The sequence below is a fragment of the Aegilops tauschii genome, chromosome 1, assembly GCF_002575655.3.
Source record: "Aegilops tauschii subsp. strangulata cultivar AL8/78 chromosome 1, Aet v6.0, whole genome shotgun sequence".
In the NCBI taxonomy this organism is placed as follows: Eukaryota; Viridiplantae; Streptophyta; class Magnoliopsida; order Poales; family Poaceae; genus Aegilops; species Aegilops tauschii.
The window spans coordinates 486,078,869-486,218,877 of NC_053035.3; the positions used below are offsets into that span (position 1 = coordinate 486,078,869).

At 45.1% G+C, this 140,009-nt stretch overlaps 7 protein-coding genes and 1 pseudogene across 9 annotated transcripts; 3 read left to right on the forward strand and 5 right to left on the reverse strand.

Moving 5' to 3' along the window:
- The first annotated feature begins 12,052 nt into the window (after nucleotides 1-12,052).
- LOC141039174 (uncharacterized) lies at nucleotides 12,053-12,451 on the forward strand. The gene has a single exon (XM_073506489.1). The coding sequence runs from the start codon at nucleotides 12,053-12,055 to the stop codon at nucleotides 12,449-12,451; it is 399 nt and encodes a 132-aa protein (XP_073362590.1).
- Nucleotides 12,452-29,091: 16,640 nt separating this feature from the next.
- LOC109761959 (uncharacterized) lies at nucleotides 29,092-30,189 on the forward strand. Its single transcript, XM_020320767.3, has one exon. The coding sequence runs from the start codon at nucleotides 29,092-29,094 to the stop codon at nucleotides 30,187-30,189; it is 1,098 nt and encodes a 365-aa protein (XP_020176356.3).
- A 2,871-nt stretch (nucleotides 30,190-33,060) lies between these two features.
- LOC109761958 (FBD-associated F-box protein At4g10400-like) lies at nucleotides 33,061-34,849 on the reverse strand. The gene is made up of 3 exons (XM_020320765.4): nucleotides 33,982-34,849; nucleotides 33,759-33,893; nucleotides 33,061-33,635 (listed from the first exon to the last, which is right to left on the reverse strand). The coding sequence occupies exons 1-3, from the start codon at nucleotides 34,840-34,842 to the stop codon at nucleotides 33,231-33,233; spliced, it is 1,401 nt and encodes a 466-aa protein (XP_020176354.1). The 5' UTR covers nucleotides 34,843-34,849; the 3' UTR covers nucleotides 33,061-33,230.
- Nucleotides 34,850-45,470: 10,621 nt separating this feature from the next.
- On the forward strand, nucleotides 45,471-50,970 carry LOC109761984 (phytepsin). Of its 3 annotated transcripts, none has more exons than XM_020320795.4 (14): nucleotides 45,471-45,616; nucleotides 46,170-46,529; nucleotides 46,627-46,687; nucleotides 47,605-47,699; nucleotides 47,806-47,918; nucleotides 48,430-48,601; nucleotides 48,675-48,714; nucleotides 48,801-48,865; nucleotides 49,370-49,483; nucleotides 49,566-49,630; nucleotides 49,876-50,032; nucleotides 50,110-50,229; nucleotides 50,399-50,487; nucleotides 50,651-50,970. In XM_020320795.4, exons 2-14 carry the CDS (start codon nucleotides 46,179-46,181, stop codon nucleotides 50,733-50,735), a joined length of 1,527 nt encoding a protein of 508 aa, XP_020176384.1. In that variant the 5' UTR covers nucleotides 45,471-45,616; nucleotides 46,170-46,178; the 3' UTR covers nucleotides 50,736-50,970. The 3 variants fall into 3 exon arrangements, with proteins under 3 accessions (XP_020176384.1, XP_073358253.1, XP_040247588.1); XM_073502152.1 differs by having other exon boundaries at nucleotides 45,559-45,735; nucleotides 45,875-46,529; XM_040391654.3 differs by having other exon boundaries at nucleotides 45,563-45,735.
- On the reverse strand, nucleotides 50,832-54,055 carry LOC120966061 (subtilisin-like protease SBT3.9). The gene is made up of 3 exons (XM_073502161.1): nucleotides 53,328-54,055; nucleotides 52,927-53,216; nucleotides 50,832-52,833 (listed from the first exon to the last, which is right to left on the reverse strand). Exons 1-3 carry the CDS (start codon nucleotides 53,546-53,548, stop codon nucleotides 52,274-52,276), a joined length of 1,071 nt encoding a protein of 356 aa, XP_073358262.1. The 5' UTR covers nucleotides 53,549-54,055; the 3' UTR covers nucleotides 50,832-52,273.
- Nucleotides 54,056-69,121: 15,066 nt separating this feature from the next.
- Nucleotides 69,122-86,155, reverse strand: LOC120961898 (subtilisin-like protease SBT3.8). Its single transcript, XM_073502156.1, has 5 exons — nucleotides 85,905-86,155; nucleotides 70,701-70,714; nucleotides 70,490-70,587; nucleotides 70,193-70,366; nucleotides 69,122-69,943 (listed from the first exon to the last, which is right to left on the reverse strand). The coding sequence occupies exons 3-5, from the start codon at nucleotides 70,563-70,565 to the stop codon at nucleotides 69,237-69,239; spliced, it is 957 nt and encodes a 318-aa protein (XP_073358257.1). The 5' UTR covers nucleotides 70,566-70,587; nucleotides 70,701-70,714; nucleotides 85,905-86,155; the 3' UTR covers nucleotides 69,122-69,236.
- An 18,848-nt stretch (nucleotides 86,156-105,003) lies between these two features.
- On the reverse strand, nucleotides 105,004-118,856 carry LOC109761956 (subtilisin-like protease SBT3.5; annotated as a pseudogene).
- A 4,216-nt stretch (nucleotides 118,857-123,072) lies between these two features.
- Nucleotides 123,073-126,509, reverse strand: LOC109761990 (subtilisin-like protease SBT3.9). Its single transcript, XM_020320802.4, has 8 exons — nucleotides 126,355-126,509; nucleotides 126,126-126,217; nucleotides 125,950-126,047; nucleotides 125,674-125,841; nucleotides 124,775-125,483; nucleotides 124,407-124,673; nucleotides 123,898-124,187; nucleotides 123,073-123,799 (listed from the first exon to the last, which is right to left on the reverse strand). The coding sequence occupies exons 1-8, from the start codon at nucleotides 126,460-126,462 to the stop codon at nucleotides 123,243-123,245; spliced, it is 2,289 nt and encodes a 762-aa protein (XP_020176391.1). The 5' UTR covers nucleotides 126,463-126,509; the 3' UTR covers nucleotides 123,073-123,242.
- Nucleotides 126,510-140,009: the final 13,500 nt, after the last annotated feature.

Sequence of the window (140,009 nt, forward strand, 5' to 3'; positions counted from 1 at the left end):
TTATCATATGTGTCATGCATGGCCAGTGCAAAAGAGCTCAACAATACCCATTTGTAAATATGCAAGTTTCATGGAAGCTGCCTTTTGTTGGCTGGTAAAAACTCAATGTCGATGGTTAGTTTATTTCTTAATCCGTACTTGCTAGTGTTTGGGTGGTTCTAAGGGACCATATGTGCATATTTAGCTCCTACCGGTACATATACATTTTCTCAACTCCGCTTGAATCAGAGATAGCGGCATGCGTGGAAGGTATATCTCCGGCTTTGCAATAGTGCACCACTCCGACTTATATTGAAGGGGATTGTTTGGTATCAGTCAACATGGTGAACAATAATGATAAGGATAGATTAGCGTATTCGGCTATGATTCAGGAGGTCAAATCTTTCATGCTCACTAGTGAATCTTGTACTACTCATAGTAGTAGGTGTTAGAACAATGTAAGCCACTACTTGGCAACTTATGCTCTACTAGGAACTCACATGTCGGTCTGGCTCCGTTCTGGTCAAGGGGATGTGGAGGATCTATGTAGAGCTGATTGTAATCATGGTTGATGAGTAATGCAAAATTCTATTTGCAACTATACATGTATATGTGTTTGCACACTTTGTTTCCAGAATTTTCGCCATGTGAAAAAAAGTTTTTGAGAACAACAAATAAAGGGCTACCTAGAGCCCTCCCATCAAATGATTTTTTTTTTTGCATATTGGTTACCCTATCTGAGTATGACATCCAACACATAGAACGATTCTTCACTAAAGGAGAACATTCATTATGTCACGTTACCTAATTGATGATTATAAAGAGAGAACCGGTTCGGTGCCCACGTTCATCTACACCCACGCTGAAGAAAAAATAAATTCAAAACAAATACCAGAAAAAATAAAAAATTCCAAAAAAGTTGCATGGTAGATAATTTGGCGCGTAAGCTTCGCTCCAATTTGCAGATCATTTGGATATCTGAGTAGCTCTCGAAAAATAACAAATTTGGGTTATGTAAAAAAGTTTGTTGTTCATATACTGTTGTGACCCAATTTGTCTTTTTTATTGAGAGCTATTCATATGTCCAAATGATCTGAAATTTGGAGTGCACCTCACACACCAAATTATCTATCATGCAAAAAATGGATTTTTTTGGAATTGTTTGTATTTTTTGTGATTTTTTCTTGACAAGTTGTAGATGAGCGTGGGCTCAGAAATGGATACTCGGATTATAGATAAATAAAACGGTAGCCGCTACAAAATGCGCATCCTCCTTGGCTTATTAGTTATTATCTTAGCATCTCCGCTCCGGCGACCAGTTTCTGTGCCGAGAGGTGGGTCGAGGAGGATCATGGATCTTCATGTTCATGGGAAGTCTTGGTCTATTTTATTAGATTTTGATGTCCTTGTATCATTCATCTAGGAGGTGGAGGCGATGAAACAGTGGAATAAGTGCATTCGGTCATTCATCTAAGAGCAGAGGTGTGATTTCCCCATATCGATTCGTTGGATTGTGTGCAGAAGTATCGACCTTGATGTTTTCGCTTTCGCTCATGGAGGGTCCAATGGCCTTTGTCAATAAGATATGCGACGATGCTTTGCTCCATCGATGTGGGGTTGGTTCTACTCATCTGGTGTTCACTTTCTCCATGTCGACGGTAGACGTGGTTTCGATCGTCATCGTTGGCATCAGTGGCGGAGCTACAGTAAACTAGTTGGGCTGGCGAAGATGGCCCAAGCTGAAGGAAACACATTTTCTCTCTCTCTTAGAAGGCCCAGTTTATTCCCTACTCTTTATAGATTCGGCCATGAGCTGGGCGGGCCATGTCCCATTTGGCCTGGCTGTAGCTCCGCCACTGGCTGGCATCTCCTAGCAACGTGGCGTGACTTCCCGACCACAATTACATCGGCCCTTAACTCTGACAATGCCGAGCAGGTGCGGCGTAGTGCTAGGATCACGACACTCTCTTGGCGCTTGCAGGTCGGAGACAGCGATGAACTCCCTCTTGATATTTGTATTTTTTGTTTCATCGAAGGTGATCTTGTAAGGCTCAGTCTTGATCAATATATGTCTTTCGGTAAAAGAAAAAAATATAAGTATATTTAGGCAAATATTAACTACTTATACACTCGTACGTACATCAAACAATTATTCAAATGAAGAAGTGTATAATGAACGTACGTACGTGCCAATACAATCTTATCTTATTTCTGCGATTTGGCAGGACATTAATTTTGGTGATGAGACATTTAGACATCCTTAAAAACTATCAGGAGTTTTGAATATTTCCCAAACAAGCTTCTTCCCCGCGCGACGCCACCAACGGCTCGATCCGCTCGCGCCTCCCCCCTGCCCTAGCCCTAGCCCCCATTCGTCCTTATAAATACGCCCACTCCTCCCAGCCGCAAACCACACCCGCAGCCTCATCTGCATCGCAATTCCCCATCTTCTTTCTCGTAGACAGATCTAAAGAAGAGTAGATATCCATTCCCCATTCCTCTGTCCAAAGCTCTAGCTAGATGATAAACCTGTCCCTCATCGGCTCGGAGTGCTACTCCGGCGGCGGCCACAACACGCCCGAAGTCGACGACCCGTCGGACGGCCTGTTGACCGATGTCCCCGAACCAGACGCCACGTGGTTCGAGGAGATGGCCGATTGGTTTCGAGGAGATGCTGCGCCGGTGGCGGTCGTGGCGGTGAATGACAGGGTGGAAGAGGGAGCTGCGGTGTCTGAGCCGGTGCCCGTGGAGGCTGCTAAGGAGGCCACGGTGAACCTCCAGGGGAAGAAGAAGAGGAGAGCGAAGGGGACAGTCGCGGCGCGGGGGTCCAAGAGGCAGCGCTCGCCGTTGGGTCCTACTGAGACCACCAGCAGCGGCAGCAATCAAGGCGCGGGGAGCGAGGCTATGTACGATCACCAGATGCCGGTTGGCACGGGGATGAAGGTTGCCGGCGGCGGAAGGCGGCGGAGGAAGAAGGAGGACCCCGGCAGCGTCTCGTGGGAGTGGGAGTGGGACAAGGAGGTGGGCCTCGCGAGCTACCCGGCGTTACAGTTCTGCCTCCTTTTCCACATGCTCCCCAGCACGTTCGACTCCCTCTGCAAGCTGCTGGCCCCCGTCGTCGGCAGGGATGAAACCAAGCGGCACCCGCGCGAACGCGAACCCGTCCCCGTGCGCAAGCGCGTCGCCGTCGCCGTCTGGCGCCTCGCCTCGGGGGAGTCCCTCCGCGAAATCGAGAAGCGCTTCGGCATCGCGCTCTGCACCTGCCAGAAGATCCTGCGCGAGGTCTGCTCAGCCATCAAGGACGTAATGTTCCATCAGGAGGTCGGCTGGCCGGACGCCGCCCGCATGGCGGCGATCGCCGCCAGGTTCCAGGCCCTGTCGGGCATCCGGGGCGTCGCCGGCGCCGTCTACACCACCCACGTCGCCATCATCGCCCCCTGCAAGAACCACGAAGCCATTGGCTACCATAACAGCCACGCCACGGCGCGCAACAACGGCAGGGACTCCTACAGCATCACTCTGCAGGCGTCCATGGACGCCGACGGGACCTTCACCAACGTCTTCGCCGGCCAACCCGGCGGCGACTCCGACGAGAAAATCCTCCTCGGGTCGTCGCTGAACAAGCCCGACCGTGCTGGGGACATCCTTGCCCAGGGCATGCGCCTGGTCGGCGGTGCCAGCTACCCGCTCCTTGACTGGATGCTGGTGCCCTACTCCGGCCAAAACCTGACGACGGCGCAGCAAGGGTTCAACGAGCGGGTCGCAGTGGTGCGCGACGCCGCCGTGAACGGGTTCAAGACGTTCAAGGCGCGGTGGGGCTGCCTCCAGAAGCGCAGCGAGGTCAAGGTGGATGACCTTGAAACGGAACTCTACGCGTGCGCCGCCCTCCACAACTTCTGCGAGCGCAGCGGCGACACTCTCAACCCCGACCTGCTGCGGGGCTTGGAGCTCCACGACGACGAAGGCATGGTCGCCGATAACCCCATGCGCTCCGCCGCTGCCGCGCAGGCGCGCGACACCCTCGCACATGACATGATGGAACAGCTAGCTGGCTACTAGCCAGCCAGCTGGTGCGCCGCCGTGCGCAGAAAGAAGCCGACGAAGAGGTAGTTGAAGGGATCGATCAGCAAGCAGCAAGGTTCATCGGAAGAGCAAGCTATTTTCCTTGGTCGAGTCCCCATTTTTGTGGGAGATTGTTTAATTTGAGCCAATTCATCATATCAGTTTTGTCAATCATTTATCCAGCCAATTACAGTCTGCTTGTATTTCATTTTATCATCCGGCCGGCTAATGTGTTATATATTGAGAGATCTCTCCTTCGATCTCTAGATGGTCTCCTATATACTTTGTTGTTCTTTGGTTAGCATGAAATCCTCATCATGCAAGTACGATGATCTATGTATGCAGTAGTGTTGAAACCTTTGAATGGTTAATGGACAAGTAAGAAGCTTTAGAGGGAGCCTGCTGGTAATGCATACATGGTGGGCTACCTTCCAATTTCTCAGTGCCCCTACAGGAAGCATAATTTCAACCAAGATTAATACCTACCATCTTCAAGCAAGGCCTGCGTAACCTTGTAAAGTCTTAGATCATCGCTCGCTCTAAGAAATCTCGATGCGCTTAATTAGGTTGCTGTGTGATATACAACTAAATTATTGGTGACCATTCGCATATATGATCTCTGTGCATATGCATTTGATAAAAAATAAATCATATGAAACGATTGACACGTACATAAGGAAGGAAACACATATGAATGTATGTTCATTACATTGACAACCATGCGAGGCTGGACCAGCTTCCAAAACATGTCAACGGTAATTACAAGCTTAGTTACTTTCCTAAATATATAACCCTTCCTATTTATTAGGCACTAAAATTTTCCAGGCCAATTTTTTTAACACGGTACAGACGCAAGCAAAAAAATTTAAAAAAATTGGTCTGGAAAATTATTCGGTGTATTTCCTTCATACCCTACCCGATGCCAATTGTACTCGCTCCCCCACCATGATTCGAAAGGATTATTCACTCATCGGTAATTACTCAAATGTCAGTCACACAAAAAAACTCCTCAAATGAACGTTGTAACTTGTACTCCCTCCATTCCTAAATCTATGACGCTAAACTTAATATATTTAGGAACGGAGGGAGTACATGGGAATTTCAGTTCCAAATTATCCTCAAATCAGTGCTTTGTTCATCGTGTGCAAAAAAAAAATACACCTAACAAAAATGAATGGAGTACATCCAACATCTCTTTAATTGATGCTCATAGCTTCAGTCAATTGCCCCACATGTTAGTAAACATAAACCTTGATTTAATATATATGGGTATATTTGTGTTTTTTTCATCATGAAAAGAGGTTAGTGTCCTTGGCCTCGAGTGATGGACACAACCATATCTTCATTGATTATTATATGATGTCAGGCAAAGTCTAACATCGATGCCAAATGCTTACGAACAATAAAGAAAATCCGAGGCCAAGCAAATTGGATCTACCTCATTATAGGATCTCCATAAACCCTAGACAAGAAGGAACCATTCTACGTGTGCCGATGTTGAAGAGTCCAACCAAAAGATGAACATGGGATTTTCATCCCCGAGGCCAAGCTTCGAGCCAACACCTTCAACAAGGACACGCCACTTGCATGCCGGCATTGCCTGATCTACCCGGAAAGGCTAGATCATGGGGTTTCACATGGAATACACGCAAACTAGCTGTCGAGCCCATCGCAGCGAATAAGCTCACTACCAGCCGATGACGTATCACTAGTCGAATCTGTTGGAGAAGATGTCGGATGCAAGTCAAAGAACTCACACCCTGCTTCCGGCCAATGTCGCACCTTCCTTTGTCCATGCCGATAGGGGAGAGAGACGATTGGACATAACTTGATCATTAAGATCTAGCTGCCATTGCAGCCACCTCACAGATCTCCGCCGCTACAGCCACCGCGTGGATCCACTGACCATGTCTCCAGAGTTGCTACCCCGACATCCTCCACCTTCACCCCATTGACGGAATCAGCCCCCTAGGAAGGGCCACATTGCCAGATCCACCATGCGCCCGTCCCAAGGCATCGCCGCCAACCGCACCCCATGCGCTTGGGACCGATGGGAACAGGCCTGCTGCAGTCACCGGCGACATGTAAAAGGAGGAGCGTCGATGATACACCCAGTCACTCCTGACTCCACATAGTGCCACTCCTATGTCTGACTGTTGTACAAGAGCTCTTGTTGGGATCATGAGATCCAAAACCACCATGACATCGGCTACCATACTGCCCGATGCCAATTTGGCATAGACGTAGAGATGCCATCATACACATGTCGGATCCGCCTGATTAGCGTGTGCCTATGACCTCCACGATGGCCATCGCCATGGACTACGACCGATGTGCCGCGCAACCACGGTAGATGCCCTATTTGAATCCAACAATATTGTTTCCATTTCTTCCCTCGTGTGTCTATGTATACGGGAATTTCAGTTCCAAATTATCCTCAAATCAGTGCTTTGTTCACCGTGTGCAAAAAAAATATACACCTAACAAAAATGAATGGAGTACATCCAGCATCTCTTTTGGGGAAACTATTACAACCAACATTAGTTGATGCTCATAGCTTCAATCAATTGCCCCACATGTTAGAAAACATAAACCTTTATTTAATAGATAAAGATATATCTGTGTTTTTTATCCCGAGGCCATCCAAATTGGATCTACCTCACTACATAATATCCACAAACCCTACTACATACGATCGAACGGTAATATACTACTCCTAGACAAAGCCTTCAAGAAGGAATAGTTGTACGTGTGCCGATGTTGAAGACTCCAACCAAAAGTCCAACATGGGATTTTCATCCCCGAGGCCAAGCTTTGAGCCAACGCCTTCAACAAGGGCACACCACTCGCACGCCGACATTGCCTGATCTAGCCGGAAAGGGTAGATCACAGGTTTTCACCTGGAATACGCACAAATTAGTCGTCAAACCCATCATAGCTATCAACCTCACTACCGGCTAACAACATATCACTAGTCGAATCTATTGGAGAAGACGTCAGATGCAAGTTGAAGAGCTCACACCCTGCTTCCGGCCACTGCCGCACCTCCTTCTGTCCATGCCGATAGGGGGAGATGCTTGGACATAAGTTAATTATTCAGATCTAGCCGCCATTGCAGCCACCTCACATATCATCGCCGCTACAGCCACCTCATGGATCCACTGACCATGTCCCTGGAGTTGCTACCCTGGTATCCTCCACCTTCATCCCGTTAACGGAATCAGACCCCTAGGCGGGGCCACATATCCAGATCCACCACGCGCCTGTCCCAAAGCGTCGCCGCCAACCATGCCTCCATGCGTTTGGGGTCGATGGGAACAGGCCTACCGCAGTCAACGATGGCATGGAAAAGGAGGAGCGTCGAGGAGAATGCTACACCCAGCCACTCCTGACTCCACCCGGTGCCAATCCTATGTCCGGCTGCTATACTAGAGCTCTCACTAGGATCAAGAGATCCACGACCACCATGACATCAGCTACCAAGCAGATGCCAATTTGACATAGACGTAACGATGCCTCCATACACACGCCAGATCCGCCTGATCAACGCGCGCCGATGACCTCCACGACGACCATTGCCATGGATGACGACCGATGTGGCGCCGCAACCATGGTTGATGCCTTATTTGAATCCAACACGATTGCTTATGTTTCTTCCCTTTTTTCCTGGCTGTTCAACCAATATATTTTCAGGCATGTTCAACTAAATTTCGAGCATGCTATTTTTCTATTTAAATCGTAGGGCTAGTATGGAACTTGCAAAGTACTATGGATACAACATATCAGGATCTCAAGAAATTACTGACTAGATTGCATATTGCTTTTGTTCGGAGCTGGCATTCTAAAGCATCATCAGCCACAACCTTTGTAACCAAATGTTACAAGGTTCTCTTACGAAATGCAGGATCATTTTTCAAATTGGAGTAATAGTTAGGAGCATCCTTATGTACCCAGGGGCAAAAAAAAGCAACCATTCCATGGCTAAGGAAACCATATCTAACATTGATTAACGAAGAATGATTTGATGAACATGATGGATATGGATGAAACTCTTGACCGGGGAATTGAGTTGAGACGTTGACTGACAATGACATCTAGCAACTCGCGCCATGCGTACGTGCAGTTAGTGTATTGGCTGATTGTAGCTTGGATTTCAACATCAATTAAGTGTCTACGTCATGATGAAACCGGTCGGTGTTGTTTGTATCATTCCCTATATGGAACCTTGGAGCTGAGTGGTCCAACTACTCAAAATCTTCCTCGAGGCTTTCTGATCAATAGTCAACACACTCACTTTTTGATCAAGCCACTAGACGAGCATGTGCTACTCTATTTTACAAAGACTTCAATAGACTAGCCGCTTCTGTGGACATTTTTGCTTGTGTCTTGGTTACATCGCGATCTCTTTTGCATGGCTCTTGATGGACCATTGATTCTTAATTTTATTATGCATCTCGTGGTCTTCAGCTATGATCATGTGCCCATGTGTTGACCCTAGACCGTAGGAATATGGTTACTAAGGATGAATGGTGTAGGCTCTTTCTACGACAAGCTTTGTTATCTCATTCGGTTTGGTGCTTGGGACTTGAGGTGCGTTACATGAGCTGTCTCTGTTAGGGCATGTCCAATTTTTGTGTAAGTATGTATGTATGGACATGCATATCATCAAACAATGGTATTTATACATTTACTCTAACTATTCAGATGTACCACTAGTCCATAGTTATATATTTTATGCTATTCTTCTTCTCTTATGTTTCCTTCACTCTATTTTTTCTTGGCTTGTGTGAATACATGGCATGAAGTTTTACCAAGAACAAACCATATTTCTACTAAATATTACCCCTGCACATAGGATTTAAATTATGTGGCGAGAGCCAATTGACATGACATGGCATTGTTGGAGATGTTGTCGAAGATGCAAGATGCGAACTACTTGTGTTACTAACTACGCCATTTAGTATAATAATTGCCATAACCTGAAAAATGGGAGGTTTTGTTGGGGATTTTTTCTCCCGCGGGAGTTCCCACCGGCAATGAGTTCATCTCTTCCTATTACCGCCGCAGTTTAATCTGCGTGGTCCGCCAGGTTAGTAAAGGGAGGCTCGAGTATTGCAGCCCGCCATTGGTCTCTCAATAGCAATCTATCTTAGCGTTGATTCCACACCCGCATAGCAATCTTGGGTTCTATGGTGGATGGAAAACTAGGGGGTGGTATCCAAAGGATGCAAATCCGGCATGGAGGAGCTCTAGGAGCACCTCCTACTATATGATGAGGATAAAACAGACTACTAAGCCACTAATGCATTTTGGTGATTAATGGCAAGGCATGATTAGTGACCCCTAATGTTTTGCTAACAAGTGGTTGACTCCTTCAACTCTTTGTTTGTACCTTTATAGGTTTCTGGTGAATCCAAGACTCGCACTTAGTTTAAGGACAACCATACCATCAAGAGAGGCTGACCCAAAGCTGTAGTGGATCTTTTGTAGACATTTACTATAACTAAGATTATTGAAACCAATAAGTATTTAATAAATTAGTGTGTGGAAAATATGTAGGATTAACTATAAATGTTCAATAAAGTGGTACTAATGTGGTTGATTGATTAAATGGTTGCAAGTAAAGAAAAAAATAGAAGTAAAGATTGTAGCAAGTGGACCAATTCTTAATTACGCCAAGGACATACATGTGGTAGTTCTTATAATGGTAGGATAGTTGCTAAGTTGTCAATTCATATTCATTTGTTTTGCTTCCTATAGTTTGATTGTTGCCATGTGAATAGAGTTTAAGATTGTGTGTTTCAAAACATTAACTAACATATACTTATGATTATGCTCCCAACGGTGAACCCAACTATCTATTATAAATAAGTTAGGCAAAGCCTAACCAAACCTTGTAGTTATTGGGTCCCTATTACTGCCTTCTGCTCTGAATCCTTAACATGGGGAATGATATTATATCATGATCTAGCATTCCCTCATAAATTCGTCATAACACAATGCCCCGCATAAAGGTGAAGTGACGTATAGTCTACTAATGGAAAAACGGCTAGCCACAACTTTTGTCGCCGGTGCGTCATTTCCCATCAACGTTAGCACTATATTTTTCAAATAGTGATGGGGTCGGCATAATTCGCACGTCAGCTTTACATGGTTAGTGCTGGCGTTCCTTTTTTTAGCACGTCACAAATGTGTTGGCCCATCTGTACTCACCGTTTGGAAGATAGTGGTGGCATCGGAATGCTATGCACCTGTAGTTAATTAGCTATTGCCGGCATGCTAACTTATGTTATGCCAGAAACAGTTTTCCCATTTTATCAAGTGTTTTAAGCATTTAATGATTATACTAGTAAAAAAATAATGAACATTTTATATTATATTTTTGTCTTTATTATTATGTAGCGACCCGACCCAATACGGTCAAGTCTCTGTGCTTTCAGTGCCATCCCTGGATCGGTATGCTGGCACACACAGTACTTTGATGAAATACCATAACATCACATGTAAAATAAATATCGTAGATCTAGAGTATACCTTATTTATCACAGCAGAAATAAATCAATAAGACTGTGGAGTCCCATCAACGCCAACAGCAAGTTGAGTGTAGACCATAATCCTATTTCATAATTCGTACTCGTCTGTAGAAATATCTGCAACATGAGAAGTTGCGGCCATGTAGGTCAGTACATTGAATGAACCGGCAAGATCACAATAGAAAGAAGAAGAAAAGACTATGCAATATGGCTTTGTGGCTCTATGTCTGAGTTTTTGCATAAAAATTGGTTTTATTTTCCCTACAACAAAGAATTATTAAGGAACCTTCACTACATAGTTATCGAATATGACATGGTTCCACCAACCGATGTCTCATAGCCCAAATAATCATAAGTTGCCCACAATTAATTATCGGTATAATGTTGAGAGTTCCGAGATAGATCCAAGTCCAGAGGCTCATATTGTCCGTAACCGGGAACACTGCTAATCGATTAGGTTTTACTCTGTAGAGTTTTGTGCACTTTACCCACAAGATTAGATCCCTTCTTTTTTGTTCTCGCACTGCATGGTGTTTGAGAACAGGATGACCGAAACATGGTCTTTCAAAGAGTTTCCCTAACTACCGCCAGTGCCCATCCAACCCTACCGTTCCTCTACCTCTGGTAGCACTGGAGCAGTCAGAGTCACTACGATGATCAATCAAGCCAGGGCTTGATACGTCTCCAACGTATCTATAATTTTTTATTGTTCCATGCTATTATAGTATCAATCTTGGATGTTTAATATGCAATTACCAGCAATTATACATCATTTTTAGGACTAACCTATTAACTTAGTGTCCAGTGCTAGTTGTTGGTTTTTGCCTGTTTTTGGTTTTTCATAATATCAGTACCAAACGAAGTCCAAATGCCACGAAACTTTTTGGAGTTTTTTTTTTGACAAAACAAACACTAGAAGCTTCGGGAGAGGGCAAGAAGACGAAGGAGGTGGCCACGAGCCACCAGGGCGTGCCTTGGTGCTGGCCCACCTTTGCTCCGTTTGACCTAATTCCGCCTCTATAAGTTCTCTAAAATTGAGAAACCTACAGAGAGCCACCCGAAACCCTTTTTTCGGCACCGCAAGTTCCTGTTCTCGAGAGATCCCATCTGGAGGCCTTTTCCGGCACTCTGCCGGAGGGGGGATCAATCACGGAGGGGCTCTGCATCAACCTTGCTGCCATTCTGATCATGTGTGGGTCATTTACTGCAGACCTACGGGTCCATAGTTAGTAACTAGATGGCTTCATCTCCCTCTTTGATCTTCAGTACAATGTTCTTGGAGTTCTATTCGATGTAATCACTTTTTGTGATGTGTTTGTTGGGATACGATGAATTGTGAGTTTATGATCAGATTATCAATGAATATTATTTGAGTCTTCTCTGAACTCTTTTATGCATGATTATTATAGCTTTTTATGGTGTGTATCAAGGACCGCAGCACCGGGTGGTGGGAGGACACGATGAACAGCCCAGGCTACATGGAGGCAGACTTCTTCCGCGACTTCCGCATGCACCACCGCACGTTCAAGTCCCTGTGCGAGGAGCTGGCCGGCGCCGCCGGCAAGATGGACGCCGCTGGCACTATCCCCCTGGAAAAGTGCGTCGCGGTCTGCCTCTGGCTCCTCGCCATGGCGCAGCCTTTCCGCACCGTGTCCGACAAGTTCAACCTCCCGGTCGCCACATGCAATAGGCTCTTCCACGACGGCTGCGCCACCAGCAAGGCCGTCCACTTCTGCCAGGAGCTCACCAACGCCGCCGCTATGTACGCCAACGCCGCCAGGTTCCAGGACGTGTCGGGAATCCCAGACATCATCGGCGCCCTATACACCACCCGCATCGACATCAGCGCACCCGAGATGCGCCCCATGGACTACTGAAACCGCCGGACCATTGCGCGCAACAAAAGCTGGCCCTCCACCTACAGCGTCACCCTGCAGGCGTCCGTGAACACGGACGGGACATTCGCCCATGTCTTCGCCGGCCACCCCGGCACCAAGTCCGACGAGGAAACCCTCCTCGGGTCGTCACTCGACACGCCCGAGGGTGCGGGGGAGATCCTTGCCCAGGGCAAGCGCCTGCTCGGCGGTGCCGGCTACCCGCTCCTTGACTGTATGCTGGTGCCCTACTCCGGCCACAACCTGACGATGCCGCAGTGCAGCTTCAATGACAGCGTCGCGAAGGTGCGCGACGTCGCTGTGAAGGGGCTCCGCAGGCTCAAGGCGCGCTGTGGCTGCCTCCAGAAGTGCATCGACCTCAACATGGACGACCTTCCGAGCGTGCTCTAAGCCTGCTGCGCCCTCCACAACTTCTGCGAGCGCGGTGACCTGCTCGACCCTGAGTTTCTGCAGGGCTTGAAGCTCGACGACGATGACGGCATGGTCACCGGTGACCCGGTGCCCTCCGCCACCGCTGCGCACTTGCGCGACACCCTGGCACTCGACTTGCTCCACGGCGGCGACGGAGCTTTCTACTAGCTCGGAGGTGAGCAGTAGTCTGGTTTCCTGGCCGGATCAGCCAAGGAAAAGGAATAATGGGAAGAGCCAACAAAAACTTTGTCTGGATCGCAGGACTCCCATTTTAATTACATTAGTGCTAAGATTAATTTCCAAGCAATTTGTTCTTGCTAATTTTATGTCGATCAGGAGTCGAGGACACAAGATTGCTGTTCTGAGATCGTGAGATCTCGTTTTCATGTTTTGGTGAGAGACTCCTATCATGTTTTGTGTACCCCAGTGATCATCATCAATTTTGTTAAACCTTTCTTGCAGTTTTTTTGTTGTTAAATATTACATTTTGGGGCATCCAAGATGGAGTAGGAGATCATTATTGATCTTTATGGGATGTTCGATCTGATAATTTGTCGTTCTTTTGTTAGTATATATGAAAGTCTGATCATGCAACTACGATGATATGTATCCATGTGCAGTTGAATATTTCATGATCATTCGGGAAAAAATAAGAAAGAAAAGGTCCATGGGAAAGTAATAAGCTTCAGAAGGAGCGAGTCAGCCATGCATGCATGCATGGTGGCCTAGCTTTCAATCGGTCAGTGTTTTACGAGCATGATTGTATGCAGCTAGCCAAGATTCATATCGGTCATTATCAATTCATGTTGCTCTAGCAAATCTTTGGTACATTGTAGTACAGCCAGGCGCTTTCATTCTACAGATGATGCGTGTTCTTTACATTTTGTACAGCTAGGCGCTTTCCAAATCGTGTCAACGCCTTAATTGCACGATTAATTACTTTTTAAAATAGTAATACAACCAAGATCTCTTATGAGATCTATACCTTAATTACTTTCTTAAATAGTAGTACAACCATTAAACGCATATATACAATGTATCTATATATTCAGATTCAGCGTATATAGTTCTATTCCTTTCCTTTTTGTTTCCTGGCTGTTCAATAGAGTTTCCTAATTGTTGTAAACGGAAAAGTGTTTCCTAATCTGTCCTGGGTGTGTGTGATCTTTGCGGGAGTGAAAAGTTCTTTTCATCAAGCCCACATGTGGTGCGATGAGAGAACTTTGGCCTCTCCCGCTCTATGAAGAAATCCGGAATACGGGAAGTGAATGGTTCTTTGATCTGCTAGCTGACCGATTTTCTGAGTGTAGATCGATCGTACTAATGTTGATCTGGAGAGTATGGAACCTTCGCAATGACATGATGCACTCCCAAAAGAAAAATGCGAGTGCAGATTACCATATCCTTTCATTGCAGCTACGTACCTTTCGTGCTTCAATTACAAAGTTGATTCTAGATGATGTTATCCCATTGCCGGCCAAAGCAGCGTACACTACACCTCCATGGCCAACCCCTCCAACTGGTGACGGCTCATTTATGGTCATTGGTAGCTCGGCTGGGACTAGCATGATACTACGGAATGAATCAGCATGGATGGTGTTCACTGCTTAAGTCGTCTGTTCCATTGGAAGTTGGAACAAAGATTTAGAAACAGAGTTACATGCGGTATTGGAAGGTTTGGCGCTATCTCTGAAATGGTCAATTGTTCATGTTATTCTTCAAACTGATTGCGACAAGGTACATGCTCTGAATGGGAGCTCTCTGGATCGGTCAGCTTATGGCCACTTACTCAATGAGATTTGTCATCTCCTAGGACTTGTGGGTTTATCCTCCAGAAAATTGGTAATCTGCATAAAGGGTTGCTAATATTTTGGGCAATTTATGGCAGGACGGGTGATGCCACCGCTTGTTATTGGGTGAGATAGATGTCCCCTTTGTACAGTGTCGAATAACGTGTTATGTTACCCTACAACTTGAGGAATAGAACTCGATGGTTCATTACACAAAAAATAGAATTTCCTAATATACTTTTTCTCACATTACACCACAGACCTAATACCGAACTAGTACTAATATCTTGTGTGGAAAACATAAAAAAGGATCTTAAGAAATTGTTTTGCTGGTTGCTTTGTTCGTGGCTGGCCTTCTAAAGCAGCATCAACAACAACCTTTAGTCCCCAAGACTGCGGAGATAACTTAGAAAGAGCAAACCATTTGTTCAGTCAGGGTAATAGTTAGGTAAAGTCGTTTGTATTCCCGCAAAAAGAAGGTGAAGTCGTTTGTAGGAAAAAGATCTTATTGAGGTTTTCCTATCGATCGCCGACACAATCACTTTTTGATCAAGTCATTCATGCATGTGTGGTGCCATAGCCAGTAGATAGAGCATTGTTACTCTATTTTGCAGTAGCAACGAGAGAGTTGTTGCTTCTGTGGGCCGTCTTGTTGTGTGTTGGTTGTCTCAATCTTTTTATTCCTGGCTCTCGCTGAGCCATTTTTCCTTATGGGTTTTTGTCTCTCACCGATTTCATGTTGACTTTTAGATTACTTCGTCAGATTCCAAATAAAAGCTACCTATATATTATGTACTATGTATGGTAAATGCTGGCCCATGCACCACTGCCCGCCTGGCCTTAGCCTCTAGGGAATCCTCTCTCTTGGTTTCATTCCAAATCGACTTAGCAATCTTGGATTCCAATGGCAGATGGAGCATCAAGGTCGGATCGAAATAACATGAACCCAACTAGAGGAACCGATAGAGAGGCTCAGACTATTTTACCAGTACTTAAATGATATTGTGTTCAAATAGGAATGGTTGGTCAAAAAATTCATGATAGTTCCGAACACACTATTCATACTATAGTGTTTCTTTCAATTCGCTTTGGTTCTTCTCCAACATGGAATCTGCTTGGGGTCTAGCTTGTGATGCGCTTCTGCATTGTTGGTGTAAACATGTTCATTGTGCAGTTCTTTTGCCTTGGAGATTCGTTAAAGTTGATGGAATGTTGTCTTTGGAAGTTTTGACAAAACACGGCCTTGATCAAGCCATATGATGGGTTCACAAAACCATAATGACTGAGTTCGAAAAGTTTGTTATGTGGATTGTGCCCAAATGAATTGGTTCTGGCCCTCTGTCTCCTATTCCAGTTCACCAAAATGGATCACACCTTGTACTGGGTTTGCAAAGATTAAAGTGGATAGGGTGGTCGCCAAAACAGCCGTCAAAGGTGTGGTCTGGGTACTCTGCCAAGACAAAGGGTACATGCTTCTATGTGCCTCGGCTTTGGCTGTTCGTGATCACAGATAAAATGACCTTATATGATATTTTTAGTAAAGAGGCACTGACACTTGTTGATTGCCAAGAAATCATCAGTCATACATTCGTCCAACAAATGCAGCTATAGCTCCATTCCCTTGAAGAGTTGATTCGTAGTTGAGAGCTTTTTGAAGCTTCAACCTTAGTCCACATGAGAGAAGAATTTATAGTGTGCAATTGTTCTTTGTGTTGATTATGCCCGCGTTTTTTGCCTTCTGCAGTCTCCTTGAATATGGCAAAAGCATAAGAAAATTATATATTGAGCTGCACAAACACTTTACGTTCAGTCTTGCATAAAAGGACATACAACTTTGCGCCTTATTTCTTTGCATAGACAAATATGCCTAAATATGCATAATGTTATATAATACTCAAAGTAGTCTGAGAATTTACACAACTAGAATTCGTTACGCATTGTTACATTCATGTTTTCATGTATTCATTATACAATGTTGTACCCATAATACATGACATGGAAATTTATTACGGTTGTTTCTTATACAATGATTTAATCGCACGTAAATTGTTACATTAGCTTAGTACGTCATACATTAATATACCATTCAAAAAAAAGTGGTTGTAGCTAAATGTACATCTTGAGACAATATGTTGGACCTTGAAAATCTTTTCATTTCAGTGTGTTTCATTGGTAAACATATTGGTATATGACTATATTGTGATTTCATGAAGTTGACAATTGCATGCAAACTTTTATATTTGGGCACTAATATTTTGATTTCTCTCTCCACCGTACCTCTTATCATTCATTGGTGTGTGTCTTCCAATCATTTTTTTTATTTTACACCAAAATTTAAATCTTAAGTAGGACAGGCCATACCCTATATCCTATGTTTTCTTGCTTTAGTCGTCTCATCATTGGTCCTGTTTCAGTTGTGTTTTTGATTTGTGCAATGTTAGCGAGATAATTAATATATTCCCATCTTACTCCAACTACATATGTTGCTTAGCCACCTAATCTAATGTACTTTTCGATACATATTCATAAGTACTTGTCAATAATATGCCAACTCTCATGCAGTTTCATCATAGCTTGTTGTATTTTACCTATAATGTTTCCAACAAATATTACTGCATGCAAGCACTAGCACATCAGTCTATGATGAAATTGCGAGTTTAAATATGAATGATGTTGATGTGATACTAATTTCTAAATTCCCACGCAAATGTAGGGTTTCCATGTACACGATACTAGTGGTATAATCTAGACTTACCTGGATCAATGTAGTAAATAGCTTAGAAGGGTGACACACTCAATTATGTAACTATATTTTGATGTTTATAGTTAAATAATATATTTTTTAGTATTCCTATATGTTATTTATCTATGTTAAAATCTAAGATATATATCATTAGCTATTGTTTAGTTACACATCAGATTATTGGCTCAATATTGAGATGTGTTCTTGACAACTAAAATTTAATTGTTAGAGTGTAGAAACATAAAAAAATATCAATTAACCAAAAAGAATGAAATTATATTTTAATGCCTATTGTTTGCAATATCATTATAATATATGAATAGAGGTCGGAGATTAGTTATGCATCTTTCATATAAGAAGTGTACTCACGTGATTGCCACATGAATGTGCAAGGTTCTTTTCATATAAAACATGTCATAGAGATTCGATCTTATTAAGACATGAACTAGTTGTTTACATCTGTATTTTTAACTCTAGATTATCATTCATGCAAGACCTGTCTTCTTGTCAACACAGTCAATAATTTTGGAGAAATTTAATATATATTATTCACGAATACATAAAGCTTGTGTATCATTTCATTGATAGGGAGAGAGCGAAACAGAGTATAGGTTGCAGCTCAAAAAACCATGTGCACGGTATGGCATGGTTGTGCTGAAATTAAGTGCAGAACTGGAGAGGGATGCTCATCCCCACACACCCAAGGTGTATGTCTCAGGTAACATTTTGTCAGACCCCTTGGCTCCAACTCTAGCCTAGACATGAGCTTCCTCTTGGATTGTACCAACAAGACGAGGGACCGAGGGGTGCAGCCCCTCGAAGAAGCATCCATTGCGATGCTTGCAAAGCCACCACAGAATCAGCTGGAGAAGAGAGGACAACCTTATCCTGGGTTAAGAAGCTAATTGTGGTGAATCATTATGTGATATCTGTCCATCCCTTTGCACTAACGTCATCTTCCGAATTCAGAAGAAAACCAAATTTCATTTATTCCACTACTCGTTTGGTTTGCATGAATCAAATACACTCTAACGCATTATTTTCTTTAATATTGCATCTACAATTTCAAAAAATAAGCCCTCGGTTGTTCATCTCTCTTCTTTGCTCCTCGATCTAGTCTTAGCCACCAGCATCTGATTAGTCCCCCTGCATGCTAACTACATCTTGCTAAGAGTTATCAATCACACTTATTTTGTCCATCTAGCCTAGCAGTGAGTTCTAGGTGGCATCGATTTTTTCTTTGTTCCCAAAACTATACTCCTATAATGTGGAAGTAGGTGCATTCGGTGGTTGAGTGGGTCACTTATGTTGATGCTGCTGCCCTCATTGACGCCATCTTGCTGTGTTTTTATAGGTTGGTGAGCAGATATGATTTGCATATATACAATTTTTAGAAGTTTTTTTTAAAACGGCAAAATATTTGCCACATTCACAAGTTAAGAGAGAGTCGAGGTCCATACAAGCCTGGAGGTCCCCCACCAGTACAAAAATCCTACTCTCCCGGCATCAAATTAGTCAAATTCTTAGCGCCCACCTTCATCCATGTAGAAGCCTCCGCACGAATCCTAGTAAAAATGATGAGCAACGTTGTGTTGTTGCTGAAGACTCTTACATTGCACTGATTCCAAATCTCCCAAGCGGTAAGAATAGCGAGTGCGTCCATACCCTTGCGGTCATCAGTATTTTCCTACTTGAAATGCTCCCACCATGCATTTACATTGTTGATGTTGACCCAAGAGGTAGTACGGAAGCAATGGTGGCCAAACTAATATATGGTCAAGTTACCAATTCGGATGGACAAGCGGCATTCGGAAGCGCATGAGTGGTGGTGTTACAAAGAGGACAATGACCACAGTTTGACCACCCATGCTTGGTCAAGTGGCTTATCCTCCAAATTTGTTTAGAATGATAAGCCAGACAAACAAATTTCATTTAGGAGAAGCCCAAATCTTCCATACTGTGCTTTCGTAATTTGTTCTGGTGGATCCAGGCCTTGTAAGCCGAAGCCGCGGAGTAGCATCCCGAAGAGGTCAATTTCCAAATAATGTAGTCGGGCGGTCCTCGGTATGTTGTCTGAGGAGTCAAGGAACAAAGGTTGAAGAACTTCTGAATATGCAGCATAGATAGTCCGTTGGATATGTCAATACACGCAAGCATTTCCCAGAAGAGCAACCTTGACACGACTATTCTTCTTCCTGGAGATGTGCATGTACCTAGGTCGCGGCCCATTGACCCAAGGCGAGTTCCAGAAGCTCACTTTAGCTCCGTCATCGACCGTGATGATTATGAGAGCACGGAAGAGATCCATATCAGAGCATTCACAAGGGTTGTCGATGCCCACCAAGTTCCCAATTTTATTTTATTATTCAGAATTAAATTAATTTTCCTATATCAAGTTAAGAAATATTTATTTCGAGGCCATCATCACGACCACTCGCTTGTGTAAACAAAATTGAAAATAAAGTGGCGTCTTTTAGCAGTTCCTGGTTTACAGACAATGTTGAAAGTAAGGTTGGCATCCTAACATATACGACGCCAGTATAAGAGGAATCATAATAACTCCAAATGATCTGCCAAAGAAAGCTTATCTGCGTGCATACCTAAACAAAGCATATCTGCAATTCTGCATAGACTTTTGTTGCCGCTGCATCAGGTCATCGGTGGATGAGCCACATCAGTGGCCGAAGTAGTGGGAGATAGTGTTTCATACATGGCGGGCCATTCGCCGCTCATCCATCCAGAACACACTGGCACACACGCTAATGCGAATGTTGAATAATATTTCAAATATCCTCACGGCAACTTGGTAAATACCTACAAAGTATAGACATGTTTCGGTATGCCTGGTGCTCACAAATTTGATGGAAATGGTCGCGTGATTCAACTATGGCACCGGCATTCATACTACTCACTCTCCAACCCAAATTCCAGAAAAATCTCAAGCTTTAGACAGAAAAGGAGGTCGAATGGGCCCATCTCTTCCAAGACTTTGATGGGGGGCACGCTACAGCCATGCACTCTGCCTCCTAAATATTATGTAAAAATAGCAAAAGCCCTGCCCATTTCATTGTGCTGGTTTGTCGTCGGAGTCAAATCCATGTGCTAAGATACAATCCTAAACCTAGATCCCACTGCTACTGCTCTCCCACCACGCCATCGCATCGGTCCCACTTCTCTTCCCCGATCCAAGGCCTCAGCAGCCGCAAGAGGAGGGGGGATGTCCATCTGTTACATTTTTCTTATCAAGTTTCTTGTTTCCCGGTGACGTCGAGGTGATAGCGGTGATGATCTGTTGGAATAAGATCTATTCGGTCTCTTCCTACATCGACGATGTCTGATCCAACATCGGTGAAGGGCCCTTGAGAGTTTATGTCCCCGGATCTATGGACTCTCTTCATGTCTCGGCAGTTGATGTGTGGTTTCTTTGCAAGACGGTTAATGCTCTTTTTCCTTCCCAATGGTTGCGGGTGATGGTTTCTTTGTTCGTCAATGGAGATCTCACTGATCCAAGGATTTTTTTCATCACGGCCAAGGTGTGTTCATCGGTTTCATATCCCGGACAGCCCGGGTGGCAGCTTAAAAAAACTCAAGGAAGATTCTCTTGGTGGAGTTCTTGTGGCAGCGCAGATGATTCTTTGTTGCAGCGATGTTCTTCTTGGTGTGGGTTGTTCTTGTCAACGGAAACACGTTGATGTTAGGGGTAGTCGTGTTGTTCTTATGTGAATAAAGAAGTTTGTGTTCTATAATAACAATGAAAAAATTCCCTGCTTTTTTGCTCCAATAAGTTGCCTTCACATTTCCTCTACTCTTAGAATGGAAGGTTGTCATTGGAGCTTTCAACAAAACACAGTCTTGATCAAGCCATAGAAATCAGATCGAGTTGTAAAAGCTTGTTGTGTGAATTGTACCCAGAATTGGAGGTTCCTTTCTCTTCTTTTCCTTTCCTGTTTCACCTAAATGGATCACACCTCTTGCTAGTTTGCAAAGATTTGCGTGGATATGGCAGTCGCCAAAACATCCACCAAAGATACAATCTCGGCACTCTTCCACAACGAAGGGCGCATGCTTCTGTGCATCTCAGACTCTAGTTGCTCCAAAAGTCGCAGATTCAGTGACCTTAGAGGCTATTTTATGTAAAGAGGCACTTACACTTGCTGAAAAATTTCACCTTTGAAGGATTAATGTCCCACCTGATTACCAGTAAATCACTAGAGCCATTCATTCATCCGACAAATGCATCCATAGCTCCATTCTTCAAGATTTGAGCCATTGTCAAGAGCCTTTTGAAGCTTCAACCTTCGACCGCATGATAGAAGAATTCACAATGTGCACGGATATGACTTTGCTCAAAGTGTTCTTTCTCTACAAAGACAAAGATGCCTAAATATGTGCGTGGTTATATAATACACTTTAACTAGCAAAGTAGGCAAGCATTTGCGTGACTAGAATTTACTGTGTGTTGTTACATTCATATTTTCTTGTATTCATTATAGAACTGATGTGCCCAAAATACGTGGCAATGAAATTTACTCCGGTTCTTTTCTCGTACGGTGATTAATTGCACGCATAAAAAAGTAAACTTAACTCATCAATAGACATCATTCAAAAGATAGGAAATGATTATAACTAAATGTACATCTGGAGACAATATGTTCAGCCTCGCTAAAAATATATATATTTAGTGTGTTAGATCATTGGTAAAAATCTTGGTGTGTAACTATATTGTGATTTCATGAAGTTGAAACTTCCATGCATAATTTATATTTTCATGTTACTATTGTCATTTCTCTCTGCCTCTTATCGTTCATTGGCATGTCTTTCAATGAACTATGTCTGTGAATTTTAAACAAAGATTTACATATAAATTATGACAGAATATACCCATGATCTTTTGTTCTCTTGCTTCAATCGCTTCATTATTGCTCCACTTGTAGTTGTATTTCCGATCTGTGCAATGCCATGCCTCGAAATAGTTCCACATATGCTCGTCTTATTGTAATTTCATATCTTGCTTAGCCTTCTAATCTAATGTATTTATCTGTATATATCCATGCTATTATCAGTACTACATATATAGTTATTCATTGTAGGCATTTTCGTGTGATAGAATGCACACTATTATAATCTTGAATTAACTCAATCAAAGTAGTAGATAACCTAGCACTTAGACTTGCACAATTTCCTGGCTAAATTTATTATTTATATTTATTTTGAATTCATATATGTCATTTATGTCTGTTATAATCTATACAGTATATCATTGACTACTGTTTAATTCCGCGTCCCGGATTATTGGCTCAATATCGAGATTTATTATTTACAATTAAAATTCAATTATTATGGTTATAGAAACATGGAAGGTAAACATGAATTTACCAAAAAGAACTAAATTCGAATGTCTATTGTTTGATATATAATTCTAATATATGCATAGAGGTCCTACATTAGTTAAATACATCCTTCAAATAAAAATTATATTCATGTCATTCCCATAAGAATGTGCAACCTTATTTTCACGTATTATTGAGATTCGTTATTAAGACATGAAGTAATTGTTTACATCTCTATTTGTTACTCTAGAATATCACCCGCGCAAGACTTGTCTTCTTGTCAACATCCTCAATTATTTTGAAAAATAATTAATATGAAGCTTGTGGTGGCTTGTTATATGATGTCCTTTTTGCATCAAAATCATCTTCTGAGTTAAGAAGAAATCCAAAATTATTTTATTTCACTACTTGCCGATTGTGCGTACCTCAAGATACACTTGAATGCATTGCTTTTCCGTAATATTTAATCTTATAAAAATAAATGAACCCTCCCTATTGTTCAATTTTCTTCTTTGCTCCTTGATCTAGTCTTAGCCACCAGCATCCAAGCTACTCGTACATCGTGCAAATGGTTGTCACTGTCGCTTATTGTGTCCATATATGTTATCCATCTAGCATAGTGGTGAGTTCTTTTTTGTGAAAAATATTCAGATCTTTTATAAAATTTAATCAGAAGTACCAAGCACTTTAAACATAATAAAAATTACATGGAGCCTCTAGGCCACTACCGCCGCTAGAATGAGTCGCCAACATGCCGTTTTCGCCGCTCCCATAAGGACCGGTGCCTGGGAGCCGCAGTCGTTATTGTTGAACCCTTAAATAGATCTAAATCAACTAACATACACCACCGCGCACGCATGACGAGAAACTCTAACCTCGCCACCCCAAGTAGACGGCAGGATTCTACATCGAAGCTCCATCGACTACGTCCAGATGGACGAACTCGAGGAGTATCAGAGCCCGGAAAAAGAAACTCAAAGAAGAAGTGTCGCCATCCTCCCGAGCGCTGCACCTGCAAGGACTAAAAACCATAACCTAAACTACTAACCAGAGTGAAGGCACCGATATTTTCCTCCCTGCTACCGTCGAAGCGGCTGGCAGAGGGGAGGCAAATCCATGGGCTCGCCGGTGAAACCTAAAGGGGAGAGTTTTCCCAAGATGTCGAGGGGGAGGGAAGTAAACCAATGAGGGTACACCCTTGACCACAATCCTTCTAGTGGTGAGTTCTTGGTAGTATCGGTTTGTTGCCTGATTCCCGAAGCCTTACTACGGCATGGAAGTGCACACATACTATGGGGTACAGTTGAGTGGGTCACGTATGTTGATGGTGCTACGCTCGCTGACGGTGTCTCGTCGTAATTGTCATCCCTTCGCCCCAGCGGCTGGCTGATGTCCTTGCATGGGCGCCTGACCCACACAGTATCTTCCGTGCATACTGCTTAGTACATAGCACAAATCGGTGCGCGGCAAGCAGGGCACCGAACGGCACACGTGCCACCTGGAAGGCATTGTTGGGGTCCCCCCCCCCCTCCAAGGTACGTGTGTTTGCCTGGAGATTGGGTTAGAACTCTTCGACAACAATGGTGAACAAAAAAAGGAACTTGAAAAAATGGACATTTGTGTTGTTTGCGGGGTGGAACCCAAGGACACGTCACATGCTCTTTGCAGGTGTGCACGGGCGCGAGCCTTGTGGCAATATTTGGCGGAAGAATGGAGCCTCCCAAATGTGAGTGAATTGTGCAACGTGGGACCTGAATGCCTACTACATCTCATCAGTAGGTGTGACGCATGTTCGCCTTCTCATGCGGTGATGACATGTGAGAAATGATATTGTCCGTGACAACGGCCCGCTGGTTAAGGTTTTTATCCAGCTACATCGACACGACCCTCTACATGCAGCAACACCCGAAGCTGACCAACGGAGCATGGAGGAGCTCTAACTTGCGTGGGACGCGTGTACCAGGCCACCAAACACGTGGAAGAGACCGGTGACTGGGTGGGCAAAACTGAACGTCGACAACACATATCATCACGCGGACGGCACCGGAGGAGCGGGCATGATCTTTAGTAATTCCAATGGGGCGGCCATCTTCGCTTCGTGCAGGTACTTAAGGGCGTGCACGAGTGTGCTGGATGTGGAGCTAGCTAGCAGCAATCGAGGAAGGAATTGAGCTAACGCTTGAATGGGACATTCTCCCGTTCATGATAGAATTTGATTGTGCCAATGTGCTGGCGGCGATAAAGAACCCTGGCCTGGAACGGTCACCAACGTGGACCTTGGTGGGAGAAATAAAGAGACTGCTTGAGGGGGGCCGTGAATACTCCATATCGCATGTGTGGCGGGAGCAAAACAGGGTGAGCCACGCCCTAGGGAAGATGGGTCACTTGGGCCTAGAACTGATGTTTGGCTTAGGAGTACATCAGATGAAATCGGTGAACTTTGTTTGAAAGACTGTAATGACTCACTTTGATCAATGAAATTTATCTTTTCTCACAAAAAAACATGTGATTTGCATATATATACTTTTTTATTTTTACTTATTTTATATTATTCTTTAAAATTAAGTTAGAATTTTGTTATAGCGGGCCAACAAATATTTATTCAGAGGCTATCATCAGGACCACTCGCTTATGTAACTGAGATGGATACATAAGATATAATCTTTTATCATATAGGTACATAGGTTTCTACAAATAAATAAACATTTGATGAAACATGTTTACTAATCAACTCCTGTTTAGGAATCAACATGCTTGTTGGGCTACTTGTACGGACACACTAGATCATAAAGGCGTGCATTGCCACGCCGCCCATCCATCTTAACAAAAGAAGTTATAAATAGTTAAGAATATTTAGGTGAGAAAATATCTGAGATAATTTTATTGGTCATTTCTTCTATTTATCTGGATAAATTATCTGTAAGAGATGAAATATTTTGAGATTATCTCGTATAAACGTGCATGGGTGCTCTGTATATGTGCAAGCTGCCTTAAACCCTAACTATTCCTAAACATATTCGGTTCTTCTATATCATTATTAAGAACATTATTAAAGACATCACATCTTAAGATTAATATTAACGTGGGCAAGCAAATGTTGTTCAATATATTATATTATTAGTCACATAAATGTAAGAAACATTATCCTTATCATATATCTTATTCTAGTATTGTTGAAGAGCAAATGACAACAAGATGATACCAAATTATTAGTGCGAGAGATCTATATATATATATCACATAAATAACTTGCACATGAATTTTGATGGTCCTTTTTCCGGCAAGATTTGCAATATGTTACAAACAAATGATATTTGAGCAATTCCTCTAGAACTTTAACTCATCACTTTTGTTGTTTAGTTTAACTGACCTAGTAAAGAGGAATTGTATTCATCATAGCTCCAGCTTTGCACCCTTTTTTTGCGACGGAAAAGGAATTGTATTAATCAAGCAGCTGGTAAATCTGCCTCTTACACAGGTTCAATACATCTCCAGGTTCAGTTCTCAGCCAAACGGCCGTTCGTGCCTCCCTTCTACCAAAGTTTGCCATATAATGGCTTACATTATTTTGCTCTCGCCTAAGGTGCTTGATTAAAAACTCCCATCCAGAACGAAGACTAGTTTTGATCTCTTCAATCAGCATAGCATGTACTGATCTATCTCTACTGACATTTCGGATGAGCTGGGTAGCCTGTAGGCGGTCCAGCTTTGCACATTGCAAGTGACACTGCGATAATTGCATGTTCCCCAATCTTTTGAAGATTTAATAGCATATCAAGGAAATCATTATGAATGATAGAAATCTATAAAACTTTATGCAAGGCTGGAAATATAAGGGTTAATCATCACGTTACTCTTTATTTGGAGCAGCCCTAGTTAGAGGTTTCATCCAATAGTTGGACCCTGAAGTTTCTTAGTTATTGATGTCAACTTGCTCGGCCAGATCCTGCAGGCTGCAGCATAGCTCATTGTTATGTTATAAAATTCATAGAACGGAGCATGTTGCTCTCAGCCATTGACACATGTTGTGCACCAAATAAAAAGGATAATACTCCCTCCGTTTCTAAATGTAAGACTTTTCAGAGATTTCAATGCGGGCTACATACTGTACATATCACAACGATCAATCACTGGTTGGAACACCAAGGGAGGTAGTTTATGAGGGGAGAGGGGGAGACCTAGATATTTTCAGCTCAATCATTAAGGCACGCCGAGGGTTTCAGGGTGGTCTCATCTAAGAAGGTTTGTTTTAGAGCGTGATCTGTCAGGGATTACTCATCTAGGAAGGTTTGTTTTACAGCGTGATCTGTCGGGGCATATACTTTGTGACATGCATATGTAGTGGTAAGGCTAGGGTGGTGACAACCATGTATGCGTGTAGTTGGTTTGCGATGAAGACATGAGTGTGAATGTAGTTGAGGAGAGAGAAGAGAGGATTCCACCGGACGAGCCAGTTTTGTTTTTAGGTTGAACAATGACCAGATTTCTAGGGAGGAAGGATCTTTGTTTAACTTCATCTCAAGTTGAGAGTTTTGTTTCCTGAAAGAAACATGCATTAGTTTTAAATGAATAAGTTCAGATAAGACGTCAGTGCATTTTGGCGGGAGGCCACGTACGTTCCAACAGCAAAGTTTGAATTTTGTATTAACCATAGGCAGATAATTGCACCAAATTGAGAGGAAAATGGGTAATGTAAGGAGCAAACTGATCCCTGAGATTGAAATTAAACGAGAGTACCAATTTTTACAGACTAAAGGGATGAAAGCAAATACTGAAACGAGTACTGGGAACGCAGAAGAGCACGGCATGGTCATGTGCAATGGCGCTAGTTGTCTATGGTTGACAACGCAAAAATATCGACTACCTGGATGGGCAGCGACGGATGGGGAAAGGCGCGATTGTCTAATATGCTGCAACTTGGCGATCATGCAGTTTAACTGAAACTGAATCAGTCAAACATATGATGCCAGGAAACAACAAAAGATGAAAAGATCATTAACGAATCAGCCTATTCTCCACATCAAATCATTTGCTGACAAAGGACTGCAAGATATAAAGAAGGAAACAACCAAAAGTATATGCACCACTAATCTGTTCTACGTATCGGCCATACCATATTATTAGAATTTGCAATGATCATCACTCATAAAATGTAAGCTTAAACTGAATAATAAGTACAGTAGCAAGGAAGCTCTGAGTACTCATTTAGTTTAACTGAAAGTGCATCAGCCAAACACATGAGGCAAAACCACAGCGTCAGAAAAGAACCAAATATTAACGAATCAGACTGCACACTAATGTCAGAGCACTGACAAGGAAGCAAGCAAGTATAGAGTGTCATTGAACTACTCAAGTATGTATTGCCACATTTGGCCACTTCAGAGCATCATCTACTCAAGTATTTTGTGAACACCGAGCAAGCTGAAAAAAAGGCTAATCAAGCTGCCTGCTCTCAGAGTTCAGAAAACATCCTCACTCACAGTAGCTGGCCTAGTTGCCATGGTGACAGTTCAACTCATGTAAATGTGACAGTATAACATTTTCCCCTTTTCACAATTTGTGTCAGAATGAGCTCAGGAAACCATTAAAAACAGATAAGTGTAGCTTTTAATGGCACCTAAATGTACACAGAAGAAACAGCATGTAAAGTTTACATACTTTTCTTTATGGCAATAGAATAAGTAGCGACAAGTGCAAGAAAACGAATTTCAATTGTGTGAAATAAATGATTCTGTACACAGAAGATACATTCTTGCCTAAACAAGCAGAGACAGGGTTGCACATTTTATGCTTGTGTGTTGCAATTTCAAATAGTGATCATACCTGCTGACAAAGTTGTAATAAATTGCATCCAAAGATATAAACTTTGTACTACATATTTCTAGACAAAAATTACAAGGATGTGTTCTTTATTAAAGCAAGAGTAGATACACAGATAAATTAGCTGCAGCCAGCAGGTGCTCCCACTAACGATACGACATAGAATAGGAGAGAAACAACGAGTATCAACAATGTTGGAAATAACCACGCTGTCTAAGTCCGGGTCGGACTAGAGTCAATCACGTGTACATGTAGGAGTCCTAGTCCTAGTTAGCTTTAGGCTGTTTGGTTTAGCTCCTATATATACTTGTACCCCTGTAAGGTTTTTTAAAACTCAGAAAAAAGCAATACAAAGCATAGGTGCGACACGCACCTATTAGCCATCAAATATCTTGTGTTTCGCCGAGTTGTGCTAGTCTAGATCAATTGGTATCTAGAGCTTTGGTATTGACGTGATTCTCGGAAAGCAATCGAAGGATCATGTCAACCACGGGCAAGGAGATTGTGACGGCGGCAGCGGGAGCACCGATGCCGATGGTGGGGGGATCACAATTCCCCCGTCTGGATCGAGAGGACTACGCACTATGGGCGATGAACATGGAGGTCGCGATGGAGGGAGCTGAGTTCTGGGAAGCCGTCGACCCGGGCGGCGCCGAGTACGCAAAGGGCGCGGCGAAGTACCGGAAGGATCGTCAGGCGTTAACAGCTATCTACTCCGCCATGCCGAAGGATGTGCTGCAACACCTCGTCGGAAAGAACTCGGCGAAGGAGGCATGGGAGACCATCAAGATCCTACACCAGGGTCATGACCGTGTCAAGGAAGCACACCTTCAGTCCCTGATGAGAAGCTACGAGTGCCTGAAGATGGATGAAAGTGAGACGGTTGATCAGTTTGCCGCCCGTCTCAAGACCCTCGTCAATGGCATACGCAGCTATGGTTCAACCCTAGAAGAAGTTGCGATCGTCCGACGATTTTTGTGCGCCGCGCCGGCACGCTACATTCAGATTGTCACGTCGATCGAGCAATGTCTCGACCTGAAGACTCTCACGGTTGAGGATCTCGTCGGAAGGTTCAAGGCCCACGACGAGAGAATTCGTCTCAGTTTCGGCGACACGGAGGCGAGCGAGCACCTCATGCTTACAAAGGCGCAATGGATCGCCCTGTCGAAAGAAAAGCAAGGCGGATCTACGAGCAGTGGCAAGAAGAAGGGGAAGGGGAAGCAGCACTCGGCGAGAAAGAACTTCGCCGACTCGGACGACGAGGATGCGCCTGCACCACCAAGGAGGAAGTTTGACATCAGAAAAGTGAGGTGTCATAAGTGTGGCCTCCTCGGTCACTTCAAGGCTAACTGCGAGGAAGCACCGAAGCAACGGGCGCTTATGGCCGAGGAAGGAGACGATGGGGATATGATGCTAATGTGCGAGCTAGTGGACGAAGAGGATCCAGATGATCTTGGTCAGCTGGACACGGGTCCGGTGAGTGCATCTGCGTCAGTAAACCCAGGCGAAGTTATGGCGCCAGAAGACCATGACCCAAGGCGTGACAGTGTGATTACGCTAGTAAACCCGGGCGAAGTCGTGGCACCAGAAGACCATGACAGAAGGCGTGACGGTGTGGTCACGTGAGAAGCAAGCGAAGAAGTGGCGACAAAAGTCCATGACACAATGCGTGATGGTATGGTCGCGCTAGAAAACGGCGAAGACGTGTCGCCAGAAGAACATGACGCGGGGCGTGATGAAGCGATCATCCCAGAAGAACGCAACATGCGGCGAGCTACACTCGGACCAGATGAATTTGGCGCATACGTGATTTTGAATAGTGCAACGACGAGTTGCGCGGATGGGTCTAGTGGCGTTGTGAAGGTGGCAACGAGCGGCGTCGCGTCACACGCCAGTTCACCAGCTCCATCGGCTGCGTTGCAGGTGCCGGGCGAGAGTGCTTCGCTCGATGACTCAGTGAGCACGTGTGCGAGCCAGGTTGCTGGCACTGCAGGCGGCAGCCCAGCGGCAACTGAAAGCAGCAGTAGCAGCAACACTTACGTGGCTGGTGTTGCCTTGCCGGATAGCGCGTGCAGCCCAACAAACGGGCTGGATGAGACTGGCCACTATATGCCTCATGCACACAGGCCAGGGAACCAACCACCACGTGGTGGTGATGGTCTACGAGACAAAGCAGGGAAGCAAAGCCCAGAAAATTTGCAAGGCGCAGAAAATTGTGCAGAAGGCAGTTCACCACCATGTGGAGGACCGAACGATGCCAAAAAAGGTGACGGGCAGCAGCGATGGAGTCCAGTAAACAGCAGGCTTGGAAGCCATGTAAAAGAAGCAAAATCGCCAGCAACGGTAACTTTGGCAAGTTTAGATTCTTCAATAGCACACGAACGACGCGTGTTGGATCTCTCTCCAGAAGCAGGGCTCCAGATAAATTTGGTGAAGATGAAAAGTAAAGGGCAACGAAGTTTGCACATCGAGGAACCGGAAATTCTTGAAGATGCAAATATGGAGGAGTGTTGGCGTCGTGCTATGAATGAAGAGTTGTGGTCGATCCGAGACAACAATACATGGGAGCTCGCGGATCTTCCCAACGGTCAGAATGCCATAGAGCTCAAGTGGGTGTACAAAGTCAAGAAAGATGCCGAAAGAAACTTGATGAAGCATAAAGCAAGGCTTGTAGCTAAAGCATGCGTGCAAGAGCAAGATGTGGACTTCGAAGAAGTGTTCGCTCCAGTTGCAAGGATGGACTCGGTGAGACTATTTATAGCTCTCGCGGCTCAAGAATCTTGGAGGATACATCACTTGGATGTGAACTCCGCGTTTTTGACCAGGGAGTTAGAAGAAGAATTGTATGTGAAGCAACCACCAGGGTACATCCAAGAAGGAGAGGAACACAAGGTATTGAAGCTACACAAGGCGTTGTACGGGCTACGACAAGCTCCTCAGGCATGGAATGTTGAGCTTGACCGTACATTGATTTCTCTTGGATTTGAGAAAGCCCCACTAGAGCATGCTATGTACAAGCGAGGTGATGGCAATGATCGTCTACTAGTGGGCATCTATGTGGATGATTTGCTGATAACTGGAGCAGACGAAGAGGTGATTGCAAACTTCAAACTACAAATGAAGAAGCTATTCAAGATGACTGATCTAGGGCTCTTGAGTTACTACCTCGGGATCGAGGTACAGCAAAAGCCGGAGGGGATCATAATATGCCAGGAGGCATATGCAAAGAAGGTACTTGAAAGTTGTGGCATGAAAGATTGCAATCCAAGTCATGTTCCGATGAAGCCTCGTCTCAGACTAAGCAAGAAGAGTGAAGCACCCGCGGTTGATGCAATGGAGTATAGAAGTGTGGTCCGAAAGTTGAGGTATCTCACGAATACAAGACCGGACTTGGCCTATTCCGTTGGCATAGTGAGTCGCTTCATGGAAGCACCCACGACGGAGCATTGGGCAGCGGTGGAAAATATACTCAGGTACATCAAAGGGACAACAAATTTCGGTTGTGTCTACTTGAGAAAGAAGAAGAAGGAGATGGTGGAGCTACTTGGCTACAGTGATAGCGACATGGCAGGAGATGTGGACGACTGTAAAAGTACCTCGGGCGTGGCATATTTTTTGGGAGGAAGCATAGTGAGTTGGCTGTCAAAAAAGCAGAAGGTGGTCGCATTATCATCTCGTGAAGCAGAGTATATTGCAGCTGCAACCGCGGTGTGTCAAGGTGTGTGCCTTGGAAGGCTACTCGGTGACCTCACAGGTAAGGAACCGGAAGGAGTGGTGTTCAATATTGATGACGTGTCTACAATCTCTCTATGGAAGAATCCAGTGCATCATGGTAGATGCAAGGACATCGATATGAGATATCACTACCTAAGGGAGTGTGTGGAAGAAAGCAAGATCGACATCAACTACGTTTGCACCGATGACCAGCTTGCAGATATCCTAACCAGATCTTTGGGACGACAGAAGTTCGTGAAGATGCGGCGAAGGATCGGCGTCCAAGCTGTGAAGTGAGGACATCGTGTTTAGGGGGGTGATTGTTGGAAATAACCACGCTGTCTAAGTCTGGGTCGGACTAGAGTCAATCACGTGTACATGTAGGAGTCCTAGTCCTAGTTAGCTTTAGGCTGTTTGGTTTAGCTCCTATATATACTTGTACCCCTGTAAGGTTTTTTAAAACTCAGAAAAAAGCAATACAAAGCATAGGTGCGACACGCACCTATTAGCCATCAAATATCTTGTGTTTCGCCGAGTTGTGCTAGTCTAGATCAATTAAGTATCCAGCCGTTGCTACGTACTAAGCTAGCTAGCTTCAACATCCATCGGCTAGTTTTGTACGTGCACGTTGCCTCAGGAAGAATCAATCAAGCGTGGTTTCGTACGTACGTGTTCGGTCGACGGAAAGTACTCGTCAAGGAGCCGTCGTGCAACGTTTGATCGGGCTTGTGCCAACAAACAAAACAGAAGACCAAAAACTAGCAACATTCTAGGTCAGGCACCACCTCCTCAGTCCTGTTTTCCCCCACAGTGAGTTACAAAGCACTGCATTGTTAAATCGAGTAGAAGACCATTTTGCAGAGTTTAACAAGAACCATTAGACTGAAGAACAAGGGAGCCACATAATACCATTGCTTTGGACACAGGGTGACGCCATCATCAAAAAAGGCTAACTATATATATCTAACACACTTGTAACAACCACACGAGGACTTGTCAAAGGGATCAGCCAATGACAAATCATGGGTATGCCCATGGTTTGCTGGGATCGCCTTTCCATCCCTTTTCAGTTCAATTCGAGCATTTTGAGAAGCTCTGTTATCCAACTGAAGTGGCCTATGTTGATCACGCATCCATTTGTCACACATACTTCTGTAACTGCCGTCGTGAAGAACTCCGATTTCCATTTCCTCCAGCACTTTGGCATTCAAAATAAAGAAGTTTGCAAAGTCGACTGCTGGACTCTTGTCGGCATTGTAATTCTTCAACACCACTTTTTTTAGATGGAGTTCAAGGCATTCAATTCGCTCGAGCGGGTCAAATTTCAGCACGTTATTCATAGCATTTTGGGGATGCGACTGGAAATAGCAAAAAATAAACGTCAGGTGATAACAAATTAGCAACAAAATACTAGTTCACTAGATCATAAGTCTGAACCACTTTTGAATTTGACATTTGTAGCAACAGATATGAGTACTCACTATGACATGGAGCTTCTCCAAGCAGGGGAAGCACTTGAGAAAATCAATAACTGCATCCAGATTAGGGCCAATTGAGTCAAGAGCCAAAATCTTCAACGTGTACATCTTGGTTGTCAAGCTGACAGCAAACATTTTCTGGAGAAAAAAAAAAACAATTGTGTGATATATAAGAAATCATAGACTGCATATAGCATGTTGAATGCATGATTGTGCTGGCTGCTACCTGAAAGACTGTGGTTCCAAATTGGAGTGTGGATATGCCTTCCGACAAAAACCCCAATATCTGCAGTTTAGGAGCCCGAATCACTCGTATAGTCGCAGGACCATCATCTGGATAAACTGGTAGCAATCTATCAAGGCAAGGAGCATCCTCGATGACCAGCTCCCGGAAAGTGGTGACACCTTGCGTGCGAGGAGCATAGAAGCCGATGCTCCTGAGGGTCGGCGACCTGATGCAAAGGCGACCAAAGCCCATGTTGTGCAGCGAGACGCTTTGCAGAACGCGGCAGCCGGAGATGACGCTCTGCAGAGAGCCCTCCGAGATGCCGACATCGTATAGGATGAGCTGCTTGAGGTGCGGGAAGCTCGGCGGCCGGGCCAGGTCAGGGAATCGGCAGCCGCCGAGGCTGAGCACGCGCAGCGTCGGCGCGAAGCGGACCAGGGCGTGCTGCGGCAGCGGGTAGTGGTTATTACACAGGTTGGTGGCCTCGAGCTGGTGGAGGCCGGCGAGGGTCCCGGAGCGGAACCAGCCGTCGACCTCGTCGAGGCTCTCGGGGAGGAACATGAGCTGGATCGAGAAGCGGCGGGCCGGGCCGGGGTGATCGGCGAGGATCCTGGAGACCAGCGCGGCGCGCGAGTCCTTTTCGGAGAGGTGGTAGTCGGCGATGAGGTTGAGCGGCGCCATGGAGGAGCGCCAGAGTGGGCGCCAGCGGCGGGAGACGGCCTGCGTGCGCGCGCCGTCCTTGGTGGGGAGGAGCGAGACGACGGTGCCGAGCAGCTCGTCCGGGAGGCGGCTGATGAGGTCGAGGTGGGGATCGAGATCTTCGGCGCCGTCGCCTGGTGGCCCCTGTCGGTCGTCCTCCATGGCCGGCTGTCGGCGCGCGCGAGGGTTTCGGGGCCGAGGACTGTGGGGAATAGACTCGGATCGTCTTCGGGAGAGACGGAGGGCGTAAACGGACGGCAAGATGTGGCCCAGCACCGGCCCACTCCTCTCCTCCTTTCGCGCAAGGGGGACGATCGCCTTACCATGGCCCAGTGGCGTCGGCCCGTACGAGAATGCGGCCTTTTTTGCACTCTCTTGATCTTGTTTTTTCTTTCTTTTTCTACCTAGCACTCCAAGACGAGGGCTCTGAATCAGTTGCCAAATTCAGTTTCCAGCATTTTGGCACCGATGCCCTACATTGCCCAGCCGGTGCTGCAAAAGAAATTCTGGGCATCGAAGCAAGTAGGTGCTTCGATCCCAAATTCTTCAAAACAGACACAAAGCACCTGGCAGCTAGATCAATTGGACTTTTTTTATCAATTGTTTTGTACCGAGCAGTGCCTTCCACTGTGAAGTTGGTGACATTACTTTTTCTTTAGGCACCAGTGGTGATGTGGCATGTTTTTGATCAATATGGAACCGGTAACATAGTGGAAGGACTTATGTGTCAGAATCCCACAGGGTGCTCACGTGACGCTCGCTTCGGTCGATAGACTCGATCCTTCAACATACTCGATCGATAGTTCGGTCGTTCATTCAGCCTTTAACCTTTGACCTTTAACCACTTATCGATGACTCCGTTACTGTTCTGAAGAAACTTCCAGAATTTCAAAAGTCCACGGGTTTCAAAAACATCACAAACATACAAAAGTTTGCAAATTCAAATAAAAAGTTCATCAATATGAAAAAAGTTCATGTATTCAAAAAGTTCACTAATTCAAAAAAAGTTACACAAAAAATCATTTTTTTAGTTCAAAAAATGAAACAAGTTCATCAATTTGGAAGTCCATGTAACTTGGAAAAAATTCACAAATTTGAGAAAAGTTCACGAGACTTAGAAAAGTTTATAATTTGAAAATTGTTCACAACAATAAAAAATAATGAATTTTTTAAAAAATATATCAAAAATACTGTAATTTGGAAAGAAAAAATCATGAAATTTTAAAAATGATCAAGAATTTGAGAAAATTTCACGCATTTCCAAAACATTTTGGATATGAAAAAAGTTCACACATTTGGAAAAATGGAAATAGAAATAAAAAAATGAAAAATAAAAAACAAAAAAATGAAGAAACAAGAAAAAGGGAATGAAAAAAGTTCGTGAATTAAAAAAACTAGAAAACAGATCAAAAAAGTAACAAAAATAAAAAGGGAAGATGAAAAGGGAAAAAAGAAATGAAAACCCAAGGAAAACACAAAGGAAAAAACTGAAAACACCGGGCCAAAAACTTGTAAAACTTTCTAAGAACGAGGCTCGAAAGAGCAAAACCGAGCAAAAAGTTATGAAATCTTATGGAAAACGAGAGCGTGCGAGACCTTTATATAGGTCAGCCCATACGAGACGTTCCATTGGCGTCGTGTACAATTAATTCATTATTTGGCGGATCCCGTGGCAGCCTCTACCTGGCGCCGATGGTGCACGCGCGCTGCTTTAGGCGAGCCTTGGCGACGACGGCGTTGCCGGACGCATCCCCATCGGTGGCGGCGGCCTGTGGCGGCACAAGCGGACCAGCGGCTTCGGCTTGGTGCCACTGTCGGCGGGAACCACGGCAGGGACCGCTATGGGTTCGACGGGAGGAGTAGTGAGGCCGGCTAGCGAATCGGCGGCGTGTGGGATGTGGACGGGGGGCGGAAACTTCTGCGGGGGCGGCTGGGTCTGCGCGTGGCCGAGTTTAGTTTTTGTGGCAGCTGCATGGTTGCTGGGAATATGCAGCAACGGGAGCATTTTTTTGATACAAGGAGAGAAACAAGAAATCAGGAGAGAGATAATTTCCTCTTTTTGGAGGGATACAAAGATAATTATGAGGATGTAGAAAAAATGCACCTTACATTGTGGAATTTTATCAAAAAACAAATACACCTTATATAAAGGAACGAAGGAAGTATTTAATTGATAAGCAGGGAGCAGGTGGGAAAAACACATGATGGAGCCCTGATCCAAGGATCAGGGACAAAAGACTAAAGAAAAAAGATACATGCAGTTTCTGCTAGTGGAGATAACTGCAGAAAACACACTCAAAACGTTGAACTGACTACTCCCTACTGTCCCCCATGGGGTGCTCAATACAGATCGCTCCAGCTTGCCTCCAGAGCTCAACACCTCTCTTAATAGCAGCTAGTATATCTTCATGGCTGGCGACAGCAGTTCTGAAAGTGCATGCGTTTCTCTGCTTCCAAATTTCCCAGAGTATGATCAAGATCATAGTCCGGATCCCTTCCCTATGTTCAGGTTTGGTGGTCTCGATCATCTCTGTCACAATCTCCGTTGTGATTTTCTTTGTATTCCATCTGGCCGGTTCAAGGGCCTCGCATCCAACCCAAGCCGATGTTGCTCGCCATATAGCAAGGGAACCCAAGCCGATGTTACATTCCCAGAACAAGTAAGCCGAACTCTCCAAGTTTCTGAAACAGAAATGGCAGAAGTAGTTGTTGGGCCATCCCCTCCTTTGAAGGCGGTCATTGCACCATAGCCTGTTCCTGTGATGCAGTCAGGCGAAAATCTTGATGTGCCCTGGCGCCCATGCTTTCCAGAAGATGTGCCTGTAGTCCGACAAGCTGAGGCCCTGAAACTGTATCTTGTATGCAGATGTTGTGGAGTACTGCCCCATGGACTGGTGTTTTTGCCCGTAGGCGCCTAAACGACAGTTTTTATAACACAAAGGTGTTTTTTCATGACCGCGGTGGTGCTTTTCATCACCTGTTGGAGATGCTCTGACTGCTCGACGTTGCCAAACAGGGGCAACAAGCCAACAATGACACTCCACACCGGTGCGGTGTTGGCAAGGAAGGAATCGCAGGTGGACATATGATCGATTGACCGATCGTTTGCTTGAGCCTTGCACGCACCATTTTCGTTTCGGACGATTCCAGATCAATTCGCAGGCATGCATGCGCCGATCGAGCGCAGTTGGTTATGAGCCGTCGGTGAGTTGCGTGCCGCCGGAGAAAACAAGGACATGCGTACAAACGACGTAGTACGTGCAACTCACTGATGCTGATCAAGTGATAGAGCTGGAAAAACGTACGTACTCCGGCTCAAGATCATCAAGAGCTGGAAAAACGTACGTACTCCGGCTCAGATATCATCAAGAGCTGGAAAAACGTTCCGCCAGAACAGTTCCTTGGCGTAGCAGCAACGTGCACATGCATGCATGTTCGTTCATGGCAAATTGGCAATCGCACGTACGGTGGAGCGGACCGGAGCTCCTGCTGGCACAGTTCCTTGGCGTAGCAACAACGTGCATGCATGTTCGTTCATGGCAAATTGGCAATCGCACGTACGGTGGAGCGGACCGGAGCTCCTGCTGGCACAGTTCCTTGGCGTAGCAACAACGTGCATGCATGTTCGTTCATGGCAGTGGCACGTACGTACGGTGGAGCGGACCGGAGTTCCTGCAGGCAGGCACCGACTGACCATCTTCCCGGTCGAGGAGCTTTTGTCGTCCACGCTTCAACTTGTCAGATTCATGTTGTGTCAGAAGAGATATCGGCCTTTATCATTTTTCCGGAGAAAAGGGATCAAGAAAGGACTGGACGGGATCGGGCTGATCTGAGGCCAGCCAAGCAGCGCCGTTCATTGAGAAAGCGTCTGTGATCTTTTGCCGGAACCAAGTCGACGGTCACTCGACGGCACCGCTCTTGGATCGCTCAGGGCCTCCCACTTTCGGTGGATCTCCCAACAGTGGTACTCTTGGCCGAAAATGCGACCAAGTGCGCGCAGCGGTAGAAACTAAGGCCTGGCGAAAGGACGAGGAGAGCGACGAGACGTCGCATTGTATAGATGGCTTGGGAAGAGACGGCTAAGAAAAAGCATGCAGGGACGCGATGTTTCTCAGCCCCAGCTCAAATCTCAGGTGAACAGTAAATTCGAAAAAATTGGAAAATAAATCAGAAATTTCTGATTTTTTTTATAGAAAACATTAGCAAATTTTATGGACGCTTGCAAAATTTCATCATGAAACAACATTTGTGGAAATCGCGGCAAAAAAAACAATCCTCCAAAAGTGCTATTTTCAAAAGCATTTTGGAGTGATGATTGTGTTATTTTTGCCACGACTTTCATGAATGTTCTTTTATGAGGAAATTTTGCAAGCATGCAGAAAAATTGTCAATGTTTGCCACCCAAAAAAAAGGGAATCTTTTGAATATGTTTTTTTTAATTTACTGTTCATCCCAAGGTCGTTTGAGCTCGGGAGTAGAATAGGACTTTCGGTTTGGGAAGATCTGTTTATATTTGACAAAACTTATATATGTACTGGTTTCTTTGACACCCTATATATGCATAAGTTCTCTATATGGGTAAATGTAAAAAATGTCATCCGAGAATTGAGAATCACTCCCGCATCTATTAATTAAGGAGAAAAGAGTTATTCATTTTTTTTGAAAAACTAGATGAAAACCATCACAAACTTGGTCACGGAAGACAACCAAGCCACAACCCCATGATGCAAACGGACTACTCCAAATTATGAGGCCACACGACACATCGATAGACAGACAAACGCCCCCAACACGCTACCCCTATAACCCGCCTGCGCATGAGACTCGACTTCGCAAGTGAGCCCACACAAACTGGTGGTAACTCGAGAAACAAACATCGGCAAAGGCAACGGACACAAGCATAACACGACGACGGGCCAAATACGAATTGTCATCTATCAAAAAACTGCGGACACCTTTCTTATATTGTCGCCTTCTTGCTTTTGCACTTGTCTGATTTCTACTTCTAAATGATGCCAGGAGGGCTACCACCACCTCTCTTCTTATCCTTGATGGCCTTGTCCTTCACGAGACAATCGATCATCTTGCTAGATCCAGGGTGTTAGTTTGCCATACGTGCGATAGAATTCCCACTCGTCATTTGGGATGATAGCATGTTGGATGCTTAAAAATAGAACTCATTTGGGATGACCGGACAAGGGTATAGCGATTAAGTTCCTGCTGTGTGAACCATCTATAGCTCAGTTGATTAGGTTCCTTCCTGTGCAATTTGTCGGCTTAGATTCTAATCCTAGACTTGACAGAAGTGTTTGTTCCTAGATTTTTTTTTTAGGTTTTTCTATGTTGTTATCTTAATTTTGCATTCAGTATTCTGACGACCATTTTTAGCATCGCTTATCTTATTCTACTTTTCAGTCATGCTAAGTCATGCGCACTATACGAAGTTTGTACCGGAGAACTGGTTTGGGCCGTCCTATTTGTCGTTCACACAAAGAAAATAATATGCGATTTCAAAACGGGGATTCGAAATGAGACCCTTTTGAGGTATGGCCTGACAAAGATTGGAAGATCGGGTGGGAAAATAAAGATTAAATTTGTTTACTTAGTTGTTGTTTTTTCAGATCTTTGTTATCCTTTTAATTGCACACAACATTTTTTTGGAATACTAGTAATACTTCTAGTACAAAAGATGTAGTTCTTTTCCTGAGGAAGTACTACTGTGCAAGAAACTTAAATATGTTTGCTTGGATGGGCACCCACGACTACAGGTGACTGTTGTGACCTAAGTCTCGAGATTTATTGGATTAGTCTCTCAGAGGTGCTCATATAGGATGTTTGTACGTTAGTTCATAATGCGATAGTGTATGCGTGTGTGTAAATATTTATGTGCGTCTGTAACTTGTTTCTTAGTGAGGGAAAAAAATACCCTTCATGAAAGAACATCATTTTCCGTTAGAAACAACAACAACAACAACAACAACAACTGATTCGCAAAATAAAAATAAAACAATAACAACAACAACAAGACCTATTTTACGGCTCTAGACAAGGCTCGAAACCTAAAACTCTTGCTCTCAGCGTTTGAGCAAATGTCGGGTCTCAAAATTAACTTCCATAAAAGTGAACTTTTCTGCTTTGGAGAAGCCGCTGAGGCGGCTGCCGATTATGCTGACCTCTTTGGTTGCGCACATGGCCAATTCCTGATTAAATATTTGGGAATACCGATCCACTATCGGCGTCTCACCATTGCGGAGTGGAAGCATGTAGAGGAGCGTCTAGAGAAACGATTGAGCAGTTGGAAAGGCAAGCTGCTCTCAGTTGGAGGACGGCTGGTTTTGATTAACTCCGTTCTCACAAATATGGTTCTCTATATGCTTTCTTTCTTCCAACTCCCAAAAGGGGTCCTGCAAAGATTGGATTATTTTAGATCCAGATTTTTTTGGCAAGGAGATGGAGAAAAGAAAAAATATCGGTTGGCCAAATGGAGCATGGTTTGTAGGCCAAAAGACCAAGGCGGCCTTGGAATTCATGACCTACAGGTCAAGAATGAGGCCTTGCTCAGTAAATGGTTGTTCAAACTTCTTACTGAGGATGGTGTTTGGCAAACCATGTTGCGCAACAAGTATCTAGGCCAAAAGGCGGTGTCTCAGGCATATTGGAAACCTGGTGACTCGCACTTCTGGGCTGGCCTAATGGCGGCAAAGAAACATCTCTTTCGCTTTGGGTCTTTCGCGATAAAAGATGGGTCGGAGATTCGATTCTGGGAAGACATCTGGCTAGGCAATGCCAGTCTCAGAGAACAATATCCAGCCTTATATAACATTGCTCGCGATAAGAACAACACTATTGGCACGTGCTCAGTTCATCCCCGCCGAACATTTCGTTTAGGCGGGATTTGATTGGCCCCAGACTTCTGTCATGGCATAATCTTTTGTCCCGGTTGGATTCGATTAACCTGACACAAGGTCGGGATGTGTTTCGCTGGAACCTTACTACATCAGGGTCTTTTACAGTAGACTCTATGTACCGTGCGCTCACACATTCTGAGGTGCCAGTGAGTAATAACAAAAAAAATTGGAAGTCCAAGATTCCACTAAAAGTGAAAATTTTCATGTGGTATCTTCGTAAGGGAGTTGTGTTGACCAAAGACAACCTCGCACGACGCAACTGGCCAGGGAGTAAGAAGTGTTGTTTTTGTACTCATGACGAGACAATCAAACACCTCTTTTTCCAATGCAAGTTTGCACGTTCTACGTGGTCAATCATCCAAATAGCGTCAAATTTATATCCGCCCACAAGTGTTGCCAATATATTTGGTCACTGGTTGGACGGTATTCCAAATAGGTTTAAAGCGCTTATAAGGGTGGGAGCGTACGCCTTAATTTGGTCGCTCTGGCTATGTAGAAACGATTTGGTTTTTAATGGAAAAAATGCTTCTCCTCTGCAGGTTATTTTCCGTTGTACGCAATCGCTTCATACGTGGTCTATGCTACAATGATCGGAGCACCAATCGCTGTTCAAGGCGGTGTGTACGCGGTTGAAGCAGGTGGCTACGGAGGTTTTTCCCAACATGGGTGGCAGCATAACCTCCGGATCGATCCACCACCACCTTCGACATAGGCATAGTGTCGGTCTATAGGACTTTACTGTTGCTAATATGTCGGTTTATATTTCATGTTTTTGTCAGACTTTTGGATTTGGCTGTGTGCATCTCAGTTATGCAGAGGCCGGGTGTTACTCATAATGTTTTGTATCCCCTTGATGCTACATTCTGAGATAATAAAATCGCCATTTATCGAAAAAAGACCTATTTTACGAGAAACACAAGAGGATTAGCTACAAGTTGACTTCTCTGTCTTCCATCCTCCAATAAAAAGAGGAAACAACGTTTGTTTTCTGTAAACACCACATCCGCGCTCGTTGCATAGATAAATCGTCGGGTGTGTGACACTGCCAACATTATCTTTTAGCAATCGTCGGTGTGCGACAAGATAATCCAAGAAGATGCAGGGAGGGATAATTTTTCTGCCCGCCTTATCTGCCCAACAAAGCACAACAGATATTTACATAAGTTGGTCAATTGTTGGATCTGTCCACAAGTTGCTGCGCGCATGCATGCTTCTTCCTTGTGCTAACCGTGGGGTTAATTTCACGGAAGAGCCTGTGCCATTTGGCAGCGGAAAGATGAATTAATCAAACAAAATGCACGCAGTTGCTGCAACCTCGCTTCTTCTTTTTTTTTTTTGGTTGCTCTGGATCGTGCGTAGGGCATTCAACTTTGGCGTCGCACCAGCGGCCTGGGCCGGAAACACGACAAGTGCCCAGGCGCCGCAGAAGATGGGCTGGAAGCTAGCGTTGCTGTCGTACGTACACCGTCGATGGCTACGTGGTGCATCGATGATGAGCGGAAAACAACAGCCGAACAAGTGGACGGCGAGGAGGGCAACGCGACGGATTTGCTTTGATCGTGACCGGCCTGTCGATCGGGGTAAAATGGGAAGAGATGCTCTTTATTCACGTGATGTGATAGGCATGGACTGTACGAGCCATCCTATTCCTACGGTGCAGAATTCAGATGAGGTACTGGTACTTTTTATTTAGGGGAGATGAGGTACTGGTACTTTGAGCCGAAGCATTCTTCTTTTTTTTTTTCGGGTGGAGTCGAAGCATTCGGATAAATAATCCGAATTTCTTTGGTTTCAAAAAAAATAAAAATTCTTTGCGTGGCGAGCATTCAGATAATCAATGCTATTGTGTTTTCTTCGAAGGGGACAAAGTATATTCCACTCTGATTCGCAGCTTGTATATCATATTTGTATACTAGTTGGAGGGGCGTGCACGGGTATTTGAATATCAGCTCCTACAAGTTGACTCTCGCCTAGCCTTTATCCAATGCGAGAGAGCGTCCGGCTTCTATAACATGGTGCTTGTATTTTTCTACCACTAGTATATTGGCTGCTACTCCTGCATAGTTAACGCTGATTCTTTGGTTCATCCGGAAAATTTATAAAAACAAGTGTGGATTCATTTGGTGTCGGAATGTGCGATAAAGATATTGAGGAGGGAGCACGCATGATTTGGCCACCTTATCTTCTATCTGCTCAAACAAAGTACGCCCACTTACTAGTAGTATAATAATATAATAACACAAAAAAAAATCGAGTCTAATCCATCAGCTGGTCAATTATTCGATGCCTTGCTTGTCCTCTCTGCCTTCCTTTCCTTCCCGTCCCCGGGTTCACACCGCGATGGCCGACCGTCACTCACCGCAGATTCTCGGACGTGCTATCTGTGCCTGCCGGATGAGCACGACGGGGTAGCCTTCTGGCGTGCACGCGAGCGACGGGGTGCGCGGAGCAGAAAGCCCGCCCCAAGCAGCAACGTATCTCCATCTCACTCCGCGCACACGCCATCGTGCCTCCTCATCCTCGGTTGAAAGTTGAAACGGTGCGGCTGCAGGTCCCTGGCGGGTGGGGCCGGCAGCCCACCTGGGGCCAGGAGCGACTCGGGTCTGGCTCGGACGAGGAGGCCCCCCACTTCCACGAGCCGCTCATGTGCACGCCATATCTACGAGCTGCTCGGATGCAAGCCACATCAATCATCCATCACATTGCTCTCTCATTCCATTTTCCCATTTTTGCTATCACGTTCCCACGAACGAATGCGAAAGTCGTGGAGGCTAATGGTTGCGTCAAGGAGACGGCCGGGCCTTGAGAAAATGCGTACATCCGGTTGTACGTATCTCTACAAACTGCGTGGCCATGGTGCGCCATGAGCCTAACTCGATGCCGCGCTTATGTTTTACAACGGTGGGTTAATTAAATTGTCTTAACCGGGACCAACAAGTCATTAGATGTCATGAGAGGACGCCATCGACGACAATTTGAAACATCGAGAGGTCAACCTAGAGAAAATAGATGAAAGGAAATACGAGTAGCCCCTTCGGTGTTGATGCCTAAAGCGATTGTCGCGTGATCTTTATCAGTTAGACCACAACACCGTCGTGTGCCGAGATGGAAGCAACATTCTCGTCGACTCCTCCTACAAATCGACATATAGCATTTTGCGAACCAACGCCTGCGCTTCCGACGGACACAGAAGCAACTCCGCCGCGAGGCAAACAGCACAAGGGCATTAAGAAAAAACCCTAACAAACTAGGCCAAGGCTTTCCAATAATACGTACAGTATTGATGCCTCCTCACCCCTTAACCCTGGTCGAAACTGGCGAAATCGACCGGGAAATATGAGGAGGGGCGTGGCATTTTTCTCATGGGTGAGAGTCACTTCATGGTTCTTGATAGGAATAATCACTTGACTTTGTGTGGATAAACCTATCACCGACCACTACACATCCTCCTACTATCGGTCCAGGTGAACCATGGAAACCAGCAAACCAACAATATATAAAGCAGAGTAGATGCAACTTCCAACATATAGTAGTACCGATCTATGCCGAATGCAATGGTCCTTGCAAAAGGAATTATGGAACCAAATTACTTACTTGGACGCAAAGCAACCCAACCCAGCAGCGAATTCCTTCGCCGTTGCCGTCCCTGTCAACAGGGCAATTCAGAATTTGGGAATTCAGAGATCACCTGCAACAAGCTTCAAAATAAAAAAATAAAAAAATAAAATAAAAGAGATCACCCGCAACAAGAAAGTCTCACCGCACGCCACGTATCCCCCTCCTCGGTGCTCGCCTCCCTCACGCACGCACCACTTCCCGGGGTAAAGCTAGCGGTTTCGCTTTCGCGTCCCTATCCTCATCCGACGGCGATCCGCGCACCGACCAGCCATCCGACGGCCCGGGCGAGCGCGCAGCGCCTCCCGACGGCCCGAACCGCTTTATATATACGGCTCGCATCGGGTCCGTGGTGCCGCACACGTCACTTGGCTCGGCTCCGCTCTCTCTCCTTCATCCTCTTCCGGTTTCTGGTGAGCCCTCCCCCTCTCCCCCAGTGCGCTTCTCGTGGACTCCGCTCCACTGTGTTCTCAAATCAGAGTGCGGGAGGTGGTGATTCTCGTGTAGGATTTTTGGCGGTCGCTCGGTCTCGGTATGGATCTGCCTCCTTCCGCGAGTTCGAGGACTCGATCTGGCCTTTTTTCGCCGATTTCATTTGTTTCTTCTAAGCGGCGGTTCTGGTCTGGATTGTGCTCGTTACTGGCGGTTAGATTTCGTTTTTGTTTGTGCAGGCAGTGGATTCTACTACGTTGCTTCTCGTGTTATGTGGCCTTATCTGCCTCCGATTTCGCTGGAATTTTTCGATTTCGTCCGTTCCCCTCTCAGTCGCTCAGAACCCTCGATTTAGTCCTCGCTAGTAGGTTTCTGTGGGATTTCCGCGCCCAAATTCCCACTCGGCTGTGGTTTTTGTGGGATTCAGTTGCGGTAGTACTATCAGTCAACTAGTAGTAGTTAGGAACATGCTCTGCTACTATCCCCACTAGGATTTGCCTCTACCATTCGGTTAACCCCTCCGATTCGCCGCAGATCGCGACCATGGGAACCCGCAGAGGCGTCGCCGTGCTGCTCCTCGCGGCGGTGCTGCTGCAGACCCTCCTCCCGGCGTCGGAGGCGGAGGGCCTGGTGCGGATCGCGCTGAAGAAGCGCCCCGTCGACCGGAACAGCCGCGTCGCCACGAGCCTCTCCGACCGCGAGGACCTCCTCGGCGGCGGCGGCGCCAACACCCTCCGCTCCGAGGAGGAGGGCGACATCGTGTCCCTCAAGAACTACATGAACGCGCAGTACTTCGGGGAGATCGGCGTCGGCACGCCGCCGCAGAAGTTCACCGTCATCTTCGACACCGGCAGCTCCAACCTCTGGGTGCCCTCCGCCAAGTGCTACTTCTCGGTGCGTCTGTGACGCCGTTTTTGTTTTTAGGATTAGGAGGATTTGGCTGTCTGTGTGCAGGGGATTGACTTTTTTTCCGGGTGCTTTGTTGGTGCAGATTGCGTGCTACCTCCACGCACGCTACAAGGCCGGGGCGTCCAGCACCTACAAGAAGAATGGTTAGCGTCTGGAAGCTTCTCTCACCACCATGCTTGTGCTTGTGCTTTGTAGTACTAGTTGATAGACATGCTTTGTTCCTGTCTGTTTTGCTTGCTGTCAAAGATAGTGTGTATTGTACACACCCCTCTGTGATTTGTGCACTTAACTGCATTTTTCTCCATCACCCACCAACCGTAACATGCTAGTTGTATGTGCTGCAGTCATTCTCATGCTTGATTTCATATCGGCCTAGTTCCAGGTAGTGCCTTAGCTTACCCCATGTGTCAAGTTTCAGGTACCAGGTAGTGTCTTAGCTTATCCAGGTAGTGCCTAGTTCCAGGTAGTGTCTTTGCTTATCCCATGTGTCAAGTTCCAGATACAGGTAGTGTTTTAGTGAATCCAGGTAGTGTCTCGGTGAATCCCGGTAGTGCCTAGTTCCAGGCAGTCTTGAGATATTCCTGTCTGTTAAGCCAAAATTGAAGAGTTGTGTGCTAAGGTTTCTTTCCAAAAATATTTTCTGTGGAAGTCAGATGTGTATTGATGAACAATCGTAGACCGTTCACGGTTGAACGTGATGATGTTCAGTTCATGTTAGGTGCAACATCCTTGAAAAGGATGCAGCAAAATAACTGATGTTGATGTAGTGCCCATTGGTGTAGTCAGACATAGTGATGGAGATGTTGGAACAGTAGCTGTCTTCGTTGAGCATATTAAATAGCATTTGGAAGTTGCAACTTCAGTCACATGTTATGAAGGAAATGATCATGTTAAGTTTTTCAGTTTTTTGTTCTACAAGAAACGATTCATGTTCAGTCTTTTTTTTTTTGTGCTATCAAACCTTTCAATTTTTTTTGCTCATTTTTCCTGTTCTTTTGCTTTGTTGTTAGGTGGCCTTGTTCTTTTGTGACAATGTTGTTTTCTCTTGTTATCTCACCAGGAAAGCCTGCTGCCATTCAGTACGGCACTGGTTCAATTGCTGGATATTTCAGTGAGGATAGTGTTACAGTGGGTGATCTAGTTGTGAAAGATCAGGTTTGTGTCTCTTTATATTTCTGAGTTGATTTTGTTGATTATCTCTGATTGTATGCATCACATTAATTTTTTTTCTTGTTATTATCTTATTTGGTTACCATATTAGGAGTTCATTGAAGCTACAAAGGAGCCAGGTGTTACTTTCTTGGTTGCAAAGTTCGATGGTATTCTTGGGCTTGGGTTTAAGGAAATATCTGTTGGCAAAGCAGTACCTGTGTGGTAAGATAATCTGACCATTAGGATTATCTTTATTCATCTCTTACGCATAGTTCAATTGCTGTAAGAACAATATGTTATTTTGCATATAGTGCTTTCGGTCATGCAGTGCTATCACAATTCTTTCACTGGTAGCTGCAAGGGCATTGGCTCTTAGTAGTTCATATGTGCAGAACATAGCATATATAATTGTCAGTATCCTAAATATTGACCTGATGAGGAAATTAATAACCTCCCTTTATTTAGTTGTAGCAGTTTAAATGATACTCTGCTGGGCTTCTTGTTGTGTGTTCATGTTTGCTGCATCGGTCATGGTAGCTTTGCTTCTAGCAAAACAAATACTTTATATACTTAAGTATTTCCGTTCATGACTTAATGTATGTTGAACTGTCCTACAGTTTGGTTCATGCATTTACTTGTTCTGTTTCTCTCATACATGTCACAATTAGCCTTGCACACTCTTACGGATTGTAGCATACTATTCATGATCCCTAATGATACATAAACATTGCAGGTATAATATGGTAGAGCAAGGTCTGATCAGTGATCCTGTTTTCTCATTCTGGTTGAACCGACATGCTGATGATGAAGGAGAGGGTGGTGAAATTATTTTTGGAGGAATGGATCCTAAACACTACGTGGGTGAACACACATATGTCCCAGTCACCCAGAAGGGATATTGGCAGGTTAGTTTTGTTCTTGTGTAATTTGAGTAATATTTGATCGTCTAGCTTATAAATGCACACTTACTTGCTGCAGTTTGACATGGGTGATGTCCTGGTTGGAGGGAAGTCCACAGGTACTGAGCGGTTATCTTCGTGTTGAAATCTTAATGTGTTTAAATCTGGATTATCTTATGCGTGTTCACACCTATGTCATTATCAGGATTCTGCGCTGGCGGTTGTGCTGCAATTGCTGATTCTGGAACTTCACTGCTTGCTGGCCCCACGGTATGTTGTGATCTTCATATTATTGTTTATCTTCAGAGTGGCGAGTGACATCCACTTTTTCAGTTGAAATTGCTGTTATGTATGGCATTATCTACTAAATATTGCAACATTTTTATCTAATTGATTTATTATTTTGGGGCAATTATCTTAGTAATGATCAAATTCACAATATTTTTGTATGATCTTCCAGATTTGTAGGCTATGTGCTTAAGAAATGTGATGATATAGCACCTGCACCTTTTACTTGCAAATCACAATATCGGAAGAACATTTTGCTTGATTCCAGTAGTATCATTGTACAAACTTTAAGCTTACATTAGTCAGACACATGGGAAGGGTCGATTTCAGAAATCTTTTAGATTCCAAGCTTAATTTTAAGAACTAGAGCTTACACTAGGATGGTTTATTGTTAATCTTTGTGCAAGATTCAATCTGGATCACACTGTTTATCACTGGTTCTCTCTTCTTTGCTCCATGTTGACACGTTCCTATTCACCAATGTAGGCCATCATTACTGAAATTAACGAGAAGATTGGTGCTGCTGGGGTAGTCAGCCAAGAGTGCAAAACAATTGTTTCTCAGTATGGACAACAGATCCTCGACCTGTTGCTAGCAGAGGTTTGTATGTTCCCATACTGCCTGGTGAATTATATTATCTCTTAAAGGAGAGGACTAAACCTGCTCTGGTTTCATGTTACAGACACAGCCCAAAAAGGTCTGCTCCCAGGTTGGTCTGTGCACCTTTGATGGGACTCGTGGTGTTAGGTGAGAACTGCAAATTCCATTTCTGAATTTACGGAACAGAGTATCTACTATTTGTCTATTAGCTAGTTGTGATGTTAGTTGTTACTAAATACAAGTATTGATTAACTACTGCGACTGAGTTCGTTACAGTTGACTGATACGTGGAACATTCCCAAGGCATTCTTTCATTATGCTGTTATCGCAGCTCGCATTGTTCTTCTTACTTCCATGGCTCATTTTCCCATTGTTCATTTATGTGAACACAGTGCTGGAATTCGGAGCGTGGTCGATGATGAGCCTGTGAAATCGAATGGCCTCCGTACCGATCCCATGTGCAGTGCCTGTGAGATGGCTGTTGTGTGGATGCAGAACCAACTTGCACAGAACAAGACCCAGGATCTCATACTAGATTACGTTAACCAGGTGAGCTTAGTGACATTCGGTGAAGTTCGTTCGACACTTCTGTGGTGGCACTCTGCTTAACTGTATAAATTTTGCAGCTGTGCAACCGTCTCCCAAGTCCCATGGGAGAGTCAGCCGTGGACTGTGCCAGCCTTGGATCCATGCCTGACATTGAGTTCACCATTGGTGGCAAGAAGTTTGCGCTGAAACCAGAAGAGGTGCGACTTCTTGTTCATGGTTTTCCTCTTCTATTTGTTTCCTTCTGTGCAATCAGATTTCCTAACAAACCTACCGACCATCTGTTTTTCTTCTTCCTTGCACACCGAATTAGCTTACCTGCTGAGCTTTTAGCCTCGTGGTTGATTTTTGTTCTCTTTGATTGTGCAGTATATCCTGAAGGTCGGTGAAGGAGCCGCTGCCCAGTGCATCAGTGGATTCACAGCCATGGACATCCCCCCTCCCCGTGGTCCTCTCTGGTAAATCTATCTACGCGCTCCTGATTCTCGTTCCAGCACATATCAGTTATCCTGCACCTGACCAAATCCTACCGAGGATGCATGCTAGAAACAAGTTCACCAGTTACCTTCTTGCCGCTTGACCTCTGCTTCTGGCGCTGATACATACATCTCTCAACTGCAGGATCCTGGGAGACGTCTTCATGGGCCCCTACCACACCGTCTTCGACTACGGCAAGCTGCGGGTCGGCTTCGCCAAGGCGGCCTGAAGGGGTGATCGAGCGAGCGCCCCATCGTGGAGGCGAACACTTGCGCCGGGAAAGAGCTTAGCTTTTTTACTCTGAATTTGACCGGTGATGTGTGTGTATATATGCTACATGCTGCTTTTCAAAAGACCCTGACATGACTAAGGGTGGTTCCTAAGATGGCTGAGACTGTTTCTGGATGTTTGTTCCGACAATGTTGTTGAATTAGTATGTGATAAACAACGTTTACCTTCTACTAGTAACCTGTGGTTTATCACGCCAGAAGCTTAGCGGCTTGTCATATTTGGTCTCCGTGCTATGAAATCTTTGGTCCCGGAGCAGCCGTACTTGGATGAACTGAGATAATTTGACCCAGAATCTTTGGTCCCGGCTAGGCTGAATCAAATCGGACTGAAAATGTTTGACCCAGAAAGACATACCGGGCCCAAACGAGATGGCCGAATTTTGGCCTGAAATTTACTTCTCTAGCAGAGATTCAGAACCTTGTGGTTGAGGCCGCCGGCCGCCGAGGTCAGGTGAGTGCTGAAAAACCTCCCACAAGTGATAAAACTCCTTGATGTCGCACAGTAAGGCCATGCCGCATGTCAATCCATCTACCCATCTGTCATTGATGCAAGACCTCTCTCATCGATTTAGATGTCTTGAACGAAACAGAAGATGTTTGGGGCCAAGTCCTTCACTCTAATACCCTCAAGCCAAGGGGAGTTCTAGTACCTTGCCTTCTGCCAATGGGGACTGAGGTAGCCGCTACGAACATGTGTCTACCTTTGTCGTTGCAGGGGTTGCCAAGGCCAATCCAAGAATTGGTATCGTCTGTCCATGCAAACGAAAGCCATCGTATTCAAAGCGTGGTGGCAAAATTTTGCAAGTTAAGAATTTTAAGGCATTTAAGGTCCTTAGGCTGGCAAACCTTTTCCCAGTTGATCTTGCATTTGGCACTTGAAGCCTTGTCACTAGCCACATAGCATGTCACTTGATCCCATTTCGGAAAAGCTTGACAGAATTTGGTAAGCAGTGGTTGGGAGCTAACCCTCAAGCATATTAAATTCTACCAGGCTAGCCGTTCAACTATAAAGCTGGCATTTTTAGGATCTTGTAAGGCACCCAACCTGAAGAGTATCTTGTTGTAAGAATGTTTTTACAATGGCATCTTTTTTGAGACAGTTCTTTTTTTGTTTATAGTGGCATTAAACTGGTTGCACACACTACCCAGAACTTCCAAGCATTCGAGGACATGAGAGCGACCTATTTTTCACCAAGGGCGCTTTTATTAAATTGTAATGTAGCATCAAGGGATAAAAAGCATAACACGCGTACACCTAGTCTTTGTATAACTAGAATGCACACAACCAATACATACTTACACACACAACGATAAAAGGACGACAACACCGTTTATACTCTAGGAAACACAAAATGTCAAGAGCGAGAAAGATATATATAGATAGAGGGCCCACATGTCAAGTGACATGGTTTCCTAGTCGGTATCATGTGGGTCTGATTTTTATTTTAATCATGGAGATGGGATTTTTTTTTTATCATCATGCAACACCCGCGTAGAAATCCTGAATTGTAATCCGAGCTGCAACTGGAATCCTCACTGCTTGTCGGTCGTTCTGCCAAGTAACACTGCCAAACGTGTAGTCCCCTTGCAAGTTCCACATAGGTGACAACTTCACGTCATATTTCCGGACTTTGTTCGCATCATCGAACACAAGAACAGGCGGGCAAACCTCCATCTTGACACCGGCAGGGCTCTGGACTACAACATGATACATAGAATGGACCTCGCCGACATTGGTCACCGTCCTCGTGACGGTGATCGGACCCCTCAAATCAGGAACCGAGATGGACGACATGTTGAGGTTATATGCTGGTAGCATAGCAGTGTTGTTGCATATCGCAAGCGTCGATGGCCCCTTCTTGATGATGGCGCATCGGAAGAATTTGTTATAATCTTGTGGCTCGATGTCGTAAATTAGGCCTGGATGAGCTGCCCCGCCAGGGTTGATGTTCCCACCTCCATAGTCGAACGGGTCGGCGACCTTCCGCGGCAGTCCTTCCGCCGATATGGGCATGCCACGTTCATCGGTTATATGGGCTTCATTGTACCATGGAAGCAAAACCAACAAAACACAAGTAAGTAAACATCACAAGAGGATGATCTAGTCTATCTAGGAATTGCATGTTCTACCGGTGGTGATGATGGCTGATTTTATTGCAGCAGGAGACCAATCTGAATGGAGAGCTTTGAGCAGCGCGACGATTCCTGCTACGTGTGGGGTTGCCATGGACGTCCCTGACATAGTTGCATAGGAATCTCCCACTGCTGCTAAGATGTTGGCTCCGGGCGCAGCTATGTCAGGCTTGATGAAGTCCGGGTAATCAGTCAACGGGCCTCTGGAGGAGAATGACGCCACTTTAGGGGCCAACACCTTCTTGCCAGTGACGGTGCTTGATGGTTCAATCTTTGCCTGTGGAGAGCTGGTTATTGCAAAAAAAAAAAAGAACAAAAGAATCATATCAAGAGGTTCAGGCGGTCCAGTTCGTTAAATTTTGTAAAATGAAATTCAATGTCGGGTACGCTGTAGGTACCTTGAGTCGCGGGTGTACTGGCATATCCTCCTGGATATGTAGGCGTCAACGATAACGCAGGCGATGCCCGAGCAGTAATCCACCGTCGAACTGATCGTGTCTGTTGTGTACTGCGCGAAGATGAGCCCGGATCCCCCGGCTTGCTCCACGTTCTGCGCCGTAAGGGCGAAATCCTCCGCCCGATCGCTTGAGCACACGACGATAGCCCCTTTCACGTCCATGCCATCAAATTCGCCATGGATCGGCGCACAACTAAATCCACAAAAGAAAAAGCAAGTTCAAGCATGAGTAAGATTGTAAAACGTAGGTTTTGGGGGAACTGGCTCAACTCTCAAAGGGGTGGCCTATCACACACACACGCACACATATAAGTTTGAGGCACCTAGGTGTCCAGGCTCCTTGCCTTTCCACCACTCGATCACATTTAGATGTGTGCTGTTGTAACGGGTATTGTTGTTAACGGGTTATTCCATTACAAATTTCCGATCAAATTAATTGTGGCATAAATATTTATTGAATGCCATAAATATACCCTGCAAAAAAAAAGCCATAAATATGACTCCATGCACCATACATGGCAAGAGTCCTTTCATGGGAAAGAAAAAAGTAGCATGCATGGCAACATTGCATGTTGATAGACATAACAGGAGATAGAAATTAGAAATTAATGTGATACTCCGTAGGAATGTAGGAAAAATTATTCGTAGTTAGTACGGTATGCACGATTCGTATTTTGACTGAATTACCAAAATGTACACAAGCGTATCTTAAGTATGTGTATATTTTTATTGGATGAATACCCGGCTATGTGTACATTTTGATTAGGTATAACACCCATACATGAATATTTTCGTTAGGTATAATACTCAACTGCATACTTCAAATATCTATGGATACACAAAATTGAAAGTACTCGATATTTTTTAGGTATGGGCGTACTCATCGTATTTTCCTATAACTACATACCCCGACGTGAAATGCATGAGTACATACCCCAAAAATACGTAGGTATTATAACTACTTATTTTTGAAGTACATAGGCGCAAATAATTGTATATGATACCCAATAATTGGTATCGTCTAATAATATGTACCCAACACATAAATATTTTCATTAGGTATACCAACACCCATAAATATTTTCATTAGGTATAATACCCGGGTATTTTTATGTGAAATGCATGAGTACATACCCCAAAAATATGTAGGTATTATATCTACTTATTTTTGAAGTACATAGGCGCAAATAATTGTATATGATACCCAATAATTGGTATCGTCTAATAATATGTACCCAACACATAAATATTTTCATTAGGTATACCAACACCCATAAATATTTTCATTAGGTATAATACCCAACAATTGGTATAATACCCACCAACTGGTATATTATCATTAGGTATATTCCGGAATATTATTGTTAGGTATAATACCACGAGTACGTGTGTATTTTTTGTTACATAAAATATTGTAGGTATGCGTATATTTTTATTAAGTATAATACCAACACCAACTTGTACATATTTTAATTAGATACCCATCAACTGGTATCACGGTCTAATAATATGTACACATGGGTATCAGGTATGTGTGTATGAACAAATATTTTTATTACGTAAAAGGAAATTAGGAACACGTACATGTACATGTCTTAAGTTCAAGTAGAAAAAATGATTCAAAATTGATCAGATGGTTGCCGAATCTAATTTATTTGAATTGTATGCGTAGAAAGTGTCACTGTAGAAAGAATGCGAGTAAACTAGGAAAAAAATCAAACGCTTAATGCTATCTCGTATATATGGAAAGTCTTGCATGGAGTAAATTAGGAAACAAATCAATAATGATGCACGTCACTTACATCCAAATGCTTAACGGGTTGACCCAAACAAGGTGCCCCAGTTAATTTATATATATATATATATATATATATATATATATATATATATATATATATATATATATATATATATATATATATATATATATATATATATATAATGATGACATACAAGTCCAATACCAATAAGGTATGGTTTACACAGTAGGGCTACAATACGAAGTCTAACACCCTCCCTCAATCTCAACTCACTCCTGAAGTATCTGTTGGAAATATGCCCTAGAGGCAATAATAAAAATGGTTATTATTATATTTCCTTGTTCATGATAATTGTCTATCGTTCATGCTATAATTGTGTTATCCGGAAATCGTAATACATGTGTGAACACATAGACCATAACATGTCCCTAGTGAGCCTCTAGTTGACTAGCTCGTTGATCAATAGATGGTTACGGTTTCCTGACCATGGACATTGGATGTCATTGATAACGGGATCACATCATTAGGAGAATGATGTGATGGACAAGACCCAATCCTAAGCATAGCACTAGATCGTGTAGTTCGTTTGCTGAGGCTTTTCTAATGTCAAGTATCATTTCCTTAGACCATGAGATCGTGCAACTCCCGGATACCGTAGGAATGCTTTGGGTGTGCCAAACGTCACAACGTAACTGGGTGGCTATAAAGGTGCACTACAGGTAGCTCCGAAAGTGTCTGTTGGGTTGGCTCGGATCGAGACTGGGATTTGTCACTCCGTATGACGGAGAGATATCTCTGGGCCCACTCGGTATTGCATCATCATAATGAGCTCAATGTGACTAAGTAGTTAGTCACGGGATCATGCATTACGGAACGAGTAAAGTGACTTGCCGGTAACGAGATTGAACGAGGTATTGGGATATCGACGATCGAATCTCGGGCAAGTAACGTACCGATTGACAAAGGGAATTGTATACGGGATTACTTGAATCCTTGACATCGTGGTTCATCCGATGAGATCATCGAGGAGCATGTGGGAGCCAACATGGGTATCCAGATCCCGCTGTTGGTTATTGACCGGAGAGTCGTCTCGGTCATGTCTGCGTGTCTCCCGAACCCGTAGGGTCTACACACTTAAGGTTCGGTAACGCTAGGGTTGTAGAGATATTAGTATGCGGTAACCCGAAAGTTGTTCGGAGTCCCGGATGAGATCCCGGACATCACGAGGAGTTCCGGAATGGCCCGGAGGTGAAGATTTGTATATAGGAAGTCCAGTTTCGGCCACCGGGAAAGTTTCGGGGTCACCGGTATTGTACCGGGACCACCGGAAGGGTCCCGGGGGTCCACCGGGTGGGGCCACCTATCCCGGAGGGCCCCATGGGCTGAAGTGGGAAGGGAACCAGCCCCTGGTGGGCTGGTGCGCCCCCCATGGGCCTCCCCCTGCGCCTAGGGTTGGAAACCCTGGGGGTGGGGGGCGCCCCACCTGACTTGGGGGGCAAGTCCCCCCTTGGCCGCCGCCCCCCCTTTGAGATGGGATCTCCAGGGGCCGGCGCCCCCCAGGGCCCCTATATAAAGGGGGGGGGGGGGAGGGAGGGCTGTGCACCCAAGCCCCTGGAGACTCCCTCTCCCTCTCGCTGAGCTTGGCGAAGCCCTGCCGAGATCCCTGCTGCTTCCACCACCACGCCGTCGTGCTGCTGGATCTCCATCAACCTCTCCTTCCCCCTTGCTGGATCAAGGAGGAGACGTCTCTCCCAACCGTACGTGTGTTGAACGCGGAGGTGCCGTCCGTTCGGCACTAGGATCATCGGTGATTTGGATCACGACGAGTACGACTCCATCAACCCCGTTCTCTTGAACGCTTCCGCTCGCGATCTACAAGGGTATGTAGATGCACTCATATCTCTCGTTGCTAGATGACTCCATAGATTGATCTTGGTGATGCGTAGAAAATTTTAAATTTCTGCTACGATCCCCAACAGTGGCATCATGAGCTAGGTCTATGCGTAGTTTCTATGCACGAGTAGAACACAAGTTGTTGTGGGCGTTGATTTTGTCAATTTACTTACCGTTACTAGTCTTATCTTGATTCGGCGACATCGTGGGATGAAGCGGCCCGGACCGACCTTACACGTACGCTTACGCGAGACAGGTTCCACCGACTGACATGCACTAGTTGCATAAGGTGGCTAGCGGGCGTCTGTCTCTCCCACTTTAGTCGGATCAGATTCGATGAAAAGGGTCCTTATGAAGGGTAAATAGAAATTGGCATATCACGTTGTGGTTTTGGTGTAGGTAAGAATCGTTCCTGCTAGAAACCTATAGCAGCCACGTAAAAGTTTGCAACAACAATTAGAGGACGTCTAACTTGTTTTTGCAGCAAGTGTCATGTGATGTGATATGACCAGAAGGATGTGATGAATGATATATGTGATGTATGAGATTGATCATGTTCTTGTAATAGGAATCACGACTTGCATGTCGATGAGTATGACAACCGGCAGGAGCCTAGGAGTTGTCTTAATTTATTTATGACCTGCGTGTCAACTGAAACGCCATGTAATTACTTTACTTTATTGCTAACCGTTAGCCATAGTAGTAGAAGTAATAATTGGCGAGACAACTTCATGAAGACACGATGATGGAGATCATGATGATGGAGATCATGGTGTCATGCCGGTGACGATGATGAACATGGCGCCCCGAAGATGGAGATCAAAAGGAGCAAAATGATATTGGCCATATCATGTCACTATTTGATTGCATGTGATGTTTATCATGTTTTACATCTTATTTGCTTAGAACGACGGTAGCATAAATAAGATGATTCCTCGCTAAAATTTCAAGAAAGTGTTCTCCCTAACTGTGCACCGTTGCGAAGGTTCGTTGTTCCGAAGCACCACGTGATGATCGGGTGTGATAGGTTCTAACGTTCGCATACAACGGGTGTAAGCCAGATTTACACACGCAATACACTTAGGTTGACTTGACGAGCCTAGCATGTACAGACATGGCCTCGGAACACAAGAGACCGAAAGGTCGAGCATGAGTCGTATAGCAGATACGATCAACATAAAGATGTTCACCGATGATGACTAGTCCGTCTCACGTGATGATCGGACACGGCCTAGTTGACTCGGATCATGTAACACTTAGATGACTAGAGGGATGTCTGTCTGAGTGAGAGTTCGTTAATAATTTGATTAGATGAACTTTATTATCATGAACTTAGTCTAAAAATCTTTACAATATGTCTTGTAGATCAAATGGCCCACGCTAATGTTGCCCTCAACTTCAACGCGTTCCTAGAGAAAACCAAGCTGAAAGACGATGGCAGCAACTACACGGATTGGGTCCATAACCTGAGGATTATCCTCATAGCTGCCAAGAAAGCATATGTCCTTGAAGCACCGCTAGGTGATGCACCTGTTTTCCCAGCAACTCAAGACGTTCTGAACGCCTGGCAGTCGCGTAGTGATGATTACTCCCTGGTTCAGTGCGGCATGCTTTACAGCTTAGAACTGGGGCTCCAAAAGCGTTTTGAGCAGCACGGAGCATATGAGATGTTCCAAGAGCTGAAAATGGTTTTCCAAGCTCATGCCCGGGTCGAGAGATATGAAGTCTCCGACAAGTTCTATAGTTGTAAGATGGAGGAGAATAGTTCCGTCAGCGAACACATACTCAAAATGTCTGGGTTGCATAACCGCTTGTCTCAGCTGGGAGTTATTCTCCCGGATGACGCGGTCATTGACAGAATCCTTCAGTCACTCCCACCTAGCTACAAGAGCTTTGTGATGAACTTCAATATGCAGGGGATGGAAAAGACCATTCCTGAGGTATATTCAATGCTGAAATCAGCGGAGGTGGAGATCAAAAAGGAACATCAAGTGTTGATGGTGAATAAAACCACTAAGTTCAAGAAAGACAAGGGTAAGAAGAACTTCAAGAAGGACGGCAAGGGAGTTGCCGCACCCGGTAAGCAAGCTGCTGGGAAGAAGACAAAGAATGGACCTAAGCCCGAGACTGAGTGCTTTTATTGCAAGGGAAACGGTCACTGGAAGCGGAACTGCCCCAAATACTTAGCGGATAAGAAGGCCGGCAATACCAAAGGTATATGTGATATACATGTTATTGATGTGTACCTAACCAACGCTCGTAGTAGCTCCTGGGTATTTGATATCGGTGCGGTTGCTCATATTTGTAACTCAAAGCAGGAGCTGCGGAATAAGCGGAGACTGGCGAAGGACGAGGTGACGATGCGCGTCGGGAATGGTTCCAAGGTCGATGTGATCGCCGTCGGCACGCTACCTCTACATTTACCTACGGGATTAGTTTTAAACCTCAATAATTGTTATTTAGTGCCAGCTTTGAGCATGAACATTGTATCTGGATCTCGTTTAATGCGAGATGGCTACTCATTTAAATCCGAGAATAATGGTTGTTCTATTTATATGAGAGATATGTTTTATGGTCATGCCCCACTGGTCAATGGTTTATTCTTAATGAATCTCGAACGTGACGTTACACATATTCATAGTGTGAATGCCAAGAAATGTAAGGTTGATAATGATAGTCCCACATACTTGTGGCACTACCGCCTTGGTCACATTGGTGTCAAACGCATGAAGAAACTCCATGCAGATGGACTTTTGGAGTCTCTTGATTATGAATCATTTGACACGTGCGAACCATGCCTCATGGGCAAAATGACCAAGACTCCGTTCTCCGAACAATGGAGCGAGCAACCAACTTATTGGAAATCATACATACTGATGTGTGCGGTCCAATGAGCGTTGAGGCTCGCGGTGGCTATCGTTATGTTCTCACCCTCACTGATGACTTGAGTAGATATGGGTATGTCTACTTAATGAAACACAATTTTGAGACCTTTGAAAAGTTCAAGGAATTTCAGAGTGAGGTTGAGAATCAACGTGACAAGAAAATAAAGTTCTTACGATCAGATCGTGGAGGGGAATATTTGAGTCACGAATTTGGCACACACTTAAGGAAATGTGGAATTGTTTCACAACTCAAGCCGCCTGGAACACCTCAGCGTAATGGTGTGTCCGAACGTCGTAATCGCACTCTATTGGATATGGTGCGATCTATGATGTCTCTTACCGATCTACCGTTATCATTCTGGGGTTATGCTTTAGAGACTGCCGCATTCACTTTAAATAGGGCTACGTCGAAATCCGTTGAGACGACACCGTATGAATTATGGTTTGGAAATAAACCTAAGCTGTCATTTCTTAAAGTTTGGGGATGCGATGCTTATGTCAAGAAACTTCAACCTGAAAAGCTCGAACCCAAGTCGGAAAAATGCGTCTTCATAGGATACCCTAAGGAAACCATTGGGTATACCTTCTACCTCAGATCCGAAGGCAAGATCTTCGTTGCCAAGAACGGGTCCTTTCTAGAGAAAGAGTTTCTCTCGAAAGAAGTAAGTGGGAGGAAAGTGGAACTTGATGAGATGACCCCTCTCGAACCGGAAAGTAGCGCAGCACAAGAAAATGTTTCTGTGGTGCCTGCACCGACTAGAGAGGAAGTTAATGATGACGATCATGATCAAGTTACTGAACTTCGTAGGTCCACAAGGACACGTTCCGCACCAGAGTGGTACGGCAACCCTGTCTTGGAAATCATGTTGTTGGACAACGGTGAACCTTCGAACTATGAAGAAGCAATGGCGGGTCCAGATTCCAACAAATGGCTTGAATCCATGCAATCCGAGATAGGATCCATGTATGAAAACAAAGTGTGGACTTTGACAGACTTGCCCGATGATCGGCGAGCGATAGAAAATAAATGGATCTTTAAGAAGAAGACGGACGCGGATGGAAATGTTACCATCTATAAAGCTCGACTTGTCGCTAAGGGTTATCGACAAGTTCAAGGAGTTGACTATGATGAGACCTTCTCACCCGTAGCGAAGCTGAAGTCCGTCCGAATCATGTTAGCAATTGCCGCATTCTACGATTATGAAATATGGCAAATGGACGTCAAAACGGCATTCCTTAACGGCTTCCTTAAGGAAGAATTGTATATGATGCAGCCGGAAGGTTTTGTCGATCCTAAGAATGCTGACAAAGTATGCAAGCTCCAACGCTCAATCTATGGGTTGGTGCAGGCATCTCAGAGTTGGAACATTCGCTTTGATGAGATGATCAAAGCGTTTGGGTTTACACAGACTTATGGAGAAGCCTGTGTTTACAAGAAAGTGAGTGGGAGCTCTGTAGCATTTCTCATATTATATGTGGATGACATACTATTGATGGGAAATGATATAGAATTCTTGGAAAGTATAAAGGCCTACTTGAATAAGTGTTTTTCAATGAAGGATCTTGGAGAAGCTGCTTGCATATTAGGCATCAAGATCTATAGAGATAGATCGAGACGCCTCATAGGTCTTTCACAAAGCACATACCTTGACAAGATATTGAAGAAGTTCAATATGGATCAGTCCAAGAAGGGGTTCTTGCCTGTATTGCAAGGTGTGAGATTGAGCACGACTCAATGCCCGACCACGGCAGAAGATAGAGAAAAGATGAGTGTCGTCCCCTATGCCTCGGCCATAGGGTCTATTATGTATGCCATGCTGTGTACCAGACCTGATGTAAACCTTGCCCTGAGTTTGGTAGGAAGGTACCAAAGTAATCTCGGCATGGAACACTGGACAGCGGTCAAGAACATCCTGAAGTACCTGAAAAGGACTAAGGATATGTTTCTCGTTTATGGAGGTGACGAAGAGCTCGTCGTAAAGGGTTACGTCGATGCTAGCTTCGACACAGATCTGGATGACTCTAAGTCACAAACAGGATACGTGTATATTTTGAATGGTGGGGCAGTCAGCTGGTGCAGTTGCAAGCAAAGCGTCGTGGCGGGATCTACATGTGAAGCGGAGTACATGGCAGCCTCGGAGGCAGCACATGAAGCAATCTGGATGAAGGAGTTCATTGCCGACCTAGGAGTTATTCCCAATGCATCGGGGCCGATGACTCTCTTCTGTGACAACACTGGAGCTATTGCCCTTGCCAAGGAGCCCAGGTTTCACAAGAAGACCAGGCACATCAAGTGTCGCTTCAACTCCATTCGTGAAAATGTTCAAAATGGAGACATAGATATTTGTAAAGTACATACGGATTTGAATGTCGCAGATCCGTTGACTAAACCTCTTCCACGGGCAAAACATGATCAACACCAGAACTCTATGGGTGTACGATTCATCACAATGTAACTAGATTATTGACTCTAGTGCAAGTGGGAGACTGTTGGAAATATGCCCTAGAGGCAATAATAAAAATGGTTATTATTATATTTCCTTGTTCATGATAATTGTCTATCGTTCATGCTATAATTGTGTTATCCGGAAATCGTAATACATGTGTGAACACATAGACCATAACATGTCCCTAGTGAGCCTCTAGTTGACTAGCTCGTTGATCAATAGATGGTTACGGTTTCCTGACCATGGACATTGGATGTCATTGATAACGGGATCACATCATTAGGAGAATGATGTGATGGACAAGACCCAATCCTAAGCATAGCACTAGATCGTGTAGTTCGTTTGCTGAGGCTTTTCTAATGTCAAGTATCATTTCCTTAGACCATGAGATCGTGCAACTCCCGGATACCGTAGGAATGCTTTGGGTGTGCCAAACGTCACAACGTAACTGGGTGGCTATAAAGGTGCACTACAGGTATCTCCAAAAGTGTCTGTTGGGTTGGCTCGGATCGAGACTGAGATTTGTCACTCCGTATGACGGAGAGGTATCTCTGGGCCCACTCGGTATTGCATCATCATAATGAGCTCAATGTGACTAAGTAGTTAGTCACGGGATCATGCATTACGGAACGAGTAAAGTGACTTGCCGGTAACGAGATTGAACGAGGTATTGGGATACCGACGATCGAATCTTGGGCAAGTAACGTACCGATTGACAAAGGGAATTGTATACGGGATTACTTGAATCCTTGACATCGTGGTTCATCCGATGAGATCATCGAGGAGCATGTGGGGGCCAACATGGGTATCCAGATCCCGCTGTTGGTTATTGACCGGAGAGTCGTCTCGGTCATGTCTGCGTGTCTCCCGAACCCGTAGGGTCTACACACTTAAGGTTCGGTAACGCTAGGGTTGTAGAGATATTAGTATGCGGTAACCCGAAAGTTGTTCGGAGTCCCGGATGAGATCCCGGACATCACGAGGAGTTCCGGAATGGTCCGGAGGTGAAGATTTGTATATAGGAAGTCTAGTTTCGGCCACCGGGAAAGTTTCGGGGTCACCGGTATTGTACCGGGACCACCGGAAGGGTCCCGGGGGTCCACCGGGTGGGGCCACCTATCCCGGAGGGCCCCATGGGCTGAAGTGGGAAGGGAACCAGCCCCTGGTGGGCTGGTGTGCCCCCCCATGGGCCCCCCTGCGCCTAGGGTTGGAAACCCTGGGGGTGGGGGGCGCCCCACCTGACTTGGGGGGCAAGTCCCCCCTTGGCCGCCGCCCCCCCTTTGAGATGGGATCTCCAGGGGCCGGCGCCCCCCAGGGCCCCTATATAAAGGGGGGGGGGAGGGAGGGCTGTGCACCCAAGCCCCTGGCGCCTCCCTCTCCCCCCGTAACACCTCTCCCTCTCGCTGAGCTTGGCGAAGCCCTGCCGAGATCCCCGCTGCTTCCACCACCACGCCGTCGTGCTGCTGGATCTCCATCAACCTCTCCTTCCCCCTTGCTGGATCAAGAAGGAGGAGACGTCTCTCCCAACCGTACGTGTGTTGAACGCGGAGGTGCCATCCGTTCGGCGCTAGGATCATCGGTGATTTGGATCACGACGAGTACGACTCCATCAACCCCGTTCTCTTGAACGCTTCCGCTCGCGATCTACAAGGGTATGTAGATGCACTCATCTCTCTCGTTGCTAGATGACTCCATAGATTTATCTTGGTGATGCGTAGAAAATTTTAAATTTCTGCTACGATCCCCAACAGTATCTATGAGGTTGAGATTGCGCCTACAAACCTCAAACATGGGAGAAGGTAGAGGCTTGGTGAAGATGTCCGCAAGTTGATCTTTTGAAGAGATAAACCTGACTTGTAGTAGCTTCTGTGCAACACGTTCCCTCACAAAATGATAGTCAATCTCAATGTGTTTGGTCCGTGCATGGAACACCGGGTTTGACGACAGAAACATAGCACCGATGTTGTCACACCAAAGGACCGAAGGATGTGGCTGAGCAACTCCTAGCTCTTGAAGTAGGGACTCAATCCATATAAGTTCAGCAGTTGCATTGGCAACCGACTTGTACTCAGCTTCTGTGCTGATGCGGGAAACAGTGGCTTGCTTGCGTGCACTCCAGGCGATCAGATTAGGACCCAAGAACACAACATGTCCCCCCGTGGATCGCCTGTCATCTGGACACCCAACCCAATCAGCATCAGAGAATGCAGAAAGAACTCCGGAGGAACTAGGGCGCAGGTGAAGACCAAAGGAGACAGTGAGATGCACATAACGCAGTATGCGCTTCATAGCAGACCAGTGTACATCAGTGGGAGCATGAAGATACTGGCACACCCTGTTAACCGCAAAGGAGAGATCAGGACGCGTGATCGTCAGATACTACAGGCCACCAACAATACTCCTGTACTCAGTAGCATCCTCAGGAGAGAGAAGAGCACCATCAGCAGCAGAAAGGGTGTCAGTGGAGGACATGGGCGTAGGCGATGGCTTGCACTTGAGCATACCAGCACGGCGCAAGAGATCAAGAGAGTACTTCTTCTGGGTGAGAGCCAAACTGCCACGAGACTGATGAGCGACCTCAATACCCAGGAAGAAATGAAGCTGTCCCAAATCCTTAACTGCAAAATCACGACCAAGTGCAGTCACAAGAGCATCAGCAGCCGTCGGAGATGAGCTCACCAGGACAATATCATCCACATACACAAGGAGGTACATGGTCACACTCGGTTGCTGAAACAAGAACAGTGAAGTATCAACCGTCGAAGGAATGAACCCATGAGTGCGTAGAGCTGAAGCCAGGCGAGCATGCCAGGCACGGGGAGCCTGCTTCAGTCCATATATGGCCTTCATCAGATGACAGAGATGATGAGGCTGAGTGTGATCAACAAATCCAGGTGGCTGCCGCATGTAAACCTCTTCTTCAAGCAATCCATGAAGAAAAGCGTTCTGCACATCAAGCTGGCGGAGAGACCATCCGCGAGAAACTGCCAGAGACAGAAGAAGTCGAATAGTGGTAGGCTTGACAACTGGGCTGAATGCATCCTCATAGTCCAGGCCCTGACGCTGTTTAAAGCCCTTAGCCACGAGGCGCGCTTTGTAGCGCTCAATGGAACCATCTGCATGTTTCTTCACCTTGAACACCCACTTCGAATCAATGATGTTGACGCGAGACGGAGGGGGAACAAGTGTCCAGGTCTTATTCTTCATAAGAGCATGATATTCTTGTTCCATAGCAGCCCTCCGGTGTGGAATACTCATAGCGGCTTGATAACTGCGTGGTTCGGCGGTTGGATCATCCACAGCATGAGCCAGGCAAGCAGCAAGATAGGTGACCGTGCCATCGGTGCGCTCCTTGGGACGAACAATGCCACTGCGGCTGCGAGTGTGTGGACGCCGCGGGGGAGCAAACACCGAGGCCGGCGGATGTCCGGAGCAGGTGAGGCTGGTCCAGGGGACTCCAGCGAAGAAGGACCGGGTGACGTCGGGCCGGGCGACGGCGGACCAGGCGACAGCAGGCCAGGCGACGTAGGCCCCGGCGGCGTGTGAGCCGCTGTAGACCCGGGCGAAGTAGGCACCAAGGACGCCCGCGCGGATGGGCTCCGGCTCAGAGGAGGCCGTCGCAGGCTCTGGCCCGGTCGCAGTAGCCAGCATGGGCTCCGGCCCAGGCGCGGTTGGAGATGGGGCGCCCGGTGCGGGGTCGAGGGCGGGAGGCGGTGCATGTACCGGCCGATCGGCGTGCACCATAGGCGACGTAGCGGGTCCGTCAGGGAGGAGTTCCAGCCGAGCTCCACGTCCAATTCCTGCACCATGATTAGGTAACAACACAGGCGAATATGCAACATCTTCAAATTGGCCAGTCATAAGAGGAGATGAATGCATAGAAGGTGTTGTGGTGGATGCCTGAGGCATGGCAGAAAAGGGGAAGACGGTCTCATCAAAAACAACATCCCGAGATATGTAGACTCGATTGGTTGGGACATGGAGACACTTGTAGCCTTTATGGAGAGAACTATACCCTAAGAACACACACTTTTTGGAGCGAAACTCAAGTTTGCGATCATTATAAGGACGAAGATGAGGCCAGCAGGCACACCCGAACACCTTAAAAAAGGTATAGTCAGGAGTTTCACCTAAGAGAAGCTCAATCGGAGTTTTCATATTAAGAACACGCGTAGGTAATCTGTTAATGAGAAAACACGCGGTAGCAAAAGCATCACTCCAAAAATGAAAGGGTACAGAAGCATGAGCAAGAAGTGTGAGGCCGGTCTCAACTATATGGCGATGTTTGCGCTCAACAGCGCCATTTTGCTGATGTGTATGCGGGCATGATAAACGATGAGAGATCCCAAGCTTACTAAAGAAGGTGTTGAGGTTGCGATATTCGCCCCCCCCCAATCTGATTGAACATGGATAATTTTATGCTTGAGTAGACGTTCAACATGCAATTGAAACTGTATGAATATATCAAACACATCAGATTTGTGCTTAAGAAGATAAAGCCAAGTGAAGCGACTATAGGCATCAACAAAACTGACATAATAGTTGTGACCACTAACAGATGTTTGTGCCGGACCCCACACATCAGAAAACACAATTTCAAGAGGGTTCTTTACTTCTCTAGTAGATGAAACAAAAGGTAGCTGATGACTCTTGCCTGGCTGACAGGCATCACACATGGACATCTCTTTATTGCTAGACACTAATGGCAGCTCATGACGGTGGATTATGTGGCGAACGATGGGTGTGGCGGGGTGACCAAAGCGAGAGTGCCACTGGGAAGGCGACACACGAACACCGCTAAAGACGCACGGGGCGGATGGACCCTCCAAACGGTACAAGCCTTGGCTCAACCGGCCACTAAGCAGAACGTCCCGGGTTGCTCGATCCTTAACAAAGAGATTAAAAGGGTGAAATTCACATAGGACATGATTATCAAGGGTGAGCTTAGGGACAGATAAAAGATTACGAGTTACCGAGGGTACCCGTAAAACATTACGAAGATGGAGCTGCCTAGAGGGATGACTAGTTAAAAGAGATGCTTGGCCAATATGAGAGATGGGCATACCTACACCATTGGCGGTGTGAACCTGATCGTGCCCGTAGTAGGGCTGGTAGGTGGAGAGTTTGTTGAGCTCGTTCGTCATGTGATCCGTGGCACCGGTGTCCATGTACCAGGCTGGATCAACAGGGTAGGATGGTGTGTATCCCTGCTCGACGCGCGGGTCCTTGCCCTTGGCGGCGATGTGGGCAGACGGAGCGGCAACGATGTGGGCAGCCGGGGCGGCGGCGGGAGGACCAAAGTCTGCCATGGCAAACTGGCGCTCGTTGCCCTTGCCGTCGTTGCCGATGCCAAGGAAGCTCCTCTGAAAGCGGCGGTGACACTTGGAGGCGACATGGCGTTCACGACCACATAGCTGGCACACCACCCTAGTGTTAGAGCCCCCACCCAGGGTCGATCCAGGGGGCGGGGCTGCCTTGCCAGGTGACGGGGCAGGTGGGCGCTGGCCACGAGAGGCCCAGAAGGCCGCCGGCTGGGCGGTGATGGTGGCGGAGGAGCGACGAGCCTCGACGCGTTGCTCGGTGAAGAGGAGGCGTGAGTAGAGCTCGTGAGGAGGCATCGCTGGCTTGGCGTAGTGGACGATCTCGGCGAGATTGTCGTAGTCGGCGTCGAGGCCTTTGATGACGAAGCCGGCGAACTCCTCGTCGCTAAGCGGCCGATCAATAGAGGTGAGCGTGTCCGCCAGCACCTTCATCTTGTTGAAGTAGGTCGTAGCGGAGGAGTCCAGCTTCTTGATGTCGGCGAGTTCGCTGCGAAGGGCCATCGAGCGGGAGGTAGAGACCTGGGCAAAGGCGTGCTCCAGGGTCGTCCAGGCATCCATGGAGGTGGTGGCGAAGAGACAAAGGCCAGCGACCCCGTCGCCGAGGGAACCCTGGATGGCAGAGAGGATCGCCTGGTCCTGCTGCACCCACATACGGTGTTCCGGGTTGATGGCCGGGCCGTGGACGGTAGGGATGACCTGCGGAGGACACGGTAGCGAACCATCAACAAACCCGAGGAGAGACCGGCTGCGTAGCAGCGGTAGGACCTTGGCGCGCCAGAACAAGTAGTTGTCCGGCGTGAGTCGGATGGCGATCAAGTTGTCGAAGTGGAACGGCCCGGTGGGCGTGATTGCGCCAGCAGCAGGGACGATTGGCGGCGGAGCCGCGACAGGATCCACGACCACGACCGATGCCGCGGGTGGCGGCGCGGGGACGATCGGGATCACGGCCGCGGGTGGCTCCGCGGGCAGCGTCTCCCCCGAGGTCGCCGGGATGACGGCGAGTGTCGAGGAGGATCCAGAGGAGGCCACGCGGGCGGCGGCGGCGCGATTGGTGCTGAGGCCGTCCCTGGCGGTGACGGTGGGATCAGCGCTGAAAACAGGGAGCCGACGGCGGTGGTGCCGAAGAACTGAGGCACGGACGGAGCTAGGGGGCGAGGTGGGAGGTTGAGGAGGGCGGCAAGCGACGCGGGGATAGACCCGGAGTTGGCGGCGCCCGAAGCGGAAACGGTCATGGCGCCGGCGGTGGCAGCCCTAGGGTTTAGGGTTTTGGTGTGGCGGCGGCGGTGGGTGGGGTGGAGGTGGAGGACCTAGGTTAGACTCGATACCATGTAAAACGTAGGTTTTGGGGAACTGGCTCAACCCTCAAAGGGGTGGCCTATCATATATATATATATATATATATATATATATATATATATATATATATATATATATATATAATGATGACATACAAGTCCAATACCAATAAGGTATGGTTTACACAGTAGGGTTACAATACGAAGCCTAACAAAGATATTCATGGATGGTGCAAAGATCGGGAGTTTTTACTTACGATGGTACACATTTAAGCTCTTTGAAACTGCTGGTCCTTGATGACACGAGTTGTTGTTCTTTACTTGGTAATAGAGAGATTGTCCCACCATCTGCTGCTTGTTTCCCAATGTGATCACCGTCGGGAACGAGCGGTCGATCTTGCTTGCCGCCACGGTGATGACCCATGGTGCAGTGTTCTTGACGGTCTGTGGCCTGGGCCCTTCGTTTGAGGCGGCGTACACCACGGTAATCCCTTTTTGGACCGCGTGCAAGGCGCCGAATGAGTTCTCGTCCGATTCACCGAGGGACAGCGACAATACGTCCACCCCGTCGTGGATCGCGTCGTCCATGGCGGCCAGAAGGAGTGCCGTGGAGCTGGCGCCATCATCACGCCAGATGATCTTGTACATCGCGATGCGAGCGCGCGGCGCACCTCCCTGTGCGACCCCCGCGGCGAGGCCATGGAAGCTTGCCGCCTCCTCCTCGACGCCTACGGCTGAGCCCGCTGCGATGGACGCACAATGTGTGCCATGGTCGGTGTGGTCACGTGGCGACAGCGAGTCAGGTCCGGAGGCCTCCCCAGCAATGTAGAAAAAAATGATCTTTCGGCTGCAGTTATTGATGCCCCAGTCCGGCCCTGTCTGGCACTCCCCTTTCCACCTTGATGGCACCGGCCCATACCCTACATCGCTGAAGCTCCTCGACTCCGGCCAGATCCCTAAATCCATTAACCAATTAGCATTGTTTCAACGGCCGACAGACCCAAATTAAGTTGAAATGAGAACAGTTAAAATGTACTCCTTTCATTTCATATTACTTGTCCTTGATTTACTACAAAGTTATATCAAATTAGCGATAATTAATATGAAACGGAGGGAGTAGTTTAAAAAGAAAGAGAAAACAACCCTTGACCTTTGCACAGAGTGATGCACCCAACCACATTCATAACCAATTAAAATATACGGACCGGAGTCAACCACACCGATGATTACATCCTCTCCGCAGTTGCTCATGTGGAGCAGCTCACTGGGCGGCGCGTGTGAGTGGGAGGACGAGCAGTTGAGCCCAAGGAAGTCCCAGCTCCGCGTGGTGGTCGTCCTGATCCTCCTGCTCGGCTCCACGCTGATAACTCCAGGAAACTCTGCACGCCGGCGTACATGGATCTTAGTCTCTTAGAGCAAACCGTACATTGATCTTAGAGCAAACCAGTATCTTTGATAGCAACCAGTGAGCTAGCTAGGAACTAAAGCAAATGTGTGATGACCTGCAAGTCTTTTGGCTTGGTCTCGGGTGAGCATGGCGGCGAAGCCCGAGAAGCCGTGCTTGTAGTGGAGGACCATGGAGGCCACAGATTCCTCCTTGCTAGAAAAGCTCAAAGTAGTGGGTGAGTGGTACTAGCACGAATTAACCAAAGGCCGTTTAATTTAATTGATTTCGTTGTTTCCACAAAGTAGCTATGATAATAATCAAGGTACCTTTGGAGGACACTAGAGACTGGGGCGCCACCTGGGCGGGTTGGGCGCACTTATCTTACCTTCGTACATTCAACTGTCATGTTTGGTACTCGGTATCACTCAGGTATATCAATATGGAGGTATATGATATAACATTAGGATCTATTAGTAGCACATCGATCAAACATGCATGTTAGTTGTTAATGTGTTGACCAATGTTTTAAATAGCCGGCTATAGCTCCGCTATATAGCCTTTTCAGCAGGGTGCTGCTAAATGGTCCGATGTACAAATAGCCCGCTATAGCCTGCTATAGCCCGCTATAGCTGATTTTGAGGTCTGTCGCTATTTGACAATAGCCCGCTATTTAAAACATTGGTGTTGACAGTGCAGATAAGAGACCGTTTTGAACCTACCACCACCTCTGGGTATAGAAATATACACATCACGCAACCAAAATGACCATTACATAATTTAACAAACGTTGGACATGTAATAGTATTATATCTAAAGATCTTCTAGATATTTCTGAAGTAGAGAGAGCATTATATATATTGGATTGGAAGCCCGCAAAACACCAATGTCATGAACAATGAGGCTGTGCATCCTGATGTGCCAGCAATTAGAAGGAACCACACTGAGATGGCTGGAGCAAAGGCGTTCATGTGCAGACTTATCTAGCTTACGCACGTCCATGGGTGTAGGTTGATCCTTGATGGTACTTATATACAACAAAAGTGATTTCCAAACATGTGAATATTCTATCTTTGCTGACTTTAACCCATTACCATTGGTAAACACGAATGCTGAATAGAATTTGTACTTTGTCATAATTAAGCTATACAAATGAACAAGAAGCAGTACAAAGTTCAGTAATGAACCCAAATAACTGAATCAAAGGCTAATGGTATACAAAAATGGATAGTGTGAGCTGATGCAACATAAATATTTCAAACTTAAATGCAAATATTTTGAATAAGAAAGCTTTGACTGTCTATTTACAAGAAGGTCTAAGATACTTCGAATAAGACCCTGACCGGTTCAGTTGTAACACTAACCAGTAGAAGAAAGGCTCCCTGCTTTCGCATCTCGGCCCTTCTAATCCTTAAAGAGCCCCTTTCCGACCTGAAATCACACAAACTATTAGCCCTATTTCACAAATGAATATGGCATGAGAGAATTTCTCGAAGAACAAAAGAATTTCTGCAGGAAACATCCATTTTCTAATTAGAAAGTCATAGAATGGTCAACAAAATGATACATCCCATACAAAAATTACAAAATTGGCAAACAATCAAACATACTTGGTAATCAAATACTGTGACAGCCTAATCATGATATAGAAGTGCGAGCAAATCTTTACTTATGCATAGATAAACCAGTGTATCGTGAGCCCCCAAAATCGAAATGCATACCTGTACAGTTAATAGCTTACCTTCTCATAGTTGTCGGCTCACTGGGACAACTTCGAGTAGAAGGGAGATGCTATTTACAAATGCTCAGACATTTGCAGCCGAACTCCAAGCCATTCATCAGATTGGATACTGAAAATTGATCAAGTGAATTTGACCATGAGCTAAAAGGCAAGATATACATAAATGTAGTAAATCATGTATATGTAAGGAAAGTAGATACTAAAAAAGTTTTTAGTAATACTAGTAAATATGCCCGTGCGTTGCAATGGGAGAAACATATCTCTGCATGCCTTCTATCTGTTGGGAATCGTAGCATAATTTTAAAATTTTCCTACGTTCACCAAGATGCATCTATGGAGTATACTAGCAACGAGGGAAATGAGTGCATCTACATACCCTTGTAGATCGCGAGCGGAAGCATTCCAATGAACGTGGATGACGGAGTCGTACTCGCCGTGATCCAAATCACCGATGACCGAGTGCCGAACGGACGGCACCTCCGCATTCAACACACGTACGGTGCAGCGACGTCTCCTCCTTCTTGATCCAGCAAGGGGGAAGGAGAGGTTGATGGAGATCCAGCAGCACGACGGCGTGGTGGTGGATGTAGCGGGTCTCGTGCAGGGCTTCGCCGAGCTTCTACGAGAGAGAGAGAGGTGTTGCAGGGGAGGAGGGAGGCGCCCAAGACTGTTGTATGCTGCCCTCCCTCCCCCCCTTTATATAGGCCCCCTGGGGGGGGCGCCGGCCCTGGAGATCAGATCCAAGGGGGGGGGGGCGGCCAAGTGGGGGGGAAGGGGTGCCTTGCCCCCCAAGGCAAGGGGGAACTCCCCCCCTAGGGTTCCCAACCCTAGGCGCATGGGGGGAGGCCCAAGGGGGGCGCCCCAGCCCACTAGGGGCTGGTTCCCTTCCACTTTCAGCCCACGGGGCCCTCCGGGACAGGTGGCCCCACCCGGTGGACCCCCGGGACCCTTCCGGTGGTCCCGGTACAATACCGATAACCCCCGAAACTTTCCCGGTGGCCGAAACTGGACTTCCTATATATAATTCTTCACCTCCGGACCATTCCGGAACCTCTCGTGACGTCCGGGATCTCATCCGGGACTCCGAACAACTTTCGGGTTTCCGCATACATATATCTCTACAACCCTAGCGTCACCGGACCTTAAGTGTGTAGACCCTACGGGTTCGGGAGGCATGCAGACATGACCGAGACGCCTCTCCGGTCAATAACCAACAGCGGGATCTGGATACCCATGTTGGCTCCCACATGTTCCACGATGATCTCATCGGATGAACCACGGTGTCAAGGATTCAATCAATCCCGTATACAATTCCCTTTGTCAATCGGTATGTTACTTGCCGGAGATTCGATCGTCGGTATCCCAATACCTTGTTCAATCTCGTTACCGGCAAGTCTCTTTACTCGTACCGCAATGCATGATCCCGTGACTAACGCCTTAGTCACATTGAGCTCATTATGATGATGCATTACCGAGTGGGCCCAGAGATACCTCTCCGTCATACGGAGTGACAAATCCCAGTCTCGATCCGTGCCAACCCAACAGACACTTTCGGAGATACCCGTAGTGCACCTTTATAGTCACTCAGTTACGTTGTGACGTTTGGCACACCCAAAGCACTCCTACGGTATCCGGGAGTTGCACGATCTCATGGTCTAAGGAAAAGATACTTGACATTGGAAAAGCTCTAGCAAACGAAACTACACGATCTTTTATGCTATGCTTAGGATTGGGTCTTGTCCATCACATCATTCTCCTAATGATGTGATCCCGTTATCAATGACATCCAATGTCCATAGTCAGGAAACCGTGACTATCTGTTGATCAACGAGCTAGTCAACTAGAGGCTTACTAGGGACAGGTTGTGGTCTATGTATTCACACATGTATCACGATTTCCGGACAATACAATTATAGCATGAATAATAGACAATTACCATGAACAAAGAAATATAATAATAACCATTTATTATTGCCTCTAGGGCATATTTCCAACAGTCTCCCACTTGCACTAGAGTCAATAATCTAGTTACATTGTGATGAATCGAACACCCATTGCGTCCTGGTGTTGATCATGTTTTGCCCTAGGGAGAGGTTTAGTCAACGGATCTGGTACATTCAGGTCCGTGTGTACTTTACAAATATCTATGTCTCCATTTTGAACACTTTCACGAATGGAGTTGAAGCGACGCTTGATATGCCTGGTCTTCCTGTGAAACCTGGGCTCCTTCGCAAGGGCAATAGCTCCAGTGTTGTCACATAAGAGAGTCATTGGGCCCGACGCATTGGGAATCACCCCTAGGTCGGTAATGAACTCCTTCATCCAGACTGCTTCCTGTGCTGCCTCTGAGGCTGCCATGTACTCCGCTTCACATGTAGATCCCGCCACGACGCTTTGCTTGCAACTGCACCAGCTTACTGCTCCTCTATTCAAAATATACACGTATCCGGTCTGTGACTTCGAGTCATCCAGATCTGTGTCGAAGCTAGCGTCGACGTAACCCTTTACGACGAGCTCTTCGTCACCTCCATAAACGAGAAACATATCCTTAGTCCTCTTCAGGTACTTCAGGATATTCTTGACCGCTGTCCAGTGTTCCTTGCCGGGATTACTTTGGTACCTTCCTACCAAACTTACGGCAAGGTTTATATCAGGTCTGGTACACAGCATGGCATACATTATAGACCCTATGGACGAGGCATAGGGGATGACACTCATCTGTTCTATATCTTCTGCCGTGGTCGGGCATTGAGCCGTGCTCAATTGCACACCTTGCAATACAGGCAAGAACCCCTTCTTGGACTGATCCATACTGAACTTCTTCAATATCTTGTCAAGGTATGTACTCTGTGAAAGACCAATGAGGCGTCTTGATCTATCTCTATAGATCTTGATGCCTAATATATAAGCAGCTTCTCCAAGGTCCTTCATTGAAAAACACTTATTCAAATAGGCCTTTATACTTTCCAAGAATTCTATATCATTTCCCATCAATAATATGTCATCCACATATAATATGAGAAATGCTACAGAGCTCCCACTCACTTTCTTGTAAACACAGGCTTCTCCATAAGTCTGTGTAAACCCAAACGCTTTGATCATCTCATCAAAGCGAATGTTCCAACTCCGAGATGCTTGCACCAGCCCATAGATTGAGCGCTGGAGCTTGCACACTTTGTTAGCATTCTTAGGATCGACAAAACCTTCCGGCTGCATCATATACAACTCTTCCTTAAGGAAGCCATTAAGGAATGCCGTTTTGACGTCCATCTGCCATATTTCATAATCATAGTATGCGGCAATTGCTAACATGATTCGGACGGACTTCAGCTTCGCTACGGGTGAGAAAGTCTCATCGTAGTCAACCGCTTGAACTTGTCGATAACCCTTAGCGACAAGTCGAGCTTTGTAGATGGTCACATTACCATCTGCGTCCGTCTTCTTCTTAAAGATCCATTTGTTTTCTATGGCTCGCCGCTCATCGGGCAAGTCAGTCAAAGTCCATACTTTGTTCTCATACATGGATTCTATCTCGGGTTTCATGGCTTCTAGCCATTTGTCGGAATCCGGGCCCGCCATCGCTTCTTCATAGTTCGAAGGTTCACCGTTGTCTAACAACATGATTTCCAGGACAGGGTTGCCGTACCACTCTGGTGCGGAACGTGTCCTTGTGGACCTACGAAGTTCATCAACTTGATCTGAAGCTTCATGATCATCATCATTAACTTCCTCCCCAGTCGGTGTAGGCACCACAGGAACATTTTCCCGCGCTGCGCTACTTTCCGGTTCGGAAGGGGTAACTATCACCTCATCAAGTTCCACTTTCCTCCCACTCAATTCTTTCGAGAGAAACTCCTTCTCTAGAAAGGACCCGTTCTTGGCAACGAAGATCTTGCCTTCGGATCTGAGGTAGAAGGTATACCCAATAGTTTCCTTAGGGTATCCTATGAAGACGCATTTTTTCCGATTTGGGTTCGAGCTTTTCAGGTTGAAGTTTCTTGACATAAGCATCACATCCCCAAACTTTTAGAAACGGCAGCTTAGGTTTCTTCCCAAACCATAATTCATACGGTGTCGTCTCAACGGATTTAGACGGTGCCCTATTTAAAGTGAATGCGGCAGTCTCTAAAGCATAACCCCAAAATGAGAGCGGTAAATCGGTAAGAGACATCATAGATCGCACCATATCCAATAGAGTGCGATTACGACATTCGGACACACCATTTCTCTGAGGTGTTCCAGGCGGCGTGAGTTGTGAAACTATTCCACATTTCCTTAAGTGTGTACCAAATTCGTGACTTAAATATTCTCCACCACGATCTGATCGTAAGAATTTTATTTTCCTATCACGTTGATTCTCAACCTCACTCTGAAATTCCTTGAACTTTTCAAAGGTTTCAGACTTGTGTTTCATTAGGTAGACATACCCATATCTACTTAAATCATCAGTGAGAGTGAGAACATAACGATATCCTCCGCGAGCCTCAACACTCATTGGACCGCACACATCGGTATGTATGATTTCCAATAAGTTGGTTGCTCGCTCCATTGTTCCGGAGAACGGAGTCTTGGTCATCTTACCCATGAGACATGGTTCGCACGTGTCAAATGATTCGTAATCAAGAGACTCCAAAAGTCCATCTGCATGGAGCTTCTTCATGCGCTTGACACCAATGTGACCAAGGCGGCAGTGCCACAAGTATGTGGGACTATCGTTATCAACTTCACATCTTTTGGTATTCACACTATGAACATGTGTAACATCACGTTCGAGATTCATCAAAAATAAACCATTGACCAGCGGGGCATGACCATAAAACATATCTCTCAAATAAATAGAACAACCATTATTCTCAGATTTAAATGAGTAGCCATCTCGAATTAAACGAGATCCAGATACAATGTTCATGCTCAAAGCTGGCACTAAATAACAATTATTGAGGTTTAAAACTAATCCCGTGGGTAGATGCAGAGGTAGCGTGCCAACGGCGATCACATCGACCTTGGAACCATTCCCGACGCGCATCATCACCTCGTCCTTTGCCAGTCTCCGTTTATTCCGTAGTTCCTGCTTTGAGTTACAAATATGAGCAACGGCACCGGTATCAAATACCCAGGAGCTACTACGAGTACTGGTAAGGTACACATCAATTACTTGTATATCACATATACCTTGGGTGTTGCCGGCCTTCTTCTTGTCCGCTAAATATTTGGGGCAGTTTCGCTTCCAGTGACCACTTCCCTTGCAATAAAAGCACTCAGTCTCGGGCTTGGGTCCATTCTTTGACTTCTTCCCGGTAACTGGCTTACCGGGCGCGGCAACTCCCTTGCCGTCCTTCTTGAAGTTCTTCTTACCCTTGCCCTTCTTGAACTTAGTGGTTTTATTCACCATCAACACTTGATGTTCTTTTCTGATCTCTACCTCAGCTGATTTCAGCATTGAATATACCTCGGGAATGGTCTTTCCATCCCCTGCATATTGTAGTTCATCACAAAGCTCTTGTAGCTTGGTGGAAGCGACTTGAGGATTCTGTCAATGACCGCGTCATCCGGGAGATTAACTCCCAGCTGAGACAAGCGGTTGTGCAACCCAGACATTCTGAGTATGTGCTCACTAACAGAACTGTTCTCCTCCATTTTACAGCTGAAGAACTTGTCGGAGACATCATATCTCTCGACCCGGGCATGAGCTTGAAAAACCAGTTTCAGCTCCTCGAACATCTCATATGCTCCATGTTTCTCAAAACGCTTTTGGAGACCCGGTTCTAAGCTGTAAAGCATGCCGCACTGAACGAGGGAGTAATCATCAGCACGCTGCTGCCAAGCGTTCATAACGTCTTGGTTCTCAGGGATTGGTGCTTCACCTAGCGGTGCTTCTAAGACATAATCTTTCTTGGCTGCTATGAGGATGATCCTCAGGTTCCGGACCCAGTCCGTATAGTTGCTGCCATCATCTTTCAGCTTGGTTTTCTCTAGGAACGCGTTGAAATTGAGGACAACGTGGGCCATTTGATCTACAATACATAGTGTAAAGATTTAGACTAAGTTCATGATAATTAAGTTCATATAATCAAATTATTTAATGAACTCCCACTCAGATAGACATCCCTCTAGTCATCTAAGTGAAACATGATCCGAATTCGACTAAGCCGTGTCCGATCATCACGTGAGACGGACTAGTCAAGATCGGTGAACATCTCCATGTTGATCGTATCTTCTATACGACTCATGCTCGACCTTTCGGTCCTCCGTGTTCCGAGGCCATGTCTGTACATGCTAGGCTCGTCAAGTGAACCTAAGTGTATTGCGTGTGTTTCGAGGCCATGTCTGTACATGCTAGGCTCGTCAACACCCGTTGTATTCGAACGTTAGAATCTATCACACCCGATCATCACGTGGTGCTTCGAAACAACGAACCTTCGCAACGGTGCACAGTTAGGGTGAACACTTTCTTGAAATTATTATAAGGGATCATCCTACTTGCTACCGTCGTTCTAAGCAAATAAGATGCAAAAACATGATAAACATCACATGCAATCAAATAGTGACATGATATGGCCAATATCATCATGCTCCTTTGATCTCCATCTTCGGGGCACCATGATCATCTTTGTCACCGGCATGACACCATGATCTCCATCATCATGATCTCCATCATTGTGTCTTCATGAAGTCGTCACGCCAACGATTACTTCTACTTCTATGGCTAACGCGTTTAGCAACAAAGTAAAGTAAATTACATGGCGTTATGCAATGACACGCAGGTCATGCAAAATAATAAAGACAACTCCTATGGCTCCTGCCGGTTGTCATACTCATCGACATGCAAGTCGTGATTCCTATTACAAGAATATGATCAATCTCATACATCACATATATCATTCATCACATCTTCTAGCCATATCACATCACATAGCACTTGCTGCAAAAACAAGTTAGACGTCCTCTAATTGTTGTTGCAAGTTTTTACGTGGTTTGTAGGTTTCTAGAAAGAACGTTTTCTTACCTACGTATGACCACAACGTGATTTGCCAATTTCTATTTACCCTTCATAAGGACCCTTTTCATCGAATCCGTTCCGACTAAAGTAGGAGAGACAGACACCCGCTAGCCACCTTATGCAACTAGTGCATGTCAGTCGGTGGAACCTGTCTCACGTAAGCGTACGTGTAAGGTCGGTCCGGGCCGCTTCATCCTACAATGCCGCCGAAACAAGAAACGACTAGTAGCGGTAAGAAGAATTGGCAAACTCAACGCCCACAACTGCTTTGTGTTCTACTCGTGCATAGTAACTACGCATAGACCTGGCTCATGATGCCACTGTTGGGAATCGTAGCATAATTTTAAATTTTTCCTACATTCACCAAGATGCATCTATGGAGTATACTAGCAACGAGGGAAAGGAGTGCATCTACATACCCTTGTAGATCGCGAGCGGAAGCGTTCCAATGAACGTGAATGACGGAGTCGTACTCGCCGTGATCCAAATCACCGATGACCGAGTGCCGAACGGACGGCACCTCCGCGTTCAACACACGTACGGTGCAGCGACGTCTCCTCCTTCTTGATCCAGCAAGGGGGAAGGAGAGGTTGATGGAGATCCAGCAGCACGACGGCGTGGTGGTGGATGTAGCGGGTCTCGTGCAGGGCTTCGCCGAGCTTCTACGAGAGAGAGAGAGAGAGGTGTTGCAGGGGAGGAGGGAGGCGCCCAAGACTGTTGTATGCTGCCCTCCCTCCCCCCCTTTATATAGGCCCCCGGGGGGGGGGGGGGGCGCCGGCCCTGGAGATCAGATCCAAGGGGGGGGGGGCGGCCAAGTGGGGGGGAAGGGGTGCCTTGCCCCCCAAGGCAAGGGGGAACTCCCCCCTAGGGTTCCCAACCCTAGGCGCATGGGGGGAGGCCCAAGGGGGGCGCCCCAGCCCACTAGGGGCTGGTTCCCTTCCACTTTCAGCCCACGGGGCCCTCCGGGACAGGTGGCCCCACCCGGTGGACCCCCGGGACCCTTCCGGTGGTCCCGGTACAATACCGATAACCCCCGAAACTTTCCCGGTGGCCGAAACTGGACTTCCTATATATAATTCTTCACCTCCGGACCATTCCGGAACCTCTCGTGACGTCCGGGATCTCATCCGGGACTCCGAACAACTTTCGGGTTTCCGCATACATATATCTCTACAACCCTAGCGTCACCGGACCTTAAGTGTGTAGACCCTACGGGTTCGGGAGGCATGCAGACATGACCGAGACGCCTCTCCGGTCAATAACCAACAGCGGGATCTGGATACCCATGTTGGCTCCCACATGTTCCACGATGATATCATCGGGTGAACCACGGTGTCGAGGATTCAATCAATCCGTATGCAATTCCCTTTGTCAATCGGTATGTTACTTGCCCGAGATTCGATCGTCGGTATCCCAATACCTTGTTCAATCTCGTTACCGGCAAGTCTCTTTACTCGTACCGCAATGCATGATCCCGTGACTAACGCCTTAGTCACATTGAGCTCATTATGATGATGCATTACCGAGTGGGCCCAGAGATACCTCTCCGTCATACGGAGTGACAAATCCCAGTCTCGATCCGTGCCAACCCAACAGACACTTTCGGAGATACCCGTAGTGCACCTTTATAGTCACCCAGTTACGTTGTGACGTTTGGCACACCCAAAGCACTCCTACGGTATCCGGGAGTTGCACGATCTCATGGTCTAAGGAAAAGATACTTGACATTGGAAAAGCTCTAGCAAACGAAACTACACGATCTTTTATGCTATGCTTAGGATTGGGTCTTGTCCATCACATCATTCTCCTAATGATGTGATCCCGTTATCAATGACATCCAATGTCCATAGTCAGGAAACCGTGACTATCTGTTGATCAACGAGCTAGTCAACTAGAGGCTTACTAGGGACAGGTTGTGGTCTATGTATTCACACATGTATCACGATTTCCGGACAATACAATTATAGCATGAATAATAGACAATTACCATGAACAAAGAAATATAATAATAACCATTTATTATTGCCTCTAGGGCATATTTCCAACACTATCCTCCTAGCGACCCATTCATGTTACCACTTGAATCCCGAGGCGATGAGCTTGATCATCATAATTTAGCATGCCGCTTAGCGAACCCCTTCTGAACTTGCTTAAAAAACATAGCATGAAGGGCAACTTAGCAAACATAAACATAAATTTGTGCGAAAACGATACTTAAGCATACATGTTAAATATAGCAGTTGCAACATACTGCACATCTTTGGACCTTGCTTCATGTCTTTAATCACCATCGGGTCAGAGCAATATATAAGTATGGTAGTGCACATGTTACCTTGTAAATGCTGGATTAAAATGAACCAACTATATCACCGATCCTGCCGCACAGTGGTGAGTGAGTGTGATATGTCGTTATAGTATGCAAGTACACTCAAGCGTCTACATTGAGTGTTGTAGGCTACAGGATAGGCTTTTAGTAAAGAACAGATCTTGCTGGTATAAAAGAAGCACATACTTCATTATCTGCTTCTTTATTAGTACCGAAATGCAAGAACACGAGTTACCGATTCAATTGGCTTATTCAACATGAGGAAAATAAGAGCACAAGCTATGCAACGTGTTCTTATATCCATGCTGTCCCTTGCCCTTACAGATACCTCAAGTCACGTTGTTGTGTCCATTGACAGGCCCATGCCAATAAATTTTCAAAGCATGTCTATGCTGAAAAAACAAATATTTTCAAATCAAAAGAATTGATAAAATGGAAAAAAATAATTACACATTTATTGTTCCAGGGCAACTCCTTGTTTCTGAATTAAGTACCGGTCCAATTGCCAAAAGTTAACTTTCGTAATTATTTGTATAATAATGAGAAGTAAACAAATGATATTTTTTTGAGGACTGTCACTTAAAATGTAAAATACCCCAATAAAAAGAACTCACACCAAAGTTTCAGTGGAGTGCAATTGAAAAAATAGTGAAATTACTAAAATTACTACCAAAAAATTGTGCTAGGTCGATTGCCATAAATCATTATCCGATTCACCTAGCCGATGAATGGTTCGTTTCATCAGATCAAATTATTTCCACATACTTTCAAGTGTGTAGGACACCATAAGTTTTTTCCTGTTAATTAAAGTGCACAACGGCTGAATGCATAATTGAACATATATTAAAGCCTAGAAGGTCCTTGATGGCTCATAATCAGACTAATCTACACGGACTGGAAACATAATTACTGCAGATAATAGAACATCTCCAGGCAAGACCAGAGGATCTCAATCTATTCCCTATCGGCTAAAATCTCAAAGGGTGAGATTATTGCAGAAAAGACAACAAAAAGGAAGCGTACCATCATGACACATGGGTTATGTCAGAAGTACATAACATTGTGCATCACGTCCATCTTTCTGTTGAAGTAAGAGAAAATTGACAGAAGAACTTAACATTACACGGGCAACACGGTTCCTGACTTTATCTGCACAGATTTCTCATATGAGTAAAATTTATCTGATTCCAAACCATGTATTCAACAGAGCAGAGCACAGATCATGGATTTAAGGAATGGAGTTACAACATGATGTAATCATGCATAAATATAGGAAAGCCCACATTTGTACTCCTTGAAAAAATTAATTAACAATTGCATTTGACCATGTCTATATACAATTCTATTTTTCTTGAAACGGGTGTACAAATCATATTACAATGTCAAGTACAGCAATTACCTTTAGAATAGCAACCATGTCCTCTCTGTACTGTAGTTCTTCTGTAAATAGCGACAACAAATACACTACGATGACAATAGCCATGTCACGCTTAGCGCTAAGTGCTACTACAACTAATTGACTCATGCCCAAACACCTGTCATGTATAAACATACATACAGGACTCACCGCTGCAACTGAATGCTTGCCACTAATCACAAATAGTCTTCGGCCTTAATGCAGATGGAGGTACATCATTAATTGTTCTCTCACTAAATCAAAGCTTACTTCCAATAAGATGGAGGTGCAGCATGCCGAGAGGGAGGGGAGGAGAGGAAGCGCTAGTCACCTGGTCAGTAAAGTTGGATATGCACTTACTTCTTGTTCCAGGTTGCATGGTCTCTGTCCTGTTGGTGAATTGCACACCTTGGGAGCAGAAATATTATAGAGCAGCTATGTAGTAATTCAATAAAAAATAAAAAATATGTGCCATAACGAGAATAATAATCATACAACAATCAATAATATTCTCAAAACTCCTCAAAACTAACTACTGTCAGCGGCTTGTATCGAGTTGCAGAAGGCCCGTTTTAGAATTGCTGGAAGATGAAACATATCAAGTCTTATACATTAAAACATGGAACCATAAACATCATTTACTCAGGTATGTTGGCTAGAAGTTTTCTCCACACACTCAAACACAACCCTTGCAAGCTCGTGTATCCTTTCTTGAGATTCAGTATCGTCGCTTAGGTTTGCCTATCGGACAACAGCTCCTTCCACTGTCCTTGTTCGAACAACAAAAATACAGAAACCAGTGACCACACCCTATCCTCGCTTAGTCATGTACTCAGGTTTAGTCAGTAAGGAAATGACAAGTTAAAAGCGTACTGTGTATGATTGTCCTTCAACAATGTTAACGCACTGATCCTTGTATCTTTCTTTAGCAACATTGAAATCCTCCCGAACCTTTAGGAGTTCAGACTTGTGTAACAAGCAGGCCAATTATAGGAGAAAGAAATATAATGAATATGCAACCGGAGAAACAATATATCTAAATCTCATACCAAAACATGGAAATATGACGTAACTTACAAAGCTTATTTTTCCGATTCTCCCAAAAGTAGGAGCGTTAACAACACATACCTGAATAACACATCGAATAAGGACAACAGACCACAGAGAAGTCAGATGAAAAACAAATTGAATTTACTGGCCTTAATACGTGCATGGAGCTTCTTAAGAATCAGAGTGCCCCAATGCTCCGCTTTCTGGATCTACTGCAACAATCAATGGAGGCTTTTGCTTCTGTTACATTGTAGTCACTACAGCTGCGAAGACTACCGTGACACAAATATTATTACATTAGCCAAGGTTTCAAGATTAGAACAAAAAAGTACATTCGGTTATTCAAGACACAAATTATTAGTTTTGGGACTCTCCTTGGATCATGTGGATGGAATAAGATAGGCATGACACACAATGAAGTAATTCTCAGTTAAATATTCAAGTAAATTTTAGGTAAAAAAGGACACTTAATCTTCATATATAAACTAGAAGGAAATAGCATGATGTATACATGCAAAATTACGGTCATACGTTTCTTAGTTAGCAAAATAAGCAATGCAATTCGGAGTCCAGTAATCAATCAAAGGACGAACTGGGTCAATGCATGCAAACATGATTAAGAATATTATAAATCCTCCTAACCCAGGATCAGAACTAATGGCACCACAAAAGATGATTAATTAATTAATTAGAACATGGCAGCTCCAAAACATCCAACTTTTGACAACGGCTGTTGCAACTCCATCCGGTTGCCCACGCATAGATACTGCATTGCAACTACATTACCCCTAATGATTTTAATTACGGCGGCCACCAGCCGTCCAGAGATCGAAGTAACACTGCGGCATGTTGTCCAAATCCAAATGGCATAAGTAACACTGCAGCATAAATAAATCATTACGTCTATGTAAAAAGAATGAGAAAAAAGTTTTTTCTGGAGTAAATATGACATACAAATATCACGCTTCAATTTGACATTGTCCATGTATTCTCAATTATTACTCAGAGCATTTAAGGAGTCATCACCAAGCATCCCCCGCCATACCGAGAACACATAGAGAGCACGCAAAATAACACAAAGTATGTACTGTATGTTCAGTAATATAAATGCTAGTACCATTACTTCACCCTGCCACTAAAAATTACTCCATATGTGACCACTTCCAGGAAGTAGATGGCTCATATTCAGCTATAAATTGGCAAACTGGAGCAAAGCTATAATGACTATGGTTTGCAGGCCAAAAGAAGACTCACATCATCTGATGTAGGTAAGTAGGTTACAGCAACTGGCAACAACCCAACATGTTCAGTACTCTATTGACTAATATAACCCAATCCTTGGCAATTTAAACATCTGCCATATAAACATCTACTGGCTATTGTCTTGTGCTGCAGCAAACAAAGCCCTCCTTGCACCTGTTTGTCTAGAGACCTTTACACCATAGCATGGTTCAGTATAAGTATATAATGTCAGGTAATGGCTCCAAAGTGTTCAAGAGACCCACACGAGACAAATCGAGTGGCGGAGAGAGCTAGTACCTATGGAGACGGCGTCCTTCTTGAGGTCTATGACGAAGATCTCTTCGCCGACGCAACTGAAAACAGACACAAATCACCTCAAGCCATCTTCTTATATGTACATGCAGACCCATACTCCTCCTTGTGTTCTGCTCATCAAATAGAGGCCACACCTTTGATTTCAGCATCTTATCAAATTGTTGCAAAGAATTAACCATGAAAGATGAACTGAACAGAAAAAAATCAAAGAATATACAGAGAGGAGCTGGTACACCTGTGGAAGCACGGGTGGGATCAGAGCGAGCACCATGAGCACAGTCGTCGGGGTCGCGTCTGCCGATGTCTGTTCCCACGCAGCCGAGGGCTCCATCCAACCCTCGACCGAGGAGGGCGTAGAGCCGCGCGCCTGTCCACCAGCCCATTCGATCCCGTGGCGGAGGAGGCACCGACGACCACATCAACATCGTCTGGGTTGTGCTCGTCGTACTGCGGATCCCTCGGGAGAGACCTCGCGGCGCCGCCACCTTGCTGTCGGGCCGTTGGGAGGCGCAGCGACGCACCTTGCTACGAGGAAGCCACCAAGACGAGAAGATCCGTCGGAAAAGCCAGCCTTCTTGCGGTGGCCAACGCCGGAGGAGTGATGGGGCAGCAGCGGTGGCGAACGACGGAGGGGCGGCGGCGGCAACCCTCGATGGGGAGTGGAAAACGAGAGAGGGAGGTCGCGTGATAGGCTGTGAAAATAAGGCAACTGAGGGAGGTGTTATCTGGGTAGATACCTGTGACAGTAAAATCTGTGCGGTGGCATAGCCGAACGGGCGCCCTTTGCGCCACCGTTAATGGGTTTAATTGGTGAGCATGTCATGGTGGGAGGCGATCACATCATCCGGGTGCCCGTGCTTCACGTCGCCTAGGTAGGCTATGTAAAGCTAGAGAGGCACACATGCAGATATAAATTCATGGTTAATTAATTAGATAGGAATTAACATGCACCACTGCTTAAATAAACTAGAATCGTACGTGTAGAGTATGCGTGCAACCGTGCATTCACACGGATGCACACATGTGCTATATCTGAGCATTTGCGTTTATACTGTGTTCAAAAACATGCATGTAGAGTCCGAGCAAGTTTTTCTTTTGAAAAGAGAATATATTAATATCAAGTATTAGATATCAACTACACCCAGTCTCTGCACCAAGAAAATGCCTAAAAACAACCAGAATGCAGATAACCAAAAAAAAAGGAAAAAAGAGAAAAAAGTCCGAGCATGCTTACCTTGCCAGACTCTCCCCCTTGGGCTCCTCTGAGTAACAGCGTGCAGGAGCAAAGCAGCAAGAGCACCCGAGCAGCCACCCGTGCGTGCTGTGAGGAAGAACACATTTGCTGCAATATCATGTTGTTTCACCCAGTGCCAATGCCGGCGCTATGCAGGGCGCTAGCTAGCTATATAGGAGAATGTATCCAGTGCAACCTACAGAACTGGTGCACCACCCACTTATGGGCTGTTTGATAGAAGAGGAATGGACAAGATCCAGCTACAGGCACATTTACAGAAGGTCCCTAGCACATTTGTATAGTGGTCCACATAGTATACAGAATACAGTAAAAATGGGACACTCCTTGCTGGGCTAGCTCGCTCTCCCGTGAGTAACCCATCTCTGTATTTTTTAGAGAATAACTCATCTCTATTGACACTAATAATTTGTTTAAACAGTTCATTACAGATAGCTTCATGTCATGGCCAGTTTCATTGCATAAGTACTACTTTTTTTTTGCAAGGACATGTACCAAATATTTTCTAGGCACTCTTTTTGCGGACGAATTTTCCAGGCACATTATTATTGTATAAATGCGGAGTATTATATATAAACATATTTAACAACCCGAAACATGACATTTTTATCAACTGGATCAACATCTTAGCTTTCATGATGCATTAGTGATATAATTCCAGGGCTTGACGGTTCATGATGCAAACATATGGCTTGACACAGACCTATACTTGCAGAAACACGTGAAATATTTTTAAAACAAATGGATAACATGATGCATATATTTGGCATTACAAATTCATTGATTAAATTCATACCATGGCTTTATTTGTTGTTGAAAACACCAACATAAATAACAAGAATGATGTTTGCTCAGAGAGGCAAAGCAAAGGATGCTATGCTGGGATTGCGAAGATGATGTGTTGGGTTCGCTAATTCAATGGTACTATAAGGATCGTATCCTATGCAAAAAAAAGGTGCACTAGGAGCACTAGCACCTTAAGTTCTCATTGCATCCAACATGCATACTATTTTTTTCAAATACATCTGCTAACGACATTCCAGACACATTACTATAAATGCAGATCATTCAACAACCGGAAACATGAAAATATTATCAACTGAATCAGCAATGTAGTTTTAATGATGCATTAATAATACAATTCCAGGGCCTAACGGTTCATATTTGATGTGAAACCAATTGGCATTGACACAGAACTATAGTTGCAACAATACCTTGCATTTTAATGAAATAAATAACATCATGCATATATTTGGCATCAAAAATGCATTGCTTGACTACATATCATGAAATTTTGGTTTTTGTCGAAAGCAGCAAAAGAAATAGCAGGAATGATGTTTGCTCAAGGAGAGAGACGTCAAATATATGCTTTGGGTAGATGATGTGTTGAGTTCACTCAATTCGATGGTACTATAGCGATCATTTGTAAACGTAGCATAGCCCATCTTGTTGGTGGATCTTGAATGTCCATTCCCCATCGAATGACCTACGAGTTGTTGCTGCAGCAGATGCACATATTCCCTTGTTGCACATGATACATTCTCACAACTGGTGCACCAGGAGCACCACCAACTTAGGGGGCATTGGATTAGAATCAAAGGGGGCATATTTACAAAATAAACAACATGGTGCAGCAGCCCAACCTGCAGTTGGATACATTCTTCCACACGAGAGTGTATCTATGCAACGATACAACTGGTGCACGAGGAGCACGAACAACTTATGTGCCATTGGATTTTATAATGAATGAGCAAAATCCAAGACAGAGGTGGTGTGATGGCATATTTGCAAAATAAACCCCATAGTTCATTTGAATCAAGCGAACTCACGGAACAACATCCCCAAACCCAGTCATTTCTCTACCTCGCCGTCTCTGGTTGTACCCCATGAGGTAGGGTTAAAGAAATTCGTCGATGTTGTCTCTATCCCTCTCAAAAAATAGTAATAACACAATAATGTTTGTTGTTACACAATAATACAAAAGCAACGCAACAATTATAATTCTCCTAAACATATTGCCCGACTTTTGTATACGCAGCTATTCTCCGCACATACATTTCGAGACAAGAGACAAATTCCTTTCAAATGATTTTTTCCCTAGAAATGAGCCGGCACCACAAGATGCAAGAGCACAAACAAATATAAAACCATCTAATTGCAGATTTACATCCAGCAATAAATCAACTACCTAATACGGTTGGATAAGATTATTGTACTCCCCTTCATTTTTATTTACTCTGCATATTAGATTTGACTGAAATCAAACTTCATAAAATTTGACCAAGTTTATAGAAAAAAATTGAACATTTACAATAGCAAATCTATATGATGTGACACTATATTCAATAATGAATCTAATGGTATTGATTTGTTATTATATATGTTAATATTTTTGTCTATAAACTTTGTCAAAGTTTATAGAGTTTAACTTTGACTAAAGCTAATATGCGGAGTAAAAAAACTGGAGGGAGTATATATAATGCCGAGTATTCAGTAACATTGATGAAGAAATATGTACAAGATCATCGTCTTTACCTCTAAAATCATTCTGAGTGTTTGGTTTGAAGAGCTTGTTCTCACTTGCTGACGTTCATTCAAGTTTCTTGTTTGCATCCTTATAATTTCCTGTTTACTCTTTTTAGCTGATAGGCTACAAGATAATTGAAATTCTTGTAGCATATTAGCTTAAAGGAGTGAACAAAAGGACCCTATACCCAGTCTTCCTCATCGATTCCTCATCCCCCGCCGTTACTTGAGGTCGCCGCCAGCGAAGCCTTGCAACCACATTATGTACCAGATCATGGTCTTTACCCCTAAAATCATTCGAGTGTTTGATTTGCTGATGTTCATCTATTGATGCAGAGGTCCGGGGTTTCAACCTTCTTTTAGAAAAAACTTGCCGACGTTCATTCAAAAATATGAACATTTACAATAGCAAATCTATAGATACGAAAGTGTATTCAATAATGAATCTAATGGTATTGATTTGTTATTATATATGTTAATATTTTTGTCTATAAACTTTGTCAAAGTTTATAGAGTTTGAGTTTGACTAAAGCTAATATGCGGAGTAAAAAACCCGGAGGGAGTATATATAATGCCGAGAATTCAGTAACATTGACGAAGAAATATTTACAAGATCATCGTCTTTACCTCTAAAATCATTCCGAGTGTTTGGTTTGAAGAGCTTGTTCTCACTTGCTGACATTCATTCAAGTTTTTTGTTTGCATCCTTATAATTTCCTGTTTACTCTTTTTAGCTGATATGCTACAAGATAATTGAAATTCTTGTAGCATATCAGCTTAAAGGAGTGAACAAAAGGACCCTATACCCAGTCTTCCTCATCGATTCCTCATCCCTCGCCGTTGCTCTAGGTCGCCGCCAGCGAAGCCTTGCGACCACATTATGTACCAGATCATGGTCTTTACCCCTAAAATCATTTCGAGTGTTTGATTTGCTGATGTTCATCTATTGATGTAGAGGTCCATGTTGGGGAACGTAGTAATTTCAAAAAAAATTCCTACGCACACGCAAGATCATGGTGATGTTGGAAATATGCCCTAGAGGCAATAATAAATGGTTATTATTATATTTCTGTGTTCATGATAATAGTCTATTATTCATGCTATAAGTGTATTGTCCGGAAATCGTAATACATGTGTGAATACATAGACCACAACCTGTCCCTAGTAAGCCTCTAGTTGACTAGCTCGTTGATCAACAGATAGTCATGGTTTCCTGACTATGGACATAGGATGTCATTGATAACGGGGTCACATCATTAGGAGAATGATGTGATGGACAAGACCCAACTTAAGCATAGCATAAAAGATCGTGTAGTTTCGTTTGCTAGAGCTTTTCCAATGTCAAGTATCTTTTCCTTAGACCATGAGATCGTGCAACTCCCGGATACCGTAGGAGTGCTTTGGGTGTGCCAAACGTCACAACGTAACTGGGTGACTATAAAGGTGCACTACGGGTATCTCCGAAAGTGTCTGTTGGGTTGGCACGGATCGAGACTGGGATTTGTCACTCCGTATGACGGAGAGGTATCTCTGGGCCCACTCAGTAATGCATCATCATAATGAGCTCAATGTGACTAAGGCGTTAGTCACGGGATCATGCATTGCGGTACGAGTAAAAAGACTTGCCGGTAACGAGATTGAACAAGGTATTGGGATACCGACGATCGAATCTCGGGCAAGTAACATACCGATTGACAAAGGGAATTGCATACGGATTGATTGAATCCTCGACACCGTGGTTCACCCGATGATATCATCGTGGAACATGTGGGAGCCAACATGGGTATCCAGATCCCGCTGTTGGTTATTGACCGGAGAGGCGTCTCGGTCATGTCTGCATGTCTCCCGAACCCGTAGGGTCTACACACTTAAGGTCCGGTGACGCTAGGGTTGTAGAGATATATGTATGCGGAAACCCGAAAGTTGTTCGGAGTCCCGGATGAGATCCCGGACGTCACGAGAGGTTCCGGAATGGTCCGGAGGTGAAGAATTATATATAGGAAGTCCAGTTTCGGCCACCGGGAAAGTTTCGGGGGTTATCGGTATTGTACCGGGACCACCGGAAGGGTCCCGGGGGTCCACCGGGTGGGGCCACCTGTCCCGGAGGGCCCCGTGGGCTGAAAGTGGAAGGGAACCAGCCCCTAGTGGGCTGGGGCGCCCCCCTTGGGCCTCCCCCCCATGCGCCTAGGGTTGGGAACCCTAAGGGGGGGGGGGAGTTCCCCCTTGCCTTGGGGGGCAAGGCACCCCTTCCCCCCTTGTGGCCGCCGCCCCCCCTTGGATCTCATCTCCAGGGCTGGCGCACCCCCCCAGGGGCCTATATAAAGGGGGGGGGGAGGGAGGGCAGCACACAACAGCCTTGGGCGCCTCCCTCCTCCCCTGCAACACCTCTCTCTCTCTCGTAGAAGCTCGGCGTAGCCCTGCGGAGACCCGCTACATCCACCACCACGCCGTCGTGCTGCTGGATCTCCATCAACTTCTCCTTCCCCCTTGCTGGATCAAGAAGGAGGAGACGTCGCTGCACCGTACGTGTGTTGAACGCGGAGGTGCCGTCCGTTCGGCACTCGGTCATCGGTGATTTGGATCACGGCGAGTACGACTCCGTCATCCACGTTCATTGGAACGCTTCCGCTCGCGATCTACAAGGGTATGTAGATGCACTCCTTTCCCCTCGTTGCTAGTATACTCCATAGATGCATCTTGGTGAACATAGGAAAATTTTAAAATTATGCTATGATTCCCAACAGTGGCATCATGAGCCAGGCCTATGCGTAGTTACTATGCACGAGTAGAACACAAAGCAGTTGTGGGCGTTGAGTTTGCCAATTCTTCTTGCCGCTACTAGTCGTTTCTTGTTTCGGCGGCATTGTAGGATGAAGCGGCCCGGACCGACCTTACACGTACGCTTACGTGAGACAGGTTCCACCGACTGACATGCACTAGTTGCATAAGGTGGCTAGCGGGTGTCTGTCTCTCCTACTTTAGTCGGAACAGATTCGATGAAAAGGGTCCTTATGAAGGGTAAATAGAAATTGGCAAATCACGTTGTGGTCATACGTAGGTAAGAAAACGTTCTTGCTAGAAATCTACAAACCACGTAAAAACTTGCAACAACAATTAGAGGACGTCTAACTTGTTTTTGCAGCAAGTGCTATGTGATGTGATATGGCCAGAAGATGTGATGAATGATATATGTGATGTATGAGATTGATCATATTCTTGTAATAGGAATCACGACTTGCATGTCGATGAGTATGACAACCGGCAGGACCTATAGGAGTTGTCTTTATTATTTTGTATGACCTGCGTGTCATTGAATAACGCCATGTAAATTACTTTACTTTATTGCTAAACGCGTTAGCCATAGAAGTAGAAGTAATCGTTGGCGTGACGACTTCATGAAGACACAATGATGGAGATCATGGTGTCATGCCGGTGACAAAGATGATCATGGTGCCCCGAAGATGGAGATCAAAGGAGCATGATGATATTGGCCATATCATGTCACTATTTGATTGCATGTGATGTTTATCATGTTTTTGCATCTTATTTGCTTAGAACGACGGTAGCAAGTAGGATGATCCCTTATAATAATTTCAAGAAAGTGTTCACCCTAACTGTGCACCGTTGCAAAGGTTCGTCGTTTCGAAGCACCACGTGATGATCGGGTGTGATAGATTCTTACGTTCGCATACAACGGGTGTTGACGAGCCTAGCATGTACAGACATGGCCTCGGAACACACACAATACACTTAGGTTGACTTGACGAGCCTAGCATGTACAGACATGGCCTCGGAACACGGAGGACCGAAAGGTCGAGCATGAGTCGTATAGAAGATACGATCAACATGGAGATGTTCACCGATCTTGACTAGTCCGTCTCACGTGATGATCGGACACGGCCTAGTTGACTCGGATCATGTTTCACTTAGATGACTAGAGGGATGTCTATCTGAGTGGGAGTTCATTAAATAATTTGATTAGATGAACTCAATTATCATGAACTTAGTCTAAAATATTTACACTATGTCTTGTAGATCAAATGGCCAACGTTGTCCTCAATTTCAACGCGTTCCTAGAGAAAACCAAGCTGAAAGATGATGGCAGCAATTATACGGACTGGGTCTGGAACCTGAGGCTCATCCTCATAGTAGCCAAGAAAGATTATGTCTTAGAAGCACCGCTAGGTGAAGCACCAATCCCTGAGAACCAAGACGTTATGAACGCTTGGCAGCAGCGTGCTGATGATTACTCCCTCGTTCAGTGCGGCATGCTTTACAGCTTAGAACCGGGTCTCCAAAAGCGTTTTGAGAAACATGGAGCATATGAGATGTTCGAGGAGCTGAAACTGGTTTTTCAAGCTCATGCCCGGGTCGAGAGATATGATGTCTCCGACAAGTTCTTCAGCTGTAAAATGGAGGAGAACAGTTCTGTTAGTGAGCACATACTCAGAATGTCTGGGTTGCACAACCGCTTGTCTCAGCTGGGAGTTAATCTCCCGGATGACGCGGTTATTGACAGAATCCTCCAGTCGCTTCCACCAAGCTACAAGAGCTTTGTGATGAACTACAATATGCAGGGGATGGAAAAGACCATTCCCGAGGTATATTCAATGCTGAAATCAGCTGAGGTAGAGATCAGAAAAGAACATCAAGTGTTGATGGTGAATAAAACCACTAAGTTCAAGAAGGGCAAGGGTAAGAAGAACTTCAAGAAGGACGGCAAGGGACTTGCCGCGCCCGGTAAGCCAGTTACCGGGAAGAAGTCAAAGAATGGACCCAAGCCCGAGACTGAGTGCTTTTATTGCAAGGGAAGTGGTCACTGGAAGCGGAACTGCCCCAAATATTTAGCGGATAAGAAGAAGGCCGGCAACACCCAAGGTATATGTGATACACAAGTAATTGATGTGTACCTTACCAGTACTCGTAGTAGCTCCTGGGTATTTGATACCGGTGCGGTTGCTCATATTTGTAACTCAAAGCAGGAACTACGGAATAAACGGAGACTGGCAAAGGACGAGGTGACGATGCGCGTCGGGAATGGTTCCAAGGTCGATGTGATCGCCGTTGGCACGCTACCTCTGCATCTACCCACGGGATTAGTTTTAAACCTCAATAATTGTTATTTAGTGCCAGCTTTGAGCATGAACATTGTATCTGGATCTCGTTTAATTCGAGATGGCTACTCATTTAAATCTGAGAATAATGGTTGTTCTATTTATTTGAGAGATATGTTTTATGGTCATGCCCCGCTGGTCAATGGTTTATTTTTGATGAATCTCGAACGTGATGTTACACATATTCATAGTGTGAATACCAAAAGATGTAAAGTTGATAACGATAGTCCCACATACTTGTGGCACTGCCGCTTGGTCACATTGGTGTCAAGCGCATGAAGAAGCTCCATGCAGATGGACTTTTGGAGTCTCTTGATTACGAATCATTTGACACGTGCGAACCATGCGTCATGGGTAAGATGACCAAGACTCCGTTCTCCGGAACAATGGAGCGAGCAACCAACTTATTGGAAATCATACATACCGATGTGTGTGGTCCAATGAGTGTTGAGGCTCGCGGAGGATATCGTTATGTTCTCACTCTCACTGATGATTTAAGTAGATATGGGTATGTCTACCTAATGAAACACAAGTCTGAAACCTTTGAAAAGTTCAAAGAATTTCAGAGTGAGGTTGAAAATCAACGTGACAGGAGAATAAAATTCCTACGATCAGATCGTGGTGGAGAATATTTAAGTCACGAGTTTGGTGCACACTTAAGGAAATGTGGAATAGTTTCACAACTCACGCCGCCTGGAACACCTCAGAGAAATGGTGTGTCCGAACGTCGTAATCGCACTCTATTGGATATGGTGCGATCTATGATGTCTCTTACCGATTTACCGCTCTCATTTTGGGGCTATGCTTTAGAGACTGCCGCATTCACTTTAAATAGGGCTCCGTCGAAATCCGTTGAGACGACACCGTATGAATTATGGTTTGGGAAGAAACCTAAGCTGTCGTTTCTAAAAGTTTGGGGATGCGATGCTTATGTCAAGAAACTTCAACCTGAAAAGCTCGAACCCAAATCGGAAAAATGCGTCTTCATAGGATACCCTAAGGAAACTATTGGGTATACCTTCTACCTCAGATCCGAAGGCAAGATCTTCGTTGCCAAGAACGGGTCCTTTCTAGAGAAGGAGTTTCTCTCGAAAGAATTGAGTGGGAGGAAAGTGGAATTTGATGAGGTGATAGTCACCCCTTTCGAACCGGAAAGTAGCGCAGCGCGGGAAAATGTTCATGTGGTGCCTACACCGACTGGGGAGGAAGTTAATGATGATGATCATGAAACTTCAGATCAAGTTACTGAACTTCGTAGGTCCACAAGGACACGTTCCGCACCAGAGTGGTACGGCAACCCTGTCCTGGAAATCATGTTGTTAGACAACGGTGAACCTTCAAACTATGAAGAAGCGATGGCGGGCCCGGATTCCGACAAATGGCTAGAAGCCATGAAATCCGAGATAGAATCCATGTATGAGAACAAAGTATGGACTTTGACTGACTTGCCCGATGAGCGGCGAGCCATAGAAAACAAATGGATCTTTAAGAAGAAGACGGATGCAGATGGTAATGTGACCATCTACAAAGCTCGACTTGTCGCTAAGGGTTATCGACAAGTTCAAGGGGTTGACTACGATGAGACTTTCTCACCCGTAGCGAAGCTGAAGTCCGTCCGAATCATGTTAGCAATTGCCGCATACTATGATTATGAGATATGGCAGATGGACGTCAAAACGGCATTCCTTAACGGCTTCCTTAAGGAAGAGTTGTATATGATGCAGCCGGAAGGTTTTGTCGATCCTAAGAATGCTAACAAAGTATGCAAGCTCCAACGCTCAATTTATGGGCTGGTGCAAGCATCTCGGAGTTGGAACATTCGCTTTGATGAGATGATCAAAGCGTTTGGGTTTACACAGACTTATGGAGAAGCCTGTGTTTACAAGAAAGTGAGTGGGAGCTCTGTAGCATTTCTCATATTATATGTGGATGACATACTATTGATGGGAAATGATATAGAATTCTTGGAAAGTATAAAGGCCTATTTGAATAAGTGTTTTTCAATGAAGGACCTTGGAGAAGCTGCTTATATATTAGGCATCAAGATCTATAAGGATAGATCAAGACGCCTCATTGGTCTTTCACAGAGTACATACCTTGACAAGATATTGAAGAAGTTCAATATGGATCAGTCCAAGAAGGGGTTCTTGCCTGTATTGCAAGGTGTGCAATTGAGCACGGCTCAATGCCCGACCACGGCACAAGATATAGAAGAGATGAGTGTCATCCCCTATGCCTCGGCCATAGGGTCTATTATGTATGCCATGCTGTGTACCAGACCTGATGTAAACCTTGCCGTAAGTTTGGTAGGAAGGTACCAAAGTAATCCCGGCAAGGAACACTGGACAGCGGTCAAGAATATCCTGAAGTACCTGAAGAGGACTAAGGATATGTTTCTCGTTTATGGAGGTGACGAAGAGCTCGTCGTAAAGGGTTACGTCGACGCTAGCTTCGACACAGATCTGGATGACTCGAAGTCACAGACCGGATACGTGTATATTTTGAATAGAGGAGCAGTAAGCTGGTGCAGTTGCAAGCAAAGCGTCGTGGCGGGATCTACATGTGAAGCGGAGTACATGGCAGCCTCAGAGGCAGCACAGGAAGCAGTCTGGATGAAGGAGTTCATTACCGACCTAGGGGTGATTCCCAATGCGTCGGGCCCAATGACTCTCTTCTGTGACAACACTGGAGCTATTGCCCTTGCGAAGGAGCCCAGGTTTCACAGGAAGACCAGGCATATCAAGCGTCGCTTCAACTCCATTCGTGAAAGTGTTCAAAATGGAGACATAGATATTTGTAAAGTACACACGGACCTGAATGTAGCAGATCCGTTGACTAAACCTCTCCCTAGGGCAAAACATGATCAACACCAGGACGCAATGGGTGTTCGATTCATCACAATGTAACTAGATTATTGGCTCTAGTGCAAGTGGGAGACTGTTGGAAATATGCCCTAGAGGCAATAATAAATGGTTATTATTATATTTCTGTGTTCATGATAATAGTCTATTATTCATGCTATAAGTGTATTGTCCGGAAATCGTAATACATGTGTGAATACATAGACCACAACCTGTCCCTAGTAAGCCTCTAGTTGACTAGCTCGTTGATCAACAGATAGTCATGGTTTCCTGACTATGGACATAGGATGTCATTGATAACGGGGTCACATCATTAGGAGAATGATGTGATGGACAAGACCCAACTTAAGCATAGCATAAAAGATCGTGTAGTTTCGTTTGCTAGAGCTTTTCCAATGTCAAGTATCTTTTCCTTAGACCATGAGATCGTGCAACTCCCGGATACCGTAGGAGTGCTTTGGGTGTGCCAAACGTCACAACGTAACTGGGTGACTATAAAGGTGCACTACGGGTATCTCCGAAAGTGTCTGTTGGGTTGGCACGGATCGAGACTGGGATTTGTCACTCCGTATGACGGAGAGGTATCTCTGGGCCCACTCAGTAATGCATCATCATAATGAGCTCAATGTGACTAAGGCGTTAGTCACGGGATCATGCATTGCGGTACGAGTAAAAAGACTTGCCGGTAACGAGATTGAACAAGGTATTGGGATACCGACGATCGAATCTCGGGCAAGTAACATACCGATTGACAAAGGGAATTGCATACGGATTGATTGAATCCTCGACACCGTGGTTCACCCGATGATATCATCGTGGAACATGTGGGAGCCAACATGGGTATCCAGATCCCGCTGTTGGTTATTGACCGGAGAGGCGTCTCGGTCATGTCTGCATGTCTCCCGAACCCGTAGGGTCTACACACTTAAGGTCCGGTGACGCTAGGGTTGTAGAGATATATGTATGCGGAAACCCGAAAGTTGTTCGGAGTCCCGGATGAGATCCCGGACGTCACGAGAGGTTCCGGAATGGTCCGGAGGTGAAGAATTATATATAGGAAGTCCAGTTTCGGCCACCGGGAAAGTTTCGGGGGTTATCGGTATTGTACCGGGACCACCGGAAGGGTCCCGGGGGTCCACCGGGTGGGGCCACCTGTCCCGGAGGGCCCCGTGGGCTGAAAGTGGAAGGGAACCAGCCCCTAGTGGGCTGGGGCGCCCCCCTTGGGCCTCCCCCCCATGCGCCTAGGGTTGGGAACCCTAAGGGGGGGGGAGTTCCCCCTTGCCTTGGGGGGCAAGGCACCCCTTCCCCCTTGTGGCCGCCGCCCCCCCCCCCCTTGGATCTCATCTCCAGGGCTGGCGCACCCCCCAGGGGCCTATATAAAGGGGGGGGAGGGAGGGCAGCACACAACAGCCTTGGGCGCCTCCCTCCTCCCCTGCAACACCTCTCTCTCTCTCTCGTAGAAGCTCGGCGTAGCCCTGCGGAGACCCGCTACATCCACCACCACGCCGTCGTGCTGCTGGATCTCCATCAACCTTTCCTTCCCCCTTGCTGGATCAAGAAGGAGGAGACGTCGCTGCACCGTACGTGTGTTGAACGCGGAGGTGCCGTCCGTTCGGCACTCGGTCATCGGTGATTTGGATCACGGCGAGTACGACTCCGTCATCCACGTTCATTGGAACGCTTCCGCTCGCGATCTACAAGGGTATGTAGATGCACTCCTTTCCCCTCGTTGCTAGTATACTCCATAGATGCATCTTGGTGAACGTAGGAAATTTTAAAATTATGCTACGATTCCCAACAGGTGATGCATAGCAACGAGAGGGGAGAGTGTTGTCCACGTACCCTCGTAGACCGACAGCGGAAGCGTTATCACAACGCGGTTGATGTAGTCGTACGTCTTCACGATCCGACCGATCAAGTACCGAACGCACGGCACCTCCGAGTTCTACACACGTTCAGCTCGATGACGTCCCTCGAACTCCGATCCAGCCGAGTGTTGAGGGAGAGTTTCGTCAGCACGACGGCGTGGTGACGATGATGATGTTCTACCGACGCAGGGCTTCGCCTAAGCACCGCTACGATATTATCGAGGTGTAATATGGTGGAGGGGGGCACCGCACACGGCTAAGAGATCAATCATCAATTGTTGTGTCTCTAGGGTGCCCCCTTGCCCCCGTATATAAAGGATCAAAGGGGGGAGGTGCGGCCAGCCTTGGGGTGCGCCAGGAAGAGTCCTACTCCCACCGGGAGTAGGACTCCCCCCCTTTTCCTAGTTGGATTAGGACTTGGGAGGGGGGAAAGAGGAGAGGGAGAAGAAGGAAGGGGGGCGCCGCCCCCTTCTCCTTGTCCTATTCGGACTAGGGGGGAGGGGCGCGCGGCCCAGCCCTAGCCGCCTCTCCTCTCTACCACCCAGGCCCATTAAGGCCCATTATGTTGCCGGGGGGTTCCGGTAACCTCCCGGTACTCCGGTAAAATCCCGATTTCACCCGGAACACTTCCGATATCCAAACATAGGCTTCCAATATATCAATCTTCATGTCTCGACCATTTCGAGACTCCTCGTCATGTCCGTGATCACATCCGGGACTCTGAACAACCTTCGGTACATCAAAACATATAAACTCATAATATAACTGTCATCGAAACGTTAAGCGTGCGGACTCTACGGGTTCGAGAACTATGTAGACATGACCGAGACATGTCTCCGGTCAATAACCAATAGCGGAACCTGGATGCTCATATTGGCTCCCACATATTCTACGAAGATCTTTATCGGTCAGACCGCATAACAACATACGTTGTTCCCTTTGTCATCGGTATGTTACTTGCCCGAGATTCGATCGTCGGTATCTCAATACCTAGTTCAATCTCGTTACCGGCAAGTCTCTTTACTCGTTCTGTAATACATCATCTCGCAACAAACTCATTAGTTGCAATGCTTGCAAGGCTTAAGTGATGTGTATTACCGAGAGGGCCCAGAGATACCTCTCCGACAATCGGAGTGACAAATCCTAATCTCGAAATACGCCAACCCAACAAGTACCTTCGGAGACACCTGTAGAGCACCTTTATAATCACCCAGTTACGTTGTGACGTTTGGTAGCACACAAAGTGTTCCTCCGGTTAACGGGAGTTGCATAATCTCATAGTCATAGGAACATTTATAAGTCATGAAGAAAGCAATAACAACATACTAAACGATCGAGTGCTAAGCTAACGGAATGGGTCAAGTCAATCACATCATTCTCCTAATGATGTGATCCCGTTAATCAAATGACAACTCATGTCAATGGCTAGGAAACATAACCATCTTTGATCAACGAGCTAGTCAAGTAGAGGCATACTAGTGACACTTTGTTTGTCTATGTATTCACACAAGTATTATGTTTCCGGTTAATACAATTCTAGCATGAATAATAAACATTTATCATGATATAAGAAAATAAATAATAACTTTATTATTGCCTCTAGGGCATATTTCCTTCACCCTATACCAAGGATCAAACCCTAGCCGCCAGTCTTCCTCGCCGATTCCCCACCCATCGCCCTCGCTCGAGGTCGCCGCCGGTAGAGCCTCTTGCGACCACCAAGGGCGGCGGCGGCGGCGAGGCACCACCATTGAGCTCGGTTTCGGCCATCTCGAGATCCTATTTTGATCCTGGCCGCAGGGGCCTCCCGTTGCCTTCTCCGTCGCCCCTGCCATTGCCCTCAACAATGGATGTTGCCCTTGACCCTATTCCGCACAAATAAGTGCTATGATAGAAAATAGTAGGAACATTTTGCAAATGTTCCATCGGCCCACCTCTCAGCTGGATCTTGTCATAAGTGGCTCGCGCGCATCAGGTGTATCCATGCTCATTGTTGTGCCGTATTCTCGTTTTCCGCGTTCAGCCTGTCATGTCACTATCGGCGTGCTCCACGCCTCTCTCGTCATCGTCCTCCCGCTGTCCGTCGATGTTGAGCACGAGAAACAAACTGCCAAAGCGTGCAGCATGCCGGATACTCATAATTAGTGTACGAGATTCTGATTTGGAAACCAGCACACACATGGGGGTGCGGTTAAAGCCAAGCTTCTCAGGTTCACGGGTCGGCCACCATTCGCCGGCCTCTTGCCGAGAAATCATGTGCCGCCGCCGCCGCCGCAGCAGCACCGTGAGCGTGAGATAGACGAGCACCGGCGTGCTCATAGCTCGTCAAGCAAACCAAGATGGACATCCAGCTTGCGGCAGAAACAATAAGCTTGTGTTCCGCTATATCAGCTTACAATGCATTTGCCATCTTTCTCATTCATTCGTAGTTGAGTCTCTCAACACCTCGATGTTCTCCGGCCGGCCGTGTCGGTGGTGACGACGCCGTACGACGGTCCCGCTCTGTGTGCCGGTGGCGGTGCCACTTTTCTAGACGATGCGCCCTGGAGCGCACATGATGCTCTTGTATTGTACGTGCCTGTTCGGAGAGCACAGAAATCATGTGACGCCGCTGACGGCTATGTCGGAGTATATAGTACTCATACCATACGGTACGTGGTGGACAAAAATTTTTTGAGGTCAACAATTTATTCTTTAGAAATGGAGGCAAATATTTGCCTCATCTATTAATTAAGAGGAGAATAAAGTTTGTTACAATCGACCCCAATAAATGGCATGAATTATTAATCTCGCGACATAAGAGACTCTAGTTTTTTCGCCTCGGCGGTGATCCAAAGATTTGCCTCCGTCATGATGATGCTGAGCAAGATGGTTGGGGGCACACTCTTGTTGCGAAAGACTCCTTTTGTTTCATATAGTCCACGACAAAAGCTTGGTAAGCGAAGCCATGGCCTTCCTTTGTGTGGCGTCCAGGACGGCACAACTTTCTCACCAATTTTTTATGAAGCCCTCCAAGTGCCAAGATGTGACGTCCAAATCTTCAAGCCGTAGCTTCTCTATGACCAAACCCTAAAGCCTCAAGGTGTAATGACACTTGAAAAAGAGGTGTGTGCCGCACTCTTGCACTCTCTTGTAGAAGGGGCAAAGCCCACAATTTGCTCATCCCCACTTATCCAACCTATCGGCGGTCCAAATACGATCTTGGATAGCCAACCATGTAAAGACCTTAACCTTTGACGGTGCCCAAGCCTTCCACACCATTTGGTCCATAGGGGAGGTCATGCCAAGAAATTGTGCCTTGTAGGGGGATGCCGCCGAGTAGTGCTCATTTGCTGTATGCTTCCACACAATGTCATCCTCGGCACTCTTGTCAAGTTTTATGACGTGCACTAATCACCAAGGAGTGAAGAATTGTCGGATGTGTTCAATGGAGACAACAGTAGGAGGTTTGATCTTTAAAATCCACGCTCTGTTCTTTAGGGCCTCACACACCATCCAATTCTTTCTCGAGGATGCCCCAAAGATGAGCGGAGCAATTTCCTTGGGCTTGCATCCAAGTAGCCAAGGAGCGTCACAAAATGGAGTTCTTGCCCCATTCCCAATTGTGATGGTTATGGAGGCGTAAAAATTTTTTAGGTCCTCCTCATCGTACGGATTTCCCATCCCTACCCACATCTTCCTTGGTTCCTTCCACTGAAACCAAGGTTATCTCAATCACAAGGCGTGCGCCAACTTTTCCGTGTTGAGCACCCTTAGCCCACCATACTCACGTGGATGCGAAATGATATCCCAATTTACTTTGCATTTTGCTACGCTGTCAAAGGAAAGGCAAAATAACAGCGTCTATGTTCGAATGCAGAAAGGATTGGATTATTATTGTTGTAAAAAATAAATACTAGAAATTCCAATATGGTGACAAAAGAAAAAAAACAAAGGAAAATAACCAATGGGGTCCATGGTCATTAATTGTTTATTTTAGTTTTCTTCTCTCTCTTTTTGCAAAAGAAATTTTTTCTCTCTCAGATAAACTCTGTTTTTGATAAATAATTAAAAGCAAAAAAAGGGAAACATCACCTTGAAGCACGTGCTTGCTTGTACATCCTTCGCTCTATGCACTTTGTTCTGATCAATAACTAAGATGTCGTCCTTTTCATCACCTCTTTGTGCCTCTCAACTCGCCATCTCACTCCAACGATGTTTTGTTCTCATCATGCTTTACCCTGCATAAGATTGGCATCAGAACCAACAATAGTTGTATATGACAACAAATGTTAGTGCATCAAGCGGCATAATCCCACAAGGGATCTGCTAGGGGTAACACTTCCAGCAAAACACATGGCACATGATAAATTAATATCAAATAATTATAGTTATATATTTACCCAGTCACTTATGCTACTAGACAACTATGGTCAACAAGGAAATCACATGGTTAGTGCTACGTATTACAGAATGATTATTGAATTCTATCAGGCTAGACGGTCTGATATAAATTGTAACAATCTTATGATCTTGTAAGGCACCCAACTTGAAGAGCATCTTGTTGCAAGAATGCTTATACCATTGCATTGAACTGGTTGCATGCACTAGCCAGAACTTTCAAGCACTCGAGGATATGAGAGTGACGAATTATAATCAATTTTCCAAAGTTGTCCAATTTGAGTAAGGATCCATGAAGAAGTTGAAGGAGTAAATTCCAAACAAACCACTCGGAGTTTGACCATACGCTCAGACGACACTCAAGTTTCTCTTATCCCAAATATAACACTATATTTTTGCACTAGGCACATATTTTCCACTTCCATGATCTGACAGTTGGTTGATCATCAAATGGTTATTGAAAAAATATGGTTTTGGCCTCAGTAAATCATTTAGCACACCTGGAACCATGTTGGGTATGTTCGGGCACAAGAAACTTTTATGTCGAATTGGTTGTAGGAGAAATTTTGCTTCCAACATTCTTTCCCATGGATTGATAACATTGGGACTACCAAGGGAAAATTCCACTACTTGCTACAAGCCTATGCATTTAGTGCGCCAACAAGTGATTTTGCGGTATCTGATGTCAGTCGGAGTCGAGGAAGATGAGATCCTTGGTTCAGGGGCTGCTATTTATAGCCAAATCTTGGCTCACCATGAGTCTGTCTATGTCAGGGTGCGGTGGTAAAGTTACTACATCCTTATTACAATAGTGAGGACTATTAGGGTGCAATGCGGAGTAGGGCTATGTGGCTTGTTGTCGAGCAGGGAGGGTAGGAGGGCACACGAGACTGTCTCATATTGACTCACCCGTGGGGCACATTAGTGGAGAATGGGGCACCACCACAATGATTACAGTGGTCGTACTGAACTAGCTTTAATATTTTGTGTCACACTGAACCAGATTTACACACGATTTTTTGAACCAGATTTACCATTAGATTCCATCTTGATAGGTTTTTGTATACTTGTCAAACTTACTTCGTGGCGAGTTCACATCTATTCTTTGACGTTGATGTCTCATATGGTGTTGGCTTTGACAAGATATTGTCTATTTCTTATTTCCCAAAAAATTCTTAAAATCTCATTCACATCTCTTACCATTTGTATTAGCATTAAACCATGTCCACTCCTTTTCAAAGTTACAAACATTTCATTACAATCTCACACATCTTCAAGTAGTGTATATTTTTTGGCTCAGCATTGTGAAATTTTAGACGACCAAGATTTTTACAAATTAAAGGCAATTGAAATTAATTAAAATCATATTTATAAGTATCCATTCGATTTTTTCAATTCATCCCCTCTTCGGTGATACAATTTAGAACACCTCATCTCGTTACACACACACACACACGCACACACACAAATACGGCCCACATGTCAGGTGGCATGGTTTCCTAATCGGTGTCATGTGGGTCTAATTTTTATTTAAGCATGGAGATGGGATTCTATTTTATCATTACACAACATCTGCATAGAAATCCTGAACTGTAAGCTAGGCAACAACTGGAATCCTCACCGCTTGTTGGTCATTCTGCAAGTTACACTGCCAAACGTGTAGTCCCCTGGCAAGTTCCACATTGGTGACAGCTTCATTTCAAATTATTGGACTTTGTTTGCAGTCGAACACAAGAACTGGCAGGAAGACCTCCATCTTGACTCCATCCGGGGCTGGACTACGATGTGGTAAACAGAATCAACCTCACCGACGTTGGCCACCGTCCTTGATATGATGATCGGATTACTCAGATCAGGAACCGAGATGGATGGCAGGTTGAGTTTATATGCCGGTAGCGTTGCATCCCGTGGATGTCGCTGTCCCCTCCTTGATGATGGCGCATCGGAAGAATTTTTTGTAATCATGTGGATCGATGTCGTAAATCAGGCTGGGATGAGCGGCCCCTCAAGGGTTGATATTCCCGCCTCCGTAGTCGAACGGGTCGGCGACCTTCCGCGGCAGTCCTTCCGCCAGGATTGGCATGCCGTGTTGATTGGTTACATGCACTTCATTGTACCATGCAAGAAAAACCAACAAAACAGATTTAAAGATCACAAGTGCATGCACTAGCTAGGAATTGGATGTTTCTACCTGCATGTCGAGAGTTATGGTTAGTCTTGTTGTTACAAACCAGTGGTGACGATGGCTGATTTTATTGCAGCAAGAGACCAGTCTGGGTGCAGAGCTTTGAGCAGTGCGGCAACGCCCGCTGCATGCGGGGCTGCCATGGACGTCCCTGATTTAGAGCATCTCCAACAGAAGCCCAAAAAAAAGGGCGTGCTAAAATAATTTTACAGCGCCATTTTAGTAATTTTAGCGTGCCGTGGCCGATTCAGTCCAGCAGAGGCACAAAAATATAGCGCGCAAAGGACAGCGCGCAGCAGTCCAGCAGACGCACTAAAAAATAAAGCGCCACAAATATATCTACAACAAACAGGTCCCTAAACATTTACAAATAAGTCCATCTGATCAAAACAAAAACGCAATTGGGTCCCCAATGGTTGGAGCAAGCTAGCTTGCTGACCTTGCAAATCATCTTTCGCCGGCCACCGCACGCGAGCTAGCTTGCTGTGAATCGCAAATGCGAGCTAGCTAGCTTCCCTTAATCGTTGGAGCAAGCTAGCAGAAGGGCAACGGCGGCTCCCGGCCGACACGCGCTCCCGGCCAGCGAACTCGAGGCGGCGAGCTGCAGCTGGCGAGTAGAAGGGCAGCGTCGGCTCCGTCCCGTGCTAGGACGAGCAGAGACGAGAACGCATAGGAGTGGCTGCGGCCGGCGGTGGCGCGCTGCAGCCCCTACAGCGGCGAGCTCGAGGCGGGACGAGCAGAGGAAGCGGAGCAGTTCGTCTTCGCGCTTCAAATTGTCCAGCGCGCTGTACGCCGCGCACCAAATATCCCGCGTGCGATGCAGAAATTCCCAGCGCGCTGGATGGATTTTACAGCGTGCTGGCTTTTGCAGCGTCTGTTGGAGATGCTCCGCGCGCTAAATTGACTTTTTTTCCGGCGCGGGCTACTTTTAGCGCCTCTGTTGGAGATGCTCTTAGTTACTTAGGAATCTCCCACTGCTGCTAAGATGTTGGCTCCAGGCGCAGCTACATCAGGCTTGATCAAGGCCAGGTAATCAGCCGATGGGCCTCTGGAGGAGAAGGACGCCACTTTGGGAGCCAACACATCTTTGCATGTGACGGTGCGAGACGGTTAGATCTTCTCCATGGGAGAGCTGCTTATTGCAAAAGAAAACAAAAATCACATCCAGAGGTTTATGGGATCTTTTTTCCATAAAAAAATTATGTTGTAGGGTGTGCACGTATACCTTGACTCGAGGACGTATTGACATATCCTCCTAGAGATGCAGATGTCGACGATAATGCAGACGATGCCCGGGCAGCAAGACACTGTGGAACTCGGGGTGTCCGTCGTGTATTGCGCGAAAATGAGCCCTGATCCCCCGCCTTCCACCACGTACTGCGCCCCATGTGCGAAGTCCTCTGATGGGTTGATCGCGTCCTGAATTCCTGATCGTTTAAGCACACCACGATGGCCCCTTTCACGTCCACACCATGAAGAACGCCATGGCTCGGCACACAACTAGATCCACAAAAGCAAAGCAAGTTGAAGCATGAGTAAGATATTTCACGGTTGGTGGAGATGTCGGGAGTCTTTTTCACTCATGATGGTGCACACATAAGCGGTGACGACGAGTTGTTGTTCTTCACTTGGTATAGAGAGACTGCCCCACCATCTGCTGCTTGTTTCCTAACGTGATCACCGTCGGGAACGAGAGGTCGATCTTGCTCGCTGCGACTGTGAGGCCCACGGCGAGGTGTCCTCGACGGTCTGCGGCCTGGGCCCGTCATTTCTGACGGAGTACACCACAGCTGGACCGTGTGCAGGGCGCCGTACGAGTTCTCGTTTGGCCTTACGGCGATGTGTGTTCAGTGGAAGGGCGATGTGCGTTCAGTGAAAGGAGATATTCCCCTTGACTATGAAGACGCTCGTGGTGACTCGTCAATCTCAAGAGATGTGCATGCCCTCTCAGTCTTTCAGAGGTGCTCATTAATGTAGCGTGTGCGTATGTGCGCACATAGGAATAACTGTATGTACGTATGTATGGATGTGTTAAAAAAAGTACGTGCTGTCTTTTTCTTTTTGCGTTGACAGTCTTTGCTGTGCTCCCTCGCTCTCCTGTAAATAATCCATCTCCATTGAAACTTAGAATAACTAGGTGATTTCCCGCGTATTGCTGCCGGAATCCAAAGATTAGTTTTGGATGAATTATGTATCAAGGAAATGACGTAAATCAGAAGCTAATATTTTTTAAAATTAATTATGGGTGAACAAAGAGTATGCATGTACTTTGAACCATTGGAGTTGCACAATTAAATTTTGTGGATGGTAAACACCCGACCTAAGAAAAGAAAGTGCTGCATCCAGCCAAAGGGATGCGAATCCTTTAATAGTATAGAGACATGTTTGTTTAAATAGGTAAAAAATAATTTACCTGCCTCGCTCGTCACAGTTGCAACTCTCATATATTAGAGGAGTAATGCAATATACAGCAAAATCTGAATATTCCACCTTGAATTTATGATATCTAATCAGTGAAAAAATAAACGTTTTGTTCGGTGACCTGCAGAGATACGGACGCAAGCAAGAGCACTGAAACAATTATGGCATGCACCCAGTATACTGGGATAAGATAATCGCTCTGTTTTCATTTGCATACAAATACATAGCAGGTGAGCAAAAGGTAAGAAAAGCTGACCATCTTTCAGTGAAGCAAAAAATCAGTACGTATACTGTCCGGCCATATATGAGCACTGGTAAGGGCACTCGCGATCGGCTTCGCCCAAGTGTAGGCTTACCCGGCGTCGGTGTGTGCGCCGTGGAGGCCGTAGCGCCCGCCGCAAAAGCGCTCGATGACCACATCCTGGTCCGTGCGCACCACCACGAGGGCACCTTTCTTGGGGTTGGGGAGTGCACCAGCCGTGAGCTGGACGATCTCCAACAGGGTCAGCGACTCGCTGAGGAAGTAGTGCTCATCGGAGACCTGACCGGCTAGAAGGACACGGGTCGTCTTGTTCGAGGAGACGGTGGGGCTCGCCGTAGCGTTCAACTGCGGATGTAAACAAATCAGTGGTATTATGGTAGCAGTCCGCGGGTCTCCGACGTCAATGGAACCTTGAAGGCTTGGCTGGCTACGGATGGAGAGAGAGGGGTAAAGATATATATATGGAGGATAGGGAAAAGAATCGGTCGGGATATTTTAAGAAAATTTGTGAAGATTTATTCCTACAGGGAGTTGAAGGAACCTATTCCTCCGGTATTAATTCTCATCATAATCAAAGCAGTTTTCTTGTTAACGTCCCGTGTTAATAGCTAGCTAGACGTAACTTATTTGTGATCCTATATATTGATGGCGTTCTGTGGAACCGCTACATGCATCGTATTGATTGCCGTTGGCTGGTGATGGATGCTTGCATGCATGCATAAGCAAAAGGATTCACTGGTAGAAAAAAGCCCTTTAGTCCCGGTTCGCAACAGCCTTTAGTCCCGGCTGTGCAACCGGGACTAAATATGCGCGACTAAAGACCCCCTTTAGTCGCGCCTCTTACGGACCGCGACTAAAGGCTTTAGTCCCGGTTCTTGTGGCTGACCGGGACTAAAGGCCCGTCCACGTGGGCGCCCGTGGTCCGTCGGGGCGGAGGACCTTTAGTCCCGGTTCGCGTGGCCAACCGGGACTAAAGGGCTCCTCCGCAGGTTTAAAGTTTTAACCCCCTAAACCTGGTTTCTTTTTAGTTTGGAGTGTTTTATTTCTTTTATATTATATTTTGTGTTTTATTTTAATTTTGATAAAGTTTCAATACACATATTTTACGCTATTATATACATGCATATGAAATTTCAAACAAGAAGAATTTCAAGAGGAATATATAATATATATTCAATCTCGGGTGACCATATACAACTTCGAACAAGTTTCCATACACAATTAGGATGGATGACCATATACAACTTCGTACAAGTTTCAATCTCGGGTATGCATATAAATTTCTTCGTCCTCGGTATAGTGTTCTCCTTTAGGATTGATGACTTCCCTCATGAAAAATCCTGCTAATTCTTCTTGAATTGGTCGGAAGCGAGCTTCTGGACTAAGCCTCCTCCGCAAGTTATCCGTCGCGTTCCGCACGCTATCCGATGCCTTCCGCTCAGAGGTGTGTCTCCGGATGTTCTCACAAACATAGTATCCACATAGATTGGTCCCCGGTGGCTGCTTATCCACATTAACTAACCTTCTGAAATCTAGCTCATGTTTGAATTCACCGACAATTTCTTCTGAGAACCGTCTCCAAACCCTACAGGGCAAAGAAAATTAAATGAACAAGGGAGTTATTAGTTACTTGATATTAGGAAATGAACGAAAGAGACCGATCTATATAGAGCTCAAATGATTGAAAATAATTACTTTTGCAGCATTTTTCTCATGTCGGCCCAACGCTTTGGATCCGAATCCATAGAGTCCATGATTAGAACTCTGAAGGTGTGAAGTTCAATATTTAGCAGAATCCAGTGGAACCTGCGGACACGTTACATGCACAGTCATGCATAACTCATCGATTAGACATACCATGCATGGAGTAAACAAAAGAGAATGGGCACAAGAGAGAAACACTCACCCAAAATGGTAAGGAAATAGAATATGACTTTTGAGTTGATGCTTTCTAAGAAACTTGTACAAGTCTTTCTCCACGTCTTCGGGGTGATGTTGTAACACATGTCCATTAACGATATGTGGGTCAATGAACCCAACATCATGGATGTTTCTTATTTTGCATTCCCAAATCTTCAATCTGCATAATAGCGTACGCAACAATATAGTTAGGACAATATATATATATATAGTGCAGGCAATGAAGAACGAGATGAGGTAGAAATAAATCACTTACAGAACGTAGCAACTCAGCATAGATTTGTCGAGGTCGCGCAGATTGAACAGCTGGAACAATTCACTCATATGAACTTCTACAGAGTACCGTTTGGTGTGATGCTCATCTGTAACATCCGCATAAACATATTCTTTGTCGGCCCATGTTATGAATTGCTTGTACCAACGTAGCAGATTTCGCATTTGTGGTGGTAGACTCTTTTCCCGCGCAGGCTCGACGAGAGGCCCATTCCGCACATATTGTAATGCTATCTCACATACTGGCGCATCCTCAAGGACTAAGAAGGCACGAAGAGTCAAACCCATCTCGGACGCTTGTTTCATGGCACCCGCTACAGTCAATCCAAGTGCTGCCGCAGCTGCTATGATCTCGGGGTCCTCTTCCGGACCGGCTTTCACTATGAGCGGGGGGATCGATTGTTTCTTCTGCATCCCGAGCTGGTCAACTTGTTTCCCGCTTTTTTTACTTTCTTCTTTCTCCTCCTTCAATATTTTTGCTTGCCTACGAAGTTCATGTCCATAGTCGTCAGGCATATTCAGCTCGGCTTGGGACGGTGTCGTCAAAAAATCCTTAGCCCACTTCTTTTGCTTCTCAGTGAATACTTGCTTGGGCTCAGGCTCTTTTTTCGCCTTCATATCCGCCTTCCATTTCTCATAATCAGCAGACGCGGCCAATTTGGTTTCAGCTTCACTAAGTTCCCCAGGCCTTGGGAGGAGAGGCTTCAGTGATGGCTCCGGTACCCTTGTGGTCTTAGGTACATAAGGGTCCGGGTTAATAGTCCAGGAGCGGGTTTCCTTGCTGTCCGCCTGCTTCTGCTTCTTCGCCGGAGGTGGATTGGGGGGCGTCGTACCCGCCGGAGGAGGATTGGGGGGCGTCGTACCTGCCGGAGGTTGTGGATCGGGGGACGGCGTCGAATGGCGTGAAGGAGGTGTAGGTGAACCACCACGACCACCACCACCGCCACCACCGCCACCACCACCACCACCACCATCGGAGGGGGGTGGACTTGCTAGCCTTGGCACCTCGCCTGGAAACACTATGTACTTCTTTTTCCATAGAATGAACTGGCGCTTGACATCTCCAAGTCTTCTCTCCCCTTCGGGTGTAGGTTTGTCAATCTCCAGGTCCTCAAACCCTTGGACTATGTCTTCCACCGTGACACGAGCATAGCCATATGCAATGGGGTTGTTGTGGTGGAGTGCTCCAGGTGTACAGGGTAAAGCACTGCCGCTAGCTACCTTCGTGGAAACGTTCCCCACGGGATAATGCAGATCACATTCTTTCATCTCCTTTACATCATCCACGGGGTAGTGAGGCTCCGGTGCACGAATCTCGATCATCGGTGCACTAGCACCAGGCGGGGCATCCGTGGAAGCCACGCTGCTTCTCCGCTGCTGGCTTCCGCGATCCGCTTCATGATCTTCATGCGGCCCTGCAGCCGATTTTTCTTTCACTAGTTCATGCACGGTCTGCTTCAACTCATGGAGTTCCGATGCAAACTTCGTCATAAGATCTGCATCCCGGTCCGTCTTTCTCTTACGGCTTCTGTAACAGTACGGGTCATTGTCCTGGGAAAACCCTACTTTCCACGGAACTTTGCCTTTGCCTCGTACACGTCCTTCGTGTTCATCATTCCCGAGGGCTGTTGTCAGTGCGTCTTTCTCTCTGTTGAACTTGATCAAGCCCTCTTGAGCTTGGGTCATTGCGTCAATAAGGGCTTGGGTGGGAGCAAACTGTCTCTGCCGGTGAACACACACCCCTGTCTCCGGGTCTAGCGATCCCCCATGCCCGTACCACCAGCTTTTGGCCCTTGGGTCCCATCCCTCTGTACCTAGAGGGATTCCTCGCACCCTCAGGTCCTCCTCCATCTTCTGCCACCTAGGCTCCGAAAGGCGGTATCCTCCTGGCCCCATAATATGATGGAACTTTTTCTTACTCGCATTATCCTTATTTTTTTCGATATTTCCTTGAAATGCTCCGATTGCTTTTGCCTCACAAATTCTGGCCAATCATCTTTCAGTTTCTCATGTTTTCCATTGAAATCCGGAGTCTTGCCCTTGTTGACATAGTCACGGGTTAAATTTTTCTTGAAGTTCCGGAATGCTTCGCCCATCTTCTGAAGAGCGAACTCTTTAACTAGCCTCCTCCTCTGACGTCCACCCGGAACCTCGTTACCGAATTCATCGACTTTGTTGTATTCCGGAGGTAGAATGAAATGTTCCATAAGCTTTCTCCAGCAATCCTTTTTCGTTCTCTTGTCGACAAAACTGAAACCAAGACGTGCCTTCTTTGGCTCCTTCCATTCCTGGACGGTGATCGGGACGTTGTCTCTAACAACGACTCCGCATTGGTTGATAAACTTTGAGGTGTGCTGTAGGGGCTTGCCGGTTTCACTGACAAACTCAATGGCATATGTTTCTCCTGTTTTCATCGCCTTGGATTTGCCACGCTTTGTCGTACTCGATCCGGAGGGCTAAAAAAAGAAAGAGAGTCGCGCGCGTTAATACATATGTATTCACATTTCAGTAAGTTTGTATCACGAGAGGCTCAATGTATATATATACCTCGCCGGAGGTGGTTGCTACTTGCAATTCGAGATCGTCGGTTGTTGACGGTTGACCTCCGTCGACAATGTCCGTTCCTTCACCTTCTTGATCATCGACAATCTCTGTTCCACCGTCAAGGTTCAGATAAGAAGAGACTACATCCTCTTGTTGCTCATATTCTGAGCCCGGCACATAAGGAATCTCGTTGTTGATGATGCCCATTAAATAACGTTCAGCCTCCGGATCCCTAAGCGGCTCGGCTCTATCGTCCGCCATATGTCACTCCTGCATGTAGTAAAAATTCTTTAAGTATAAAGGAATTAAAAAATAAGATTAAGGGGACATAGAGGAGGAGGAATTAAAAAATAAGTTTCTTTAAGTAAAAATTCTTTTTTTCTTCTTCTTCCTTTCTTCTTCCTCTTTCTTCTTTCTTTCTTCTTCTTCCTTTCTTCTTCCTCTTTCTTCTTCTTCCTTTCTTCTTCTTCCTTTTTCCTTTCTTCTTCTTTCTTTCTTCTTCTTCCTTTCTTCTTTCTTTCTTCTTCTTCCTTTTTCTTTTTTCTTTCTTTCTTCTTCTTCCTTTCTTCTTCCTTTCTTCTTCTTTTTTTCTTCTTCCTTTTTCTTTCTTCTTTCTTTTGGTTTTCATTTTTTCTTCTTCCTTTTTCTTTCTTGTTTTTTCTTCTTCCTTTTTCTTTCTTCTTTCTTTCTTCTTTCTTTTTTTCTTCTTCCTTTTTCTTCTTTCTTTTTTTCTTCTTCCTTTGTTTTTCTTCTTCCTTTTTCTTTCTTGTTTTTTCTTCTTCCTTTTTCTTTCTTTTTTCTTTTTTTTCCTCCTTTTTCTTCTTTCTTTCTTCTTTCTTTTTTTCTTCTTCCTTTTTTTTTCTTCTTTCTTTTTTTCTTCTTCCTTTGTTTTTCTTCTTCCTTTTTTTTTCTTCCTCCTTTGTTTTTCTTCTTTCTTTTTTTCTTCTTCCTTTTTCTTCTTTCTTTCTTCTTTCTTTTTTTCTTCTTCCTTTTTTTTTCTTCTTTCTTTTTTTCTTCTTCCTTTGTTTTTTTTCTTCTGTTTGTTTTTCTTGTGTTTTCTTTTGTTTTCTTTTTTCTTTCTTTTTCCTTTTTCTTTTTTCTAGTGTTTTCCTTTTTTTGTTTTTTTCTTCTGTTTGTTTTTTGTTTTCTTTTGTTTTTTTCTTCTTCCTTTTTTTTCTTCTTTTTTTTGTTTTCTTTTGTTTTTTTCTTCTGTTTGTTTTTCTTGTGTTTTCCTTTTTTTTTCTTCTTTCTTTTTTTCTTCTTCCTTTTTTTCTTCTTCTGTTGTTTTCTTCCTTTTTCTTTTTTTTCTTCCTTTCTCCTTTTTTCTTCCTTTTTCTTGTTTTTCTTCTGTTTTTCTTTTGTTTTCTTCTTCCTTCTTTCTTCTTCTTCCTTTTTCCTTTTTCTTTCTTCTTCTTCTTCCTTTTTCTTCTTCCTTCTTCTTCTTCTGCCGGCGCGCGGAGGACGGCAGGCAGGGCCAGCGGGCGGCGGGCAAGGGCCGGCGCAGGGCACGGGCGGCGGGCAAGGACAGGGCACGGGCGGAGGCGGCGCTCACTGGGGACGGGGGCGGCGGCGCGCAGGGCTTCGGCGTCGGCGTCGGCGTCGGGGCAGGGCTTCGGCGTCGGCGTCGGGGGGCAGGGCTTCGGCGTCGATCGGCGTCGGGGCAGCGCTTCGGCGTCGAGAGAGAGGAGAATGGGAAGTGGCGAAACTGCTAAGTGCAGTATTTATAGACGAACCTTTAGTCGCAGTTGGGGAGGCGGACCGCCTTTAGTCGCCGCTGGCCACACCAACCGCGACTAAAGGGTACCCTTTAGTCGCGGTCCGCCTCCCCAACCGGGACTAAAGGGTTTTGGCGCCGCTTTCGTTCCCGCGCAGAAAGACCCTTTAGTCGCGGTTGGGGACAACAACCGCGACTAAAGGGTACCCTTTAGTCGCGGTCCGCCTCCCCAACTGGGATAAAGGGTCTGTGCTGGAACTGGCGCGGTGCGGTGGGATGTTTAGTCCCACCTCGCTAGCCGAGAGGCTTCGACAGTGGTTTATAAGCGCGGCTGCGCTCACCACTTCGAGCTCCTCTCAAATGCAGGCTTACGGGCCTATTCTGTCACTATGTGCCTGTGGGCCTACTGGCCCTTCTGCGGGCCTGAATCCTGGCCCATTAATGGGTTTCTAGTCGTATTCAGGCCGTGGTGGCCCAGTAGGTGGCATATTTTTTATTTTTTGCCTTTTTTTGTTTTCTTTTTTGCTTTATTTATTTTGTTTTGTTTCTACTTACAACAAAAAACTTATTTATTTTATTTTATTTTGTTTCTAATTACTTATTTATTTTACTTTATGATAATTATTTTTGCTATTAAAGTTTCTAATTACTTATTTATTTATGTTATTAAAATTTATTTTATTTTGTTTGTACTTATATATTTTATTAAAGTTTATATTATTTTGTTTCTAATTCATTTTAAAATCTTAAAAATACAATTATATATCAAAAAAATCAGAAAATAAAACTAATTCATTTTAAATTCTTGTTTTTCTTCTGTTTTTTCTTCCTTTTTTCTTCTGTTTTCTTCTTCTGTTTGTTTCTTCCTTTTTCTTCCTTTTTTCCTTTTTCCTTTTTTCTTCTGTTTTTTTTCTTCTGTTTGTTTTTTTCTTATGTTTTTCTTCTGTTTTTTTTTCTTCTGTTTTTCCCTTTTTCTTCTTTTTTTTCTTCCTTTTTCCTTCTTTCTTCTTCTTCCTTTTTCCTTTTAAAATCAGAAAAATAAAACTAATTCATTTTAAAATCTAAAAATACAATTATATATCAAAAAAATCAGAAAAATAAAACTAATTCATTTTAAAATCCCTTGAAGGTTTGACAAAAGGTTTGATACATCATTCAGTTCATCGACCAAATACAAAGTTTGGTACAATAAATTATTACACATCAATTCTTCCCTTGTGTCCCTGCTTGCTTACGATTGTGCCGTATCCATGGAGCATCCTCATCATTTAACTTAATGCTTGGGTCAGTGTTCACTTTGAAGGGCGGAATTTCACCAAACATATTATAATCTTCTGACATGTCTGTCTTGTCCTCCACTCCCACGATGTTTCTTTTCCCTGAAAGAACAATGTGGCGCTTTGGATCATCGCATGATGTACTGATCGTTTTCTTATCTTTCCGTTTCCTCGGTTTGCTACTCATGTCCTTCAAATAAAAAACCTGAGCGACATCTTTGGCAAGGACGAATGGTTCGTCAAGGTAACCAAGATTGTTGAAATCCACCATTGTCATTCCGTATTGCTCGTCCACCTTTACCCCACCTCCTTGCGTCAGCTGCAAAATCTTTGAACACTCTGTCGATCTTTCTCCATTGCGTTCCATCAGCGGTGTGTCTCAACTCCCCGTCGGACTTACGGTCCTCTTTGTGCCATCGCAACGACTTGGCATGCTTTTTGTTCATGAACAGACGTTTCAACCGTGGTATTATAGGAGCATACCACATCACCTTGGCGGGAACCCTCTTCCTGGGTTTCTCGCCCTCAACATCGTCACCAGGGTCATCGCCTCTGATCTTATAACGCAATGCAGTGCATACAGGGCATTCATTCAAATTCTCGTATTCACCGCGGTAGAGGATGCAGTCGTTAATGCATGCATGTATCTTCAGAACCTCTAAACCTAGAGGGCAGACAACCTTCTTTGATTCGTACGTACTGGCAGGCAACTCGTTATTCTTCGGAAACATATTCTTCAACATTTTCAGCAAATTTTCAAATGATGAGTCACCTACACCTTCCTGTGCCTTCCATTTTAGCAAATCCAGTGTGCAGCCCAGCTTTTTCAGACTATTATCGCATCCTGGATACAACGACTTTTTGTGATCCTCTAACATGCGATCCAAATTCTCCCTCTCCTTGTCAGTTTCGCAGCGTCTCCGTGCATCAGCAATGGTCCGACCAAGATCATCAGCGGGCTCATCATGTGCCTCTTCTTCACCTTCACCTAACCCTTCCCCACCTTCAGCATCATCCTCCATGAAAGTATCACCGAAATGATCATGATAGTTGTCATCGATATCATCCCCTTCTTCATCTTCTTCCATTCTAACCCCTCTTTCTCCATGCTTGGTCCAACAATTATAGCTTGGCATGAAACCGTGCCGAAGCAGGTGCATGTGAACGTCTCTTGAGGAGGAGTAACCCTTCTGATTCTTACAGACAGCACATGGACAGATAATAAAACCTTGCTGCTTGTTCGCATTTGCCACTACGAGGAAATCTTTCAAACCCGTAGTGAACTCGCCGGAGAGTCGGGGACCGTACATCCATTGCCGATTCATCTGCATTATTATTATATAAAGTATATAATTAACCATCATGCATTTGTTAAACTAACTAGCTAGAAATAATACAAATTAAACAATGAACTACACACATGCATATTTTATCAATGACACATGAAAGGTTCAAGTTGCTAACCGCGATCGCGGAGGAAAAATAAATGAGAAAGCTCAAGTGTGGCTCGGATACTTCATATCATGTTTGTTTCAGGCTCTCGGGCATTTCATCAAACACCTTGTGTGCATAGGAGGAACCAAAAGCAAACCCACCACCCCCTTCTGAAAATTGTGAAGTGAGCTGAGTGAAGTGAAGTGAGCTGAGTCCTATATATAGGGATGGGCCTTTAGTCCCGGTTCGCCTGGCCAACCGCAACTAAAGGCCTTCGGGGACCTTTAGTCGCGGTTGGCCAGGCCAACCGGGACTAAAGCCCCTCCCGTCCGCCAGCTGGATGGGCCTTTAGTCCCGGTTGGCCTGGCCAACCGCGACTAAAGGCCTTCGGGGACCTTTAGTCCCGGTTGGCCAGGCCAACCGGGACTAAAGCGCCTCCCGTCCGCCAGCTGTCGACCGAGCGCGCTGGGCCCAGATAGTTGGTCGCGGGTCTCCTCCCGAACCGCGACTAAAGACCCCTTTGGTCGCGGTTCGATTGTTTTGGGGACTAATGGGGGCGTATGGAAGCCTCTTTTTCTACCAGTGATTAGTGCTCACGTGGCTGTAGGAGAATGGATGCAGACGTGGATAGTGTGCATGACAAGAGAATTGGTAGTAGTGGGGATTAACTTCTTAGGAATGTAAGATTTGCTCCAACAGTCGTGTCATCGTAGAAACTTTTTTTTTGTCATCGTAGAAACTTATAATCGTACGAGTTGTGTATAGTAATCCAATGTCGGGTGAGCGGCTGGTGCTGGTGCTGGTGCATCCAGGTGCATGACCTCCTCCAATGCACACTTGCCACTTGGCTCAAACTTGCAAAGTAAAGGGAGGTCGAGTAGTATAGCATTCATGGGAGAACCAAAAAGACACGTAAGAGCATCTCCGATAGGCGCGCTATTTTAGCCGTGCGCTGGAAAAAACAGTTTTTTTTTGCGCGCGCGGGGCTGTGACAGGCACTGCAGCAGCCGTGCAATAGTCGCGCATGTGGTATAATGGGTTCAGCACGCGGAGGAAAACGGCATCGCGCGCCGCTTATTTCATGCGCCCGCTCATGCGCGCTGGACATTCGAGCGCGAGCGACCAACTGGCGCCAACCTCTCCGTCCACCCTGCCTTCGCAGCGCCCCGCGCCACCACCGGCGAAATTCGGCCGATGGAAGGCCGCGCCGACATTCCCCAACCCCTCCCTACACCTGCGACCCCTCCGGCGGCGCCGCAAACCCTAGCGCGGGGTTGAGCTTCAGCTTTGCCGCCGGCGCCGCAAACCCTAGCGCGGGGTTGAGCTTCAGCTTTGCCGCCGGCGCCCCTCCTCCAAGCACTGGTCTCGTGTGCGGCCTTTTCATGGCGCCACGGGCGACCTAGCAGGGTGGCGTCGCGCCGCCGCCCGCCGTGAAAGGAGAAGAGAAGAAGACCAAGAAAGGGAGACCATTTGTTTTGCCCCATTGCTACAATGTGTTGAAGGATGGAGAGAAATGGAAGCCCCGTGATGACCAAGAGGAGAGCAAGAAAAGCAAGGCAACTATTGATTTGGATGATGATGATGAGGATGAGGAATCAAGTGATGGCGGCAAGAGAAGCCCTACACCAAACTCGGTTGCCTACTCCAAGCCAAAAACACCAAATAGAGGCAAGAAAGATGCAAAAGAAAAGAAGAAGAAGAAGAAGAAGAGAGGAGATGATGATTTAAAGAATGCTATGGAAGCTATTGTGAAGGCATGAAAGGAAGCAAACGAGGTGAGGATGATGGCAAGGAGCCAAGATGCGGCGGCTGAGGAGAGGAGGGTGGCGGCCGAGGAGAGGAAGGTGACAATGGAGGAGAATAAATTGACCATGGAGGAGCGAGCAAGATTATTGGAATGGGAGAAGTACTTGTTCTTCATGGACACATCTACCATCGATGATATGCAAAAGGAGTACGTCAATCTTTCCCGTGATGAAGTCTTGGTCCAAAAAAGAGCCATGGCCATGGGAGGCATGGGAGCTACCATGGGAGGCTTCGTAGGCATGGGAGCTGCCATGGGAGACTTGAGGACATCTACGGGAGGCATGGCTGGCTTCGGAGCTACCATGGGCGGCACGGGAGGCATGGGTGGCTTCGGAGCTACCATGGGAGGCATGGGAGCACCTACGAGAGACATGGGTGGCTTTGGAGCTACCATGGGAGGTATGAGAGGCATGAGTTTTGGGTCTCTCATAGGAGGCATGGGAGCACCTCCGGGTGAGATGGGTGGATGCATGGCTTTCGGTGTGCCTCACATACCTTCACATGATGCCGTTGGAGATCTAGCGAACACCATCCGAGCTCTCAATGACGATGCGGCGCTTGAAAATGAAGAGGAGGAGGAAGAATCTGAAGGAAATATGCCCTAGAAGCAATAATAAAGTTGTTATTTATATTTCCTTATATCATGATAAATGTTTATTATTCATGCTAGAATTGTATTAACCAGAAACTTAGTACATGTGTGAATACATAGACAAACAGAGTGTCCCTAGTATGCCTCTACTTAACTAGCTCGTTAATCAAAGATGGTTAAGTTTCCTAGCCATAGACATGTGTTGTCATTTGATCAACGGGATCACATCATTAGAGAATGATGTGATGGACAAGACCCATCCGTTAGCTTAGCATTAATGATCGTTTAGTTTTATTGCTATTGCTTTCATCATGACTTATACATGTTCCCCTGACTATGAGATTATGCAACTACCGAATACCGGAGGAACACCTTGTGTGCTATCAAACGTCACAACGTAACTGGGTGATTATAAAGATGCTCTACATGTGTCTCCGATGGTGTTTGTTGAGTTGGCATAGACCGAGATTAGGATTTGTCACTCCGTGTATCATAGAGGTATCTCTGGGCCCTCTCAGTAATGCACATCACTATAAGCCTTGCAAGCAATGTGACTAATGAGTTAGTTACGGGATGATGCATTACAGAACGAGTAAAGAGACTTGCCGGTAACGAGATTGAACTAGGTATGAGGATACCGACGATAGAATCTCGGGCAAGTAACATACCGATGACAAAGGGAACAACATATGTTGTTATGCGGTTTGACCAATAAAGATCTTCGTAAAATATGTAGGAGCCAATATGAGCATCCAAGTTCCGCTATTGGTTATTGACCAGAGATGTGTCTCGGTCATGTCTACATAGTTCTCGAACCCGTAGGGTCCGCACGCTTAACGTTCGATGACGATTTGTATTATGAGTTATGTGATTTGATGACCGAAGTTTGTGCGGAGTCCCGGATGAGATCACGGATATGACGAGGAGTCTCTAAATGGTCGAGAGGTAAAGATTCATATATTGGAAGGTTATATTCGGACACCGGGATGGTTTCGGGAAGTATCGAATAAGTTTCGGAGTACCGGGAGAGTACCTGAACCCCCCCGGAGAAGTATTGGGCCTTAATGGGCTTTAGTGGAAAGGAGAGAAGGGCCACATGGGGAGGCAGCGCGCGCCCCCATGGGCTGGTCCGAATTGGACTAGGAGGGGGCGGCGCCCCCCCTCTTTCCTTCTCCCCTCTTCCTCCTTCCCTCTCCCCCCTTGTTGGAATAGGAAAGGAGGGGGCCGAATCCTACTTGGACCGGGAGTCCAAGTAGGACCCCCCCCTTGGCGCGCCCCCCCTGGGCCGGCCTCCTCTCCTCCCCCCTTTATATATGTGGGAGGGGGGCACCCCAAAGAGACACCAAGTCTTCTCTTAGCCGTGTGTGGTGCTCCCTCCACAGTTACACACGTCGGTCATATCGTCGTAGTGCTTAGGCGAAGCTCTGCGCCGGTAACTTCATCATCACCGTCGCCACGCCGTCGTGCTGACGGAACTCTCCCTCGGCCTCAACTGGATCAAGAGATCGAGGGATGTCATCAAGCTGAACGTGTGCTAAACACGGAGGTGCCGTACGTTCGGTACTTGGATCAGTTGGATCGTGAAGACGTTCGGCTACATCAACCGCGTTACTAAACGCTTCCGCTTTCGGTCTACGAGGGTACGTGGACACACTCTCCCAGCTCGTTGCCATGCTTCTCCTAGATAGATCTTGCGTGATTGTAGGATTTTTTTTGAAATACTACGTTCCCCAACAGAATCATCTTCGGATGAGGAGGAAGAAGAGGATGATGATGATGTGGCATGATTGTTGATGTGCCATTTGTTTGTGTGAACTTTTATTTGTCATGAACTTGGTTGGGTGATTTTGAACTATGCCGTGCAATTGAACTATGCTATGTTGCTCCAACTTTTAATTTGCACATTTGTTTAATGTTTGAAACATCATGATAATGTCAAATGGACATGTAAATCATATTTGCAAGCGCCGGCTACTCGCGCGCATTGGAAATTTAGCGCGCTTGCTGGTGCCACTGGAGCCAGCGCCCTTCTGCGCACAAAAAAATGCTCGCCAAAATAGCCTTTTTTTTGCGCGCAGGAGGGCGCTTGCTCCAGCAGGCGCTTAAAATACGGCGCCCCATCCGGCAGTCCCACCTGCAGCAGCCTAGATTTTGCACAGTCGCACCAAATATGATGCGCGCGATGCCGTTTTCCCCAACGCGCTGAACCTTGTTTACCGCGCGCGGGATCTTAGCGCGGCTGCTGGAGCGCTAGTTTTGGTCTCGCGCGCTATATAGACATCTTTTCTAGCGCGGTGTTTATGTAGCGCGTCTGTTGGAGATGCTCTAAGGGATATAACTCACCTTAGCTATGTGATGTGCGTGTCCCTTGGTGATGGAGCCAAGGCGATTGTGATGACCTTAGGGTGCACCACACCACACAATCTGTCCGTTACTTGGCCATCAAAGGGCTATTGAAAGTATGAGTTTGGCCTTAGGAAATCATCTTTAATCATGGCTAGTGCATTTGGCACGCATGAAACCATGGCACAAGAATTTTTTATGTTGAATTGTTGTAGGAGATATTTTTTTTCAACATTCTTTCACGTGGATGGATAACATTAGTTACGACTACCAAGGGAAAACTCTATTGTTTGCTACAAGCCTATGAACTTTGGGCCCCAACAAGTGTTTTTTTGGTCAAGTTTCGGTGGAGATCGGAGAGTTGGTTGGAGTCGAGGAAGACGAGACATGGAAGTGTGCGTGATTGCGGGATTCAGGGGCTGCTATTTATAGCCAAATCTCGGCTCATCGTGAGTGCGTCTATGTCGAAGTTCGGGCGGTGGCAAATTTTTATTGTGTCCTTGCTACAATAGTGAGGATTGTTAGGGAGTAGTACGTAGTAGGGATAGATGGCTTGATGTGAAGCAGGGAGGGTAGGAGGGCACGCAAGAGTGTCTCGCGTTACCCCGTCGGTGCGACACAAGAGTGAAGAATTGGGCACCACCACAAGGATCACAATGGTGGTGCTGAGACTTACACTTAGTATAATATTTTGTGTCGCGTTGAACCAGATTTAAGAGCCAAAACTCTAGTTTGAACCAGATTTACCATTAGGTTTCCATCATGACAAGTTTTGCTCTACTTGTCAGACTTGCTAGGCGACCTGAATTTTTTCAAAAAATTTAAGGCAACTGAAAATTAGCAAAAGCAAATTTATAAGCATCCATTCGATTTTTACAATTCATCTGCTCTTGATACAATTTAAAGCACCTCATCTTGTTACATAGAGAGAGAGAGAGAGAGCCCACATGTCAGGTGATATGGCTTCCTAGTAGGTGTCATGTGGGTCTTGATTTTATTTTAAGCATGAGATGTGGTTTTATTTTATCATTATGCAACATCCGCATAGAAATCCTGAATCGTAATCCGGGTCGCAACTGGAATCCTCACTACTTGTCGGTCATTCTGCCAAGTGATGCTGCCAAACGTGTAGCCCCCTTGAAAGTTCCAGATAGGTGACAGCTTCACCTCGAATTTCCGGACTTTGTTCGCAGCATCGAACACAAGAACATCCGGGAAAACCTCCATCTTGACTCCAGTCGGGCTCTGGACTACAACGTGGTACACAGAATGGAGCTCGCCGACATTGGTTACCGTCCTCGAGACGGTGATCGCGCTCCTAAAATCGGGAACCGAGATGGACGGCAGATTGAGGTTATACTCTGGCATAGAGGTGGTGTTGCAGCTTGCGATCGCAGATATCCCCTCCTTGACGTTGGCGCATTGAAAGAATTTGTTGTAATCGTGTGGATCAATGTCATAAATTAGGCCGGGATGAGCTGCCCCGCATGGGTTGATGTTCCCGCCTCCATAGTCGAACGGATCGGCGACCTTCCGCGGTAGTCCTTCCGCTAGGATCGGCATGCCGTGTCCATCAGTTACATGCGCTTCATTGTACCATGCAAGCAAGACCAACAAAACTTAGGTAAAGACCACATGTGCATGAACTAGCTAGGATTAATTGGATTTGCATGTTGTTACTAACCAGTGGTGACGATGGCTGACTTTATTGCAGCAGGAGACCAATCCGGGTGCAGAGCTTTGAGCAGCGCGGCGACACCCGCTGCATGCGGGGCTGCCATGGACGTCCCTGACTTAGTTACGTAAGAATCTCCCACTGCTGCTAAGATGTTGGCTCCGGGCGCAGCTACGTCAGGCTTGATGAAGGCCGGGTAATCAGCCGATGGGCCTCTCGAAGAGAAGGACGCCACTTTCGAAGCCAGCACATCTTTGCTCATGACGGTGCGCGTGGGTTCGATTTTTGCTGTGGGCGAGCTGTTTATTGCAAAAAGAAGATCAGATTCAGAGATAAACATATGGAATCCATTTTATTTGTATAATTTTCCTGAAACTTTTATGGTGTAGTCTGTGTACGTACGCCAAAAGCTAAATTACAGACTGCACTCACGTATTTTTACTGTGGGTTTTCCAACCAAGTGATGCCACATCAGTAGGTTTTAATCCGTAACTGTAGAATTACTTGTGTGGACGTACCTTGAGTCGAATGCGTATTGGCATATCCTCCTGGAGATGTAGATGTCGACGATAACGCAGGCGATGCCCGGGCAGTAAGCCACTGTGGAACTCAGGGTGTCCGTTGTGTATTGCGCGAAGATGAGCCCGGATCCCCCGCCTTCCACCACGTACTTCGCCGCATGGTGGAAATCATCTGATGGATTGATCGCGTCATTATCATTTAAGCACACCAGGATAGCCCCTTTCACGTCAATCTGATGAAGAATCTCATGTCTCGGCACACAACTAGATCCAGAAAAGCAAATCAAGTTCAAGCATGGGTAAGATATTTCATGCATGCATGGTTGGTCAGGTCAGAGCTAGGGAGTTTTTTCGTTTGTACTCACGATTGTGCACATATAAGCTTTGTGAAATTGCTAGCCGTGTGTGATGATGAGTTGATGTTCTTCACTTGGTAATAGAGAGACTGGCCCACCATTTGCTGCTTGTTTCCCAACGTGATCACCGTCGGGAACGAGCGGTCGATCTTGCTCGCCGCTACAGTGAGGACCCAAGGCGAGGTATCCTCGACGGTCTGCGGCCTGGGCCCGTCGTTTCCCGCGGAGTATACCACAGTGATCCCCTTCTGGACCGCGTGCAGGGCACCGTACGAGTTCTCGTACGGCACAGTGAGGGACAGCGACAATACATCCACCCCGTCGTGGATTGCGTCATCAATGGCGGCCAGCACAGTGGCTGAATCACCGTAGCCAGCAAAGATGGACTTGTACACCGCGATGCGAGCGCGCGGTGCGCCTCCCCGCGCCACCCCCGCAGCAAGGCCGTGGAAGCTAGCCTCCTCGCCGTCCACGCCTACGGCTGAGCCAGCTGCGGTGGAAGCACAATGGGTGCCGTGGCTGTAGTGGTCCCGCGGTGACAGCGAGTCCCTTTTGAGGTACTCGTCGGGGACCCCAGCGGTGTAGAACCGCGCGCCGATGATTTTCCGGCTGCAGTTGTTGATGCCCCAGTCCGGCCCGGTCTGGCACTCCCCTTTCCACCTCGCTGGCACCGGTCCGTACCCTACATCGCTGAAGCTTCTTGACTCCGGCCAGATCCCTGCATCCATTAACCGATTACTCCGTACGTAGTCATTTGTTGAAATCTTTAGAAAAACAAATATTTAGCAACGGAAAGGGAGTAGTATATTAGTTAGTGGCCGGCTTGCAATCCATTAACAACTAGTGTTAGTGAGTGGACGGCCAAGTAAAAGTAAGCTGAGATGGTGCCAATTAATATAATGACTGACCGGTGTCAACAACTCCGATGATTACGTCCTCTCCGAAGTTGCTCATTTGGAGCAGCTCACTGGCCGGCGTGTGGGAGGACTGGTAGTTGAGCCCAAGGAAGTCCCAGCTCCGCGTGGTGGTGGTCCTGACCCTCCTGCTCGGCTTCACGCTGATGACTTCCGGAAACTCTGCACGCGCGTAAACATGCACGTTAGCTACTTATTACAGGACTTAATGGATCTTAGATCAAACCAGGTTAGCTAGCTAGAAATCAAAGCAAAACTCTGTGCGATGACCTGCAAGTCTTGTTGCTTGGTCTTGGGTGAGCATGGCGGCGAAGCCCGAGAAACCATGCTTGTAGTGGTAGACCATGGAGGCCACAGATTCCTCCTTGCTACAAAGTTTCAAAAGTCAGTGGTACTACAAATTAAGCAAAGGCCGTTTGATTAACTAATTTCGTTCTACAAGGTACCTTTGGAGAAGAGTGCCGAGCATGTCATGGTGCGAGGCGACGACATCATCTGGGTGCCCATGCCTCACATCGCCTAGGTAGGTTATGTAAAGCTAGAGAGGCATACATGCAGATGTATATTATTCATGGTCAATTAATTATCTAGGATTTGACATGCACCGTTACGTATACTAGAGTCGTACGTGCATGCACTCTAAACATGCATATAGTACCGATCAAGCTTAGTTACCTTGCGAGATCCTCCTCCGTGTGCCCTGAGTAACAGTGTGCACGAGCAAAGCAGCAGGAGCATCCAAGCTACCCGTGCTTCTGAGGAAGAACGCGTGTAGAAACCCATATAGAGTAGTGTTATTGTTTCGCCTAGTGCTAGTGGAGTAGTGTTACTTACATAATCAATGTGCCGGCGCTATGCAGGGCGCTAGCTAGTTATATAGGAGAATGTATCCAGTGCAACCTGCAAAACTGGTGCACCCAACCATTTATGGGCCTTTCCATAGAGGAGGAATAATGGACAAGATCCCACCATGTATCCAGTGCAACCTGCAGAACTGGTGCACCCAGCCACTTATGGGCCGTTTGATAGAGGAGGAATAATGGACAAGATCCAGCTACAGCCACATTTACAGAAGCTCCATAGCACATTTGTACAGTGGTCCTAATAGTATACAAAATACAGTAAAAAATGGGCCAGCCCTTGCTGGGCTCGCTCGCTCTCCCGTGAATAATCCATCTCTTTGCTTCGATGATCCATTACACATAGCTTAAGTCATGGCCAATATTCACTGCATGCTTACTACCAGTAATACTTTTTATTTATTTTTGCAAAGACATGTGCCAATAACATTCCAGACACATTACTATAGATGCGGAGTATTATACATACATATTTAACAATCGGAAACATGAATCCTGTATCAACTGAATTAGCAACATAACTTTAGTGTTGCATTAATAATACACTTCTAGAGCATGACGGTTCATGATGCGAAAACATTGATATTGTCACAGAACTAGAGTTGCAGCAATAGTTGCATCTTTTAAAGAAATAAACAGCGTCATGCGTATATTTCCACCGCAAAAAAAAACGTCATGCGTATATTTGGCCTCACAAATTCACGGCTTGAATAAATATCATGCCAATCTTTGTTTTTGAAAGCAGTGCACCAGCCACTTATGGGCCGTTCGTACAATGATCCACATACTATACACACCTCTTTTTTTTTTGACAAACACATACTATACACATCTAGTGTACGTGCAGCAATGCCCAGAGTTAAAATGGGACAGTCCTTTTTCTTATTTTTTTGCGTGTACAGTCTTTGCTGTGCTACCTCGCTATCCTGTAATTTGCTCCAACAGTAAGTCGTCATTGAAACTTATAATCTTACGAGTTTTGTAGTAATCCAGTGTCCTGTAATATAAGCGGCTGGTGCATCAGGTGCAGGGGTTCTGCCCATAGTTTAAAAAACCATACTGGACAGGCAGTTGGACCGGAAAAAATCAGAACTGGCACCCCTAACGGTTTTAAGCTAAAACGACCAACCTGCAATCGGACCCGAAAAACCAAGTAAACCGGCCGGTTTTTGGATGAACCGGAGGTATAAAACAGGCGGTAGAACCAGTGCCACACACAAAAATAGAAAAATAACTTGCGTCAAAGGAAATTCAAACCCAAAATGCTAGATATAGGTGTGTAAGTTGCACCTTTGGCCCAATAACCATCTTGGCTGGCCAACTTTCTTGTCAAATTTAAATAAATGACTGTATTTTACATCTATTTAGTACGACACTCGTACACCAAACGTATTATTTATGGTATAAAAAACCAGACATCGAATCGGTGAACCGGCGGTCCGACCGGTAAAAACATGAACCAGCGGCCTCCCTGGTTTGATCATCGGCTCGGTTTTTTAAACTATGGTTCTGCCGTTGCTTAGGATACGTTACGCCCTCCAGGTCCACCACGCTCATTATTGTACTCGTGCTCAGCGTTGAGCCTGGCATGTCACCATTGGCGGTCTCCACGTACGCCTCATCGTCCTTCCGCTGTCTGTCGATGTTGAGCACGAAAAACAAAACTGCCAAAGTGTGCAGCATGCCGGACACTCATAATTGGTGTACGAGTGTTTCTGATTTGAAAATCAGGACGAGCACGCGCATGCATGCTGGTGCGGCTGCGGCCAGCATCAGGATCACGGACCGGCCACCATTCCTACAAAAAACAAACTGCAGAAATCATGTATATATAATTAGGGTATTTTTTTGCGGGATAAGAATTAGGGAGTTTAACATGGCAGACTAAGGAAAAAATGGTCTCTCTAAAAATCATGGCAAACTTATAAAAATTTCTGTGGTATTCAAAAAAATTGTCATCTATCCATCTATTCTATCTATCTTCTATCTATCCATTATATATTAAAAGTAAAATAAAGCGAACCAGGAGCAAGATAAATATGCTAGAAAATTCCACGTTCATTAGAAAACACTGGCCCTCAATCTGGTAAACTTTTATAAATAGGATTATGTACATATGTCAAACAAAATATATTTATTAAAAAATGTGCATCACTCGAAAAGAAATTTCTTTACTTGGCTATCAAAAGCAAACTGAACTCTTTTCTTTTAACAAAAGACCCATCATAAATAATATGGTGAGTGGTGAGCCTCAAACTTACGTGGTAGATTCCCCTAAAAAGAAACACGTGACATATGTGGTAAGCAATCCAAAAAAATTCCGCAAAGAAACCTTACGCGATAGATGCACACGTACATATATGTATACCAAGATTGTGTGCAGCCCAGGAAAAGAGGCAAAAATACATCAGACTCTTCCTTCCAAAAACAAGGACATGTTGTCATAGGAAAGAAATGCCTCATGAATAATATGGTGGGCCTCAAAGTTATGTGATAGATTCCCCTGGAAAAAACTTACATGATAGATGCACACATACATATGTTTAAAATCCCATTATAAGTTAAAAACATTTCATGCTGCCAAGAGAAACGAGACAAAAAGGAATCAGACTCTTCCATCAAAAAACAAGGAACGTATTGTCCAATAAATAAATGTGTGTCAGTTTACATGAAAAGAAGATTCACACGTACGTTCATCCACTCGCAAAATAGAGTAGAACAAAAGGAACATCACGTACGTATAACCTAACAAACTCAATACATGATCATGTCAACATACTACTTAATATTAGTGGCTAATAATTTAGATTTAAAATTTAATTTAGTGATCAAATATCCCCACTGTTTAAACCTTGATTCGGCAGATCATTTTGCTGCCACACAAACCTAAATTTCCACTTATGATTATATGTCATGAAAATAAACCAATGACTTTGTACAAATCACAAATTGTCCGGTTGAGCTCCAAGCTTTACTTGTACATACTGAGAAATATAACGCAAATGACTAAAAGTCACATGAAGTAATCAATGCTCCAGGTTGTGGTCCGATGGTTAATTCTACAGACTAAAAAATAGCATGTAGATGATTAAATGTCACATGAATTAATAAACTATTGGCTCAATAGCTAAACTGCAAATATGCGTAAAAAAATCTAATATCTGAAAATTAGTGTCAAGGGAATTCAAGGAGCAAGATAAATATGCTAGAAAATTCAACGTTAATTAGAAAACACTGGCCCTCGGTCTGGTAAACTTTTATAAATAGGATTTATGTATATATGTCAAAAAAAATTGTTAAAAAAACTGTGCATCCCTAGAAAAGAAATTTGTTTTCTTGGCTATCAAAAAGCAAACTGGTCTCTTTCTTTTAACAAAAGACTCTTCATAAATAATATGGTGAGCCTCAAACTTACGTGATAGATTCCCCTAAAAAAACTTACGTGATAGTCTGATAGATGCACACGTACATATGTATTCAAAGATTGCATGCAGCCAGAGAAATAGGTAAAAACAAATCAGTCTCTTCCGTCCAAAAACAAGGACGTGTTGTCATAGGAAAGAAATGCCTCGTGAAATACTGTGGGCTCAAACTTATGTGATAGATTCCCCTGGAAAAAAACTTACATGATAGATGCACACATAGACATGTTTAATGCCATCTTCAATTAAAAAGATTTCATGCAGCCCAGAGAAAAGAGGCAAAAAGAAATCAGAATCTTCCATAAAAAAAGGAACGTATTGTCCTATAAAGAAATGTGTGTCAGTTTACATCCACTTGCAAAATAGAAAAAAAAAGGAACATCATGTACGTATACACCTCAGAAACTCAATACATGATCATGTCAACATACTACTTATATCAATTTAGTGATCAAATATCCCTGCTGTTTAAACCTTAATTCGGCACATCATTTTGCTGCCGCACAAACCTTAATTTCCACTTATGATTATATGCAATGACAATAAACCATAACTTTGTACAAATCACAAATCATCCACTTTTGCTCCGTGCTTTACTTCTACATACTGAGAAATATAACGCAAATGTCTAAAAGCCACATGAAATAATCAATGCTCTAGGTTGTGGTCCGATGGTTAATTCTACAGACTAAAAAATAGCATGTAGATGACTAAATGTCACATGAGTTAATAAACTATTAGCTCAATAACTAAACTTCAAATATGCGTAAAAAAATGTAATATCTAAAAAATTAGTCCCCAGGGAATTCAACTAGATTTGATATCCATGGAACGATCATCCATAACCTACTTTGCATAGATTGTGTCAAACGAAAGATATCAAATGTCACATATGCATGGAAGGGAAGAATTTGTGGTGAGTAATGATAACCCACAAGTATAGGGGATCGCAACAGTTTTTGAAGGTAGAGTATTCAACCCAAATTTATTGATTTGACACAAGGGGAGCCAAAGAATATTCTCAAGTATTAGCAGTTGAGTTGTCAATTCAACCACACCTGTAAGACTTAATATCTGCAGCAAAAATATTTAGTAGCAAAGTAGTATGGAAGTAACGGTAACGGTGGCAAAATCAACAGTAGTAGTTTTGTAGTAATTGTAATAGTGGCAACGAAAAAGTAACTAAGCAAAGATCAATATGTGAAAAGCTCGTAGACGGATCAATGATGGATAATTATGTCGGATGCGATTCCTCATGCAACAACATAGGGTGACACAGAACTAGCTTCAGTTCATCAATGTAATGTAGGCATGTATTTCGAATATAGTCATACGTGCTTATGGAAAAGAACTTGCATGACATCTTTTGTCCTACCCTCCCGTGGCAGCAGGGTCCTATTGGAAACCAAGGGATATTAAGGCCTTCTTTTAATAGAGTACCGGACCAAAGCATTAACACTTAGTGAATACATGAACTCCTCAAACTACGGTCATCATCGGGAATGGTCCCGATTATTGTCACTTCGGGGTTACCAGATCATAAGACATAGTAGGTGACTATTGACTTGCAAGATAGGATCAAGAACTCACATATATTCATGAAAACATAATAGGTTCAGATCTGAAATCATGGCACTCGGGCCCTAGTGACAAGCATTAAGCATAGCAAAGTCATAGCAACATCAATCTTAGAACATAATTGATAATAGGGATCAAACCCTAACAAAACTAACTCGATTACATGGTAAATCTCATCCAACCCATCACCGTCCAGCAAGCCTACGATGGAATTACTCACGCACGGCGGTGAGCATCATGAAATTGGTGATGGAGGAAGGTTGATGATGACGATGGCCACGGATTCCCCACTCCGGAGCCCTGAACGGACTCCAGATCAGCCCTCCCGAGAGAGATTAGGGCTTGGCGGCGGCTCCGTATCGTAAAACGCGATGAATCCTTCTCTCTGATTTTTTTCTCTCCGAACGTGAATATATAGAGTTGGAGTTGAGGTCGGTGGAGCCTCAGGGGGCCCACTTGGCAGGGGCGCGCCCTAGGGGGGTGGGCGCGCCCTCCACCCTCGTGGACAGGGTGTGGGCCCCCTGGTGTTGATTCTTTCACCAGTATTTTTTATTAATTCCAAAAATATTCTCCGTGAAGTTTCAGGTCATTCCGAGAACTTTTATTTCTGCACAAAAATAACACCATGGCAATTCTGCTGAAAATAGCGTCAGTCCGGGTTAGTTCCATTCAAATCATGCAAGTTAGAGTCCAAAACAAGGGCAAAGGTGTTTGGAAAAGTAGATACGTTGAAGACGTATCAACTCCCCAAGCTTAAACCTTTGCTTGTCCTCAAGCAATTCAGTTGACAAACTGAAAGTGATAAAGAAAAACTTTTACAAACTCTGTTTGCTCTTGTTGTTGTAAATATGTAAAGCCAGCATTCAGGTTTTCAGCAAAGATTATAGACTAACCATATTCACAATAACACTTAGGTCTCATGTTTAGTCATATCAATGGCATAATCAACTAGCGAGCAATAATAATAAAATCTCGGATGACAACACTTTCTCAAAACAATCATAATATGATATAACAAGATTGTATCTCGCTAGGCCTTTCTGAGACCGCAAAACATAAATGCGCAGCACCTCTGAAGATCAAGGACTGACTAGACATTGTAATTCATGGTAAAAGAGATCCAGTCACAGTCATACTCAATGTAAACTAATAGTAATGCATGCAAATGACAGCGGTGGTCTCCAGCTGGTGCTTTTTAATAAGAGGGTGATGACTCAACATAAAAGTAAATAGATAGGCCCTTCGCAAAGGGAAGTAGGGATTTGTAGAGGTGCCAGAGCTCGATTTTTGAAACAGAGATAAATAATATTTTGAGTGGCATACTTTCATTGTCAACATAACAACCAAGAGATCTCAATATCTTTCATGCTACACACATTATAGGCGGTTCCTAAACAGAATAGTAAAGTTTATACTTACCCACCACCAACAAGCATCAATCCATGGCTGGCCCGAAACAACGGGTGCCTCCAACTAACAACAGTCCTGGGGAGTTTTGTTTGCAATTATTTTGAGTTGAGCATGGGACTGGGCATCCCGGTGACCGACCATTTTCTCGTGAGTGAGGAGTGGAGTCCACTCCTCGTGAGAATAACCCACCTAGCATGGAAGATACAGACAACCCTAGTTGATACATGAGCTATCCGAGCATACAAAATAGAATTTCATTTGAAGGTTTAGAGTTTGGCACATACAAATTTACTTCGAACGGCAGGTAGATACCGCTTATAGGAAGGTATGGTGGACTCATATGGAATAACTTTGGGGTTTATGGAAGTGGATGCACAAGCAATATTCCCGCTTAGTACAAGTGGACGCTAGAAAGAGACTGTGAAGCGACCAACTAAAGAGCGACAACAGTCATGAACATGCATTAAAATTAATCAACACTGAGTGCAAGCATGAGTAGGATATTATTCACCATGAACATAAATATCATGGAGGCTATGTTGATTTTGTTTCAACTACATGCGTGAACATGTGCCAAGTCAAGCCACTCGAATCGTTCAAAGGAGGATACCACCCTATCATACCACATCACAACCATTTTAATAGCATGTTGGCTCACAAGGTAAACCATTATAAACTCCTAGCTAATTAAGCATGGCATGAGCAACTATCTCTAATTGTCATTGCAAACATGTTTCATTCATAATAGGCTGAATCAGGAACGATGAACTAATCATATTTACAAAAACAAGATAGGTCGAGTTCATACCAGCTTCTCTCATCTCAATCAGTCCATCATATATCGTCATTATTGCCTTTCACTCGCATGACCGAACGGTGTGGATAATAATAATAGTGCACGTGCATTGGACTAAGCTGGAATCTGCAAGCATTTAATACATGGGAGAAGACATGCTAATATGGGCTCTTGGTTAAATCAACAATAATGCATATAAGAGCCACTTCAACATTTTCATCATGGTCTTCTCCTCTCGATCCCCAAAGAAAAGAAAAGAAATAAAACTATTTACACGGGAAAGCTCCCAATAAGCAAAAGAAGAACAAGGAATCTTTTTGGGTTTTCTTTTAATTACTACTACTACAGGCATGGAAAGTAAACTAGCTAAAAGCTACAACTAATTTTTTTGGTTTTTCATAAGGTTTTTTCAAACACACAAGAAGAAGACTTAGAAAAGAAAATAAACTAGCATGGATAGTACAATGAGAAAGTATGAGCATCGACAACTAGAATGAGTGTGTGAATATGAATGTAATGTCAGTGAGAAATACGTACTCCCCCAAGCTTAGGCTTTTGGCCTAAGTTGGTCTATGCCCACGGCTGGCCTGGCGGATATCCAAAGTTGTAGCTGGGGTCGTACTGAGATGCAGCAGCTACTGCCTCAAGAGTTGCAGCTTGGAGGCAAGCTGCCTCCGTCCTTCTTTCGTACTCGTTCGCCTCCTCCCTGGTTATAACATATCTCCTTTTTCAAGGTAAAAAAACATATCTCCTTTTTGCCTGAAAGTCAAAGAAAGTAGGAGCAGGGAGAGCAATATGGACAGTGCGACGTCTGTCAAAGATTAGTCGGTACTGGAGGGACTGTTCATTCCTCTCAACAAACTGATGACGAATCATAGCATTATAATCTAGATAAGCAGGGGGTAGCCTAATATCATTTTCATGTATGGGTGCACCAAGATAATTAGCTACACGAGTTGCATAAATTCCACCAAACAAATCTCCACTTAAACCATTAAGATGCAACCCTCGTGCAACAATAGCCCCCAAATTATATTGTTTATCACCTAATACCACACTTTTGAGGACACAAAGATCTAGAACGCACATGTGACCAGCGTCATCTTTACCGTTAATGCATCTACCTATAAAGAGAGCAAAATAATGTATGGAAGGAAAATGAATGCTCCATATGGTAGCTTGTGTGATTTCTCTAGATTCCCCCACAGTGATACTAGCCAGAAAATCTTTATATTCAGATTTGCAAAGTTCACTAACATTACCCCACCGCGGGAGTTTACAAGCAGCATTGAAATCTTCTAAGTCCATGGTACATGATTTATCATATAGATCAAATAAAACAGTGTGAGAATTGCGCGAGGATGTAAATTTAAACCTTCTCACGAAGCAATTAGTTAGGTAGTGGTATTGCGGGCACTTACCTGACACAAAGTTCTCAAGATCAGCATTACACACATACGCGTCAAATTCTTCCTTGATACCTGCTTGGACCATAAACTCCTCTCACGGCCATTCGCAGGGCCGCTCTTGAGCTTCCCTCGGTGGTTCATCGTCCGGCTCATGTATCGCGAGCCTTGGTCTTTGCTTCCTTGAGGAACCACCTTGGTATATTTTCCTAAACATATTTCTTCCTCGAAGAACAATCTCCCCAAACAGTTTTGTGGATGGAGCTTTGAGCAAGGAGATCGAAAATTGCAGCAAGATGAGCTAGAACACGGGTTTGAGCTATGGAAGGATTTTTTTTGGAGGAAGACAAAGTGAGTGGGTGCTGGAATAAGTGGAGGGGGGCCACGTGGGGTCCACGAGGCAGGGGGCGCGCCCCAAGGGGTGGGTGCGCCCTGTGCCCTCGTGGCCAAGTGGTGGCCCCTCTGGTGTGTTCTTAGTGCCAGATATTCTTAAATATTCTACAAAAAAAATCATATTTCATTTTCAGGACATTTGGAGAACTTTTATTTTCGGGGTATTTTTTTATTGCAAGGATGATTCAGTAAACAGACAGAAAATACTATTTTTGCTTTATTTAATCTAAACAACAGAAAGTAAAAGAAGGGTACAGAAAGTTGTGGTTTCTAACTTGAGCCATCTCATGCTCATCAAAAGGAATCCACTAACAAGGTTGATCAAGTCTTGTTAACAAACTCTTTTCGAATAACATGAAACCGGAGAATTTTCGAATAACACTAGGTTACCTCAACGGGGATATGCACATCCCCAATAATAAGAATATCATATTTCTTCTTGACAGTAGGAAGAGGAAATTCAGAACCTCCAATAATAATCGTTTAAATTTTTCCAATAGAATTGATACTATGGACTTGAGGTTGTTTTCTCGGAAAGTGTACCGTATGCTCATTACCATTAACATGAAAAGTGACATTGCCTTTGTTGCAATCAATAACAGCCCCTGCAGTATTCAAAAAGGCTCTACCAAGGATAATAGACATACTATCATCCTCGGGAATATCAAGAATAACAAAGTCCGTTAAAATAGTAACGTTTGCAACCACAACAGACACATCCTCACAAATACCGACAGGTATAGCAGTTGATTTATCGGCCATTAGCAAAGATATTTCAGTAGGTGTCAACTTATTCAAATCAAGTCTACGATATAAAGAGAGAGGCATAACACTGATACCGGCTCCAAGATCACATAAAGCAGTTTTAACATAGTTTCTTTTAATGGAGCATGGTATAGTTGGTACTCCTGGATCTCCAAGTTTCTTTGGTATTCCACCTTTAAAAGTGTAATTAGCAAGCATGGTCGAAATTTCAGCTTCCGGTATCTTTCTTTTATTTGTAACAATATCTTTCATATACTTAGTATAAGGATTCATTTTAAGCATATCAGTCAAACGCATACGCAAAAAGATAGGTCTAATCATTTCAGCAAAGCGCTCCAAATCCTCATCATCCTTTTTCTTGGATGGTTTAGGAGGAAAGGGCATGGGTTTCTGAACCCATGGTTCTCTTTATTTACCGTGCTTCCTAGCAACGAAGTCTCTCTTATCATAACGTTGATTCTTTGATTGTGGGTTATCAAGATCAACAGCAGGTTCAATCTCTACATCATTGTTATTGCTAGGTTGAGCATCAACATGAACATCATCATTAACATTATCACTAGGTTCATGTTCATTACCAAATTGTGTTTCAGCATCAGAAATAGAAATATCATTGGAATTCTCAGGCGTGTCAACAACAGATTCACTAGAAGTATGCAAAGTCCTATCATTTTTATTTTTCTTCCTCTTAGAAGGACTAGGTGCATCAACATTAGTTCTCTGAGAATCTTGCTCAATTCTCTTAGGGTGGCCCTCAGGATACAAAGGTTCCCGAGTCATTTTACCCCCTCTAGTCATAACTCTAACAACATTATCATTGTTCTTATTATTTAATTCATTGAGCAAATCATTCTGAGCCTTAAGCACTTGTTCTACTTGAGTGGTAACCATAGAAGCATGTTTACTAATGAGTTTAAGGTCACCTTTAACTCTAGACATATAATCACTCAAGTGTTCAATCATATAAGCATTTCGTTTCAATTGTCTACCAACATAAGCATTGGAGTTTTCTTGTTTAACAATAAAACTATCAAACTCATCGAAGCATTGGCTAGCAGACTTATAACGAGGAATATCACCTTCATCAAATCTATAAAGAGAATTTACCTTTACTACCCGTGTCAGGTTATCAAGACCATGTATTTCTTCAATAGGTGGTAAATTCTTAACATCTTCAGCTTTAATACCCTTTTATTTCATAGATTTCTTTGCCTCTTGCATATCTTCAGGACTGAGAAATAGAATACCCCTTTTCTTCGGAGTTGCCTTAGGAGTTGGTTCAGGAAGTTTCCAATTATTATCATTACTCAACATATTATTCAATAACAATTCAGCTTGATCAACAGTTCTTTCCCTGAAAACACAACCAGCACAACTATCCAGGTGGTCTCTGGAAGCATCGGTTAGTCCATTATAAAAGATATCTAGTATTTTATTTTTCTTGAGAGGATGATCAGGCAAAGCATTAAGTAATCGGAGAAGCCTCCCCCAAGCTTGTGGGAGACTCTCTTCTTCAATTTACACAAAATTATATATTTCCCTTAAGGCAGCTTGTTTCTTATGAGCGGGGAAGTATTTAGCAGAGAAGTAATAAATCATATCCTGGGGACTACGCACACAACCAGGAGCAAGAGAATTAAACCATGTTTTAGCATCACCCTTTAATGAGAACGGAAATAACTTAAGGATATAATAGTAGCGAATTTTTTCCTCATTAGTGAACAGGGTGGCTATATCATTTAATTTAGTAAGATGTGCCACAACAGTTTCAGATTCGTAGCCATAAAAAGGATTAGATTCAACCAAATTAATTAACTCAGGATCGATAGAGAAATCATAATCCTTATCAGAAATACAGATAGATGAAGTAGCAAAAGCAGGGTCATATTTCATTCTAGCATTCAAAGACTTTTCTTTCAGCTTAACTAATACTTTCTTAAGATCATATCTATCTTTGCAAGCAAAAAAGTCTCTAGCAGTTTCTTCATCCATAACATAACCCTCAGGCACATCAGGCAATTCATATCTAGGGGGAGAATCTTCATCATCACTTTCATCAATATTATCAGTTTCAATAATTTCATTCTCTCTAACCCTAGCAAGTTGTTCATCAAGAAATTCACCTAATGGCACAGTATTATCGAGCATAGAAGTAGTTTCATCATAAGTATCATGCAAAGCAGAAGTGGCATCATCAATAACATGTGACATATCAGAATCAATAGCAGGTGTAAGTGTCGCAAATTTACTCAAAACAGAAGGTGAATCAAGTGCAGAGTTAGATGGCAGTTCCTTACCTCCCCTCGCAGTTGAGGGATAAATCTTGGTTTTTTCGTCTTTCAAGTTCCTCATAGTGATCAACAGATATAAATCCCAAGTGACTCAAAGAATAGAGCTATGCTCCCCGGCAATGGCGCCAGAAAATAGTCTTGATAACCCACAAGTATAGCGGATCGCAACAGTTTTCGAGGGTAGAGTATTCAACCCAAATTTATTGATTCGACACAAGGGGAGCCAAAGAATATTCTCAAGTATTAGCAGTTGAGTTGTCAATTCAACCACACCTATAAGACTTAATATCTGCAGCAAAATATTTAGTAGCAAAGTAGTATGGAAGTAACGGTAACGGTGGCAAAAGTAACAGTAGTAGTTTTGTAGTAATTGTAACAGTGGCAACGGAAAAGTAACTAAGCAAAGATCAATATGTGAAAAGCTCGTAGGCATTGGATCAATGATGGATAATTATGTCGGATGCGATTCCTCATGCAACAGTTATAATATAGGGTGACACAGAACTAGCTTCAGTTCATCAATGTAATGTAGGCATGCATTCCGAATATAGTCATACATGCTTATGGAAAAGAACTTGCATGACATCTTTTGTCCTACCCTCCCGTGGCAGCGGGATCCTATTGGAAACTAAGGGATATTAAGGCCTCCTTTTAATAGAGTACCGGACCAGAGCATTAACACTTAGTGAATACACACTAGTAGAAAAAGGGTCAAATGTTCAGCTCATTAGTCCCGGTTTGAATTGAGCCGGCACTAATGTGACCATTAGTGCCGGTTCCAACGGCTAGGCGGGCCGCTCTCATTAGTACCGGTTCGTGCCGAACTTTTAGCACCGGTTCATGCCACGAGCCGGTACTAAAGAGATTGGTGGCAGGATGTTGTCAGTCTGGGGCCCCTCCAGCACCTTTAGTACCGGTTCGTGCCTCGAACCGGTACTAAAGGTCGTCATATATAAACCCTTCGTCCACCCGCGCTTTGTTCTTCCCCCTCTCCTCGCTGTTCTTCCTTTCTTCCTGTCGAGCTCATCACAAATTTTGCCCAAATTTTGTCAAGATTTGAAGGTCCCCATCCATTCAAATGATCACAAAGGTTAGCAACTTTGTCCTTTCATCTCTCATTGCTAGATTAGCTCTTGCAATGGTTTATATAGTGATTAATTTGTGGGTTTTAGTAATTTGGGAGGAATTATATATGTGGTAGTATTTGATTTATATGCAATTTGAGGTCAAAATAACACTTAGTTTGCATATGTAGGTGTGGTTTACTTAGTGCCTTCTAAATCTCCGTCGTAACCACCGTCGATCGCCCGCACCGTCCCATCGCCGGCAGCACCTTGTGGTGAGCCTCTTGTTCTTATCTTTTTTATATAAAAAATTCATGTTTGTGTGATTTTGATATATAGTTACTC

Bases quoted from the DNA above. Each gene is read 5' to 3' on its own strand.
- LOC109761959 (XM_020320767.3), top strand. From the start codon at position 29,092: ATGCCGATGGTGGGGGGATCACAATTCCCCCGTCTGGATCGAGAGGAC.
- LOC109761984 (XM_020320795.4), top strand. From the start codon at position 46,179: ATGGGAACCCGCAGAGGCGTCGCCGTGCTGCTCCTCGCGGCGGTGCTG. The intron at 48,866-49,369 runs GTATGTTGTGAT...TCACCAATGTAG, and splicing joins CACTGCTTGCTGGCCCCACG to GCCATCATTACTGAAATTAA. The intron at 49,484-49,565 runs GTTTGTATGTTC...TTCATGTTACAG, and splicing joins TCGACCTGTTGCTAGCAGAG to ACACAGCCCAAAAAGGTCTG.
- LOC109761990 (XM_020320802.4), bottom strand. From the start codon at position 126,462: ATGGGTTTCTACACGCGTTCTTCCTCAGAAGCACGGGTAGCTTGGATG. The intron at 126,048-126,125 runs GTACCTTGTAGA...GAAACTTTGTAG, and splicing joins CTCGGCACTCTTCTCCAAAG to CAAGGAGGAATCTGTGGCCT. The intron at 124,188-124,406 runs GTACGTCCACAC...TGCAATAAACAG, and splicing joins CAATACGCATTCGACTCAAG to CTCGCCCACAGCAAAAATCG.
- LOC109761958 (XM_020320765.4), bottom strand. From the start codon at position 34,842: ATGGAGGACGACCGACAGGGGCCACCAGGCGACGGCGCCGAAGATCTC. The intron at 33,894-33,981 runs GTAGCAGCCAGC...TTTTTTCTCCAG, and splicing joins TTGGAACCACAGTCTTTCAG to AAAATGTTTGCTGTCAGCTT. The intron at 33,636-33,758 runs GTGAGTACTCAT...TGCTATTTCCAG, and splicing joins TGGAGAAGCTCCATGTCATA to TCGCATCCCCAAAATGCTAT.
- LOC120966061 (XM_073502161.1), bottom strand. From the start codon at position 53,548: ATGGACGTGAAAGGGGCTATCGTCGTGTGCTCAAGCGATCGGGCGGAG. The intron at 53,217-53,327 runs GTACCTACAGCG...TGCAATAACCAG, and splicing joins CAGTACACCCGCGACTCAAG to CTCTCCACAGGCAAAGATTG. The intron at 52,834-52,926 runs GTAGAACATGCA...GGTACAATGAAG, and splicing joins ATCAGCCATCATCACCACCG to CCCATATAACCGATGAACGT.
- LOC141039174 (XM_073506489.1), top strand. From the start codon at position 12,053: ATGGAGGCAGACTTCTTCCGCGACTTCCGCATGCACCACCGCACGTTC.
- LOC120961898 (XM_073502156.1), bottom strand. From the start codon at position 70,565: ATGGTCCTCCACTACAAGCACGGCTTCTCGGGCTTCGCCGCCATGCTC. The intron at 70,367-70,489 runs GTCATCACACAT...GCCGGCGTGCAG, and splicing joins CCAAGCCAAAAGACTTGCAG to AGTTTCCTGGAGTTATCAGC. The intron at 69,944-70,192 runs GTCCGTATATTT...TAATGGATTTAG, and splicing joins CATCGGTGTGGTTGACTCCG to GGATCTGGCCGGAGTCGAGG.